The following is a 130515-nucleotide window of genomic DNA, read 5'->3' as shown; positions in this document are numbered from 1 at the left end:
AGAAGCAGATTCTAATACTTGGGGGGGGGGTCCACGCGGACTATTTTTTTCCACATGTAATTAGAAGTGGTGGAAGGAGAGGAGTTTTTCTTCATTAATTCCATCATTTAGGTTCAGGTCACTTTTTCATCAGTCAAATCTTTATTGCTCTATTATCAGTGAACAAAAGCAACACGGAATTATCCACGAATGTGAAATTTATTAAAAACGCCTCGTAGTCATGATTAAATTGACGTTTAAAATGAGAATTCATTCCAACTAGCGGGATGATATATATTGCCCCGTGTAATCTCATCTCACCGAAATAAGAAAGTAACACGTAAATTAATGGATTCTTCTACTATTGCCCCTAGATACCAATTATCCATTGAAACGGAAAATCACTCATCCTATGCATGGGCATCCCAAGAGACATTTGATGCACTTTTGTCAAACGGAGAGGAGGAAAAATTGGATTGCTTTTTCTTTGATTTGATGTCATTAGTTGGGCAATCTTCTCATTAAGGACTAATTGGTAATCATAGCCCATCAAGACTCTAATTGTAGCTGGCTTACAGTCTCTGTTAAATTCAAAATCTCACGGCGCGCCCTTGTTTTCAAATAAATCGATCATCAAGCCAATTGGAGAAGAGATTATCATCGATTCGCGTCTAAAAGCTTCTCGCGTATTGAAATTGGAAAAGTTCAAAGAACTTGGAATTGTGTTGATGAATAAGAGATTATCTTCGATTCGCATCTAAAAGCTTCCGGCATATTGAAATTGGAAAACTTCAAAGAACATGGAATTGTGTTGATGAATATCGTGCATTTTTTCTACTTCCCTCATTTCTCCAAACAAATGCGTGGAATATATATATATATATATATATATTACAAAGAAGGTTTAAAACCTAGTATAATGAAAGATAAAATTTCAAATAACTAATAAAGGGACACGAGTAACTCTATTAAATATCGAATTTGTGACCTCTATATCAACAAGCGAGAACATGCACTACTACGCTACACCCTCGTTGTGTGGAATATTGGATAGAGAATAATTAATCTAAAGACGGATCAATGGTTGATATATATGGAATTTTTTTTTCAGTTATGAGAGATGATGAGTAAGCCTAAAAAAAGATAATGAGTATATAATGAAATAGAAATTTAATATCTAATAAAGGGATACGTTTACTCTCATTACGAGAATCGAATGTGCAACATTTTAGTTAGCATGCAACATGAAAAACACATTCTTTCTCAACAACATGGGATGTTTAAAACCTATGATATTCAAATAGCCAGTATAAATTATCACATATATATATATATATATGGACTTGTGTATGTATGTCGAGGTGTTTTTCTTTTGAGCTAGAAGATGATGGAAGGTTTGTGTTTCAATCATTTGACAAGACCAGTTCCACGTCAGTGTTGTCTTGTAGATGGATTCATACACAGACACGCCCATATATTATGATTAGTATAGATTGGATTAATTAATCACTTTTAATTATTTCAAATTCTCGATCATCTAGAGCCTTCTAACATCCGAGCCAATAATCGGATGATCCAATTGAAGACAAATCGTCTATTTACTATTTCAAAAGAGAGAACTATATTTTGAAAGGACTATATATTTCCAAACTCTTTGTTAATTACTCAAAATTATTGCAACGTCAAAAGGTTGTCTATCGAATAGTTAAAGGATTTGACTCAATAACATTGAATGTGTATTTCTTTCCCTCTCTTGTCAGGAACATGGAAAATTATGGGCGGCTATATAATAGCTACTAGCTCACCTAAATGTGATTCATAAATTAAATTGGTCGGCTTAGTTCATGATCAAATGTCGTTTCAACCATCTAATCAAACGGTGTGTTAGCCGCTCTAGTTGACTAACAAGTGCCATTTCGTAAGCATCTAGGCCTACTATATATGCATCGAATCACCATATAGTTCTGTGAAGATCTACTATATTAGATTTGCTCTTTTACACGTATGCTCGTGGTTGTGTTGAAATTTTTTATTCATCGCACTTATAATATATATTGACGGTTCGATATCTTACATGTCGACGGGGTGCATGAATGTATACTATGCGGGAACAACCAATTGACAACTCAAATCTATACTACATATAGTAAAGCAAATTAGGACACTAATTATGTATTAACAGCCCTTATTTTATTATTAAATAAAAATATATGTAACATGTATATCTAATTAATACTTTAAATAATTGCACTCCGTAAATCATTTAAAAATAATGGAATTATTGGTCCTGGCAATTTATCCTTTATAAGTTGATCAATTGAAAAATTAAAATATAGTCATTGAATTAATTAAAAATTAGATCACCCGAATCATTTTGAGTGAAAAATGTACGTAATATGTATATTCAGCTATATATTATAAACAATTAACCCAATAAATCATTAAAAAAAATAATTGAAATTTATCAACTTCAAAAAAATAATTTTTACAAATAATTTATTAAAAAGTAAAATTTTATTGGTAAACTCAAGCACTTAACCTTGAAAATATTTAATATGCTAATTAGTTTAAAGATTTATATCATTATTACATACATATAAATTCACTTATGAAGTGTATGGTATAGGTAATATAAGAATGCTAACCAGCGAAAAATGGTAAAATATGAATACAATATCCGTGCAATATTTATATCATGTGAAGAATCGCCTTAGAAGAGATTCTTTTATAAATATGCTTTGAAAATATTAGTAATCTTATTACTCGAAAATAAAAAATTTCACCACCAATTCATTTTTTGAATTGAATTATGATATCTCATAACAAAAAATGTCAAATCTGTATAAATATGTAAAATTTTTGTTTACATAATTATTTAAAATTAATAAAATAATTAATATGTACTTACAATAGTAAATCAAATATTATGCATATATATACTTTATCTTTTTTACCCTCATGTTGGTAATTTGATAATTATTCAATTATCCAAAAATTTATGTAATAAAATATCTTATATAAGCATAATAGATGATGTAAAATATACAAAAAGTACCAATCTACTATCTACTATTTTCTCTAATTTAGTACTCGCGTACGTAACAATTATAAAATAAAAAGATATCTTCAACTTATGTAAAGAGTAACTTGAGCATCCTTTAATTCATGTTGAATAAATTTTCTATATTTAAGTAAAAATATTCATTAAACTTTCAACAGTTTATCTACTTATTTTGTAAATAAGATTTATTAAGTTGGAGGCAAATGAGAATTAAATTTAGAGGCAATTGTACTTTACTTCTACAATAATATATTAAGGGCAAATAAGATTGCATTTAGAAATAATTAAATTTTTTGCTTTTTAAAAAGATATAGTGACAAAAGACCATATTGTCTCAATTAATATGTTCCTGGAAATTACTTTGTTAGAGCCAAGATCTTAACATAAGAATTTTAAAGGCAAATATTATGGCCCCATTTGGATTCAAAGACGATTAATTTTAACTTTAACTCAACACATTACACAATAAAAATACACATTTCCTAATTCAAAATTTTTAACTTTAACTTTAACTCAACACACTACACAACAAAAATACACGTTTTCCAAGTCAAATTTATAATCACATCTCATTTGTCCTTTTTCACAATCAAAATCAAAATAATTTTAATTCTGAATTCAAACTGCTCTTCTATCCTTATTTACCTCTTTGAAATGTAGGTATACTCACGGTCCTAAAGTTAAATAGACTGATGCACGGATTATATAACTCCTATATATCTATCTACTGGGCCCATTTCTATCTTTATCCCTATCCCTATCTCCATCTCAGTCTCCATGGACAGTGCCATCACTTTGATCTTTCTAGTCTTTACCCTTCCAAATCACATCCTCTCTCTCTCCCCCCCCCCAACCAAAACTGACATACATCCACAAAAGCACATAACGGCAACACAGCACACAGCTTCTCCTTCATTATCATTATTATCGTCTCCCTCTTGTCTACCCCTATAATTCTTATTTATTTTTCCTAAAATTGAAAAAAGCAAACCCACCAGTCCTTCATAAATACATAAATATAATACACTCACAAAAAAATTTTTAAAAAAAATCCGCCAACAAAAAGAAAAATGAAAAGAGAATACTTAAAACCAAATACTACAACTTCATACCCAAACATGTTCCCCAAATTCTCTCCCGGTCGTCACCCTTTCTCTCCTCACTTCCCCCTCCGCGATGCCGACCACGATGATGCCTCCTCCTCTGGGGCCGCGGCCGCCGCCGTTGCTCTGCAGGATAGGCCGAGCACTGGAGACGGTGCCAGCATAGAGGTGGCACGCCGGCCCAGGGGCAGGCCTCCGGGGTCGAAGAACAAGCCGAAGCCACCCGTTGTGATCACACGGGACGCACCGGTGGAGCCTGCCATGAGCCCATACGTCCTGGAAGTTCCTGGCGGTACTGATGTCATCGATGCCATCTCTCGGTTCTGTCGCCGCAAGGGCATCGGTCTCTGCATCCTCACAGGCTCAGGTAGGTATAGTATTAGTTGTTTTTTTTCCCTCCTTTTTTTCAGTAAGCATACATGTTGATCACGTTTAGTCTAGCAAGCACTACTGTTATCTTCCTTAATTCGAGTCGTGTGATGTGACGACCACTTGAGTTAATAAGGTAAATTCATGTTTCCTTTATACGACTCCGGGCATGGTCACCGTACAACTTCTGCTCTGCACCGGGGCAAATACCTATCCTCCATCGAGAAATTTCGGTTTCTGGAATTTTGAGATGTTCCACTGACCGACCACCCCTTCCATTAATTGTATGTTAAATGTTATATACAATTTTTTCTGTTTTTTCGGGTACGTAATACAAATATATATATATACATGCTTAACCTAAAAATTCCTCCTAGACTAAATATGTGTATGGTCCACTCTTCTCTATATAATGTCTGATTTTAGATGTGACTAGGCTAGGTTTGATGTATAAATGATGTGCTATAAGACATGCATATCCGTGGATATATTTATAAATGCTACGCTAACATACATGAGTATGATTCTCGATCACACTGTAACTTAGCGAAAATGATACCGTGCATACAATATAGACTGTTATATATGATTGAAGTGATCAGAACATATGGCAATGCCGAATGCACGTAGCTAGGCTACTTAATTAAACCGGTGAAGTAATGAGTTCACTCATCTTTTGACTGGACAAACACGATCCTGATAATTCCGTAGGATTGAATTATTTTTTTTTGTTCCACCAATAAAATATATTCTTTGAAGAGTTAATTAAAATGGACATATAGCTATACATATCTATGCATATGTATGCTATACACACTCGAACATATATATAGATAAGATTTAACTTGGAAAGCTAATACGTGTACGAGATCTGATGAACGTAGAGCATCTGAGTCAGTCATACTTCTGCCTATGTATAGATATTAGAAATACACAATGTATAAATATAAATAGGACCTTTGAGGGGGGGCAGCGATCACTAATTAATTATGTACGTACTATGCTTCATCTACGATAGGTACAGTAGCCGATTTCACAATCCGCCAACCCACATCGACGCCGGGAGCCACAGTGACCTTTCACGGAAGGTTCGAGATCCTCTCAATATCCGCCACTTTCCTTCCCAATGCGATGCCGTTTCAGGTCCCCAACGCGTTCAAGATCTCCCTAGCGGGCCCTCAGGGGCAGGTCTTTGGTGGGGCCGTGGTGGGGCCTCTCATTGCCGCTGGGCCCGTATTCTTGATTGCCGCGACTTTCAATAGCCCAGCCTACCACCGCTTACCAGTGGCGGACGACGATGGGAACAGCTCAGTCTCAGGAAGCGGTAGCCGGGCAGAGGGGCAGTCGCCGCCCGTTTCTGGCAGCGGAGACCATGGTGGAGCGCCGCAGACAGCGGCTGAATCTTGTGGGATATCAATGTACAGCTGTCATTTGGGGTCGGATGTCATGTGGGCCCCAACTGCAAGGCCCGGCCAGCCTCCTCCCGATTAATAATTCTTCTCCGAGGGTTTACTTTGGATTCAATTTGTTGAATGGCTCATGGCTGGTTTCTTTAGGTCAGACCGACATAAATTTTTTCACTGAGCTCACGAGGTGTTTGTATTAGAGTTCGTTTTCCCTTTGGTCATTTGGACTGCGAAGTTTGACTCTGATTCTTTCAAGTTTCATTTCTTTAAAGAAACAAACAGCTGTCTTTAGGTTTCAGACCAAACCGGGGTGTCTCTGCAGTGTGCAGACATATGTTAATATACAGATTTTGCAAGACTGGACCAACATTAGACATTCACTTAGCGGGGTGTACATTTCTAGGGTTACGAGCTGCTGATGAGCTAGGCTCGGTCGATATACGTTGTCGAGCTTTCCCTGAGCATTTTCTACATATCAAGTTCGAAGATTTCCTATGACTTAATTGTCTTAAACACCCATTATAATGTGGTACGTGCTAGCATATAATTATGCGATCATTTTGCCATATACATGATGAAAGTTGATCAGATGTTTGTGTCGAGATATCATATGCGACTGAAATAACTGCAAAACGACCCGATCACATCCAAATTACCCCATGAGAGCAGAGCATATATATAGAGCTACAGCTTCAATAATTTCTGGAGATCGTTAGAGGAGAATTTTTTGGGTCCCGATGATTATTATTAGTAGGACACATCAAAATTAAATGCATGCCAACCCTTTCTGCATGGGGTTGAGTTTTGTGCAGGCAAGGAATGGATGCCTGCCTTGAAGTTTGGGACTATAGATAAGGTTTTCAATCCTCTCCTTTTCCTGCTACTAGGACTGATAAAAAGGCGAATATGCTAAATTAATTCTCAAAAAAAAAAAGAAGTAATTATTTGTATGGTGATTAATTTTAGAACACGAATTAATTGATGTATTAATTGAACTAATTTGCTTAATCATAAAGTCGTATATGAATTGATCGGATTATCATTATAACGATGACATGGAGTGCAATCATATTGCACAGAAGTCTCGCAATTTCTCGATGCGACGTACTTGTTCAATATTATTCTAAAATCGCCCTATCAAGGTTACCGAAAAAATCCGAGTCCTATCATCAATAGGAGAGAATTCATGTCCAGATGAAGAGCATGGAGAAACAGGACCAATTATAGCCACAGCACGATGTGGGGTCCTATGACCTTGAAATGGTTTGTGTAACTTCAAACGACTGGGTCCAAATATGTTTGCCATTTTGTCAGTTTCTTTATTGGATATAAAGCGATTGCTGCTGCAGAAGAAAGAAAGATAGGTAGATAGATAGACAGATAGATATAAATAGGAGTGTGCACGGGTACCGGGTATACCCGGAATCGGTTGGAACCTACCTTAACGGGTAGGGTTCAGGTAGCTCGTATTGAAAATATGGTAGGTTCCGGGTATTAAAATTAGGAACCTGTGAAAATCGATTCCGGTTCCGGTTCCTGCCTACAGAGTACCTGAACCGATTATTTATTAAAAAAAAAGAGGAAAGAGTAAAGTTACTATCTTCTCTAATGAATAAGAACATATGCACTTTGTTGTGTGAGATCGTATTATGGATGTTCAATTTTGTCGATGGATTGATGAGACGTATTATTATTTCATTGTTGTGGATTAATCTAAATTTTGTTGATATTCTATTTGGCGTAATTATTGATTATGTATGTGATATTTTCGATTTTATTTAGCGAAAAAAAAAATTTACAGGTTCCAATAGGGTACCCGAAACATGTGGTATAATACATGTTTCGGGTAGGTTCTGGTTCCATGATTCAACAGGGTAGGGTCAGGTTCCAAAATCTTGGAACCTGTCCCTTACAGGGTAGGGTCCGTGTATTATGAAAAATACAGGGTATCCGGAATCGATCACCCCTAGATATAAAGCAGGGATGGAACGGGGGAAGATTTACTGTGCAATCAATTGCATGCATAGTATAATTAAAATAAATTATTTCTATCAATAATAAATTACTTAAATTTTAATTAGTAACAAATAATGTAAAACACAAATTTTAAAATAAATTACACAAATTTCTAAGTAATTCAGACATAATTTAAAGAAATTTACTTAATATTTAAGTAAAATACTTAATCTTTACTTTTTCTTTGAGAAACTTAAATCTTTACATGAATTTTTACTAATTTATTTGATTATATAATTGTCACCGGAATAAAATGATTTTCACAGACTCCTCACATGGCCTAATTAGGTCATTAGACGTGTCGGGGCATTTCTATAAATTACAAAAGTTTGGTGGTATCTGCGTAATATTAGTAGAACCCCAGAAGAACGGCGTCGTTTCTGACACAGCGGATAGATTCCGAATCTAAGATTCTGCATGACTCGGATTCTATAACTGATTAATTTCTAGATTTTGAGCGGTGACGACATCGTATTCAAATCATAACTGTTTCAGAATCTGGACAGTCATGATGTCATCTCTAAATCATGACTGCTAGGTATCTAAAGATTGAGAAGATAAAATTTATTCAAGGTGGACTGGGTCAAAGTTATGGATAATTATCACGTGATGATAAGATGATGGCTAAAAGCAGTTGGATAATAAGGAGCTCACATTGAGAGGAGATTTTGTAACTATCAAGGAGGAAGGAAAATATATAAATACTAGAAGATCCCACACGATTAACACACACAGCACATTCAACAGACAAAATCTCTGCAGATCTCTCAACTCAAATGAGCTTTTATCCTTAAGAGTAGGAGTAATTTAGATATCTCAAGTTTTTAGCGGCAGGGTGATCCCCTCAACGATTCAAGTTCACAAATCTCTGGCGGAAGGATTACATCCTCAACGACACGATCACGACTCCATCGGCTTGTTGACAGAAGGTCTAATTCTCATCCCACAGCCATTCGAGAGCGTCTCAACGTGGTTGCAATCCTTCTACTTCGTCTGCGGGCAACCTCATACCTGAATTCAAAGCCTAAACTACATGTATCGATGGAAAGCAAAGTATGGCATCCTCTATAATTTTGGTCTGAGTTATTTATTTCTATCTCGTTGAATTGCAATTACATCATTGTTTATATCTTTTTCATTTAAGGAAGTATATTTCCTCATTGATTATCTAGTTTCATTGAGTGAATATCTTTAATATACATAGTCCTCCTACCGAAGGCATTACCAAAAGAATTCACTTTAGATTTGAAAGAAAAAAAAGTTTTCCAGTTTTCTCTCTTTATAGAGAGATTAGAAACCGTCTTTCTCCCTTCACCAAAATCCGACAACAATAATATAACCATTATGATTGATTGTGCCATAAAATCTCTCCTAGAACGGGTTATGGTGGTTGAGGAAAAAAGTCACCTTCTAAATCTTGATGTTTTATGAAAATTCATATATTATTCATTAATTCTCAATAAAATCACATACATTTGTTTCCTAATTCAAAAATATCAAATTTATCCCACTTAGAGTTCCGTTCCACTTTTATCCAAATCTTGCTGCCGTTCCTCATATAAAGTGCTCTCTGTATGCAGCGCGGACACTCAATGCGATGATAAGAAGAAGAAGAAGAAGAAGAAGAAGAAGAAGAAGAAGAAGAAGAAGAAGAAGAAGAAGAAGAAGAAGAAGAGGCTCTCCTCACTGTATAATTTCACACCGGCCTGATCTTCCAGCCCAAGTTGCCTTCTTATCTTACCCATCTGAATGACATGTACATATCAAATACCATATACATAAACACCACCGTTGCTTCATGTAGTTAATAGTTGTTTTATCGTCATTTATCTTATAGTGCAGCAAATTGGAATATGACAATTTCTCGTGGACACGAGAGTTCGTGGCATGTTCATTAATCCAAGATGAGAAGAGGATATATTTCTGTAGGGCTACGTAGCGAAAGGGTCCGCAAGATAGATATATATGTGTGCGCGTGTGTGATATTGTTTGTTTACCAGCTGGGATTAATCCTATCTAATGTGCAACACTCATGATGGGATAGATGAGACAACCGTTGGCAATGTCTCTCTAATTTGTTGGGACATCTCCGAAATAGAAGGAATCCTGCTGTCTCCTTGTCTTATAATTAATCCTTCCAACTTATAAAATGGAAAGAATTATTCTCACCAGCAAAAGCGCGCGCACACACACATATATCTATGTATGTGTGTATGCATGCATATATTTCATACAATTTATAACTTTTGTTGAAAATCTGGCTGCACTTGAAAATTGAAATGAATGGGAGGTGGAAGTAGAGGGCGCGGGTTGAGTCGATCTACGGATTTGACCCGGTTAGCTTTAAAATTCGAGTCCCTTTCTTGAGCGGTTGGTTAGACGAGATTTTGAGAAAGATGTTCTAGCTTAGGAAAACGGACGGTCTCCAATTAATCTCAACCTTCCAATGTGATGAGTTATCGGTGATTCTGCAAAATAAGATGACAATTTACTTTTTCTTCGTTCCTACTTAGTGTTTGGAAAGAAATAGAAAAGAGAGGGGGGGGGGGGGGGGAAAGAAATGTTCCACTCAATCATGTATTTTGGCCAAAGCTGCTCTTCTTGTCTTTTACCCCCTCGTTTTCATCTTCTTTCTGTATATAGATATTATTGCTATAATTATTATTATTATTATGATGGTGAGATGTCTATAGACCCCATCCACAAATTGACGGACTCACAATCACTTCGATACTTTCTGTCCCACTTAATATATTTCCCCATTCAGACATCAAATTGAACCTACACGTAAGCAATAGGATTGGCATGCGATGAGTCGACGCGTAGATCCGGATAATCCCATCTTATTGGCATGCGAAAGTTCTCCAAATTCTGCAACTCCATGAGATTATATTCGATCCAATCTGAGCAAAGAGAGATTCTGCAACTCCATGAGTTCAAACGTGCTTGTCCTTTCGTGTATGTAGACCCATGGACCTAACCCTACTTAGTCGAGACGCGGCCACTCCACACCTATCACAATTACGAATTAGAATCTTTCAAGCATTGCTCAATTGAGGGTTGGTCTTGATCCGCCTCAATCAAGATTGCTCAATTGAGGTTTGGTCTTGATCCGCCTCAATCGAGGGCAGTCTGGGCCCAGATCAGTATCCTTTGTTCGTGGGCGACCAGCCTCAACCCAGACCAATATCTTTTGGATTCGTGGATGACCCACCAACCTGCTGCCCACATGCACTTATTGGCATATGGTTGAGAGGACCGCCCGTTCCCGGGCGTTAAACATCGGCCCCTTCCATTCGGATAAACAAAAAACTGAAATTAAAAGACATCAAAAAGTCATTGTACTAAACTCATGAATCTCCCCATATATTCAGCAAAAAAATGAACCTCCCTGCTTGACCGAAAAAAGAAAATCAAGAGGCACACCATTTGAACCACTCTCTCTTTCACCCACTCCATTTTCATTTACATTTTCTTTTCTTGGGGTAAAACAGAGTTCAGGACATAGCACTTTAAAAAGTTAGAAGGGCAAAAATTTCCACACAATGACCCCCAAACTACGGATTTTACATTTTAAATACAACTCCTTATTTCTACCCTCACAATGATCCCCCTTCCCTACCCTCTTAAGCCCTTACAATCCAGTCAAGGGACTCTCTCCGTTCTCTCCCCTGCAGTCACGGATCTCCTGCCCGACTTTACACCATCAAAACCGTTAGCAGCATCTACTAATCTCTCTGAGTCAGTCTGCCTACAATTACCCCTACCGCCACTACTACTACTGCTAAGTAAATTCCTACGACTCTTACTCGTGTCAGAATGCAAAAAAGAATTGTTCGCCTCGCTGTCTACCAGGGGCACGCTTGTCTCAGGGAAGCCTGCGGCTCGCCTCTGAGAGCTGCTGGCCATGGGAGAGGAGGACGAGGATGATGGCATGGAAGAGGATGAGGAATCCGAATCAGAAGAGTTCCTCCACGAGCTGCTCCACCCACCAAAGAGAAAATCAGAGAAGTCATCAGTAGTGCAGGTTGATTCCCGGGTCCCATCTGAGCTCGAGGAGCCCTCATCAGAGTTGTTGCTGAACAGGGAAGAGCTGTCGCTTGGGGAGTCCTCCTCTAGCATCCTTCGTAACCTTTGGAACCTCGAGTAGAAAGTTTCCATGCTAGCCAGCCCATCTGACGACATCGGGTTGGGATGAAGATCATCGCATGATCCGCCTGAATGTTTGAGGTTCAGTGTGGGAATCTTCGGCATGACCCTGGTTGGTACATGCTTGGGCTTCGGATCGGAAGATCTTATTCGATTCCTTATTGACCTGGGAGCCCGTGGAGAGCACCTGTAAAGAATATTCAATATATCAGAAATTTGCATGTATGAAAAACACGACATGGTGCACTGGTTTTCTAAAAGAAAAAACGTTCCCCACCACAATTTAACTTTTTTTTCTATTCAAAGAAAAACACCCGACCTACATTGTCAAGCACCAAAGTGAAATCTTTTCCCAAGCAAATAATCGTTTCCATAACATAAAATGGAGCTCACTAAACTGTCTTCGATAGAGACTTACCTTGAATAGAGAAGCATGTATGCCCCAACTTTCAGGACGGTTTCCAGGTCTGCAGGTGTTACCTTGGCACGAATCAAAAACAAAATCATCAAATTTACATGCGTTTTCTGTGTAACCCTGGAAATTCTCCGTTCGCAGGAACCCATAAATCAGAAAAACAGACTGAGATAAATGAACTTACTCTACTATCATCAATGCTGAACCACTTGTTCTGCGGATTTTTAACATAGCAGACATAGTGACCAGAATATGAGGCATTCGTAACATCCAAGTGGACAATTACTCCGTAAAGTCTGTATATCGGCGACTTATCACTTGTCCCACTCATGTAAGGAGCCAAGTCAAGGATCTCGGGATAGCGAATAGACTTAGTGAGCTTTCCAAGTTTCCCCGTCTGGAAAAAGAGAGTGATTACTTCATGTAAAAGAAGACCAGAACTGAACTAGAATTCAAAGTTCTATGAATAATTCCCCAAGCATCCCTTACCTGAAATCGTTTTAACACAATGGTAAGTACATTTGGAGCCTCCAGTATCGTTAACTTCTTCCTGGCCTTCTCATAGGAGCCACATCTGACAAAATTACAGAATGTGATTTAAGACCTAAAACACCTCAAGGCACTAGCATGTCATCGGTAATTTATAACTCAGAGCAATGACCATTGGCATAAAAGTAAAAAAAACCATACGATTATGCACAACCCAACTAACCTGCTGCAGTGGTACTTGTTCTCACCATCGAGAGTCTCCGCTAGAGTAAACCGTCGGAGAGCTTCTTCAAGGGTTCCGATATCACCATCTATTTCAACAGTCAAATCCATCATTCTCTCGTGCCGCTCAGACTTGCTTTGACAATTTGTGCATCTTATCTGACAGATTAATTTATTTACATGTCAGTATCATGTATTCCAACGGGACGTGAAATACAATTACGACAGTTATGGTAGTTAAGCAGACACTCTAAAAAGAGAATAGGTAATCCGAGCTTTACCTTGGACCGAAGATAGCCTCCAAAAGTGAGGCCTACAAGAGTGGTATCTTCCTCCAAGGAACCAGGGGGAATCCGAGATCCCATAAGACAAATAGACTCCATCGCGTCAATTGTGTACCTAAAAATTTGCAATCATTATACGAGATGGAAATTCAGCTAAAAGGAAGTTCAATATAAGAATACGTTCAAGCTCCAAAATAAGCTCTTGCCATACCTCAGGAATTCATGTGCATCTTCTTCTCTTCCATTGCTAAGCTGGCTTCCAATATCTTCCAGTCGGGATACGATCCCAAATGGGGAAACCGGAGACTCACCCTCTTTGGCCTTCAGAATTAAAGACTCGAATTCACACATGAAACACCAGCCCTTTTTTGCACCTGAATCAACCAATCAAGACAGAGATGAATGCAATAGATATAACACATTAAGAAAATTCCTACACCACAAATCTTAAAAAAAATTATTACATAGACGAAGATAATCGTCAACTTACACATTTTTGAATGGAGACCTTGCAGAAAATATGCAGTGAGAGGAGGAGTAAATGCCAGGCATTGCAAAACCGCATTGGCATAACAACTGCAACAGCCACAAGGAAACAAGAAGGCTGTCAACAGCAGCAGCAGAAGTAGTCAACTGACTACAACAAGAAAAACCATCTCACCTGTTCCCACAATTTCTTAAGCCACATGGCCGCAATTCCACTTCTTTCCAAGTGTAAAGCTTGACGAACAATTCATAAGGAAAGAACCCCTGCAAAGAAAATTTACATACATTTTAATAACTACAGAAATATAATTTCAATAGAGTATAGAACATGATTTAATAAAAATATTTTACATAATTGCCACATGAGAACATCTGTCAAAGTTACTGAATAATCAACTGGACAATAAATTAAAACCTTGTCACTGTATTTTCCAGCTATGTCACTGCCGCCTCGCAATGAATACTGCTGCAATGGTATGGACCCTTTTAGTTGGTCTGCAACTTTCGCAACAGATGTCTTCAAGTCACTTCCAGCACTTGGCGAACGACCAGCAACCTCAGAAGATACTGCTGCAGCGGTAGCATTGGTTTCATCAGCCTGCCTTGATCTCACAATAGGATCTAAGTGCCTGTTACTGCTGCAAAATGCATAAGAATCTAGCACGGTTATCACTTGCGTACCTCAGAATTCTTGTACTTAGCTACAAGTAGTACTTAAACAGAATATTACAGTACCTTCTACAAGCTGTAGTTGCAGAAGTATCTTTTCGGGAACCTGAAGATATATTAGATTGCAAGGAGATGGAGGATTTGGCTTCGGAAGATCTGAATGACTCTGAACCAAGTGTGCTGTCAATCCTCATATAACTACTCCTTTCACTCTTCAATGATAAGGAATTTGACTCATTGCATGTGTCCACACTCTCCAAAATTGACTCACTGTTATCCTTATTTTTTGGAGCAGGGTCATGCAACGATGCCTTTTCCACAATGTTACTTCCAGATGAGTTGACAGAATAGTTCAAACTAGAATCTGATACATTGTTAGTTCTGCTCCCATCAGCGGTTGATGGTACAGAAGTTTTACGCAGAAGACCTGTTGGCAAAGAAGGATCAAGAGCGCGTTCCCAAAAACTGGTTGAGCTTCTAGATGGTTCAGCAGCTGAACTATCTCGCATGCTTCCATTGGCTGAACTTGGTGGACTTGTCAACTTGCATTGGACTTGTCCAGCAGAAGAAACTGGATTGGTTTGATTGAAACCGCTTACACCAGAACAACTACCTACAGTGTCAACCAAACTCGCAAATTTCTGAGATATTGTCTTAGCTTGATCCACATTATTAGCACAAGAGCTGGTCCTGCTCTTGTCATTTGCAGCATCATCAGCAATGAAATCAGCTTTGAGACTTCTGCGCTTCACTTTTGATGCTTCAGTGGAATCGGCAGATATCGAATCACCATGAAACAAGGCTGCTGACTTAGACTGCAGCCTGCTTTCATCCTCAAGTTTGCTACCACAACTGACATCTTGTTCGTGTTTCAAGATCTTGTCATCAATATCACTCTTTGTAGCAGGAGGACGGCATTCGTCTTTATGGCCTAGTCGCCAATGGATGATTTGACACTTTCCAGAACTACAGGATGCAATGTCAAAATAAAAACAGTAAGGATGATGAACAGAAGTTCAAAAATAGCGTACAGACCACAAACCTAAAGAGGAAACAGAAAAGTTAAAACTTTCATGGCACTTATCATAGAAACGGAATGAAATGTAAATGAGAAGAGCAGGAGTGCTGACTAACAAAGTGTCTCTTTAAGGACCAACTATTTAAGTTCCATAATACCTAGTTTCAAATAGCAGTAACTTTGTGCTTTGATGATTAATAAGCATACGAATATCAAGTGAATCAGCTGAAGAAATAGTCATCAGACAAATTCCACCCTTACATAAGTAAGAAGTACGAACCTACATCCCCGCAGCCTAGATGCGCATCAACAGTCAAAACAATGGACATTTCAAATAAAGTTCTCCAACCCTCACATTTATCTTTCCAAAACATAAAATTACATCACGATTCATAATGGGAGTTTTACAAGAATCCGACAATAGATTTGTGGACGTCCATCCATATATCAATTCACAGAGTAAGACCACCCAACTTCACTTGCTAGCACTCCCTCATATGCAAGTTAAGCACAGGAAAAGCAATTCTCTCTACCCTTCTAAAACTGCTAAATCGGGCTCATAAACAACTGAAATCACAAACTCAAGTTACTACACAGCAGTTTACTGCAATTTATTCCACTAACCTGTGACATTGGACCTAACCAAAGTCATCATAATATCTACCGACCCCCAAGACAGGATTAACATGAAAATTTTAATTCTTTTCACCAACAATTCTAGTCAGCTAGAAGTTCCTTAATTATTTCACAAATAAAAGAAGAACCGTCCCGCTCAATTAAAGGTTCCAAACATATCCCGTGGATGATACAGATTATTAACCTAAAAATCTTTCCTTTTCTTCACCAAGAATAAGTATAACCCCGCAAAAACTGGCTGACTGACTAAATCCCATGATCATGACATGCCAGACATCATAACACAGTTCCAAACCTTACAAGCAATCAGGAGAACATGAAAATCCTACCTTTATACTAGAAAGTGCTCTGATTGAAAAAGAGGAACACTTCAACAAACGAGTTCAGACTTTATCAACACACACAAGTAGTCATTGCAGTCGTTTTATCTTATATCACAATATAAGTAAGTAAGCAGTTCTTATTGTATCGGCCCAAAACCTCACTAATTGATCTTTAGTGTGCCTTCTCTATCAATTAGATCCTTTATCCATAGAATAAAGTATCTAGGCATATATACCAGTATCTAACAGCCTTGCACTGGGCACACCGTGTAGTGGTCGGGGAATGGCAAACGGCACAATGGTTGATCTGAGAAGCCGGGACAGCTCCATATCCATCACCGTAACCATCAGCATAAGCATAGTCATAGTCATAGTCATTGCCATAGCCATAGCCACAGCCATGGCCACCTGAGGCTTCAAGCTCAGCTCGAACAGTTTCCTCCGAGGCGAGGATCATGAGCCGCCGGATCTCCTCCTTCCTGGCCGCACTTCGGCGCCATTTGCTCCGGAGGACCAGAACGATCAGCGGAACCACGGCGCACGCAACGAGGACGACAAGGCTCGAGAACCCTAGATCCAACTCTAGACGCATTTATCCCGCACCCAAAGCGCATGTACCCAAATTGACAAGCCCTAGTCTCCTAATCTCGCGACCACACATAGATTCTCCGGCGATTGCAGGGCCTTACGCCGACCGATCAGGGCGGTGCCAGAGCCGCAAGAATCCCAACCAAAAGGATGGAATTGGAGCTTGTACAATCCAATCAAACTAATGCATGAGGAGGACGCCGGTGAGGTTGAAGAAGATGAAAGTGAATGCTTTCTTGGAATTTAACAAGCAAGCAAATTTAATCAGAGACTGAGAATTTAGGGATTTGAGAATTTGGGGAAGAAAGGAAAGGAGGGATGAGATTAGACACGGAGAGAGAAGAGAGGCAGACAGAGACATATATGATAGAAGTAACTTCGTGGATTTTCTAAGTTCTTTTTTTTCAGTTCAAAAAAGGAAAAAAGAAAAACATGGATTCCCGTTGCTTTTAGAATTTCCTTTTTTATGTTAATAAATATTTTATTGGGGAAACCTTATTTTTATATTCCATAATTGGTTATATAAAACTTATTTTTCCACCACTTCTATCAATTTTAATTATATTAATTTTGTTTTCCCATGAGTAGTGAAGTTCTTTAGATGGTAAGCCCAATAATCAAAAGAATTCAATTTTCATCTATATATACGTGAAATCAAGTCCCCTTTGCACGATAAAAATGTAGCTGCAATGTGACAAAAATCTTGTTTTTTTTTTCAGTATAAAATATATTTCGAGTATCAGGCATATTTGGTACCCGATTGATCGTGCACATAGAATGTTATGCTTTGCCTTCATGTGCTCTTTTACAAGGTGTTGTAGCTTATTACTCGAATGTATAGTTGATGAAATGCCATAATAAGTTTATTTAGAGTAAGGAAAATATTTCTTGCATTATAAGAAATAATTAACTTAGAAATTTATGGTATATGCATTTACTAAATATATTAATGTAAATAGTAAAATTTGGCGTACTGTATTCTAGAAGTTATATAAAAATACCTTAGTTATTATATAAGATTACCATTAAAAATTCGAGATTTTACGTAATGGACCTGGAGTTTTACTTATAAGTGAAGCGGGATGGGCATATTCCGCTTCATGTAGCATGGGTCGAACCAAGAAGAATTTTCAGATTGGGGATCATTTCATTTTCAGCAAGGGAAAAAAAATTTAAAAATAAAATCAAGAAATCGTAAATTGTAAAAGGAAAATTGAGCCTGTATCAATTTCCTGACCGGACCGGTGAGCTTGGACCGGCGGGACCGGACTGTTTGGGGGGACACGTCTTCAGTATATGGCATCAGGGAGGATAGGTACTATGATCTGATGTAGCAGGCGCGGGAAGATTGTCCTGATCTGGGATCGGACGGTGGAGATCGATCGGGGGACCCACTTTCGCTGTATGGAAAGATTACGGAGGACTGATTGTGATGGCCCACCTAATACATATTCCCCTATATGTACTGTGTTGCCTTTTCTTTGCCTTGGGTGCTTTATTTCCAAAAATATGAATGTTTTCTATTCTCTCTCAATTATTGTCGTTTTTTCATGAGCAATAACTGTTACACCAAGAATTAAGAATAATCAGTACTTTCCATGCAAAAAAGCAAAATGTGTTGAAACTTGCTCTTGGGCAGTGCCATTAATAAACATAACTAATTTTAGAATAGTATTAACACCAAAAGGTTAGCGCAAAATGTTTGGGATGTGTGTACGTTTTGTGAGTAGTTTATAAGGTTGTAGGTTCAAATCCCCCTTGAGCACGTAGTTTTTGGTAAAGTCACACACACATATGCTTGCACATAAACTTATTTGGATCCATAAACTTGTGGGGTGTTCATGGACCTTGAGAGAATAAACTCCTCGTTATTAGAATAGTATGTCAAAATGCGAGTGCAGTAACTGTGTTAGCAGAATTAACAATTAATAAATCGTATATATATTATCAAATGTAAGATAATTATTTGTTTCCCTTTGATTTTTTTTTCTATACGGCATGTTTCTTCCCGTTGAGGTTTGATGATACTCGATTAGACAAGCGATGGTATTGAAATTCAATCCGAGCATGGGAGGCAATGATGAAGAAAGGTGTCAAAAAACAAATATGCATCTTTTTAAATATTTTTACTTTATGTTGTTCTGAAAATTTTTGAAAATGGATGGTTCATCTTTATTTGAAAAGACCAAATTATTGAGGGTGACAGCAATTACAACATTTTTTTCTTTCATTATAGCATTTTGGTAATTATTAATTCTGTGGAATTGTTGAATGGAACTTATAAATTAGATTAACTGGCCATGAATTTTTCAAGATTCACTTCCTTCAGTGTTACCCCTTTTCTGAGGGTGAATTCTTCTTGGACATTTTTGTTAGAATTAGGCATAATGTATAATATTATGAATAATTTTTTTTATAAGAGAAACTCATAGAACTAGTATAAATAAATAGAAATTTTATTAAAGAATAAAGAGGTATGATTGTCTCACTATGAATATCGAATCTAAAATCTTTTGATTATCAGATGAGAATATATGTCACTGTTTTACACCCTCTAACATTCAATAAAAGTTTTTGCTTTTACCGACTTGAGGATAAACACCTCAACAGGAGGAGAGAAAAATAATATAAATAAGTGAAAAGTGAGTCGTGTTAATTAGGACATTAGCAGAACCTTCTGTCGATCAAAAAATGGTTCCACGTGACAATGATGAATTCTAAGACACTATAAAATTCATGTCCTCATTAATTGACTATATTGAATTATCCTGCACTAATTTATATGCCCACTTGCTTGACAAAATTCGGACGACGCACAAAACCTAATGATAACAATTTCTCATCTAATCACATTATTTCGCTATGCCTGTTTTTGTTATATCATCCATGTGTCCTCATTCAAATTTATTGTTCAAATTTAAACTTCTCAAATATATATATATATATATATATATATATATATATTAATCTTAAAAGTACAGTGTAATCAAATTCATTACACGATCGATATCAGCCCGGATAGTAATATACTATAAACACTGCATCTAAACCCTAGCGATCGTTCGGGGATACGTACCTTCTGAAAAAAAGTTAACTATTTCTACAAGGATCGATATATATACTGCTACCTAATGTCACAATCGCAAGGAATTATTCGTTTTAAAGCGCCTAATTAACTTGAATCCTACGCCGGATCGTTAAATATTCGAGTCATATATGTAAACAAATTACTACGTAATGTCCAGTGCCAAGCTCTTGAAAACGAAAGGTATTGCTTGAACGAATGTTGGATGCATGACTAGTTCGCCGACATTTTCAACAACGTGTATATATGAGGAATAGCAAATAATTAATATATCTATATAATTTTAGCAACGAAACTATACATCTTTGTCATGTCGCCAAAACATATATAAGGGGAGATATGCAAGCAGTGCGACATAATTAATCTGCCTAGCTAGCTTTGCATGCACGCTTTCGTGTTCATGTCCAATCTTATACTCCATATAATATACACACACATTTATAAATCTTTTGATAATCGAATTACATATATATACATGTCGTTCCCATTGGTGTTGTCTGTTAACTTCTCAAAGCAGTATAAACCACGGCACAAGAAATCCCCTGCAGGGGAAAAGATGCATGATTTAATGCCCACGTCAATCGGGCTTTTTGACAAATGAGAACCAATGGAGCAAGCTAAACGGCTATTATAGGAATTAGATAATGTATAATATATATACTTTACATAATTATTAAATAAATAATTAACGTGTGGCGCTAATTGTAATTAAATGACCTTTTTCATAGTCATCGTCGGTGATAATAAATTTGGTAAATGGAATTCTTGTCCGAAAAGAAAAGGTAGATAAACTAATTAATTAAGCACAGCAAGCATATGCATATATATATATATATATGCCCTATGCATATATGTATATATATGCTATAGTTTGTTGGCTTTCTATCGAAGAAGAATGTGTTAGTGCAGGAAAGTATACTTAAGCTTGATAATTAAGCTAAGAAATTTTAAATTCGATATTTATTGAAATTATTCGTATCCTTTTATTAACTATTAAAATTATAATTTTTTTTATTATATTAAGTACATAAATCTCCTTATATAATTCAATAAAGCCCCACATGAGATTGTGACATTAGAAATTTGTCTTCGCAGGCCAATCACACGTCAGAGGGGTTGGACCCGTCGTTTTCCCTGGAACAGAAATTCCAGGCCCTAACTTCCTAGGGAGTTTACTTAATTTTAGATCACAACCAACGAAACCCAAATTAAAGAAATTACAACATAGAGACCGACCATGAATTGTTACAATAAGAAACTATATTATATATATGTATATATATAGATATATTGATAGAAGAATAGTAATGGTGCATTTGATTTGAGATAAATCAAATTTAAAATAACTTTGATTTTGATTTTGATTGTGAAAAATGACAAATGAGATGAGATTATAAATTTGACTTGAAAAACGTGTATTTTTATTGTGTTGTGTGTTGAGTTAAAGTTAAAGTTAAAATTTTTGACTTGGGAAATGTATATTTTTGTTGTGTAATGTAACGAGTTAAAGTTAAAGTTTTTTTATTGTGAATCCAAACAAGGTTTTAGTCTTTATCGGTTGGATGAGTCTGGAAAGAACGACCACGTCTGGTCTTACGTACGTGCAGTGCTTTCGAATAGGCCGGCTTATGTGTGCTTGACATACGACGTGAATATTTTGTAACTCTCGTCTGAAATAATTAGATTATTATCATAATGTAAAGATATCGGTTGCACATGCATCTTTTGTGAAAGGAAATGCTTGGAAATTGAAAGTGAGACTTGAACGTGGACTGTATTTCCCGGCCGTGGGGAATGTATTGAGTTCGGGGAGATCTATGATCTTTCGCCGATGGGAACTCCCGAGTGAAGACGGAAGCTGCTTGGAAGCTCCTTACACTCTAATTCTGTCCTTGCTTCTATTTTGGCCACAATTGAAACCTAGCCTAGCCATCCCCAAAATCAAATTTTGTATATTCGTTTATTTAAAATTTATTGTTAGCCAAACCCCAATATTATGAGCATATGTCTCCTCAAATTTGCTCGTTTTAGATGCTCAAACACTATTGATGTGTTTGATTTTAGAGTTGAGTTGAGTTGAGTTTCGATTTTAATTGAGTTATAATGATTATTTTGTTGAATTATAAGAAAAATTGTGAAAAAATAATGAATAGTTGAGAGAATTTAGTATTAAAAATTGAATTGAGTATAATGAAGGTGTATGTGGATTTATACGTGGGTCATACCTTTTTTACTTTGAAAAATTGATTTTTGTTATGTAATGAATAGAGTTAAAATTAGAGTTAAAGTTATTGCGAAATCAAACGAAGTGTATACATTTTAAAGCATCTAGGCCTTATATATTCTTCGGTAGCTTCTAGGACCTATATATTTATTTCGCTGAAAAAAAAAACATATTTTGTCGCCAAATAAGTATCCAAGAAAAAAATTCATCTTTTTTTCCTTACGTAGAAAAGAAAATTCACTAGAAGAGATGATTAGTCCTTCTCGTCGATGCAATCGATCGGGATTGACTTACTATTCTCGATCGATGCCTCGAATGCTCCATCAAAATCCAACCCACGCACGCCCCCTCTGAGGAATTGACTTGCATGCAACGTTCCAATGACCATCAGAATTTTCTGATTTGACTTTTGACCGACAACAAGGACAATTCCACAAGCATCCTAATTCAACTAGTGAAGAAATGTTAATTAACGTGCTCTGATTTTACAACTTATTTTTAATTATATTATATTTATTTTTAATTTAACAATATAATTATTTTATTTTTATTTTTTTAAAATTTTTTAACGATTTAATTCAATTTTTAATACTAAATTCTCTCAACTATTTATTATTTTTTTTCATAATTCAACAACACAATCATTACTTTCTCTTAACTATTCATCACTTTTTCACACTTTTTCTAATAATTCAACAACACAATCATTACAATACGATTAATTTATATATATTCAAAGTTAAAATAAAATTGAGTTTAACTCAACTCAAATGTCAAACAAAGCAAGTTTCTTTCTCCCTCTTGCATACTGTTAACTCGGGATATGATCGTGCTGCATCCATTCACGGTTACAAAGAAGATAAATCGTTGGGGATTTCCAAAATAAACACATGTTAATGTGGCATCAAAATGGATTATTACTGATCAAGTGTACAATGTATCGCAAGTCGTGGGCTTCCAATCTTCAAGCCCTTCGTTTCAGTAATAAAGCTTTGGGTTGATTATTGGGCTTCTTCCAATCGATTCTATGAATGTAGTCCAACACAGCCCTCGATGTGGCAACTACGCAAATAAAAAGCTGAACACGGGGCGTTTATATATTTCAAGTTGTTCGGAATACTGGAGGCTGCTTTTTTCGGAGGAAGTATTATCACAATTTCGATACGGAAATAATACATTTGGACTAAGATGAAAATTAAAAATTCTCATAGTAAAAGTGCTAAATTCTCCTAAAAAGTGCATCTTATAATGCTCATAATTACATTTACCAAGCATAAAATGAATTATATTGTGAAGTAATATTGTAGATTTTTTTTCGGTTATAAGAAAGATTATAGGCTCAGTATAATGAAATAAAATTCTTAAATATATGTAATAAATGGACATATATGATTTCAATTGGTATCAAATATGAAATCTGTTATGCGTCACTGTGCTCTACTCTCCGTAGTAATTCTGTGGACTTTACAAACTGGCCAAGGAGCAAGTGACTGTTGGCGCCCATCAAGAGCCCAACGATTTTTTTTTTTCCAAATTCTTTTTAAATTTGGGCTGTAGCCTGTAGTGATAACTGAACAATGAGAGAGGATATATAATTTCATTTATCCCCTAATCTTCACATCTTTTCAACTTGTATGCCCATAATTTTAGTTGTGTATCAATTTACCCATCTAATAATTTCTCTTTCATTAGTTGGAATTATTACGAAATTACGAGAGTGAGAGATTTTTTTATGATCATACCTCATTACGTGGCGTGAGAAAACACCAATTAAATTACAATAACAAAATAATAAATGTTAATCACTCGATTAATTGTGATAAGTTTTCTTAATTGAAGCAATTTTATTTGTCTTTCCTCATCATATTATTATAAAGTAGAATCATTAAAAGTTTTATCTACTATAGTTGATATTTCAGTCACCTCAATCACTTGATGTAGATCAAGAACAAAAGGAAGCTTAGAGAATAACCAAATTTGCTTATTGGATTCTCAATTTCCTTAATTGTATAAATATAGATTATCACCAGAGTAACCGCATGATAGAAATGATCCATGAATGGTAATCTCACTAACCAAAAAAAAATAACTGGTTAATAATATACGAAAATGCCTGAGATTTTCGGAATATTTCACAATTTAGATCAATAAATACCCCTATTAAAGATAATACGCATTCTGAATGAACTAAAAAAGGTCCAAGTGCAACTAAAATTATGGGGAACAAATTCAAATGACCCAAAGATTTGGGTAAGTTGTAAAATTTTGCAAAAATAGAGGACGAAAGGGTCAGATTTTCAACTGAAGCAAGAGAGAACAAAGTCAACGATCAACGGATACGCTGCAACTTATCAGTGAGGAGCTGAGCTCTGAGAGAGAGAGAGAGAGAGAGAGAGGGATAGAGAGAATCAATGGCCGGAAGTGACCTGGGCTGCGTGATCGTGGCCGTGGACGGCAGCGAGGAGAGCATGAACGCTCTCCGGTGGGCCCTCGACAACCTCAAGCTCCGACCGTCCACCGAGGAATCTCCCAGCTCCTTCGTCATCCTCCACGTCCAGTCTGCCCCGTCCATCGTCGCCGGCCTCAACCCTGGCGCCATACCCTTCGGCGGCCCCAGTTAAGCTCCACTTCCCCACTCGTTCCTCTCTTGTGATTAATGGGCACCATCAAAAATCTTTTTTTTTTTTTTTGAGATAAAAATTAAAAAGGATCGAATTGCTCTTCCCCCCGATTTCGCTTTGATTTGATATCGAAGCCCTGCCCTCTGTAGATGAGACTCTTTGATGTGTTGGACTGCAATCTTTAGAACAATTCAATCGCTCGCATTTAACTGATAATTGAAGCTAAGGTTACTTGATATGCACAGCTTGTGGGAACTACAAAGCCACTCTATCATTGCGAGGCATATGTTTCACCATTTTGATACTGCAACTAGTTGACTTGGGAGTAGCTCTTGGGTATTTTTTATTTTACTCCGTATAGAGGAAAATGGTATTGGTTTCTGATGTAAATTCATCTGTTATCAATGAAGTTTCATCATTTATCCAAAAAAAAAAAAAAAAAAACTACAAAGCCACTTGCTTGTTTTGATTCTGATTAGTGGGGGCAAATGAAATGATCAGGTGACTTTGAGGTTCCTGCATTTACTGCGGCTATTGAGGCGCATCAGAAGCGGATCACGCAGGCTATAATGGATCATGCCCAGAAGATATGTGCTGAGAAGAATGCTGCGGTATCTCTCTCTCTATCTCGTCGATTCATCAAAGGCATATAAGAAATAAGGGTTCATTTCATGACTTCTTGTATTGCTTGGTAAAGCATAATGGAAGATTAGTATTTATACCTGAGATATGACAACCATGGTCTTAAGTCACCCAGTGTCCTATATTTAACACTGCCATTGATTCTGACACGTTGGGAGATTAAGCTTCACATTCCAGCAGTTTGCTCAGTTTGCTTTGGTTTCATTAACACATTGGTGTTATGATTCGGATGAACTTTGTCCTGGTGGCTTTATTCTCAGCAAGTGCTTTTTAGTTCTTTGTTGATTCCGTCCAAAAAATCACCAGATGGTGACAAACTCATGCTAATGCTGAAAATTACTGCGTTTACGTAAGGGAGCAGACAGTTTTTATTGGCGCATGTACTCTCATGTTAACATTTGATTATTGAGTAAGCTTTGGGGGATATTTGCCCTGGAAGGTCCAGTTACTCAACATCCCGTGGGCTTCTGATTCTTCTGAAGCCTGTGGCTGAAGCTCTTTGTAATTATGATAACACTGTATATGCCTTTATTTGAGACCCATCCTTCATTGCAGCCTAATGTCAAAACCCAAGTGGTGATTGGGGATCCAAAGGAAAAGATTTGTGAAGTTGCTGAGAACTTGCACGCTGACCTGCTAGTGATGGGGTGCCGAGCTTTTGGTCCTATTAAAAGGTTATCCCCTCCTAACCAAGTAACTTTTGAGCATCGAGTGTCTGCACAATTTGTTTAACCTGCCAGATCAATTGAACATGGTCCTTGCTATAGTTCAGTTGTTCAATGCCCAATTATAGTGCCAGTTGCTATTCATGAGCATGTAGTATGAAAATTCACATAATATGTATATAAGAAGAGTAGGGGAAAGGGAGATAGTAGATAGAGCTGTCTCATAATATAATTCACGTGTTACCTGAGCATTGTTAAGCCTGTTAGTGTTTGTAATCTGGGACAGAGACCCGGATGCAATGGAGAAGTTGAATCTTGCCGAAACTGTTAAAAACAATTCGCCCCATATTCTTTCTTGTCAACCTCTGCATATACCTAATGATGTTAAGCTGCTTGGTATCCATCGGTAGCTTTTTTGTTTTTCTAGTTTTATTTCTTCTTTGTTTTAGTCACAAACAGAATCTTAATAACCTCCTAAAAATATGGCTTTCTTTCCATGAGAACATATCATTATGGATTGATTATTCTGAACAAGTGCAGTTGACATTATGAATAATTTGAGATAAATGTATTCATTCTATGGTGGATATTGGACAAGATCAATTCATATTTTGTCAGGTTCGGTAGACAATGTGATTAGAAGAACTATATGTGGAGCAAATTAGGCATAAACTGACTGCCTGTTCGCTCTTACCCATTGTGTTATCTTAGTTACAGTTCAAAGTCCAGATGGAGTGAGCGAATAGTTTCATTGGATTTGGTTTTTCACTATGTTCTGGCTCATACTTTAGAGCATATTGTTTAATTGATTGGTGGAAACAGAATTTGGTTTGTTATCATTGCGCTACTCATGCATCTAACCATCAGTTCAGACCAACAGTTTGATCTCCATTATGCTGAATGAACCATCGATACTTGCAGGATGTTCTTGGGAAGTGTGAGCAACTACTGCACCAATCACGCCCAGTGCCCAGTTATCATCATAAAGGACAACCCAAGTTCTTGAGCGGAAATATGGTATTTCATCAGATGTCTTTCTTTTCTTGTCCCAAAAATGTCGGGGGCGGGCACAACAAATTCTCATCATGCATCTGTTTCTTTTCTGTTCTTCTGATATCCTCTTTTATGAGCAAGCATGAAACTATAAATGATCTCAGGTGTTATGCTCTTGATCCAATACTTGGTGACCCTTAGGCTTTGACTAGTGCTTCTCATCTCTTTCACTTAAGTCCTTTTCTAAAGGGTACATCTGTTTGTGTTTAATCTGCTGTTGCAGTTTGGTGGTGTGCTACCTGTGTCTCTTCGCGACTCGTGTCTAAGCCGACATGGAGACGAAGGAACTATGCTTCTGCTATACCTCGCTGAAGATCTTATGGTGGTTTCGGGGGGAAGATATGTTCAGTCTGTGCCATCAATCTCTTATGATAAATTATTCAATGGTTTGCTCAATATTCGTTCTTTGCTTTCTCTGATCTGTCAATGGTGAGTATGGACAATCCGTTTGTTTGTCTGTACTATAATTATATCTATATATATATATATATATATATATGGTTTTGTTATTGCTGTGTCGGTGTCTGCTTTTTGATCAAAACAATGGGAAAGGGAAAAAAAAAATTTCATTATTTTTCTCATTATTGTTCTTGATCCTTCCCGTCTCTCCAATCTGCTAAGTTTATACCGGAAACACACAAGCACAGGTTCTACTCTAACCTCTCTTGATTTACTCTCAATATATGCTGCCTGCAAATCGTGTGTTGTTCCCTGTAGTTAGGTTACAATCCAGTGGAAGACAGTTGCGAACATATGAATGTCGTCCCACTTGTATGATCTGATCTTGGGTGACCACCTCATCAATATAAGGTTGTGTTCGTTTAGACTTAATTTTAAGTGTTGAAAATTTAAGATCTAAATAAAATAAGTGCTTAAATGATTAAGTGAAAAGTGTCTGGTTAGGTAAAATTAGAATGGCTGAGACTATATTTATGTTAGTGCCTAATACTTTTAACTCTCTTCGCTTTTGCCCACATTTTATTTAATTTTTAAAAATTCAGAAATACAAAAAAATAAAAATCACTAAAAAATTGGATCAAAGTTCAGTTTCAATCGGAGAGGGAGAGGGCGGCGGCGGCCTCCGATTATGGCCACCATCGCCATAATTGAGGTTGTCGGCGACACTAGGGGTCGCCGGTAACCTTGTCGGATCAGGGTTCGTCCCCTGTCTCTCTCTTTGATTTGAGGGGGGTCGAACCTCAATTCCCGAGTGGTGGTGGCCTCGATCCCGACCACCACCGCTCAGACGAGGTCCCCGACGACCTCAATCGATTCAATACATTTTTTATGTATCCATAGGTGTTATATTGGATTTGAATCAGATTTCAGATACATATGTATTGATTGATTGTCTCCGCATACCGAAATGGTACCAATGTTGCCGGCCATTAATGACTAGTTCGAACACCAGGAGCGGGATGAGAAGGATCAGACCGCTCTTAGAAACATAAAACAAAAAGCAAATCAATCTGATGAAATTTGGGAAATGGGACCCAATTGAAAATTTGAAAAAGTTCAGGAGTACCATTGAAAATATTAAAACGTTTTCTCTGAAATGAGCACGTTGAGTCAGAAAATAAGTAGAAATTTTGTACTTAATTTCTCACTGCTGACTTTGACTTAACTTAATCAATTAAGTCAATTTCATTTGCATTTATCAAACTAAGGTTAAATCTAATTAAGTTCTGAAAAATTTATTTCAGTACTTAGTTTAGGTTATTAAACAAGCCTTAAGCCAGTCCTTGAATTTCAACAATGGGTAGGACGCGGGCCACTCGGGATCATGTACTGAAGGTGGTGGCTTTTCTTTTGTCATGACCCAGAAAACAACGTGCACATGAAAGATCCGTTCTGGACTCTACTTTCAATGAACTGCCTTGATCGGGAAAATATTCTCGAAATCACGGTACAGCTCGGGAACACCATTTGCGTCGGTTTTCCACTGTTCACCTTGGTAAATGCCGGAAGCAGTTTCTCCCCAAGATCCATCGTTCGGCTGCATCACGTGGTGAGAAGTAAGCATATGAAAATTGTATGATCTTTCCGGAGCGGTCCTGCAATACCGGTCGAAATTCGGAGATATTAACGGGAATTGGATGCTTTTGGATGTTTTCTAGGTGTAAAAAGGGTATTGTACTTTTCAAGTTTCGAACATTGGCATTCTCGTGACCAAGGTGGGGGCGGGCTCTCTTTGTGATTCCGTGAAGGCCAGGGGGGTGTTTGAAAGTGAAAGCTTTGTTTTCTTTTTCCGTTCCGCAGAGGATCGGATTAGGAAACCACCACTTGCTTTGCTCAGTAATTATTAATTCCTATTCCATGGTGACTCAGACAAAGCCAAAAGAGCATTTTATCCGTTAAAGAGTAAATTCTCCGGTACCGCATAGTACTTTTTCTTTGGCGTTCAGTTCCGAAAAACAGGACTTGATCGCTTGCTAGGCATTGATGTCATCGTTTTCCTCTTCGTCTCTTCTTTATAGGTTAGATATATGTTAAGAAACGAAAAGGTTCGATGTGAACGTACAATCTGCAGCTTCGTAATCGTATGGATTATGTGACAGACAGTGTCATGTCACATTAGCAAAAAGAATTACAAAATTACAAAAAAAAAAAAAGGTTTTGATCGGAGAAATGGTACCGCCCACCGTCGGCCACTGCCCCTCCAATTTGGGTCGTCGGTGACTCCAATCAGGGGGGTGGCTGCTAGTAGTGGGCAGTGGTCGGCCGGGGGCCCTCACTCTTTCTCCGATCAAAGTTTTTCTCCTCTTTTTTTTTTTGTATTTTGTATTATTTTTATTGACGTGACGTGGCAGCATTCGTCACGTAGATACCGTTTTTCACCTCATCAGCAAAATGGATGGAAAATGGCGTAGTGCCTAATGTGAAAAAAATCAAAGTTCGTACCTTTTTTGGTCAAAAAATAAAATTCATGACATCTTATACAAAAAAAAAAAATCAAAGTTGGTACCCTTAATTAATATCTTATATTATACAATGTGAAATTACTCATGTTCCTGATTTTGTGTGTGTGTGTATATACATAGTGAGATTTTCAAAGACTATTATATATTCAATACATACCCAAGACTCAATAGGAGTAGAATTTGCCTGATGATTAAATATAGCGACTTCCTCGATGAACATCAAGTTCGAATTACTCTAAAATTATACAAGAAAATACTTTCTATTAAACCACTTGCATGATAGATATGACGAATTGATATGTCCTTGAGAACTTACAAAGTATTCATATAGAACAAAAATTAATAAGATAAAACTCAGAATCCTCCTTATAAAATATATTAGGATGTTTTTAGGGTGGGATCCAAGAACCCGTGACTAATTGTACTTCCTTTTAGTTCATAGGCAATAATAATTGAGCTGCTATTTATTCAAAAATGGGGGGGGGGGGGGGGGGGGGGGGGGGGGGGGGGTATAAACTCCATGAAGGGGGGAAAGAAATGCAGGGGGCCCCGGGCCCAAGAGAAGGAGAAGGAAAGTCATTTAAGCGAAACCCGTGACCGACCGCATCGGCCCATTACGGGACAACTTTTTTTTTTTTTAATATGAACCCTGTTATTTAAAAATTCAATTGAGTCCCGACTAATCCAATCAAGTCAGGTTGACCCACCGAGGAGTAAAAGTCTCACAGCATAAATTTTCTTCATTTACGATGATTCTAACTCGGGACATTGTTTAAGCAGAACAACCGCCGAATCACTTGAATAAATCCACTTTGGTTATTACCGGACAACTTTGGCGCCGTCCAAAATTGTATTCACGTGAGTTTCCCCTAACTGAAATTACCCTTTTGTCCTCGATCCTTAGATAGCTCTGCATGGCCAAGCAGAGGATGGAGCTTGGGAGACCAACGGGTGTTCATGGTTAATGAAGTTTTTGATGCATTCTGCCAAAGGATCCTTCAAGATCGTTGCAGTTCGGTGTTACTAACATCGTTACACGATTCTCTTGTGCATCCTAGTTATGATACATACTATAGTTTGTTGACTTTCTTATGTTCACCAAAACGAGAGATTGGATTGGACTGCATAAATTGCAAATGAAATATATGCGAATAAGCGTCCTTCTGAACCAAAGGACAAAATTTTGATAATAAGATCTTGGAATAGACCTATCTGAAAAGATTCTTTCTGCAATTATTCTTCATCCAATTTTTGAATGAACACCCATGTGATGTCCCAAAGTGAACCATATAGTGGCATTTCCGCAAAAATATTGAACATGAAGGGCAAGTATTACCAAGAAGATAGTAACGACGTTCTTTTATATTGGATCAAATGGACCTCCTTCGCTGTTTTTGGGCTCCAAAAATGTCATTTTCCTCCCATTCATAAGAAACCAAAACCAAAACCAAAAGAGCACAACATGTTGTCTTTTAGCTTCACCTCTTTTCCTTCCCAAACAAATGGGACCACCTTTATCCATCCTCCCATCTCCTAACATTTTTCTCAATCGATTTTGGCCTATTCTTGTTGAGCTTGCCAGTCTATATCCTACCCCTGGAAATTTTCAATATAGCACGCGATCGATAAGTTTGTAGAATCCGCTGAATCAGCGCAACGAGTTTTCTTCGAGCATGATTATTGGTCTTTTACATTTCTTATGATTAATGTGAGTTGTTTGCGTCACTGGACTGAATCCATATTACAATCTCTCATATTTTCTAAACATAGTACGTTTCCAAACGAATTTATCAAATAGTACTTAATAAATAATTCCAATGACTGAAGGGTGTTTCGGTAACTCCGATCCGCGAACACTTGATATATATCCCCGAGCTCCTCATGCAAAGTATCCCAATCTTTGCTCTAGCTTTAGCAGCCAAACAGAAAAAGCCATGGACATGCCCACGAAAGCTCTCCTCTTCTTCGCCCTTCTCATCTCATGCACACAGGCAGCTGACCCGTGTGCCACCCAATCCGACCTCTCCATCATCCATGTTTACGGCAAATGTTCCCCGTTTGACCCCCCCAAGCCGGAGCCCAATTGGGTCAACACGGTCCTCAATATGGCCGCAAAGGACCCAGCCCGACTCAGGTACCTGTCATCCCTAGTGGCTCAGAAGGTCGTGTCCGTGCCCATTGCGCCGGGCCAGCAGGTCCTTGGCATAGGTAACTATGTTGTCAGAGTCAAGCTTGGGACCCCTGGCCAGACAATGTACATGGTCCTGGACAACAGCTACGATGCCACGTGGGCCCCGTGCGCCGGCTGCACGGGATGCTCCTCCACCATGTTCTCCCCGAATTCCTCCACGTCATACAGCTCACTCGACTGTTCCTTGCCCCAGTGCACCCAGGTCCAGGGGCTCCAATGCCCCGCTACAGGAGCCGGAGCGTGCTTCTTCAATCGGTCATACGGTGGAGATTCCTCCTTGGCTGCCACCCTAGTCAAAGACTCCCTTACCTTGGGCAAAGACGCGGTCTCCAACTATGCCTTTGGGTGCATAACTGCTATCTCCGGCCGGTCCATCCCGCCAGAGGGCTTGTTGGGCTTGGGTCGTGGCCCGATGTCGTTATTGTCTCAGACTGGCTCGCTCTACTCAGGTGTTTTCTCGTACTGCCTGCCCAGCTTCCGGTCCTACTACTTCTCGGGCTCACTCAAGCTCGGTCCAGCAAGCCAGCCTAAGAGGATCCAGACCACCCCACTCTTGAAGAACCCGCACCGCCCTTCCCTCTACTATGTCAACCTGACCGGCATAAGCGTGGGTCGGGTCCTCGTTCCCATTGACCCGAAATTCCTAGCCTTCAACCCCACTACTGGTGCCGGGACCATCATCGACTCCGGCACGGTGATCACCCGGTTCGTCCAGCCAATCTACACAGCGGTGCGTGATGAGTTCCGGAAGCAGGTCCAGGGCCCATTCTCAAGCCTTGGGGCCTTCGACACATGCTTCACGGCCACGAATGAGGCTGCGGCCCCAATCATAGCATTCCACTTCCAAGGCCTCGACCTGAAGCTGCCCCTTGAGAACAGCCTGATACACAGCAGCGCAGGGTCGCTGGCCTGCCTGGCGATGGCAGCGGCACCGAACAACGTGAACTCAGTGCTGAATGTGATCGCCAATCTGCAGCAGCAGAACCTCAGGGTAATGTTCGACACTGCCAATTCCCAGATAGGCATTGCCAGGGAGCTCTGCAACTGACGATGTCCGAACTTTATTTGGTCTTTGAATTGATTAATGTTGTTATGATATCGTATAGCTTCCTATCTCTCTTCGATGATCTTTCTCTGAATCAATCAAGGCCTTGTTGTCAGATTGAGAATAAAGAATGGTTGCGGCCATGGAAAATTTTTGCTCGAAAAAGGAGTTGTTCTGTTCTGTAACTCCTATGGATGTTTCCAAGCATAATGCAGACAAGGAATTCTGTTTTTGTCAACCGGGGCACAATTACGCCGGTATCATGGGCCTGTTCCAAGTTCCGTGAACCATATGGATGTTCCAAGAGATGATATTAGATCAATGAAAGAACAAAGAGCATGTTAAATGACAGATAGTAGAACTCGAACGCCCCTCATATCTACACTGCGAAAGTTCAGCTCAAGATATTAGTTTACAAGTGACGGCATAAAAAGGCCACTTTTTCCGGCTCTATCCTCTCACCTCTCTCTCAAGAACACAACCTCAACAAGAAAATCAAACCGAAACTTAAAGAAGGAAAAAAACAGATATTACATGAGAAAGGGAATACAATGAATTGTTTGAGCACAAATTTGATTTTTAGAAGGAAATTTGGTTTAGCCCCACCATTGATGCACAGCTACACCCTCATCCCTAAGCCTTCCATACAAAGCCAAACATTCCCAATAAGCCCTCCTACTCCTTCCCCTTGGCTTGCACTCCAAGAAAAGCTCATCCACAAGCCTTATGGCTCTGCTCATCATCACCTCCTCCACCACCTCCGCCTCCGCCTTCATCACCACGTATTCCTCCTCCCTCACGTTTGCCCTCAGCCACTCCGACATCCCGCCACGGTCCTGTGCCTCGGCCTGGCCCTGTGCCACTTCCGCCTCCTGGTCCTCCTCCCCTACCGTCTCGATTGTGTACATCTCAAAGTCCAGGTTCCTGGTCGGGTAGTTCTCGGCAAACCATTCTGTGCTGCTGCTCCCCCCAGAATCCTTCTCTGGCATCCCTACATCGATGAATACTCGCCTTGGGTACCTCTCCAGTGCCAGCCTGTCGCCCATCAGGTCAGGCAGGTACCTAGTCTTCTTTAGGTACCTGCTCGACCTCCTGGACGCGGACCGTGGCGGCTCAAGCAGCACATCCTCAAGGTTCCTCAGCGCAGCCTTCTTCTCCTCCTCTGTTGCCGTCCCCATCAGCCTCCTCTGTCCAGGAGAGGCATCATCATCAGCCTGCTCACGTCCCAGCCTCCTCATGGCTAGGATTGGGGAATTGAACTTCCTAAAGTAGACGATCCTATAATTGGATGGTACTTCAAACATTTCAGAAGGGTCCTCGCTTAGTTGGACGGCAAGAACACCATCCATCTTGAGGGCTTTGTCAATGAACGTCGATGCAGCTTCATACCCGTAAGTGAAGACAAAATCGAAACTCTCTTCACGGATTGAACTCTGACGATCTAAGTCCATCACATGGATCTGATCCATCTCAATGTCGTCTCGTAGAACCGAGGAGCTTAGACTCGCCACCCCATCATCACCGTCGGTTATAAACAATGCCTTCTGTCCTGTTCTCAGCAGGCCTTCATTTGCCAAGTCATTGAAAAGCACTGGCACGATCTCCAAGTTGACAGGATCATCAAAAGCGGCATCATACGAGTTCATGGATCTGCCGAAAACTGAACGGAACCAGGGAAACGAAACGATGGCACATGCCAAGATCACAGAAAGGACGAGAATCGTCACGACACGCGAACTGGGGAGCTTTACGATAAGATAATTGGCCCCATCGACATCAAACCCGAGGCTGCTGGCCCTGAGACGTCTAAACTTCTTTGGTTGCTTCAAATTGAAACTATTATGGCACAGTTCTGTCGCCATGATCGGCAGGCAGATCTAACTCTCCTAAGAGATTTTTGAAATAAAGGGAAATTCCTATATCGATCAACGAATGTATATATGATCAGAGGCGATTGAGGTCGGGAGGTATCTTGTGCGAGGAAGATGAGCAAATGAGGAGCAAGAAAATAAAGGACATGAATGAATATATATTAGAACAGAAAGGGAAGGAAGTTTTGTTTTGGCAAAAGTAAGAGAAAGGCGAAAGGGAGGAAGAGGGAGAGGCTGCGAGTACGGATTAATGATACTGGTCTCCTAGCGAGTACAGAACCTTGCGGCTGTGTGATTCCCACCCACAAGAGCGACACGGCTACTTTGCGATAACCTGGTCGATAACAGTATCAATTGCCTCACCCGCTCCACCTCCATATCAGGTCTTTACATTCGGGCCCCAGCTCGAACGGCTCAAAACTCAATCACGGCTTTGAAGGAACGAAAACACCTTAGCGGTGCCGACCCATTAGGGACGCGTATGGGATTGAGTCAGGAGCAGAAGCGATTAGCGAGCCATCGGAGGATAAGCCGGAGGGGGGAGCTCTTCTCTTCTCTTTGTTCTTCCAACTTTGTCAAGATTTTCTCCTTGTCTATTATGGGTTGAGGAGGGGTTAAGAGGGGAGATATGGAAATTGGGGAATGAATATAAGGGGAGAAGGATAGATGTCAATTGGTGGGCTGGGAGAGAAATGAGTTGAGCCGTTTGCTGATTTGAATGAAACAGGGGATGGGGATTGGACAGGACAGGACATGAATGCTTTTATTTTTGTGGGTTGGGATTTTTCATATGTTGGATTTTTGCATGTCATGTCGTGAGTGGGAATGGTCAGGAGATTTGCTGTGAAATTGGTTTTGGTTTTTGTTCCGTGTTGCGTCTGTGTGTGAGTGTGTGTTGGAGTTTGCATGTTCAATGGTTTGCCATTTTTAGAGTTGGAGCTACATTTACGTTCCCTTTTCTGTGTTCCACGTATTAGTTGGAGTGCAGAAACAGCTTATTCTTTTTCTTTTTCTTTGACACATCCTCTGCAATGCATTCTTGTTGCTCAGTTCTTGGAAGGAGAACATAGCTTGATCGGTGCCGGGAGAACGTACCAAGACATATGAGGGTCCCTTTGCTCTCCTCGAACTTGAAGTTCCTCCGGTAACGGTCAATCAGAGAGGTCTGTGTTGTAATGTGCTCTTTCATGAGGAAGAGGTGTCACTCACGTTTCATACAAGGTTATTTTAAGGGGCATTGTGAAAGGGTCTTCCGAAGAAAATGAACGAACCAGGCAATGTGAATAGGCGTTATAAGGATTTCGCAAACATCCTGGAGCAACTCCAGAACGAGAACCTTTTTGTGAAAATCTATTATATGTATGTATGTACAGTAAAATCGCGCGAACGACAGCGCTCTATTCGTTGGACGAGAGCCTATCATCGTCGGCCTTTCTCTCAACTCGTGGTGCGACGTCATTTTTAAATGGAGATGCAGGTAGCTGCGACTCATGCTTGAAGGAAAACTCGAGAGAATGGCAAAAAGCAGTCGAGTCCTGCAGTAGAATTGACATCAGAAGCGAGCCCAACATCTACAAAGCAATTACTTCAAGCTGACCAAGTGGCCATAGTCGAAGAGGAGGACCCTCAGCAGTTGATGTGCATTAGATCGACCAGATTTTAGCATACGTGAGCCTCTGGGGAAAGGCACATCAACCATCATTTACTGCAGCAACCCAAACGTCAAGTGTTTTTCTTATATATTTTTCCCATTTACTGATCAAATCCAAGTCGTTGCTACCATTCCGGTAACCACTATAGGTGTGACATCGACATACTACATAGCATAGAGATGTCAAATGGAACGATATCTGTATAACTCTCACATTATATTCGAGAGACGAGAATGATTGTCTTTATAACTACTTATATCATAGTGAAGAAAATGAATGTTATTGACTCATTTTGTATTTTCCCATAAAACCCCTCATCAGATACTCAATAATTTATATATTTGATATGACAAAATCATTTCCCGTATGATCCAATCAAATTTATGCAAAGGCCCGCGCGTTTGACTAGTTTAAACGGTAAACCGGATGACTGCCATTTCCCATTGTATGTAGAGGAAATTAACCGTGCACTCAAAAAGATTGATCTATAATTGACGTGCCAACAAGGGCATGACTCGTCGCTTTGGCCGAGTGGTTAAGGCGTGTGCCTGCTAAGTACATGGGGTTTCCCCGCGAGAGTTCGAATCTCTCAGGCGACGATTTCTTTTCATTTTTCGTTTTTCTTTTAATTTGATAATTGTCCTTTTTTTTTTTTTTGCCCTTCTTCATATTTGATTTTTTCTTTTCCTTTCCTTTCTGATTCTTCTGTGGGCATGTTATTCACTCTAATCATTCTCTCAAAGGTCACAAATCTACACATAAAAGACGACAGCAAAATGTACATGTCGTTTTTTCTCGCCATTATAATTTTGATTATCGGGACGAACAATGTCTAATCATCCTCAGTAAAGTTTGTAAAGATGCCCTTATTCTGATGCACATACATGATTTTTGAACAATTATCTGAAGTTTGAGCTTTGAAGAATCAACTGAACTGAAGAAGAGTCTTTGGATAATTGGCTGCAATTTGCTGAAATATTTGACTACTCAACCTGAAACCAAGTAGCTGGGAATTAATGATACCTGGAACTTGTGCTGAATCCATATGCACCTTTAGAGTGCGTTTGGTTTTAGAGTTATATTTTGATTTTAATTGGTTGATTTTAATTTTAATTGGATTGTAATGATTGTGTTGTTGAATTTAAGAAAAATGTATGAAAAAGTAATGAATAATTGAGGGAATTTAATATTAAAAATTAAATTAAAATGGTTAAAAAAATTGAAGAAAAAAGGAAAAAATAATAATTGTACTTTTAACTTTTGTTGTGCAGTGAGTAAAATTAAAGTTAAAGTTAAAATTTAAAAAATTAACCCTAAAATTAAACGGGCCTTAAATTATCAAATTGGACAAGTGGATATTAAATGTTATATGTGAATTGTAGAGGGCCATATAAGACCAAGTTCTGTGTTGGCCTTTTCGTACAAGTTGTATCGAGATGTTTGCCTGATGATTTACGCCGGCATCTTTTACTTACAACGATCACTGGTGATGAAGATGTTTTGGATCATTAACAAGCTTCAAATTACACTGGGGGTATACGATTTACGACTTGACATTAACAAGACCATATGTTCCTCTCAGTCACTCTCGTGTAGAATTCCCCAATATTCGTCCCATTGCTCAGCAATGAAGACTTTGGACTTTAAACGACAACGTTGACTCCAACAACGTCGGAATTATTTGGTTCCCTCTCTTTCTTTATTTATTATTTACTTATTTTCCAAATATTGAGGATTTGGACTCACTATTTCCTTCTAGTTAATGCATTTTCGGCCAATCAGGAAATTCAACCAGAAACTGAACGGCGTTTACAGGACAACAATCACTAAATCAACATCTTCCTAGGAATCTTTCCGCGTATTTCGTTATAATCTTCCTTGGTTACCGGATCATGCACTGATGGCGATGCAAATGCAAGCCGCAATTACCGAGAAATTATTGCGTGATCCTATCTCGCCACTTGACGTGAGGAAGCACCAATCGAAATATATAAAACTAAGGACTCGGCGCTAATTACTTGAATAATTAGCATAATTACTTTTCATTAAAGAATTCTTATTGATTTTTTCTTACCATGTTTATTTGAGATAGGATCATTTATAATTTTCTCGCAATTACCTACCTCGACTCTCTTATGAGTTATAACTTGGCTCATCAATTTACAACGATTTCGAATAAGTTCAGAGTAATATCGTCATCCTGCAGGAAAGCCAAAATGGATCTCGCCAACTATAATACAAGGAAAGAATACATGAGGTCTTGTTACTGTTAAACAATCGAGAGAGGAAAAATTATCCATATAATTCCCTTTTTTTTTGTCCAATTTAATATATTAAAGAAATGGATAATGAGATAAATCGTAAGTGGCGACTTAATGACCGAACCCACGAAAGAGGGAAGTAAAAGATAATAAACTCAATAAATCAATTTGGAAATTATATAATGAACTTGTCTGTTTCTAGACTACAAGTAAGAGAACTAAAATTTACAAATAAATATTAAATAAACGACGTTTAAATCAACGTTGGATTTAGAGGATAATGAGGATTTAAAAAAAAAAAAAAGGAAGAAGAAGAAGATGGTAATACTTGTACAGCTATTGGGTGGGCCAAAGTCAAAAGGTCTTCAATTTGAAGCCGAGGTCTTCAATCTGATCAGCCACGCACCCCCACCGCCCACACGGCACAGAAACATAAACCGACCGGTCTCAGTTAACCACTGCCCGCCCTCCTCTCAGTGGTCGATGATGCTATGCCTACATACATACATATACATATACATATATATATATATATATATATACTTGGAAATTTTAACATATATGACTAAAACGCCTATGATACTTTCTCTTTTTGTACATGGGACTGAGTACAAAAGTAGTTAGTAATTAAATTGAAATATTAAATACTTAAACTGAAAATATTAAATATGTTACCATTTAAACTCAATACACACATGCGGACATTCGGAAATGCAATTATTGAATCAAAATTCTCAGTTAAAAATGAATATGGAAGGTCCAATGGAAAGAATATATCGAGAGACATTAACAATAAATAACATTGTCTTATGCAGTCCATCGGAAAAAAAACGTTGTTTTGAGCAATTTTTTGATACAAGTAAGTGAAAAACATATAGTAGGACAATTTTGAGTCCAATTATACTCCCGTATCGTATAACTATATATATGGTTAAAGTAACTTCTGGATTATCGGAAGTTCGGAATTGATCGGATTGCCCCAATAATAGGATCCAAGTTTTCGACTTCTCCTATAGTTGATTTTCCCGAATCACCGCGTCATTAAGCGGAAACGCAATATATCGAGAGTTTCCTCTTTCTAGCACGAGAATTTTCTTCCCTTTTTTTTTATAAATTAATTCAAGCCTGAAAAGACCAATTAGAATTAAATAAAAAATCGCGTCATTGACCAAAGTCTTCCGCGTCTCACACTCGCAAGCCTTCCTTCCTCGCCCCTTCTTCCTCCCCTCCCCACATCCTATATATTGGAGTCTCCCAGTTTCTGCTTCTCTCAGAGCTTCTCACGAATATCGAAGATTCTTTCGATTCTTGAATCTTTTTTTTTTTTGCTGAATACTTTCGATTCTTGAATCAGTTTTTCGAGATGGGTCTTAAAGGATTCGCCGAAGGAGGCATTGCTTCGATCGTCGCCGGCTGCTCCACCCACCCGCTGGACCTCATCAAGGTCCGAATGCAGCTCCAGGGCGAGCCGGTCCGGGCACCCGCCCCGAGCCCAGCCCTCCAGCCCTCCTTAGCCTTCAATTCTGGCCGTGCAGCTGCCTTCCCCGCGGCCGTCCCGGCGCCGCCCCGCCCCGGCCCTATCTCGGTGGGCATCGGGATCGTCCGGGCCGAGGGGGCTGCAGCTCTTTTCTCCGGGGTTTCCGCCACCGTGCTCCGGCAGACCCTCTACTCGACCACCCGGATGGGGCTGTACGACGTGCTGAAGCAGAAATGGACCGACCCCGACTCGAACAAGATGCCGCTGGGGAGGAAGATAGCGGCGGGTCTTGTTGCCGGTGGGATCGGGGCCGCCGTGGGGAACCCCGCAGACGTGGCGATGGTGAGGATGCAAGCCGATGGCCGGCTTCCCGCAGCTCAGCGGCGCAACTACAGGTATTGAACACAACCAGGCTTTGCCCTACAAACGATGATGTTGTAATATAATAAAAATATTAATAATAGAATTCGGCCAAAAATAATTATATGGGAAAGATGAACAATGATATGGGAAATTTTAAAATGATAGTTAATAATTAAATGGGAAATTTCAATATTTAAATTATGTAAATATTAAAATATTGAAATTTGCTTCTCTTCGGACATCAAGTGGCAATTCTCAATTCATGCACATATTCAACCCAAAAAAAAAATAAAATTGATGCACATCTGGATAGCAAAGTTACTTAAATATCGAAAATATCTAATAATTACCATCTCTATACAGAGGTGTCGGTGATGCGATCATGAGCATGACGAGGCAGGAGGGGGTGGCGAGCCTGTGGCGGGGCTCATCCCTCACGGTGAACCGCGCGATGATCGTGACAGCCTCCCAGCTCGCCACGTACGACCAGGTGAAGGAGGCGATCCTAGGGAACGACCTCATGGCAGACGGGCTTGGGACCCATGTGACCGCCAGCTTTGCAGCTGGGTTCGTGGCAGCCGTGGCCTCGAACCCCGTGGATGTGATCAAGACCCGTGTGATGAACATGAAGGTGGAGCCAGGGGCAGTCCCGCCCTATGCAGGAGCACTGGACTGTGCCTTGAAGACGGTGCGGGCGGAGGGACCAATGTCCCTCTACAAAGGGTTCATCCCCACGATCTCCAGGCAGGGTCCATTCACGGTGGTCCTGTTCGTGACGCTCGAGCAGGTTCGAAAGATCCTCAAGGACTTTTAATTGCGACGATGACGAAAAAAGTTATTATACGAGATTATTTGTTGTAGTCCAATAATTTTTCTTTCTTTTTTTTCCTTCCTATTTTGGGTATTCATTTTTTAGATGATATATGAGATGAAGAGATTTTTAACATAAATCAGATCCCATTTATTTGTCTTCTAACTGTTGTATTCTATACCTGGGAGTAATCCAAAGAAACGTGGGTTTACGTTAATCCTCGTTTGCCTTAAAAAATTGGACATCTGATTCCGAATCCAAAGATGCTTATATGCTTGTGGTTGGCACGTGACATAAAGTACACAAATTTATTATTCTCTTGACCACCAAATAAATAATATTAGGAGATGTGATATATGAAGAGATAAATTGAAATGGAATCATGATCATGCCGACTTCGATCGAGCAAATCGAGTCTATTGAATCTCGGAAGAGGTAATGATAAATATGATTTCCTTTCAGACGGAATTTGTGGTATGGAATCAAATTACGCCTCCTGTAAGTTGTTACATGGATCTTGGATGAGCCTCGGATCTTTTTGGTACGGATGTGGAGCCTCTATTGAGACAGCAAATTGCTTGGAGGGCCTTGAGGGAAGGCCCAGTCTGATTGAAGAGTCTAACTAATGGGGCTGAAAAACTAATAACAAAAAAAGACATGGGCATAAGTGCACATATGAAAAAGTATGGGGTCCACCTGATGCTTTTATTAAAGCTATGCTGGATGTTGGTGGGCAAGATTTTGAAACGGCTGGACCCTTCCCAAATCCAAACCATTTAGAAAGGATCTGTCACTAAATCCTTTCTAAACCCGTTAAGAATTTGTAGAAAAAAAATCTCAGACCCTTCTCATTAAATTAACAGGTTTCCACTAAGAACCCGTCTTTTCCATTAGTGCTCTCATATTTATTATAAAGGAACATGAATAAAAGGGTAACAATTTGATAAGGTGATACCTCAAGAAGATCGGTGTCTGATAGGCGATGAGAGGCCGGAATAGAATGATAACAGTGAGGGTGACTCGTGAGTGCAAAGACTACAAAGGAGGCGGAGAAAATAGAGGGAGAGGCAAGAGGATAGAAGAAGTAACGATGATGGTGATGACTTGATGCATGAACCTTGAATGATACATCGTAAAATTAATAATTAAATAATGGTATTTTAGTAATTTCAAGCTACGGATTTGGAATGGATTTTGATGCAAATACCAGACCTTGTCCAAACTTTACAGAATTTTCAGGAAAAATTCCTAAGTCCTTCCCCTGACTTAACAGATAAAATCCTTTTATTACTCATGAATGTTCGGATACGGTAAAAACTCGTTTATAGAAATCCATCAACATGCCTGAAGAATCCACAATCATCAAGAAAAAAGTAAAACAGAGGAAAGAAAAAGGAAAATGCTTTTCTGTGGGCCCCTAAAAGATTTCCTAACATAGTCGCCCCTTAACTTTAGATTTATACATTTTCACTCCCAAATTGCTAGACCCATTCCGTTAAACTCCCTAAAGACAAAATTTTTGATTGAATAATGTAGAGAATGCTTGCGCCGACTGACTCATCATGATGTTTTTCGGTCTTTCTTAGGGACTTCAAATTTTTAATTTTTTTTTTCTGGAGGACATTCAAACTCTAATTAGATCGTGCTATTTTGAAATCTGATGGATTTTTCGTAGCAGTTCGAGAGGATGGTTTACTTTTTGGACATGCTTCTTTTGCTCTTCTTTCCTTCTTCGGGCACATTTGGCATGGGGCTAGAACCTCTAAGTGGTGATATTTTATGGTTCTCCACGCCCAGTTTTTGCATAATTAAATCGTTAAATTTCGGCCTCATTTCATGCCGAGAAAAGTTCCTTGTCCAAATACGCTTTCAAGTTCCAGTTTCCCACATGCACTCCAAACTATATCATACTTATCCTATCAAATTACAAAAATACAATAGAAGATAAAAAAAAATTACAGTTGGCTGCTTGAACTGGATCAACAAGAGTCCAATCCTACGCAACAGCAATGGGGAATAGTCGGAGATCGCACCTTAAAATTTAATTTACAGTCGGGAACATTGAATGGTGCATGTGAATACTTTCATACTTGATGATTGAGGGATGCAAATTTCAAAGTCAACAAGTCCAGGGGGTAAAAGTCTAAATTAAGTAAATGATTTCTTTTCCCTTTTAAAGAAATGAAATAATTTAATTAATTATTGTTGCGGCCGAGGGTGGGTTGGACCATCTTCCATTTCAGCCTGCGGAAAGGGACAACGGAAGGAAGCAACAAAAAGGAAGCACCTGTCGTCGATAACCTCTCTTCCTCCCCCTTCCTCCTCTTCTTCGTCGTCGTCGTCGTCCTCCTTCCTTCCGACAATTCTCCGGTCCGCCCGACCGAAACCTTCCTCCAAGCAGCTCGCGATAGACCCTTTTATGCGATCCAGCTCGCTCTGCTCGTCATGGAGGCGGAGGTTCCCGGCCCTGTTCCCCCGGCGGCGGCGGCCGACGATCGGATGGAGTCGAAGGAGCCTGTCCGCGTCAAGAGGAAGACGCTGCAGGCCGTGCTCGAGCAGTGCCAGAGAGCGCTTGAATCACTCAGCAACGACCAGGATTTGGATGACGATGACGATGAAAGAGAAGAAGAAGAAGATGATGGAGCCGGCAGCGACGCGAGCCTCAGCCGCCAGAGCTCAGGAGCTCTGCAAGACGACACTGAAGCCGATGAGGTGCGTTTGCTTTCGTTTTCGACGTTTATATATATATATATATATACATATATATCGGGATGTAGGGGTTGGCGTGAAGAATTGCTCGGTTTAGATAGAACTATGTGCCGACCGTTCCAGGTTAAAGTGTGACTTTGCTGAAATGATGGAGTGGAGATTGGATTTTGCGACCACAAGCTCTTAAGGACTTCCGTTGACTTGTTTTGTTCGAGGATTTGACTAGCTTGAGCTGGTGATGCCCTGTTTGAGGTTCAAATCTCAGCCGTAAATAAGATGAATTTGCAGTTTCTAACTAAGCTCCGTGCTAGCGAGAGTTCTTCGTGGCGTGTGATGGATTTGACCGATTTGTTATTTGATGGCCAAATCTGTTATGGGCCTTAATTCCGCAGTCTAATGTTGAGTGGGAGTAGCTTTTACAGGCCATGAGGCTGATATCTCTTTAGAACTATCCTGAATCATGATCCGAAAAATGCTAGTTCTTTTGCTCTAGTTACGTGTGGTGGAAGAGACATACGAGCTCGTTTCATTGATTCCTGAAGCCGGTGATGAACGGCATCTCTTAGATCGCAAGCTGCGTGGTAGATTTTGAGATTTCAGGATCTGTTTTCAGCTCAGGCTTCAGGAATACATTTTTCGCTGGCATTAGAATAAATCTGCAGTTGCCTGTTAGATGCCTAGTAATCTGTAACGTATCCAGTCTTGCAAGTTATACTTAAGTCCTTAACTAGGATGAGGTGTTTTAACAAATTTCAGCATTGCTGGAGTGGATATATGAAGTGTTTTGGGAAGAAGGTTTTCAGATCCAAACTTGCAAAGCCCTCCCGGATGTCCTTTCGAGAGCTATGCTAAAGTAAGAGTTGTACGAGGAGGCACCCGGAAAGATCTGTTTATAGCAAAGTGTTTAGGTGCATCAATGATTCTGATGTGAAATCGACACATGCTGGGTAGTGTTTTTTGCTAATACTTAAGGACAAATACAGCGAGCAGTTCACGTAATTTGATTAAGTGCAAATGTTCTTACAATCTAAATCCTAGGTTTCATGAATTATGAAACGTTAATTTATGCACAAGGTTGAGAGTTACTCCTACAATTGGCCTTAGTGAGTGGATCTTTTTGATGTGAGACTTGAAGTAACAGGTGCTTTTCTTGATTTTAAATGCAGTTTTGCGATCTTCTGAAGTCTAGAGTTGAATGCCCGGACTTTCTTGAAAAGATAGAGAGCGCTCAGGTGCCAGTTCCTCAAAATAGTACTGGTATGTGTTGAAGCTTATCCATAATTGTTTGATATATGGTGAAGAGTATATTACCTTTTTGTGTGATTTTCTTGGTCTTTTAAGATTTTTGAGCTGTATAAATATCTTAACAAGCTGAAAAGTTATGCATTTGAATGGTAAAATAAGACTTCATTCTTAGTGGTCGAACCTCCTTTGGTGGCAGAAGAAGGCAGTTCCTGGGATCTGGTAAATGATAGTGATTTATGGGACAGCGAAAAACTGGATGCGGATAAAGAGGATTATGTACTCGTGAGACAAGAAGATATAGTGGAGGGTATTGCGTGCTTCATGGCAGCATACTTGTCGTCCCTCAAAGAAACGAAGGCATGTGGTTTCTTCCTTTGCAACTCATTTTATTTAAGCCTTTCTTGTTCGCCACCATATTAGCATGTCCTCCATGTCCTAATCTTTGAAAGGCTTGATGAAGCAATTTGCCTGGTGATTGTGTTGCTTCTTTTACACCGGGCAGCCAGCCTGAGCACTTTTCCCCTGGTGTATGTGTTGTGAATATGATTCTGTATGGTGGTTTTTAGTTTACCAAGAAATTGAGAAAAACAGTCCTTTAGAAAGATTAAAGATTGCATAGGTGATTGTTCTGGAAAAAGACTAAGGTAGGGGAAGTAGTAGTATTGGCCAAGAGATGAGGGGAAGAAGTGGTATCTACATTTGATCCTTGCCTTTAAAAAGTTGTATGTATGGAAAGGAAAGATGACGTCGCAAGTTTCTATTACAAGTCATTTGGGAAGTAGGCTGTGAGAAGTTTCCGCGGAGGTCTATTATGTTCAATGATGTGCCATGGAACAACTGAACTGCGTAGCCTTTACTCGCTAGTATTAAGATGTCTTCACTCATCACTGATCTACTTTAATTTCTCCTTTGTCACCTACTGGCTCATCGTTGTGTTTGTTTTGGATTAATTTGTGGGTTCTCAGAAAATATGCATGCAAATCTAAATAGATGTTCTGTTGATGCTGTAAACACAACTCTTCTGCATCTCTCTCGCTGTCTCCACCCCCTCCTTTCTATGCTAATTTTGTGATGCATTGCTCTTTGATTTTCAGGACTTAACTCCTAATCAGCTCCAGGAAGGTTAGAGTTTGTTGCTGCATTCTTATGCTATTTCCGTTTCTATTTAGTTAGACCAGATGATCAGAACATTAGGAAGTTAAAATCTAACTGGTCCTCAATTCCTTCTGTGTCCTTACAGAGTATCTGACAAATTTTTATTATCTTCTTTAGCTCTTAGCAAGACATTCTCTGCGAAGAAGAAGAAGGGAAAACTTCGAAAGGCTTGGGACGGAAGCAAAGTCATTTACAACGTTGCGTCCTGGGGAGCAACTGCAATTGGGTACGATGTCTTTGAACTCCTTCCTCACATGCCTGGCATTTCCCTATTACTCTGACCAGACTGATTTGAATTTTTAATTTGGATTTTCAGCGGGTCTGTATTTTTTCATTATGTCAATTTCCATCGTCGATGCTTCCAACCAGAAAATTTTCTGTTTTCCTCTTGGGAATAAGATTTTCCTAATAAGGTTGTTCTGTTTCTTATTCGACCAGGATATATCAGAACCCTGTCCTTTTCAACGCAGCCTCGAAAGCCTTTTGGACTTCTTGTCATGTTATCTCGAAGCTCCTATGAATTCCATGTTCTAGGTCGTGTTGTGGTGTAAGAAAAGCTGTGGTTGGACTTCTCGTCTCAGCTCTGTGTTGCTGCTAATGCAACTCGGGGTCTCTCTGCACGATGTTTTCAATACCAGTGCCATTCTTAGTTCTTAATTCGTTGTAATGCTTTGGGGATGGTGTTCAAGCATGTAAATATTGGGTTTCCTTCAACCTCTCCGCGATTGAAATATTAATTCACATTAGATTTGTTGAAACACGAACCTGTTAGTACCGACTTCTGCCATAAATCATAAATGCTTCTGCCGATTTAGTAATTGATCAGTAACCAATAAGATTCACCAGAAAAAGAATGGCAACATTTTGAATTTTGTGTGGCTCAGCATAGTGCAAAGTACGGATCTCACCGATCACGGCACAGACAGAAAACGATGAAAGAAGAACAAGCTAATTTGAAATTATGAAAGAATCAAAGCCCGACACGGCAGCAAAATCTGTTGAAACATAAACCAGTGGTAACATATATATGTACAGAAGTTTTAAGGATCAAAATCCCTTGCCTACATGATCCTTAGCAGCTGTTAAGGACTTCAACATTCGATGAAATATGTACACAAACTGCTCCGCCGGTTTGAGCCGTCTATTTGGTAGGCTTATGAATTCAGGAACCTAGTAATAGAAGGTCCCGTCCTTGTGAGCTGGTGCATCCTTGCAGAGGATGGATCTAACTTCCATGATAGATCGTGGTGGCTCCAGATCCTTTGCTTGAAGTGCATTCCCGAGCAGCTGCTGCATTTGCGAGGCAAATGTATCGTCCAACACCTGCAGTTTCATAGCAAAGGTCAAATACAATGAGGATCTTAATTACAAGCTTTTGGCATCAGCCGCTTTGCTAATATACATCAAAAGGAAACACTGCTGAGAAAAACCTCAAAGCGATGTTTACTTACAGAAGCAGCGACTCGTGAACCTTTGTACCACGATTTGTTCTCTTTCCTGCTCTCCAGGAAACTCAACACATCCTGTACAACGAAAAATACCAATTTTATTGACATAATAATACGGAAGGGTTAATTTTGCTATCTAGCAATAACTTAATTATAGGGGATGCAACTTACCTGTCCCATTCGGTCCCAGTAACCTCGACAAAGTGCGACAAAAACGTGAGTCTCGCAGATAGTGTGCAGATGATTAATAGCAGCTGCGAGCTGCTCTCTGAGTGGCTGCATTCTTCCCCTGACATCGGATTCTACCACTGTCCCTTTCGAGTCTTGGAGTACCTTCTTCAGTTTTGTAGTCGCCTGTAGCTTGGTCTGGATCACAAGGTTATGGAGTCATGAGAGGATCCTTCTACCGAAAGAGGTCAAAACTCGATAGACAATAAGACTCATTTGCCATATTTGGACCAGAATTAAGGCTATATTTCATTGCAGGCATATTTCATCGTACAATAAGTCCCAGTATTCCTCGCAAAATGATGCAAGAAGAAACTTCTCAATCTTGCTCTTTTCGCATAATCTTTTGATTTCATAAATGCGCTAATAAAAGCTTTCTTCCTTGTTAACATTAATTACAAAGTAAAATTCCATGAGAGAATCTCGAAGAAACTAATTGGACTTACATTTTCCGCCAGTTTTTCCACAACAGCCTGCAGATAGTTTCTGAACTTCGTCCTCAGCATGACTGCCACTTCGCTCAGACGATCTCCAGGAGCTGTGTTTCCACAATTAGGCATGCAAGAACCCCATGACTTGAACTTTGTTTCTATCCGTGGCCTCAAGATATCTAGCATCCTCTTCATCGAGTTCAACAAAATGCCCAGCTGACACGAAACACGAGTTTGTAAGCCATTGGGCAAAATTGATAATAATACAATGAGCCTTAAGGGAGAGAAGTTTAAGAATCACCTCTTCAGGCACTGTATAAGAGGAAACTGATCTTTTGGTAAGTTTCTGGACATATTTGAGTCCGAATTTCTTGGGTGTTAGGTTTTCCTTCAATGGAGCAAGGACATCAGAGTATTGCTTGTCCAGAGCTTCAACAACTGCCTTCTCAACATCCGCAATTGCCTTTACAGAAATAACAGGAAGAGTTTAGAATCTCCATGGCCTATAGTAAAAACTCCTAAAGAACAACCTCTTAAGAATCAAAAGAAGGAATATAGTTTGATTATTTTTTCGTGCAAGAAAAGAGATTGGAAGGCGAGTAAAGAATGAATGCATAGTAATCATCACAACCGTACATTTTCAAGCACGAACATATACTCCGGCCACCGGCAAATGATGACCTCATAGTCAGTTAACATCTCCCTCAGTCGGTCGTACATTTCATCCACAAATGGGGTTGTTGAATGTTGAGTCCTAATCCCAGACCATTTTATCTGTAACCAGAGTGAAAATTTTTGAAAATTAGATGAAGTGACTATTACAATGTTCTTCATGTGATCAGTTTGTGAAGGACAACATAATAGACAACAGAAACGAGAGCTTCAACCTTTTCATCTAATCTTGCATAACCCTTTGAAATGGAAGGGCAGACTATGTTAAGTAAATGTTGATTTTCTGAGTGCTTTGCTACATCGAACCCAATCAATACCAAAACTAAATTGCTCTTCATAACGAATCTCATTTTGATGAATATTAATGCATGAAGTAGAATTCTGTACCTTGTCCAATTTACACGTCTCCAGAAGGGAGAGGCGCTTGTCTTGAATCCAAACCAAAATATACAAATGGAATAATTCTTTGGCATCAACTCCGCCTTTCATGGGACTATGAAACCACACAAATAGTTAGCAGATCTGAACAAAAAGGTTTCACAAGCAAAAATAAATGGTGAATGGGGCTGGAGAGGGAAAATAACCTTATTTTCCAGCTGGCAAGATCCCTCTGAAAATCAGCAGTTGCAATGACAAGCTCCGCTACTGGTGTAGAAGGACCAGTTGGTGGACATGCAGTGAGGAATGCCCGCAATCTGTTGCATAGCTCTGTGGAATATATAGATGAAGACAGATTCGGGAGGTCTACAAAACTGAAAGAAAAGAAGCTGCTATTAGGAAGTTGCTTTTATTCCATGTTCTGCCATTTGTGAGGTGTAATGACTAAAATTGCATATTACCACCAAATATCAGACCAAAACCAGATTGAGGTCACTAAAGGATTAAACAAGATTCAATGAACCTCACTTGCAGCATGCCACAATACCTGGGAAGTATGTGCTTGTTGTGAATCTCAATGTCAGTAAAGATTTCATTCTTTATGTTCATGCACAGGGAAGTCATCTTCTGATAAGCTGTCGACATAGTGACAGGATCCAGCAGAATGCCTTCAATACTGTTGGCAACATATTCATCTGTCTCAGTCAGGTGTCTCCTAGATCTCTTCTTGGCAGCAGTCTGCAGGAGAAAGAAAAAAGGGTAAGAAAAAGAAAGGAATTTTTCATCGAAGCAGAAGACGGAATGGAATCAACAGAAACTTGTCAATTTGGTAGACCTGCAAGTAGTGACATAAGTTCGTCTGAGCCTCAGGAGATAGTATATCATGAAGAAGAGTGTAGAGTTTGACTGCAGGCTCCAGAGCAGGTGCAGCAACCCCAGTTGCAGGCTTGAAAATGTCCATGAGACCCGAGTATGATGATTCATCCAGTGACTTGTAATTCTCGAAAACCAGAGCAAGAATCTGTTCAATCTGATCCTTGGTTTCTCCCAGAATTCGATTCTGTTTAAGCAATCAACAAATAATACATAGAATGTGAGAAGATAAAGGCTCCCGTTGTTTCTTCTTAATTGCTCTCAACCTTGAAAAAATTTCCATTGGGAAAAAAAGAAAAATCTAGTAAGTAATTATTTCCTCCATCAATAATCTCTCTCCAATATCGGACACTGGAAGTCAGGAAATATTCTTGACAAATTGATTTTAAATTTACAGTAACAGCAGAATCTTTTTTTCCTACCTCTTGATGGCTCAACGTGCCTCTGCTGTGACCCTTCATAAGAACAGGCATCAGCAAGTCATGCACCAGAGTGAGACAGTCAGCTGTGGGTGTGGCTACATCCATGATATAGGAAAGGTACCTAAAAAGAACGATAAAACTATCAAGCCCAAAATAAATCTTGGGGGGTGGGATCCAAGCATATAATTTTGTGTTTATCTGCAACTATGTTCATGTAACATGGCAAGCCAAGTGAGAAATGCAAAATAATTATCTTTTTATTACCTTAGCTTGGTGTATATCTCAGAAACTCCATAATATGAAGCAAATTCAGATAAAAGCCATTTCCAAGGACCATGCAGCAACAGATTCCTTTGTTGAAACTTTTGTACTTTAATGGCAACCTCCAGAGCCAGGTCATATGCAACAGTTTCTGCAACAGTGCCATACTAGCAATAGATGAAGCAGAATAACGTCAGAAGATTGTTTCAGAAGTCAAGCTATAACCATAGAATCCATCTTCTAGGAACTATAGAGTAGATCCTGAAAGGAAAAAAAGAGGAAATATGGATCTATAGAAATAATCCTATCTAATTGATCTGCCCATGTTCATTGAAGATGTGCGATTGTAATTCTTATTCTATGTGATTGTCGCATGCTATGGCCAACAGGTTGGAATTAGACATAAGAAAATCATTATCAATAAGAAATTGTTATGCTGGTACTTCAGAATCACCAACCATGACAAACTTGAAAAATTTGAATGAACTGATTGACAATTAAAAGGATAACCTCACCTTGAGATGGCCATTGTCTTCAGAACTTGTTGAGTAATTTATATAGAGTTGCAGTTTCCCCACAAGCTCGTGCTCTGGCTCCCGATAAATAGACCACCAGCGCACTTTATCAGCCTGCATCCAATCTCAATGTTTTAACATCCTCGATAAAAATTTCTTTAGTTCCAGTAAGTGATTCCTTATATAATGTCCCATGCTTGTTAAATGGCATCGCACCCTTGCCAGGCACAGAGTCATGCAGATTTTCCTAACTCCATTTCTGAAATTGATCATATTACTTGACCTTCAGCAATTATCAAAGAATTACTTATAACAAGTCTACTGATGCTATAGTCCTCAAAAAATGGTTTTCACTGACTATTTTATGAAACAAAAGAGGACAGATCTAAACAAGATCAAAGCTTGAGATGAAATTGAGGATAAAAGGAAATGTTGAAGATTGCAAATCAAGAACCATCTCTTTCAACTGATAGGGCAGCTAGGGAATTTTGACAACAGAAGTGAGAAGGTGCTATGTTTATCAAAATAAAAGAAGGTGCTTCAGCTTCATAGATTAGTAGACAAGCCATCAGGGGGAACCAGACATATTACCGGTTCCTCGGCGATAGTTGCCACCTGAGCAAGCACACGACCATATTGCTTCCCCTTGGAGTCCTGGACTTCCACAATTAGATCGTCTCCTGCAGTATCTGGAAAGCTGTAGAGTTGTCAATACAAATATTTGATATAATTTAAAGAGTTCTGCCGGAGTAGAATGGGAGTAGAACATACAAGACATGGGTTTCGCCTGATCCTGGTTGCATAGGGACAGCATCCTCTTCACTTGAGCTTTTCAGTCTTAGCAAACAAGTGTAGGTTTCTGGCAATATTTACAAGTGGGAAACGGTAAACAAGTTGCCATTATCTCACCAGTAACACTAAATTTTCATTTTTGTTTCTCTAACAATAATAAATTTTCATTTTCTTGAATAATAATAATGTTAAACTAAAATTTTCATCACGACAGCATACTTTCCTATTGTATGTTTGTTGTTACTGAAATTATCTATAATTTTCCAGACTTCAAAATACTGACAAAACGTTCTCCCTTGCAAAAAGTGAGTTACAAGCAACCATTAAACATGAATCCTAAGCATCTACATGGGCATGCATGCTTCCAATAACAATTTCAGAATCTAGCTGGGCATTGAACATGTTGAACTATGGGTTCACAAGTGGAACGGGATTGAATGAAATAGGATAATAGCAGCACTGAAATCATTTAAAAACTTTAGGATAAGGGAACCAGTCCAAAGACAACTGGCAGATTAAAGAAAGAAAAAGTTGGTTGAATGGGTTCATTAGCATATTTGAATTCCTAGTTAGACGGGTACTGAGATTGACCTGACCAGCTTGTCCTGTTTTAGGACTAAAATCACAACTTTGCATACCTTGGACACCTTCATATGATGATGAACTGTTGCGCAGACTTGTTACCCCGGTCTTGAGAAGGCCAGAGATCTGTTTTAAGTATCGAGTGCTGGCATGAACATATGACAAGCTTTGACGTGAGAAAGAACCATTTGCCGGAATGCGCTGCACAGTTTGGATCTTTCTAAGAGCTCTCCATTGACAAGAAACTGTAGACTGCAGATTGGAGAACTGATGTCTAATGGAGTCCATCTTTAGGGAGGCTGGTGTTAGAGATGAAGGCGCTCTAAGAGATAGGATGCTACACCCTGTTGGAGTGTCTAGGACAGTCTTGACTTTACGAACTGCAAGTATTATCAATGGCTTAAAAATATAATCCATGAAGAAGGAGACAGTAAGGGAATTCATTTAGGAAGATTAATTAATACCTTGAACTTTCATCTTGCCAATTATTCTCTTAGGTTTTGGAGCAGCTCCCTCATTGACAATATCGGATGATTGCTTCACAAGCAGTTCCTCCTCAGATTGCAGGAGTACTTGCTGCAATCTATCATATGAGAACCATAATTAAATTAAAGAACGTAAATACTTGGTCAGAGGGAAAAACAATATATGATGAATTGCTCATTAAGAGCAAACTGTCCCTAAAGAAAATTTATTGCAAACTCTCATATTTATATGGTTTTGACTCACATAACCATTAGACATCTGCTTACTTCACCATCATCCCCGACAAATGAACAATTTAACCCATATAACTGATAAACGCTAATTGATAATTTTATGCTTAGGTGCTCAAGAAATGTTATGTCTGGTGAAAATGAGAACAAAAATAGTAATGCTCAGTCAAAGTATAGCCAAAGAGAGAAAAAAGAACACTTTTTTGCTCGGCAAGCTAATGGAGAAAAAGAAGAACTCACCCAAATGCATCTCGCAACAGAAGACATTCATTTTCCAAGAACATTGGGGCCTCCATGCAGCCCCTAGCCCAGGCATTAAGACAAAGTCGTACACAAGCATCATATGCGATTACAGCATGCCACGGCCCCAATGCACTGATTCAGTTCACAGATATTAATAAGCAAACAAAATAGACATTATAGAACCACTTGATAAAACAGAAAATTACTTAATTTACTGTGTAAGGAACATGCTACCTTGCATGAAATGCAGGTAGGCGAGGTGGATGTGAACCAGCAGCAAAAGCAGTTTCCACACCCATTGAGTTTCTGCTCAAGATACGAGATACAAAGAGGCCTTGTTGTTAGTGTTCTAAAAAGCCATTGGACTTGCTCGCAAAGTATGATTTTACGGAATAGAACAATTATATAGCACAAACCTGGGTTGCTTCTCAGTGTTCTTGTTTATATTGTCACCCTCATTATTCAAGCTTGTCAGTTTTAAGGTTCCCGTTGCATCAGCGGGCATGGAACCATGGGGTTCCGCTACTCCCAGTCCACTTTGTTCCTTCATTACTGGCACTTCCTCAACTGCTTGTTTAATTTCCCCAGTAGAGCCATCAAATGGAGGAGCACTACGGATGTCATCATCGGAGAAATTACCCTTCTGCAGGTTTCTAGTATTATCCTGGATAATAAATCATTTCAGCACAAACATGTTTCATTCTGGATTAGCTATCCACTCAAATAACTTCAAGAACTCTCAGAAATCGATCACCAACCTTTTCGCTAACACCTTGGGCTTTCAACTGCGAAGTCGCACTTGATGCATAGTTTTCAGGAGCAGACCCTCTGCTAGCTGGTATAACGCCCTTCCTGCTCCCTGTCTGTGTTGTGGAGAATTCCGAGCTTGCAGCTGAATCAGATGATTCATCCTCTGTGCAGCCCTTAACTCCCAAAGGATACCTCCCATTTCCCCTGAAAAACCTATCCGATGCCTTCCCCCGTATGCCTGAAATAGTTTCCATGGATGAACTAACGTCTGACCATCCATAATCACTCGTGTACTGAGGCCGTGCTCTAGCATCCTCATATCTACGAGTGGTACCACTGGACACTCTTTCATCATGGGGAGATGAATCTAGCGAGTGATGAAACCCAGATACTTCTTCCTCCGAATCGGTGACCATATCACTATCCGATGCTGAGATGCTACCATCAGCATCACCAGATATAAGCCGGGTCAACGGGATTGTGCTTGCAGGCAGATGTCCGCTGCGGAATTTCGATGTGGCTGGCAGTCCGAATCCACGGCCACCATTTCGTGTGCCGAGAAGGGGATCGATTCTTGGCCTCAGATTTGAACTTGGGAGAGGTCTGTCCTTCTGATGGAAGAACAAAAGAACATGTTTCAACAATCAGTTCCAAATCCACATAGCTGGCCAGGAAACAAAATTTCGCAACGCAGAACCGACAACAACCAAATGAGGCATTGCCCATGTCGTAAGTCGTAAGCCCAGAAAAAACAATGTCACTTTCCTATGTTTTCCACGTAAACGTCAGATGATGTTTCTTTTATTAAGTGAGCCGATTTTTCCCGACATTTATGAAAGTAACTGCAAGAAAACATCATTAACCATTGAAAATAATAAAAACTGATCACACATTGCTATCAAAGCTTTATTTATCCAAAAGAAAAAAAAAATGCCATCAAAGCTTCTGATCTAAAATCCCTCCGGCCAGAAAAAAACATTTTCTTTTTTCAAGCCCAAGTAATTCAAGAACTGATTTTTAGAACTTGCCCAGCTCCAGAAGAATTGCAAAGCGCAACATGAATAAAGCGAAAACCCGCAATGCATAGATGAACACAAGAACAGAAACCCCGGCTGTCAAAACGAGGCAGACGAGCTCAATAAGCAGAAGCATTCGAAACATTCAGCTGACCTCCGAGACCCATTTCAGGGCGTTGTTGTCGAGACCTTCGGTGAACATTCTGTTCACGGAGTCGTACAAATGCTCGAACAAACCCCGATCAGCTCACGCAGTAGTTCTTCTTTCTTCTTCAGCTACTAAAGCTAAAAAAGCTCTGAACCTTCAGCTCGCTCGCTGCAACTGACGAAAATGAAATACCAGCTTCTGATCGCTCCCACGCCGTCGTTTTGGGTTCTCCCGAGGTAGAAACGGCGGCGTTCTGTCTTAGAGATCGGGCTATTTAACCGCAATCCGGTATTAAAGGGCAGCAGTAAAGGGATTGGGGGGTAGTGGAGAGCAACGGTCGGATGACGTGGCATGGACTGTTCCTGTTCCTTTAATTCAAAGGGATTTCTATTTTTCTTTGTGGGGTCAAAATTCGAAATATTTAATAATTATTTGAAATGCCTTGACGTTGCCTCCAGAGTTGAACGTTGCGAGGGTGGGGTCCCCGCCGCAGGGGGAAAACTTGAGTTCCCGCCCCCTAATCCATCCATAATGACTCATTAGTCGCACTCACGTGGCGCGTCCGACCCCGCTTCGATATGAAATCATGCCGCATCGAGTAGTGCGGTTCTTGAACCCGTAAATCTCGATAGTTTAATGAACACAAAGAGCAAATATATCTCGTATGATCTCACTGCAGCAGTACATTTGGTCAAAATGGAACAGCTGAAGTAGAAACGACATTTTATTAACCGAGCGATGCTACAAACATTTATCGTTACATGATTAATAATGTACATTATGGTTGCGCTCCTCTGCCAAAATTGCGAGAACTCAAAGTACTCACTTCATGTATTGGGTAGAACGAAGGGAGCATCCCATGTGTCTTCCATTCCGATTAGATCTTCCATGAATTCGAACATCTCCAACAGCTTCCTCTCTCTGCAGATCACTCTGACTAGAGCAGCCCACGATTCGGGTTTTGGCACAAATCCCATCTCCACCAGCCCAGGTAAGACTGTGATGGCGTCCCCGCCCATGCCATCCTCACACAGCAGAGCAACCAATTCATTCGAGGTCTCATAATGGGGAATGATGCCCTTATGAAGCATCAGACCTAACAGCTCTATCGCCTTCTCGAGCTCCCGTTCTCGGCACAGAGCATTCAGTACGATCCTATAGGTACCCTTGTTGGGGCTCGCGCCTTCCCCAGACAGAAGGCTGTCAAGCATCCTAAGAGCTTCCTCAAATCTTCCTTCGCCACACATTCCCCTGAGCAACACGTTGAAAGTGACAATGTCAGGTTGGCATCCCAATTCTTTCATCTCAGCGAGCAACTCGATCGCCTCGTCCACTCTCCTTTCTTTGCATAACGAATTAATAAGAGTGGTGTAGATGACTGCATCGGGCTTCATCCCCAAGCCTTTCATCTCTTCTAACACATCCTTTGCTTCTTGCAACCTCCCTCCCTCACATAGCCCAATCATTAACGTCGAGTAGTTATACACATTGGGGATGCACCCATTAGACTTCATGAACTCCAGTATCTTCCTTGCTCGATCAACCTTCCCTTTGAGGCAGAAACCGTTAATAAGCACGTTGTACGTTAGGGCATCGGGCAATATCTGGTCCTTCGACACCATCTCCTCAAACAGTTCAACAGCTTCCTCAAGCCTCCCGCTTCTGCATAAACCATCCATCAAAGTTGAGTAGGTAATCAAATTAGGGTAAGAGCGCTTGGACTTCTTCATCTCCTCGGCAACTTCGAGACCCAACTCAGGGTCCCCACTCTTGCAGTGATACTTGACCAATATGTTAAAGATACATGTATTAGGATTCAAGCGGAGAACTGTCTTCAAGTGCAAGAGGAGCTCTCTAGCAAGGTCAATTTGGCCCGACTCAACCAGCAGATTCAGGCAAGTGCTCATGGCATTAAGAGAGGGCTTCTCACGAGTGATAGCCTGGATCAAGCAGAACATATCGAGGACCCTCCGGTGCATCCGGGACTTGGAGAAATGCTTCATGAGATTCACGAAGATACCCTCATGGAACTTGCAAGTCTCATATGCCATCTGACGAAGAAGCGCATCCACAGCCCCAAACTTCTTACAGCGGGCGAGTTTGTGGATTATAGTCGCATAAGTGGCATTGTTGTGATCAAAACCCTTTTGCTCCGACGCCCAATTGAATAGCTCCAATGCACGCTGCGGGTCCTTCTCGCGTTTGATCAGGTCTATGGCGGAGTCGTGAGATATGAACTTGGATTTCCTCCGAGTTTTCAAGACTGCGCTCGAGTCTCCGATCGGGGGATCCAGGTTCTGATAGGCGGCAGTGGGAACTTGAAGAGGGGAAATCCATGGAAGGGGAGATGAGATCACCGTCGAGGACGAGAAAAATCGATTTCCGCATGATAAACATACTCTCTTGCAGTTCATGAGCTTCAAAGAGCAGATCAATGGCGTTCCTATACTAAGTTCATCCGCATCTTTGATAAGAAATTGCCCCTCGTACACTAAATTAAAATCAAAATTGATAATTTCTCTCTCAGGCAAACTGATTGCAGATCAGTCAAGTCACTGACTAAGGCAGAGAAATGTACGGATTACCAAATCCTAAAATAAGAATTTGTCACCTCACTCACTTCAACTGAGCTGTGGGCAGAGCAGGGCCGCTCGTTTGAGGATAGGAGACCGCCGGGAGTGAAGGGAGAGAGTGTAATCGGCGGCGGAAGCAATGAAGTCTTGGGATCGGCGGCGGCCAACGAGAGGAAATGTTGCAGGAGAGAGAGAGACGAGGAGGAGGAAGACAGCCGGCGAAAAGATGGGCTGGGCCTTGAGAATATTTAAAGGTTGAGAGAATTTCCTGTGGGCTGGGCCATGCAATGATGGGCTTTTCTGCCGATAAAAAGAAAAATGAAGCAACCTGCGGTGAGGTCTCCAGCAAGGTAGTATGCAGTAGCACAAGCTCTAACCTATAATGGAGTATGAAGTTCAATTTTTAGTAGTCGGACTTATTTGTGGCTTTGTTTATCCCTCCATTTCATAGTATATGGGGATGATTCTCCTATATATTTATATTACAAAAGGGAAAAAAAAAATTTACCCATGACGACAAAAAATTGTAAATTGAAATCAGTTAAATAAGGAGGAAGGAAAAAGAAAAAAAAGGATAAATCATACTATATCCATTACTGCCATATAATCTCTACATCATTTAGATACACATTTAACATTTAACAAAAAGAGATATTTACCATCCCAACCATCATCGTTATTTTTTAATCTCTTTGTTGGGGCCCACATACATATTTAAATAAAAAAGAAAAACCAAACGCCTAAAGGAAGGGATCTTGGTGCAGTGACACAAGACGTCGTTCAAAACAAAGAGATCATGGGTTCGATCATCACCAGTGAGACTTTGCACCTTTATTTAACTTTATTTTATTTTCTTGTATTTGGCATATGTGCCTCCCTTATTATAAAAAAAAAGAGAGATTTAACAATCGCCACATCATTTAGATACACATTTAACAAAAAGAGAGATTTACCATTCCAACCATCATCGTTATTGTTTAATCTCTTTGTTGGGCCCACATACATATTTAAATAAAAAAAGAAAAATCAAACATCTGAAGGAAGGGGTCTTGGTACAGTGGCACAAGGCGTCGTCTGAAATCAAGAGATCATGGTTTCGATCATCACCAGTGAGACTTTGCCCCTTTATTTCATTTTATTTCATTTTCTTGTATTAGGTTTATGTGCCTCCCTTATCAGCGAAAAAAAAACCAAATGACTATGGGATTCACTGCTTTAACTTTTGGTTATAGGTCCCATAGTCTTAAAAAAGAAAGTAAGTTGAAAATGACAAAGTTATTGTCGTGTGGGGCTCGCTGTCGCTACGCAACAGCAGTTGACTGGGCCTCTCGGTAGAGAGACGCGTCTCTCTCCGGACTGAGATCCGTGCACTAGACTTACTCTTAGTAATTTCTTTAGCCAACCATTATCCCTACTCAACCATTATTACTGTGGGGTCTTATCTTCCGGCAAGTAGGTTTTGAAATCCATTGTTCGTTTTTTTTTTTCACTCTTATGCGTACTTTCAACTAAGGATAACAAAATATTCTTGTTCATTGTATCGTTTGGTTTCGGGAATGAATCAATGAAGTTCGCGGTTTCAGTCAAAAGCAAGAGGCCAGTTCGGAATCGATTTATGGTGAGGATGTCTTGATTAAATTTCTACGTTTTTTCCCTCATATATAAATGTAAATTTATAATTTTGAAAATATTCTCGTTCAATTTTACAATCTGATTTTAAGATTTTAACTCTAATTTTAATTCTACTTATTATATAATAAAAATCAAATCTTTAATTTAAAAAGGTGAGTCCCATATATAAACTCACATATAATTCTATTATACTCAATTTAATTTTTAATACTAAATTCTCTCACATATTCATTACTTTTTTAACAATTCAACAATACAATCATTACACAATCATCACTTTCTCTTAACTATTCATTATTTTTTCTCATAATTCAACAACACAATCATTATAACCCAATTAAAATTAAAATTCAACTATATTTAACTCTAAAACTAAACACACCATTAATGAGGTAAAATTATGATTTTTGGCCAGACATCAAATCATGGCCGCTAAAATTCTCTCTATATCTTCCTTTTCAGCCGCACTTCAAATCTGATCACCATTGTTATGGACGAGAGCATGATGATCTCAGGAGTAAGCACCTTAACCGGCCATTTCTCTATTGTTCTACACTTTGTTTCTGATTATCGTTATAGTGAAACAGCTTCTCAGTTGATCTCGGAAGTGCTTTTCGGGGTTCTCCCCTGTAGGTCCTGTTCGTCGAACGAATTAAGACAGAGGAAGGAAGCTGACGAGACTTGGGAATGTGATGCTAGTAGACATGAGATGAGCGACGAGGAGCCGCCCAGGTAAGCCTCCTAAGAGAAACTGTTAATTATATATATGCGAAATGCATAGCCGTGTTATACGTGAATTTTATTAAATTGATTGAAAACATATCTTATCTTCTACTTTAAATAAAAGAAATTTCGGAAAATATCTGGTAGTGGCATTTACGATGTGCATTATTTCATTTTCCTCTATTTTCAATAAAATAAATAGGACGCAATCCCACTTTGCGACGGGATGATTTTCAATATATTATTTTTCTCTTAAACTAGGGCTTTACATGTTTTTCAATATATCAATATGAAATAACTCTTTTTACATTTATCAATGTTATTATATTTATCATATTTGTGACGTGTTCAAAATGCACTATATAAATTATATATTCACACGTTTATATAGGAATGGCAAAAAAAACATTTATATAGGGTTTATTCATTTATGAAATTATATTAAATTTATTTTTTTAATCAAATGGAGTATATTTTATTATATATGCTGTGGAATATAACTCACAAAAACTAAAAAAATAAATTCACCCTTTCGGATTAGTTTCAAGTTCAATGCGTATATTTTGGTTAATGGGCTACCTATGGGATACTGATGTTAATTTAAATACCATATTTATCAGAAATTATTAAAATCAATTTTGGCAGATATAACTTGAGATAAATATATAGTTGAAAATAAAAAGTCAAAAGCATACTTGTAATTTTATAGTAGGAAATCCTACACGTTGAACCAATCTACAAAATCTGAATCTTTCTCGTGCATGTAAAAGGTGAGTTTCCTATGTATGAAGGTGCATCAACTATACATCACTTGACATTAAAAGAGAGACGGAGGAGACGGTAAAAGTTTATGCTGGCTTCGATGGACTCCACATCTTTCATATTTTATTTTCTATCCCTCTGTTTTTTTTATGAATTTTAAATTTAATATAATATGGGTATCACTTAAATAATGTACATCTGGAAAAAAAAAAGGTATAAGTATAATTTTCAAGGAAGAAATATCCCATCTAAGAATAATATTGGTTTGCTGAAGACCTTGTTCCGTTTCCTTACCTAATTGGATCTAAAAGAATCGTATATTTAGCTTTAAAAAAAAACATATTTACGTTCACCGATAAAACAAATATAGCATACTCAGACATTCGGTCAATATAGATAACTAACATCATTTATGCTATAGGAGCTCCATATAACATATATATTATCAAATTTAAATTAATAACATTTTCTCAGAAAAAAGTCCTGGGAGAAAACAAAGCAAAAAAGGAAATTATTATCCTTTTTTTGGGTTAACATGACGCGCAAATCCTAGTATAATAAAAAAGAAATCATAAATAACTAATATATGGATACTGATAATCTCACTAAGTATCGAATTTGCGACCTCTAGATCAACAGGTAAAGGCGTGCGCCACTGCGTTATAACCCAGCCAAGATAAACATACTTCGTCTTGATTATTTGAGATACTTACATAAACCATTGACACCACCCAAAAACTTCCTTCGTAAAGCAAAAAAAAAAAAAAAAACACACTCACACACTGACCAGCTTTCGGGGAACCAAGAAAAAAAAAATATTTCACATTTTGCGCCGCTCACAATTGAAAAAAGGAGGAAAAATAATACTTGTAGCTTCCGTACCTTCCTAATCCAATTTATAACTTTCTTCCTAGCTTCAATGTCAAAATCCCCACTCATCAATGCACTAACTCTTCTTCCCTCAGCAACATTTCCAACAAGTGCCCATGTTCTTCTTCCTCGACACTATTAAAGCCATTGCCTTGGTGGCGTCGCGTGGCACTAGATGAGTATATAGGCCGAGTGCTGTTATTATCATCGAAGGGGAGCAAGTTGTTATTGTCCTCCATGCGGAGGAGGCCAAGAATGGACTGTCAATAAAGATTGGTTCTATAACTGTGGGAGAAAAATTAAAATGAGAATTGTTATGATCATAGGGAAACAACAATTAGACCACTATTTCACTCTTCGGCTTACACCGTGGAGTATATTCGCTACCTCTATTTATAGACTACAATGAACACCATGAAAAGGAAATTGCAATAAAAATGAATTCTGAATCATATACTAATTGATCATATCAATCCCACAATATAGAATCTCCATAACCAGTCATGCCCCAATTGTCTACGCAATTGAATGTTCGTATGTACAATTGTCTCTCCTTCATAATATTCAATATTAATTAATTTTAATATTCAGTATTAATTAATTAATACAAATATTCAACCATATATATCAACCTTGTGTATGTGAACTACAGTCTAATAATCCAAATAGGTATAACAAGTTAATAATTACTTTTAATAGTTGAGCCAGCCAACTATACATCATCATTATCCAAAGCCGTAAATTGGGCCAATAGGTTGATCGATTTAGTATTTTCTGTTAATTCGTCAATAATGGTCTAGAAATATACACGCAACAGTACATTGATGAGTTGGTAGGTCTAATTGTATTACTTCCGTATTTATGTATGTATTATGCATCCCTCATGGTATTAAAATTTCAGTTACCACCACTTTAGCCCTACCAAATCATCAACATTACTACCGTGCATGCGGTCTAGATTTCTATTGACAAAATCAACTACATATACCAGATCGATTAACCTATTGGTCCGATTTATGGCTTTGGATAGTCATGATATATCATTGTATCAAGCATTAAAAGTATTAACTTGTGATACATATTTGGATTATTAGATTGTAATTCGCATTCAAGGTTTTTTTTTTGTTTTGAATAAATGGTGATACTTCATTAAACGCAAAAAGTATTTACATCAAAAGAACCTGTACAGACCTTATAGAATAAGAAACTTCAGAAAACTACCCCAAAATATACATTTAGCTGTGAGCAACATCAAAAGGGTGAAACATGTGCACCGCCAATATAGAATGTACAATCTTAAATGAGACTATGGGATGAATGGACAACTTCGCTTGTACATTTGCAACGATCCTCAGAACTATAGCCGCTGGTGACGAGACTTGTTTTTGATAAAGCCTAGCATTTTTCTCTCCAAATGCAGTATATGTAATGAGTCCAAAGAATTAATATGACTGAATATTCATATTAAGAATTAATTAATATTGTATATTTTTAAGGATAGATGATAGTGCGGATGAAGATATAATTGAGTAAGCAATTAAGGTATGACTGATTATGGAGATTCTAGAATTGGAGGATTCATATCATTTGTTAGCATTTGAATCGAGATTCAATTTGATTGCAATTCCTTTTCATGGTTTTCATTGTAGACTATAAATAGAGCTGGCTAGGCTCTACAATGCTTAATGAAGAATGAAAATGTAGCTTCCCCTTATATGATCATATTCATATCAATTCTCATTTCAACTCATCTCCCATGGTTATGACACCAAATTAATCTTGTCGATAGCCCATTCTCGGCCCTCCTCTGTGTAGGGGAAGACAAATATGGGCTCCTCATTGATGATAAATACAAGAGCTCTCGGGCTGCAGACTCATCTGGTGATGCTAGGAAAAGGGAACATGGACAGTTGTGCAAAATGTTGTTGAGTGAGGAGGCATTGGGTGTATTGCTAGAAAAGAAAAATCCCAGTATATGCCCGAGTAGATTGAGGAGTGGGGGATTTGGACATTGAAGCTAGGAAGGAAGCTATTGGTTGGATTAAAAAGGTAAATATGAGAGCTGCAATATATATATATATATTTTAAATCTGAGTAGCTCAAAAATGGTTTTCTTTTGGGTTGGTGATAAAATAATTTTTATTTAAGTTAACTAGAATTTGTTTTTCTTGTTCGGGTGGGGCTATTTTCACTCCTTATTTGATCAAGACACCACCTCTTTATCGTTCATGGACAAAAACACCTCCCAATAATAAATTAGTGATTCTTTTTTTGGCCAACAATTTGTGATAGTTAATTAACATTCTCAATCGTTTGTCTTTAATTTGAGTAAAATACACTAACCTCCCTCCTTGTTTTTGTCTTTTTCAGGAATTTTCTGGGTGATGTCAATGTTTATTTCCTATATAGGGGTTATCAGAAAAAATGATGATTTCATTTTTGGCATGTTTTCTGCGAGGACTTTTTTGAGCGAAAATGTGAAAAATGGTCAATGTGGCTTTCAATTTTGATTTTGCAATGATTCTAATGGTATATTCCTGAATCCTAATCACTGTTTTTTCTTAGACATATTTTTGCGTCTGTTTCCTAAGTCGAATATTTTTTTCTTAAACATCAATGCCTTCGATATTTTGTCCCAGACTTTTGTTCATCTCTTATCACTGGTCCTCTTTTCCAAATCTAAAGATGACAATTAGATGATACTTGGGATCCATTCGAACTAACAATTCTTATAAGAAAGCACGGGGCAGTTCATCATAATGTTATCTTTCTAATTCTTGCCTGAAATGATTTTTCATCCCCGAGCAGAGAATTACCTGTTGCTCCCGTTCCGAAAGCAGCTTTCTCGGTGAACCTATATGTTTGCTTGCTCGATCGTGTAACAGGTTCATGCCCATTTTAGATTCGGACCACTCTCTGCATATTTATCAATCAGCTACTTCGATCGATTCCTTTCCACATATGATGAGTTCCCTGTAAGTCCCCTTAGAACTAAAAGGGTCTCCATTAATTTGTTATTCTTTCTTTTTTCTCTCCCCCCCTTTAATTCAATCCGAATTCTCATTCTTATGTCTCCTTGTAGAAGGGCAGAGCATGGATGTCGACTCAACTGTTGGCTGTAGCATGTTTCTCATTGGCAGCTGAACTTGAGGAAATCGAAGTGTCCTTTTCACTCTATTTGCACATTTTTCGATCATATCGATAACATAACCTTGTGCAGATCCATCTAAAAACAGTAGCAAATGGCATTACGGAAGCATTTGTTTCCTTCAGTCAAGAATCTTTCGAGCTAATTGAGGCTCCAATAGTTATCTTGATTTTTCTAATGGTTGTTTTGAATATTAAATTTGATAGTTCGGTGAATCAAAGTATGTCTTTCAAGCTAGATCAGTAGAGGAGATGGAACTTCTAGTGCTGAGCAAGTTGAGTTGGAGAATGCAAGCTGTGACACCTTTCTCATTCATACATCATTTCCTCAGAAATAATGGTGACGAGATGCCACCAAAGGCTTCAATCCAGAAATCAATTCTAGTCATAACGAGCACCATAGAAAGTCCGTGTAGTGCAGTGGCTTTCGGGTGGCATGAATTCAAGCATGAATGGATTTTGTTCCGATAATTGATCCATACATATCTAACTATTCGTATATCTATCCATGCTCGGTTTTGGTTAATTTCAGTTATTGAGTTCTTGGAATTCAAGCCTTCAGATATAGCAGCAGCCACGGCAATATCTGTTGAGGGAGAAAGCCGGACAGTGGACTAAGCGAAAGCACTTCTTATCCTCTCCCGACATGTTGGAAAGGTATAATTCCGAGGTCCAATTATTAGGCAGAAAAATTATCAACAGAGATCACATTTGCTTTTTCTCCCGTCAATCATTTCGAAATTAGCCACTATTTGTGTTTGAGTTTCGCACACTTTTTTAAGTTACCGACCAAAAGCGCGCAGCAGTGGCATTTTCATGCTTTCCTGATGAGATGGAATGGGTAAGGAAAAATGAAGGATAGAAAATATATTTCAAAAACTTATGCTTGTTGGCCATTCTCATTTATCTGCTCATGATAACATTTCTTGAAGGGTCCTTAAGTGCATCAGGCTGATTCACGATCTTGTGTTGACTGGTTGTTCTACAAAACGTGTGGCGATGGCCTGTGTGCCTCAAAGCCCCGATTGGATTTTCTAGATACAGCATGCTTGAGCTATAGGAGCAAGGAAACAACATTCTGTTGTGGTGATGATTCTCCGCACCATAATACTCCCAAAACTAAGAGGGTTAAGCTCGACTGAGACAATAGACTGTAGACTCCTTTGGTGTACATAAGTAACTTGAATAATTTGGGTCCTGCAATAAGAATGAGGAGCCTGTGGCACAGCGAAACAAGGATCTTGTATGATAAATAAATGCACAGCATGGCCGTGCTCTTCTCTACCAAAATTGCGAGAAACTCGTATAGTACTCGCTTTCAAGTATTGTTCAAAATGCTCTGCTCCTATCAACTCTTCCATCAATTCGAACACATCCAATAACTTCCTCCCTCTGCATATTAGGATTCAATATGTCCAATATGTTAAAAGATACATGTATGAGGATTCAAGCGGAGCGCAAAAGAAGCTGTCCAGCAAGACCTGTTTTGCTCGTCTCAACCAGTAGACTCAGGTAAGTGCTCGTGGCACTAGAGAGGGCTTCTCACGAGTGATCACGTTGAGCAGGCAGAACATTTTTAGCACTAGCACCCTCCGGTGCATCCAAGACCATGGAGAATTGCTTCGTGAGATTCACAAGATACCCTTGCAGAACTTGCAAGGCTTGTCATAGGTCATGTGACGAAGAAGTGCATGTTGCATTGTTGAGATCAAAACTCTTTTGCTCCGACACCCCATTGAATATTTCTAAGACTCGCTGCAGGTCCTTCTAGCGTTTGATCAGGTCTATGGCACAGTCATGAGATACCAATCCGGATTTCCTCCGAGTTTCGAAGACAGAGCTCGGGCTTCGATCAGTGACGTCTGGGCTCACATAGGCAGCACTGGTAACTTGAAGTAGAGAAATCTACTTGAAGTAGGACAATTGGAGCAGGCCCACTAGTAAATCTATGGGCTGGGCCCAGCCAGTGATTGTCTTTTTTTTTTTCTCAATTACAAATGAAAATCATATATCTAGTATAATAAAATATAAATCATCATAATAGCTATTAAAGGAGAAGGGGTAGTTCCATAACGAATACTGAACCCAGAACCTCTTGGTTATCAGGCAAATATGTGTGCCACTGCGAGTGATTGGCTTATTTTCTTCGAGTTGGATATTAGCTGTTTTTTGCCAATTTAGAAAGAAGGCAATTGGTTATGAATGCCAGGTGCCGAGGTCGGTAGCAGTAAATAATAATAATAGAAATAAATCATACAGTTGGCGAAATAGCATTCTGCAGTAGACTCTTCAACGACCTGGAGCAAGAAAGTCTTTGAATATGTATAGTTTAGGATGGGAGAGACCCAAAACTTCCTTAATTACTTGTAAATTAGATTAATTCAGTTCACATCCAATTAGCAAAAGCAGATGATGTCATGTGGCCAAATGGTCTATATAATATACAGTTTAAGATAATTATTACGGTGTTGGATATACACATTACCCACGTTCTGGTTTCTCCTACCTACGAGCAATCACTTACATCAATTAATACGAGGCGATACGCACGCATCACCGGAGTCGCTAATATAACGGTGCCCAACACTTACATTAGTTCTGTATATTCAGGCAACTAGCTTGGTTTCGAAATCCATGCATTATATTCAGTTTTCCACTTGTGTTTCTTACATATGTGCTTTCGGCTGAGGATAGCGCAGTGTCTTTCTTGGTCATTCTATAATCTTGTTTTAGGAATGAATCAACTCACGTTTTCTGTCGAAGCAGAAGGCCAGTATGTATTAGGAATATGAGCAAAAGTCTATAGTATTGCCTTTTTCTTTTTTTCCCTTGAAAAAGTCTATAGTTTTCTGTTACGGCAAGATATTTTATTTTTCCTCGACGAGACTGTAATTTGTTCTTAGTAAATCTATTGATTAAGACTAATTCTCATTTAGCCATCGATTTTAGATGGCCATAAAATGGTTCCGGTGCATATCATTTACTTATATTGAAAGTATAGTCTGTCCATTGACAACGGAGTTCGCTAACTACACCACATTGAAGAAAAATTTTTTCCCTCTCGTTCTTTTTATTCCCTCAGCTTGTGAAGCTGCAAAAAGGAGGGAAAGAGAAAAGGTGAATATTTCAAAGATTGAAAAAGAGAATTTCAAAGGAGGGGTACCGCCCTGGGTGGGGGGAGAAAGGGGTTGGAAATTTGCGTCCCAAAGTGTCTTTAGTTAGGAATCCACACATCTGATGATCAGAGGGTCTGAGGTGAACAATATTGCAAGCAAAAGCATATATGAAGAATGAGCATCCAAAGTTATAGCATATTGAAAAACCCTAGCAAACCCTATATATCTAGCACATGCTTGTTTCTCTCTCGATCCATTTCCAATGTGAATACTTTTTTGACCAATTGATTTAGTCAGCAAACACATCGATCCTTGACCGTAACTCATGATTTGCATGTCCTAAGTTCTTGGTCGTTATCCCGATTCCAAGTCAGGCTCCAAAAACAATGTTACCGATAATAGTGGAACTCGAGATTGCGGCGACACCAAAAAAAAAAAAAGCAAAAAAAAAAAGGGGGATGGAAATCAATTAATTCCTGGAAAATGGATGCTTACGGTGGAGATTTTGGACTCAGATAACGGAATAAAGAGCAAGGGAAATCATATAAACTTTTGATGTGTGAACTATCAGGTCCTCTCGTGAATACTGCTTGATTACATGAATATCGATAACATACAAATGACGTGATTGCCATTAGAGTGGATGCACATGTATACGGACTAATGCATCTGTGCGTAGCACATTTTGCGGGTTGCTTGTTGAATATCGCGCCATCTTTTTCTTTTTTTTTTCCTTTTATATATTGCATGGTGTGGCATATTTTTATCCATGTTGATCATGTGGTTCTGAATTGAGGTGCGCCGAGTTCCCTCCACGCCAACATGAAATTCAAGATTCAAATGACGACAAAGTGTGAGCAGTTAATTAGGAACAAAAGAACTTAGACGAGGAGCATCTGTTTCGGAGAGAGGGAGAAACCCATATCTTATGAAAATCAATCTCTCTTTCGAGCACCTTGTGTTTTGCAGCATTACCGAGGTTAATTATAACATTTTTACTTAAAATAAATTGACCAAGACCCCGCTTGAATCTTCCACTCTTCTATGCTTTGTGTCTGGTTTTTTGTTGGAATAATCATAGCATTTTTCACTCGCATGAAGACCAAATCCATTTCAAGGAACAAAAGAGATTATAATCGAACCGAGAGTCGCTTATGCTTAGTAAACGATTTACTAGTTAGAACAACATAGATATCGTTGGGCAAAACTGGCGAACGTAACATACTGATGAATTAATGTACCTCTCATAATGTTGACCTATTTTTTCTTTATTGCTAGCTATTACATATCTCTTATCATATATAAATCGAGATGGATTTATATTTCTTGGATTCTTTATGTGCGAGTTTCTTGGCTATGGATATGGGCATGTAAAAAAGGACATATTATGCAAAACTCAGGATTGTGCTGAGAAGGGAATTGATGAGAAAATATATAAAAGGCTATTGTGCCCATAATTTGGTCTCCGTGGCATAATTTCGACGTAGCCGAATGACATAATCAACTCTTTTAAGTACATCAAGACCATGTTAATCAAGCGGTCAACACAATTTTATTACTGAATATTATGACGGAATTTGGCCAATTGTGATTATTATTCGTTAAAAAAATAAAAAAAAAAGAGTAAAAAGGAAGAGAAAGGGGAAGTCATTTTTCATGCAAAATCTAGGAATAAAGGGAGGTGGAGGGGGTGAAGACGCTCCCAAAAGTGAGAGAGCAGGAAAAGAGGACATGTCTTTTGGTTAATTCATTGGCCTACACAAAGACAATCGCATTAAGAGAAATTTGGCTGATTTTGATAAAAGTCTTGGAATTTCATCATTGCATTTCAGCCCTTTCCCCCCTCCCAGTAATTTGATTTGACATCTGTCGGTCTTATTCACAAGTACAAGTTTAATTTTTTTCCTAATCTTTAATTTTTACCCCTTAATCTTAATCCTTCATTTATTTTCTCCATCTTCATAATTACTTTTCTATGTTGAGACATTCATCATTATTGAAGGGGCAGATTCATTTTGCGATGATTTTGAGGTCATTTACTAGTACAAATAACAAATGCGACTTTTGAATTCTCCCAAAATGACTCATCTTTAAATTCGAAGAGTAAAAAACAGTTATAAGAATTAAAAAGAAAAAAATCCTATATGCACAGAAGAAATGTTAAGATACAATTTTCCACATTATTACTTATCAATGTCAGAAAGAAAAAGAAAAGTCCTTGGGCATCAAAATGGATGCATTCCGGTGGATCGATTAGTGACCTACTATATGTTTTTGATTGCTTGTGCTAAGTACTATTTTTATTTTCAATTGCTATTAATTCGTTTGCAGATCGTATTTAATCCATATGTAACTACCCTCGTTAAAAAGCCCAACAAAAGCCATAAATTAAGACCTTGGGCATAAATACTTTTTTCTTTTTCAGATGATGTTGTCTTTCCATGTTTTTCTTCTTCTTCTTGCATATTTTTGGAAGTTTAAAAATTATTAATAGGTTCCCTTTAAAAATTGTAACGTAAGATGAGTCAACCGAATTATGTGTTTTGACTGAACCGTCTAATCTTGGCCACTTAATTTTCTGCCTTTTCTGCATAAATGTTCTTAGCAACTTTTACCTAAGTAATTTCTCCGAAAAAGGGATTTTTTTTTTCGAATTAGTAAATGAAGAGACGTCAGCCGTTATCTTCTCTTATTGTCTTCCAATCCTAACTTTTCTTCCGATCATGAGAAATGTCAATGATTTTCTCTTAGTCAAGGGATATAAGAAGAGAGATAAAAAAGCATATAAAGTCACAATTAAAAATCGAATTGTAATTTCAGACAAGAGCGTAAGATATTGTAATTTCTTTTCATGAAACCAATCATTATTTAAAAAAATAATTATAAAATTGCAAAGTAAAAAAACAAAAATGGATTTTTTGGGCAAAATGTAATATTTTTCTTGAAACGATACTCAATTCCTTTTCTTGAGAAAATATGTATTGAATTCCATTGGACTTATTTGACCAATTCATTATTATTTATTTTTAGAAAAAATGCCAATTATATAACCTCGCCGAATGGTTATGAGGTAGTAGTGGTTTACTGTCGGAGACCAATCGCTAAGCAATGCCGACGGAGACATTTCTTCTCTCTTCAAGTAACTTTTTTAAAATTATATCCTAAAATAAAAGAACGTATTTTAAAAATAAGAAAGGACTATATAAACATTTTATGTGTTGTGGTGCCTTTATTTATTTAAAAAAAAAACTGAATGCATGGACCTAAGAATACAAATCTAATAGTTATGACTCGAATTGGTATATTCATAAAAACAATGACTTGGCCAAATAAATCAAATGGATAATTGTGTATTTTAACAACAAATGGGGTTATGTGATATTTTCACACACTCCAAGGAGCTCGTTGCATTTCACTCAATTCCTTTATTAAATAAATGACTTGTTATTTAGAGGGCTTGAATAGTAAATCTGCAAAACTAAAGGGGGAAAAAAAGAAAACTGGAAAAGTAAATAGTAAGAATAAATAAATTTTCTGAAACAGATATGGGTCCCTGATAGGTACTTTTTTCTGGGGTCCACTGACATAGTTGTCGGGGTCGAGTGCCACGCGTCAGCATGGGGCGAAAAGGACATAAATAAGGGATTCAATTGGTCCCTTCATCCCCACCAATTCCATCGTACGTATTTCAGGTGAAATTACCAGAAAGGGCACCACGCATCACTTTTAGTTTTTTTTTTGTCTTATATATTTATTTATTTACTCGTAAAGTCACTTTTTGGTAAATATTTACTCGTAAGTCATTACTCATTAGTCATTGTTTAATTTTTATGGTTTTTGGGCTCAAAATTGTTTATTTTATTGTTATTACATAATAATAGAGCCAGATTGTATATCGTGGGAGTATGAAATAAAATAAAAAGTCTCGAACGAAAGAAACATATACATAAATACATAGGCATAAAAATATACTTTCCATCCAACTACACTTTAAGAAAACTAATTTAATTAATTAACTTTTTTTTTGTCAATGCCATAGATTTCGTCATTTAGACTTGATATATTATAGAATACAAACTATGTGATGTAAATAAATTTGAATCACAAATGCAGCACATAATTAACTAGGAGATAAATGGGATGCAAACAATTATTTTATTTCTTATATTTCAATAGGATATGAATGTCGAGACTGTTCAGGCAATAAAACAAAAAGTCCTCATTTTTCTTCATTGATTTCTTTATTTAGCTGGATTAGTGGATACCGTTAGGTTTTCAGAGATTAAGTGGTACACATAAAAAAAAGAAAAGCCCAAAATGCACTAATAACATAATTATGACTTTTTTTTTGTGAATTTACTAAAATGAAAGAATAGCTCGAGAATAAGAAAAAGAAAAAGAAAAAGAAGACATATACATCTTACATGAAAGTTCCATTCTATATGTAACAAAAAAAAATTGTGGTTCTCATTGTCTCTGTGATCAGTTCCTCTCCTGCCAAATATTCATACGTGCAAAGAATTCACCAAAAAGAAGAACAAATTAAATAAGGATCATAATAATTCATGTCCCCGAATAACAATCCATTTGCATAAGATTGATGCATATCTCATAACTCAAAATTTTGTAATTATCTATTACTTCGTGAAACACGGTGTGTGATCAACTGAATCAATAGAAAGATGTTCCACAAAAATATTCAAAGCAATACGCATGTATTATCTTCATACTTCCATTCAAAGTAATACCTCGTGTTGAAATTTCAGTTATCACCCTTTTGGACCTACCAAATAGTCAATGTACTATAATGCATAAATTTCTAGATTTTTTATTGACAAATCAACAGCAAATATCAAATCGATTAGCCTCTCGGTCTGATTCGCGGCTTTCGATAATAATGACGTATTGTTTGCTCAACTATTAAAATAGTTAATAATATGGCATACATATTTGGATTATTAAATTGTCATTCACAACAAATTTATGTCAATGGCGGTTTAAGGTTAGATAACCATCCCAAAACAAAAAAAAAAATGCCTTCTGCTGGCAATTACTTACAATAATCCAATTTTACAGTGCCAACAAATTCTTTCAAATGATAGCAAGACTTCTTCTTTTATCTTTTTTATATCCTGTTATATGTAAGAAATAATTTTATTATTAGAAAAGCTTACTTACATAAAATCGGATTTTCATGAACTTCGTGTTGGTTTATTTCTTGTTGACTTTTCTTGGAAAATTTAAATTTATTTATGTCTACTTAACATGTATAAGTTTTTTTTTTATATGAAACATGTATAGCTAGAGGGGTGGCAAAAGGGATTTTTAAATAATAATAATAATAATGTGATATAGAATTTAGCATACCCAATAGCATGGTGGTACATGCGAATATAATTGGGTTTCTTCTTTTGATAGTTAATAATCGGGTTTCTTCGTTTGTAGAGATAATAATGTGGTACGTACATCTATTTATTTTTTTCAAATATTGAGATTGTCTTTTTGATAAGCTCAAATATTGAGACTGTCAAAATGTATTGTTGAGATTCCTGGCTAATACTCGGCAGAAAAAAATGGAGATTCCATTGCTTATTAAAACTCAATACTTCATCTATGTTACTTGACAAAATAATTATGACGGCATCTTCATTTTTCGTTTCATAACATTTTATCGGTAAAAAAGTTACTCACGGTGACACAATCTGCCCGATAATTTTAATCTCTTAATGCTCAACCAACTTATTTCTGATCGTTTACATTTCTAACCTCTGCAATCGCGGAAAAAAGTTCAGATTCGAGTCTCATTTGCAGAGAATCCCAAGTGGAGTCAAGTCCAACCTCGGCGTGCAACATCCAATTCGAGGGGCGTGATCAAGAATGAGATGGCACATCGGGCTAGAGCCAAAAACCCGAGTCACTTGAGTTTTCATGCTAATTGATGTGATATTATGATGATTAGACTGAAAACAGTTCGTGATTTGAAAAATAAAAAATCAGCAGGATGAGGAAAAGAAAAGAAGTATTTATTAATTAATCAATGGACTCCTCTGCTTAGATGAATCAATAATCTCCCATCTCCTCTGTCTCTCCTTACAAAATCTTGCAGATACCCTTTACCCATTTCTCCTTTCTCAGTGTTTGATTCTCATGTCCATCCATGCCGCCTCCTCTCTCTCTCTCTCTCTCTCTCTCTCTCTCTCTCTGCCATTTCAGTTTTACCCTAAGACCATGCCCTGATTTTCTTCTCTATAAGACCCTCTTCTTCAGCAGTCCTCTCAGCCCTCTGTGATTAATAAGAGAGAGAAAACAGGGGAAGTGGGTCGAGCAAGAAAACTCTGTTCTTTCTTTCTTCATCGTTCTTCTCCTACTTGAAATCACTGGCTCTGTGTGGTTTGAGCCAATGGAAGACAAAGGGAATGGATGTTTCCTTCTCTGATCAGTCTCCTAAATCCTCACCTCTCTCTCTCTCAATGAAATTTGACTAAAAGGGCACCCTCACCACTGAACTGTAATTCCTGCTTCCACAGTAATGGCTCCGAGCTTTGTCGACAGCCCATTCTCGGGACTCCTCTGTGTGGAGGACAACAACAGTGTGTTCCTCTTCGACGATAACGAGAGCCCTCGGGCCGTAGACTCGTCCGATGCCGCGTGGCACCGCCAAGGCAGTGGCTTTGACGATGCTGGGGAAGGAGAACATGGGCAGTTGTCGGAAAGGGAAATGTTGCTCAGTGAGGAGGGGTTAGGCGGGTTGCTGGAAAAGGAATCTCAGTATATGCCCGACTGTGAGTATGTGAATAGATTGAGGAGTGGGGATTTGGACATTGGAGCTAGAAAGGAAGCTGTTGATTGGATTAGGAAGGTGGGTGTGGGAGCTACAGATTTTTTCCTCAATTTTTTTTAAAAAAATTTGTGAGCTGCTGAAAATGGGTTATTTTTTGGCTTGATGGTGAAATTATTTTCATCTGGGTTACCTGAAATTTTTGATTTTGTTTTCTTGCTTATGCATGAATTTTCTGGGTGTTGTCAATGATTTTATCTGGGTATCTCAAAAAATGAAGATTTTTTGTTTATCTTGGCTTGGTTGTGAGATGATTTTATATCTTTTTCGGAAAAATGGCGATTTCTTCTTTGGCTTGTTTTCTACAAGGATTTGCCTTCGCTAAAATTAAAATCTGAGAAATGGTCAATATGGCTTTTCTCGTCACTGATTTTTTTTTTTCCATTTTTCCCTATGTTTTTGTGCATTGGTTTTATCTGGAAGCCTCTGTCATTCTTTTGGCTTTGTTCTCTGGATTGAACATCAGTGCCTCTGATTTTTCCCAGTTTTTTGTTCTTCTCTTATCACTGTTCCCCTTCTCCTAATCTAACGACAAGAAGATAATGCTTTGGATCCATTTGGACTTACAACCTGATAAGGGGCAGTTCTTGATCATGTTTTCTCTCTTGCCTGAAATGATTGCTTGAATCTCCAAGCTGAGAATTAGCCCGTGCCCCTGTTCTGATGCAACGCTCTCACGAAACCTATTTGTTTGCTTGCTTGATTGTCCAACAGGTTCATGCCCATTTTAGGTTTGGACCACTCTCTGCATACTTATCAATCGGCTACTTTGATCGATTCCTCTCTGCCTACGAGCTCCCTGTAAGTCCAACATAAATGGAAGTGGAATAATGTGTTGCTCTTCTTCCCCGTTAATTTGATCTGAATTCTTATTTGTCTCCTTGTAGAAGGGCAAAGCTTGGATGACTCAACTGTTGGCTGTGGCGTGTTTGTCTTTGGCAGCTAAACTTGAGGAAATCGAAATACCCTTGCCACTCGATTTGCAGGTTTTTGATCTTATCATCATCTTTAGGATAAACTTGGCGAATTTATCTGAGAAGATCTGATAGCATAACAAAAGCATTCATTTATTTGGTATGAATGTTGAATTTAATTGGCGGACGAATCGAAGTACATCTTTGAAGCTAGAACTGTAGAGAGAATGGAGCTTTTGGTGTTGAGCAAGTTAAGCTGGAGAATGCAAGCTGTGACACCTTTCTCGTTCGTAGATCATTTCCTCAGAAAGATCAATGGTGACAAAATGCCAACAAGGGCCACAATCCTGAAATCAATTCAAATCATATCAAGCACCATAGAAGGTACCAGTCCCACTTCTCCCTGTTTCCCTGTCCGTTGTAGCACATTGGTTTTCGTAATGGCATCAGGGGATTTTCTTCTGCTAATTTATCTACCTATTCATATATTTATTTATGCCCGGTTTCAATTAATTGCAGTTATTGAGTTCTTGGAATTCAAGCCTTCAGATATAGCGGCGGCGGCGGCGGCAATATCTGTTGAGGGTGAAAGCCGAACAGTGGACACAACGAAAGCAGTTCTTATCCTCTCCCAACATGTCGAAAAGGTATGATTCTGGGGTCCATTAAGCAAAAGCAGTATCAACAGAGATCATATTCGATTTCTTTCTTGTCAATCATTTCCAGGTCGGCTACTGTTTGCGTTTTATACATACGAACAACACATGATAGCTGCTTTTAGTTTCACACACATAAGTTGAGGACCGAAAGCAGAAGTCATTTCAAAGTTAAGAGTCAGCAATTTAAATGATGAAACATTTAGATTTGTCGAAATTCTCTCTTGAAGTGCATCAACAATCCGATGGCATCATCGATCTAACGGAGGCTGCTTTAGAAATTTACTGACCCTGTTTGATACTGGAGGGGATACTGGTTTCCATTTTCTAGCAGAAATGGATTGGGTACGATGAGTTAGGAAAAATGAAGGATAAAGAACATGTGTTCTGAAATCTTTTCCTTTTTGGCCATTTTCATGTATCTATACATAATAACATTTATTGTTTCCTTTTACAGGAAAGGGTCCTTAAGTGCATTGGACTGATTCATGATCTCGTGTTGACCGGTTGTTCCACAGAAGGTGCAGCAACAACGACCTCTGTGCCTCAAAGCCCGATCGGGGTTCTAGATGCGTCATGCTTGAGCTATAGGAGCGAGGAAACTGCATGCGGTTCTTGTAATGATTCTTCACACCACAACACACCACAAACTAAGAGGACCAAGCTCGATAGATAGTAGACCTCTTTAAAGTTCGGCCATATGATGGATAAAAGAAAAGGCATCAGTTTGGTTTCTTTGTTGAGTGGGAGTTTTGGTGGTGTACATGAGGAGAGGTTGCCCTCCAACAAGAAAACTGTCAGAAGCAGTGCAGGTGGAAGTTGGATTTTTTTTTTCTCCGCTGGTGAGGGAGTTTGAATAAGGTGGTTCATGAGATAAGGATGAGGAGCCAGTGGCACAACCAAAGAAGGGACCATATATATGATATGTTTGAGGTACTCCCCTTATTAGATGATTTGAGCCGCGAGTTATCGGGATTGTGATCCAATACTTTTACGAGCCATTGCCTGCAGAATGAGTCACTGGGTGTTAAATATTAGACTTCTTAGCAGCTAGTGATTAAGATGAAGAGAGGAGAAGGGGAGAATGGGAAGGAAGTCTTCTTCTTCCGAGGAGTTTTGCTCTTGCAAGGACAAAGAGAGAAGCTGAAAGAAGTAGCAAGAAAGAGAGAGAGAGAGAGAGAGAGAGAGAGAGGAAAAAAAAAAGGTAGTTTTATGGGACTATATATATATATATATAATAAATGTGTTTTTTTGTCTTGTGATTTGTTTAATTCGTGTTTACTGGATGCTACATTTCAGTGGATTATTATTATTAATTTATTTGTCTGTTGCTTTGTGAAAATCTCATGGAAAAGACAGTGGCCTCTATGGACTGTGTCTTCGTCTCAACTGTTTTTTTGGGGTAGGGACCACTCTGTGATTGGGTCATTCATTATATTATCATGATGGTGATGATACCAAAGAGAGATCACATCCTGTCATTTAAGCAAAATATATTTAAGGAAAAAAAAATTGTTATTACTAATTTTCTGTCTGAAAAAAAGAAAAAAGAAAAAGAAAAAGAAAAACAGAGGTAAGAATTTTATTTGAGAAGTAAACAAATTTCTTGCACATGGAAGTGGTCATGCGACCAATCAAAATGTGCGAGCCTCTGAGATTTTGTCATCAGGCAATATTTGTTGGACCGACTGTGTACTCCCCCGCGAGAGATTACTTACTAGGAGAACAAAAGGATACTTCCCTTCATCCTTTGAAATGGGGATAGCAATGAACTTCTATGGTCCTCGATCGTGTGATGTAGCACTAAGACACTAATCGGGCCCGCAACTACAGGACTAGTTAAAAAAGAGGGAACAAGAAAAACCGAGTCGAGTTGATCGGACTGGCCCAGTAGTTTGATTCTTTGGATTTCCTAGTACGCGGGAGTATGCATGGGTTACGTTGTGCTGAAGGACAGTAACATTTTGTAGATTGCTTAGTGCTTGGGAGTATGCACGGCCACACAGATTACATCGTGCTGATGGACTTGGTCAGGGGTGTGGCACGACTCTTACTCTAAGATTAGGCTTATGCATTTGTTGTTTGCTGGAGACTTGGAGGCGTAGGTGAGTTTTGTCAATATATAGTTTTGTGTGTCTTATTTGAAGTTTGTATTTGGTTGTCTTAACTTATGCATGAATGGTAAGTTCATTTATTCATGTCCGACAGGAGTATTTTCAGATGCTGGGAAACAAATCTTGATTGAAATTGCAGCCCAACAAAGATGGGCCGAGGGCCCAGGCCCGACTGTCAACGAAATCCAATTTTAATAGAAAACTCTTTCCTGTCTCTCTTTTTTATTTTTATTTTTATTTTTTTTGGATGTTGTTTTTCATTTATATCCGGGCCCGTTAGGATGAAATGAGAGTTGAACTTATGACAAATTCAAATGTTTTTGCATGGGCTGGTTTTCGTGCATGACACCTAAGAATTGTGAATGGGCCTATGGTGAGACTTCAAATAAAGTCTTCCCTAAAAAAGGAAGAGAGAACTTGACTCAAGTTGGATAATTTTCCGTTGTTCGGGCGGCCATCGGGATATCGGGGGCTCATCAGAGTTACCTCCCTTGATATCTCGACAATACTTTTAACTCGGGGTCTTGATGGGAGGAACCCGTCAGCTGTACTAGCTCTTTATTCCTCTTGGGTGGTGTTTACCAGCCCATCTATTGGTTCAGCTTGGATGGTTCAGGTCAGACCATCAATTTCAGCTTCGAATTCCCCTGGGGCCAACAGACTAGTTCACCCGTCTTGTGCGCTGCAGCATGTTCACGGGACTGAGGTACTAATCGGGGCAAAGACCGAATATCCTCGTTAGATCGAAAAAAAAAAAAAAAAAAAAAAAAGCTTGTAGTCCATGAGTCTGGCAATGGAAAGAGAGAAGACAGGATTGGAAAAAAAGAAGAGGAGGAAATAAAAAAAAAGACAGTGGCCTAACATAACATAAATAAGAACAGCACATAGAAACTTGGTAAAAAAATCATCATCAATTTTAAGTCTCCGTACCTAAAAAAGCCTTGATAATCGTGTGCTCATGCGTGCATGAGATCTCGGAAATTTTGTTAGGAAAAAGGGAATAAAAAAAATGGCATTGACATTTTGTCTCTCAATCAATCAATTACATATTTATTTGTTTATTTATTTATCTTTTGCTCGAGAATTACATATTTATTATTGTTTTACGAACTCCATGGTTGATATATAATTGGCTCTCTTCTTCCCCCAATGAACAGCACAACACAGCTCCCCTCTCATTAGAGGTGTACTGTGCATAGCCTAATGTACGTTACTCCATGCCTCTGCGGATACCGATTGGTGGGTCGATCGCCTATCAACTTTCCATGAATGAGGGAAATGCTAGGCCCACTGCCCATGCAGGTCATGATCACCGTATCCATATGTGTCGAGCTATACTCCACGACTTCATCCAAAGAGACGGACTTGAAATGTCAAATATATGATTGGCGAGAGCTCCGAAAACGTCTGGGCCCGAGTTAGGGCAATCAGGGAACGGGATTCGGACGCAAGTGAATTAATGACAACGTGGCTGCTATTGGATTAATAAAATGAAGATAGATGCGTCTCAACTTCATTGAATCGATGACGATTAAATCACAAGAGGCATTTTAGTTAGTAGATTGCGTTTCGTATGCTTGAATTTTACTTTTAATTCAAAATCCAACTAAAGTCGCGTTATGATTAGATCAAATCGACGTCCCAACGGAATTAAAAGCTCGTGCACTGACCGAAAAATTAATTCCAGTAAGATTTTATGGGAATCATTCTAAAGCGTGGACGAATCCCAACTGCCTCATCACTGAAGAGGAGACAGAGGGGTGGGGGTGGAGCTGTCAACTCAGACTCAGAGCCAGCGGTGGCTCGCGTGCCTGAGGTTTTGCTCATTGAGCGCTGCCTGCCTCCGTCTCCTTCTCCTCCTCGGCCGTCCCGTCCGTCCTTCCCCACTTTGACTCCGTCCGTATCTCCTGATCTCATCTCTCTCCTCTGTTGTTTGTGGCGAGATATCACACGGTGTTGAAGTAAATATAAAATTAAAAAGAATATAGCGTCTGATAAAAATTATCACATGATAATTAAAATGTTTTAAATTTGATACTCATTGTGAAATTATTCATATTCTTTTATTATTTATTTAAGATTTTTTTATCATACTGAGTTCATGCACGGCCTTATAATCGGTAAAAAATAAAATGAATAATCTGAAAATTAAAAAAGAAATAATGTGAAACGTCAAAAAAAAAAAGGACAGGAAAGGAAAATCGTGGAATGAAGAGCCAAAGCGTGCACGAACTGCATGCGGCCAAAAGATCCCGTCCTCCGCCTTTTCTTTCTACCGTGACGTGATGTGACCCCCCACCCTCCGCAACCCCTCCTTTAATTTTCCTAATTGCACGCATTATTATTATTATTATTTGCTGAATGCATTATTTAAATTTAACAAAAACAAAAAGTATCCCCAAAAGAGGTTCTCCGATAAAATTCTTCATTTAGCTCACAAACCTCCTTTATAATCGAATAATATAATTCTCCCTATTTAATTTCGATAGATATTTCCAACAGAATAGGAATTAATTAGGTTCGACTATTGCGGAAAAATACTTTACTGATACTATCTCGTCACGTGATATGAAAAAACATCAAGTAAATTGTAATAAATGAGAAAACGACGATTAATCGATTATTTGATTGAAATAATTTTATTGATATTTCCTATTAATATGACTATGAAATAGGACTATTAAGTTCTCTCTTCGTTAAGGATTGATAATGGACCTATTAAGGTTTCGTTTGGAAGCGATGGTGATAGAATAAGTATATTCTTTTACTGAATTTTTAAGTAGAAGTAGTATTTGATAAATCATTTTAAAATTATGATTTATTTTTTTATTAAAAATGAGATTTTCTCTAATATGTTTTATGAGAATTACTTCTACTTATTCTCCGTTTTAAGTATTTAATTTAATTTAATTTTAACGATTTTAAATTGTTACTTTTCAAGCACCATAAAGCTATTTTGAAATCAAGACTTATTTTTTAATAATTATATTTCAATATTTTCTATCAGCTACAACATTTCCAGATCAAGTCTAAATTGTGCTGGCTATCAACATAAAAAGGAATTTTTATCAATAAAAAACATAATTGCCTTTTTCATCAAATAGTATTCTGTAAGTCGTAGCTTTAGACAGTGTACAAAGTACCGTTTACTGTTGACTTCCAAGCGGAGAATCCAAATCCTAGGTAGAGGACTCGAAAGCGATCTTGCGTGACCGTTTTAAACGTTGTAAAATTTTCATTGGATCCATAAGCGGTCGATTTATTGTCCAACCGGAAAATTAACTTTTGCATCGAATACGGAACGAGCCACTTGTACGTCCAAAACAAAATTTACGGAAGTCTTATGTGGATGAAGACTAGTCGACGGAGCTTGTACTGCAGTAAACACAAGTTTCTTATTTGCCTAACACGACCACAAGTGAATTATTGATCAGATCAATGCAGACAAATTCTTTCGTGAGAATTTCATTTATTTATTTAACTATTATTATTATTTTGTAAATTATCCGAATAATAAGGAGAGGGGTGCGTGTGCTCCCCAGTCACGGGGCCATTTGACTTTTAATTTTTTTACCGTGTGGTTTGACAGGTCGGTCGGTCGGTTTTGGCGTTTATTTTGACCTTCGCTGTCCACGTGACTTCGGGCTTCGGACAGGACACGCGCAGCAGAAGCAGCAACAGAAGCCTGGCCCAACAAAATTTAATCAATCAATTATTATTATAAAAATAAATTATATTTTCCTCCTTTCCTAAGGTAAAAAAAATTAAAATTATTAATTAAAATAATATTTTCCCTAAGAAAGAAAGAAATCATCATTCGATTTCTTTAATGGCGATAGAGCCGCGTGCGTGAGGGGGCGAGACTTTTCGCCCCCTTGGGAAAATAAATAAAAAAATTAATTATTAAAAAAAATTAAAAAAAAAGTTAAGAAGAAAGGGGTGAGGGGGTATGCTGCTGCAGCTCTGCTACGTACTGCAAATTTGGGATTTGGTGGTCGGTCTTTAAAGATTTTCTCCCATTATTTTACTCCTCCCCTCCCATCTATTACTCTGTTCTTTAACTTTTATTTATTTATTTATTTTATGTGGTGGGCTTTGGTGAAAATTACTCTTCTGTCCCTCTCTCTCGCACCCACAGGCCCCGGGGGGATTTTTATATTTTGTGCCCTTTTTTTGCTCTTTCTTTCCTCGCATTTTTTGTTACGGATTTGTATAAATGTTAAAAAAAAAGGGGGGATTTTTCTTTTCTCTCTTTACCATTTTCTCGAGGAGTTCAATGTCTTTAAAATATCTGCTCCAATACAAAGAAATAAAAAATTGTGATGTAAATATATTGTTTCTCATGGGAAATTAAGTAAAATAAGAAAAGACATAAAACACGGTCCAGATATTGAAACCAATATTTAGCCTTTGAATGGAGAAAAAATTTCAGATGCTCCCTTCCAGATAATCAGAATAGGTTTTTTTCTTTTGTTATATATAAATTTATGGGTCAGTATCGTCATGTTAATAAGCTCAATTATGCATTTACTGTAATATTAATAGTATTTTTCTCTGATCCCGTGTTCAAATAGGACTCTCAAAGAATCTCTGATGAGATGCTATTAGTGGTGAATTAGGCTCATAAGTGTGGGGTGGTTGATAAGTCAATGTGATAATTGCAATTACCATTACCACACTGAATAGGTTTTTGACTTGGTACCTTGATGAGGTTCATTAAGATCAAATTGGAAAGTTCCTCAAAAAGCTTTGGTAAAAAAGTCTACTCTAATTATCCCTTGTTTGATCACCCATTTGAAATTAGTGCTAAATCCAATCATTGTTGAACTTCTTTTGCAATATAAAATTGACATTGAATGTGGAATTGTGGTTGTGTATGTGAAACTATCTCGACATATTGCTTGCACATGCTCTATCTCTATCCGTTTTCTTATTTGTTTCTTCGAAAACCAATAGAATCTCCAAATTTTCTCAAGATTCATAAATTCTCTTTTTCATTTGTTTCAACTAATTCAATATGTTCCCGTCTATGAATAATGTTCTCTTTCATTCTTGAAGCATCGAAGAACTAATTATATATATACATATATATATTTTATATATAAGCACAAGAGAAGGACTAACTAAATTTTTGAAAAAGAGGTGGTGTAGTTCTCTTTTTCACTTGCACTGTTGCACATCGCCATTAATAACAAAATAAAAATTACGAGGATTCAAAAGGATTATTAATTATTATGATCGATCACTATCATTCCATGATGATTTTTCTTTATATATATATATATATATATTTGAAGGACCTTCGGTTGAACCAATAATTTTTTTGACAGGCAGGTTGAATCAATAATTTCTCGTGTATATACAGTTCCATGGAAGCATTTAAGAAGAGGAACATATGATTCAATTGACTCATGATAGGCGGCATACACATAAAAAAAGAATAAATAAATAAATAAAAAGGAAAAATGTTGTCCAACCAAACAGAGAATCGCATTGGACTGTCGTGTTTCTTGGGTACTTTTTACTCATTTGGGCAAAGAAACGAAAACTTGCCTTTAACATCACATCCACAATATTGTACGCTGTTATGATGCGAAGGTTGCTGTTTTCTTGTCATCCAAGAACACATATGTGCATGCTTCGAATGGAAGTCCATCGAGAGATGATGTTCCCACCATGCACGAGGCAAACTCTGCAGGTTCCTTCAACAGTCGAATTACATAATTGAAATCTTGGTCCAATTCATCCCGAACAATTATGCTTCTTTTTATCAACAGATAATTAACGCATTATAACCTATAGCAGATCAGAGATTCAGATATTTGTCTATTTCTCTATAGCTATATACACTCAAGTTACCTGTTTTCGTAGCGATTGAAAATCACGAGCATTGTGATCGCACGTGTCTGATGATAGGGCCGAACTAGGAAACCTCTCCGCCCATCCTCGAGCTGCTTAATTAATTAGTTTGTGAAAAACTATTTAAATTAACAATTATTGAGACGACATAGGGTTGACACATTCTAACGTGCCCTAATTTTATTTGAAATAAAATGATAGCATGGGTGATGTAAGGAGGAATTGGCGGATCAAAGTCTAAGAAAGCAGGTGGCATATATAATAAAATAATAAATTAGTTGAACGAGATGGGTCCATGGATTGCCTCTTTCCTTTTGTTCCTCCTCTTCTTTTGTATTGGCTTGAGGGTGAAATATAATAATCATCATCATATATAGAAAAACAAAAGGCATTGTTATACAATTAACTAATTTTTGGCCCCCAAAAAAAAAAGAGAAGAGAAAAACTAATTTGTATTTACATAACGTTATTAGCTTAATTAATTTTATTATTAAGAAGGGAATGGTGGGGGAAGAGGAAGTATAGCTTTCCAAGCGTGGGGAGGGGTTTGTTGGAGAATCCACAAACCAAATGGCTCCATGGTCTCATGTCCCACTCTTCCCCACCAAACTCCTTCTACAATAATTATTTTCTTGCTAAATAAATAATTGCACACTCCACCGAACCAAAAAACCCGGAGTTCGTGTTAGAACAATCGATGCCTGTTTGATTGTGGGAAGCTTGAACATTCGTCCTAATTATACATCGACTCTCACTTTTTCGAAACTTTAATAAGAAAAAATATTTTAAATCACATTTTATGTATACAGATATATCTGTTGGATGAAAATACATCATAAATTTGGCAGTTGCATTTTCATGTGTTAAAAAAAGCTAAATAATATATATATATATATATATATATTTTCATGAGAGGCGTTTATATTCTTTCAATGGAAGTTTCAGATTGACACCAAGGATCCACTAAGCTAGTGAGTGAGTGGATATATATATATGCAAAGAATGGGTGTGTGGTTTCGTAGTGCGAACTTTCTTTCTGGAAGAAAGAGTAAATTGGCTTGTTTATGAAAGTCAATGGGAGTGAAGGTCTCGATGAATCAAAGTCAAATGGAAGTGGCATTGAATTTCAACGGTTTAGTGCAAGTGTCATCCTCAAATTTTATTTTGGGTTCTTTTCCGTAATCCAGATAATGAGAAAATAATGGAAATCAAATGACAAATGAAGCTGATATAATCGATCTGCGTGCACCAAATACTATAATTTAGCTTATGAGTTACTTAACCATGCTTGTTCAATAATTGATAATCCTAATGGCTCAATTTCTGCCACGGGTAGATTTATTAAGGGCAAAGTTGATCGGCACATGATTCTAAACCGTGCATGTTAATGAAGTCAGTCTTGTATAACATTTTCGTGACGACCATATATACATCCGAGGCCGATATGGCTCAGACAAGAGTTTGATGTATAAATCGACCTCTGAACGGTTGCTAATTATGGTTTGAACACAAATGACCATTGACCCATATGCTCTTGTCGCCATTAATAAAAGACATTTGTACTTTTTTCCCCCTCATTGGGTCACCTAATTAATAATATACATATATATATATATCATATAGCACTAATTCTGTATATATGGTGATGCATGTATATATATACACACTAATTAAGTAATCGTAATTAATTAAAGCAAAGCATGATCATTAAATATAACGCAAAAGAGAGAAAGAGAGGCGTGGTGAGGAATATAAACCCTTACTTTACATCTCACTCGTACATGGAGCCGTTCCGTTGCCACCAAAAGAGTCGACCCAATGAGATTGGGATGTAGAGGGGTGTGTAGTTGATTAATTTTGCTTTAATAAAGCTTATTAATTGCTCCCTCCACTCCAAACAAGAGTGCATCAATGCCTTTTCTTCCTTCTAATTTAATTAATCCTCCCATGTTTTCTAGTTACCCATGGCCAAATTACGTATAACTCTAAATATATATCAACTGGACTGATCATTCATATTTATATAGCTATTGTTCTTCACTAAAAAATTTATGTCACCGAAATCATCTTACCAAATTTTGTACGCATACATACTTATTCTAGTTAGTAATTGTCGTTAAACTTGAGTGCTAAACTTTGATAGGGTTTTATATCCTTCTTATACTTGAATTTATGTATAGGTGGGTGCAATATGAATGGATTTGCTTTACTTGAGGAGGGCATCTCATCTAGGTGCATCGATACCTTATATTCCTTCTAATTTGATTAATCCTCCCATATTTTCTAGTTCCCCCACGGCCAAAGTACGTATAACTCTAAATATATATCAACTGGACTGATCATTCGTATCTATACAGCTTATCGTTCTTCACTAAAAAATTATGTCACTGAAATCATCTTACCAAATTTTGTATGCATACATACTTATTATGGTTAGTAATCGTCGTTAAACTTGAGTGTAAACTTTGATAGGGTTTTATATCCTTCTTATACTTGAATTAATGTATAGGTGGGTGCAATATGAATGGATTTGCTTTACTTGAGGAGGGCATCTCATCCAGGTGCATCGATGCCTTATATTCCTTATAATTTGATCAATCCTCCCATGTTTTCTAGTTCCCACGTGGCCAAAGTACGTATAACTCTAAATATATATCAACTGGACTGATCATTCATATCTATACAACTTATCGTTCTTTACTAAAAAATTTCTATCATCGAAATCATCTCACCAAATTTTGTACGCATACATACTTATTCTAGATAGTAATCGTCGTTGAACTTGAGTGCTAAACTATGATAGGGTTTTATATCCTTCTTATACTTGAATTAATGTATAGGCTGGGTGCAATATGAATGGATTTGCTTGACTTGAGGAGGGCATCTCATCCAGGTGCATTGATGCCTTATATTCCTTCTAATTTGATGAATCCTCCCATGTTTTCTAGTTTCCCCACGGCCAAAATACGTATAACTCTAAATATATATCAACTGGATTGATCATTCATATCTATACAGTTTATCGTTGTTTACTAAAAAATTATGTCACTGAAATCATCTTACCAAATTTTGTATGCATACATACTTATTATGGTTAGTACTCGTCGTTAAACTTGAGTGTAAACTTTGATAGGGTTTTATATCCTTCTTATACTTGAATTAATGTATAGGCGGGTGCAATATGAATGGATTTGCTTGACTTGAGGAGGGCATCTCATCCAGGTGCATCGATGCCTTATATTCCTTCTAATTTAATTAATCCTCACATGTTTTCTAGTTCCCCCATGGCCAAAGTACGTATAACTCTAAATATATATCAACCGGACTGATCATTCATATTTATACAGCTTATCGTTCTTCACTAAAAAATTATGTCACCGAAATCATCTTACTAAATTTTACACGCATACATAATAAGGTAAGTAATCGTCATTAAACTTGAATGCTAACCTTTGATAGGGTTTTATATCCTTCTTATACTTGAATTAATGTATAGGTGGGTGTAATATGAATGGATTTGCTTTACTCGAGGAGGGCATCTCATCCAGGTGCTTAAATCATGGTCTCTTTAAGATAATTTACTACGGAGGACCATACCCACACTTGCCACTTTAGGGTTTCTTTATTTGTGGTGAGGCTTTAAGGGTTTCTTTATCTTAGCACATCGTTATTATCATCATTTTTCAAAAGGAAGGTCTTCCTCTTTGGTCTGGTCATCAGTCATGGGTAGATGATGAACAAAACTATGGGGAAACCTTTTAGAGGAAACCTTTTAGAATCCTATGCTTTATACCCCTCGAGGAAATGTATACCCTTTCTTTCCATGACACATGATTTTCAAAGCAATGCCACTTCTGGCTCGATTCGAAGTGTTATGTTTGACGGATATACCGATATGGGAGACATCAGTCTTCCGGTGTAATTGTCGATTTTGAGTGGATGAAAGACTTCTAAGTATCACATTGGGGGTGATAAAGGATAACAAACCTTTGTCTTTGATGTGGGCCAAACATGATGACTAATTTGATGGTTCAAACACACACCCATACATCACATCAATGGAAAGTATTGCTATGTGCTCGATTGCCCCCCAAGTGCTCACCGCTTTCTATTGCGTTAACAATCCAAAAGCAAGCCTTGTTCATGAATACGTAGATACCAAGTATATAATGCATTTTCAATTTTTTTTCTTTTTATATATGTAATAGCTAGACGACAAAGAAGTAGAACTCGACATTAATTTACGAGTTGTATTGAGGAACCCATTTTCCAGTTTTTACTATGAGTCCACGTACGTAGTATTGATGTAGGATGTTGAGAATTATGATTACGGCAAATGATGGATTACTCCAATTGAATCGTGCCTATCTGATTTTTTTTATCACATGTAATTTTTTTTTATGATTATATCGGTGGATCTATCGTATTTTCGTAGTCTTATAATCTTTCTCTCGAGTATTTTCCTCTGTTATGCTCATCTTTTTTTATGGAATGGATTTTCATTACCTTGTCGAGGGAAAAAAAAAAAGGAAGACACAATGGATAACAAATATTTCACATCATGCTGAAAAGCAATTTTGGCAATTGTTGTAGGACAAAGCAAATTAACAATAATAATTCATCATATATAAAACAAACCCGGCAGTGTAGGTCGATCCCGTGAAATTCGTACCGTCTAGGGTCGGTTTACGAATACCTTCAAAACAATATTAGCGAGATCTTGTTCTATCCAAAGGTAATAATGTGATGCAAAGAGAGGGAGAAGGGGAGATGCATAATGTCAGGTGCAAGTGTGCGTGTGAGTTGGGTTATGATGTGCCCAATGGTGATGGTTTAGGCCCCAATTTTGCCTTTATATGATTCATTTCATGGGGAGTTTGAACGGTCAAGCATCAAATAATTGGTGTGCATGTTTAACATAGGATTCCATCCCCTCTCTCATCCCTTAATTATTATTCTCTTCTTTTCTTCCCCTTGTATTAGACTGGAAATCATGTACCATATATATGTACGAGTACCTATAGCTTTTACATGGACAAACCCGTGCGTGGATACCAATTCCTTCGTACCTTATATATGCAATTGAATATAATTTCATGCATGATTGGAACCTATTTACTCGAAACAACAATTTTTTTTTTGGTAAAAGTCGATAAATCTTTGTAAGCAGTAGTAAAACACGCTGGTCGTTAAATCTTTATAAGCAGAACTACTTTACTCTATACATCCTTATGTTGTCCACAAGCTTTGCTTGCCAATTTTTGGTCGAGTTTCTTCCTTTCATATTATAAATGGGCACGTTGTCTTTCCAGAGCTTACAACCAGCTTGTCGGACATTTACGGTTGCTTTTCATATCGGAGCAATATTTGTAGTTTAGTGAGAGCTTGACATTACCACATACGAGGCAAAAGTATCATATTATTATATTATCCATAAATGATCATGATTGTGCGAATTCGTGACGCATAGACTCCAATATCCGCTGGAAAGTTACAGAAACAAAAAAATATTACCGGTGTATTTAATTTTAGAGTTAAGTAAAGTTGAGTTTTGATTTTAATTGGGTTGTAATACTTTTGTTGTTGAATTATGAGAAAAATTGTGAAAAAGTAATGAATAGTTGAGAGAATTTAATATTAAAAATTGAATTGAATTGTTAAAAAAATTGACGAAAAAAGAAAAATATAATAATTGTATTATTGACTTTTATTGTGTAGTGAGTAGAATTAAAATTTAAAAAATCGACTCTAAAATCAAACGGTCTCGACTCCTGTAATTCCTAAATTTCTTCAGAGCATTTATTAGAATGTGCTTCTAGTTCTCCCTTGCGTAGCTTGCCAATTTTTCTTCGAGTTTCTTCATTTCATATCATAATGGGCACGCGGTCTGGTCTATCCAGAGCTTACAATCAGCTTGTTGGACATTTTTTACATTTGCTTTTCATTGGAGCAATATCTATAGTTTAGTGAGAGTTTGACATTACCACCAATAAGGCAAAAGAATCCTATTATTATATTATCCATGAATGATTAAAATAGTGTGAATTCACGAGACGTTCGTCTCAATATCCGTCGAAAAGTTATAAAAATAGATAATATTGTGACCTCTGTAATTCTTAAATTTCTTCGGAGCATTTATTGGAACGTGCTTCTCCCCTCGCTTTGGCATCCAACAATCTCGTTTTCATGATATTTACTTGCGTTTGAGGAAATCAAATTCATCATCATAGTCATACATAAAGTCCCAAGAGCCATAATATTACTATGTTATATATATATATATAATTATTATTTATTTGTTTATTAAATTTGAGAAATAAAGTCACAATCCAATAGGTCACCCTTCATCACAAACCCAAAAACTCACAATGACATACACAACCCATCCCAATTGGCTCCCCGACTTTCCCGCACGCATGCTTCCCCATTTTTCTCCTTTTTCTTTTCCCCCTTTTCCTTATTATTATTCCGACAAATTAATATTTCTTTCTTTTTTAAATAAATAATGATTTTGGTTTTCATTTCCAATTTAGTCCCCTTTGGGGGCATTCCCGTCAATTCCAGTCGTTCTATATACTTCTTTCCTTCCTTACGCCCTCCTCACTTATCTCTCTAGCTTGACTGTTCTTCATCTGTCTCTCTCTCTCTCTCTATCGCACTCTCTCTAGCTCTGGTTGTGCTGAGGATTCAGGAAGACAATACCGTGTGCTTTTCATCCCGTGAGTTCCTTCTCCTCTGTTTCTCCCCTCATTTCCGGTGCAATTTCTCTCCCTCTCGCTCGCGGGTGTCCTTCCGAAAAACCGGTTTTGATTCATGGGTTTTCAATTGAAAATCTTTTGGTGTAATTCCGTGGTTTCCTCGCCTGTAAGATGATAGATCTGGTGCCCTGCTGTGCGCATAGTTCGCCTTTATCTCATTCAGTTGGAAAAATCAGCTCAAGCTCAATGATATTCCTCTTGCTTTGGAGGCAGCTCTTGATTTCTTAATTCTGTTTAGCGGACCTGGTAGATTCTTTACGAGACAAGTGAATTTCTTGGTCGAAGAAATCAAGTATGATTTAATAGCCGAGTTAAACTGGTTTTCAAATTTTTAACTACTTTTGCTTCTTTTTTTTTTTCTTGGTTGAATGTCGTTGTAATGAGTTGCATATGTTTCCTAACCCTTTTCCTGCTGGAAGAATTAATTTTTATGGTTTTGTAGAAATATGTGAACAAGAGAACTGAGGTGATATGAGGGCTTTGGTGATCCTAGAGAATAGATTGTGTGGTCTAATTTTTGTCGGGTAATCTCAAAAACAGATTTTGAAAATTGAAAATTGGGTAATCTCGTAGCTGTTTGACTGTTTAGAGCAGAAAAATGGAGTTCGACGTGTTCTGTAGTTCCCATAAGATATGGCTTGAACACGGGGGAACGTATGTCAAGAACTAGAATCGGAAGATTGGTACCAAAAAGAACAGGTTCTGAGAAGTTTGGAAATTGCAAGAAACGAGCAGCTTTCTGATATATATGGAAATGTTCATAGCTGTTCATATGTCTAAGATATTGAAAATATTGATAGGCAATGGCAAAACGTTGTCCCTTGGACTCTTTCTGCGACTGTCAGTGTATCAGGAAACTGGGAATTTCCCAAGTAGCTAAGGATGTTTTCCGAATTGTCATTTGTTGATCTTTGAAGACAGGTCGTAGTAGCATTATATTATTAACATTTTGCCTTTACCATAGAAGATATTAAGTCTTCCTTTACAAGTACAGTTCATCTCTCTGGTCCTGAAACGATAAACTTTTGCAGGCTTTTGTACCAGTTCTTTGAGGGCAATAAGTAGTAGTTGTGGCTACCTGTCCAGGAAGAAGAAGAAGAAGAGAAAGAAGAATAGAACAGCATGCTCTGGTGGTTGATGAGTATTTCTGTTGACGTGTTTCGAAAAGTCATCCCCTTGAATCTGTATTGCAGGGTTATTCTGTAACTTGACTTCCCATTCAAGATCCTTAAAGATCCTTTCCTACTGTAGCCTTGACTATTTCAAATGGGATCCTCTTTCTTCGTCGTTGTTCCTTGCTATGTCCGTCAAATCAGTTGAATCTGTCCTACTGTATAAGTGTTCTCACGGATTCCGTGTTTCCTTGGAGTAGTTTCCTCCTGTTTCCCAAACCCCTTTGTGCGTGTTGCTTCTGGTATTTAAGAGTTTGCCAGCCTTTCAAGTTCTCTGTAGGTTCTAGGTCCTATTTTTCGTCCCTGGAGTTGTTTCCTTCTGCTTTTTGTGGGTATTTGAAGGGTTTGAAGTGTAGTAATGGTGGGCCAAGCGGCTGGTCAAACAAGATTCCGGGCATTGAAACACTTAAATGGGATTGCTGGGAGTGCTACGATAATTGTTAGAGTTATTGCATGCTTTCAACCTCTTCAGGATTGCCAGGTTAGCCCTCAAGTTGCTTTATTGTTTTCATTCAGTCTTGTCTATGAGGAGAATTTCATATTGGTTTTCTGTTACTATCCATTTGTTATACTGTTTTTCTTCCCTTTGTTATGCAATCCCTGAAATGATCAAAAACTTTCTTTGAATTAAAGCCTCAGTCACTTAGGCTTCACATGATGATGTAATTTTCTTTACATGGAATAGCCTGTACCTGTTTCACAATTTAGACTTAACGTGTTGCTTGAGATAGTTTTTTTATCCCTTTGCTGATTATCATGTGTGCTGGTGATTTAGCAATATTATTTTCACTAATGTTATATTTGTTTGCTTTTCAGGCTGAATATTTCCGTCACTTGCTTAAGCCTGTCACGTAGATAGACTTCCTCAGCACTGTCATCTTTAGCTGCTCTGTTTCTAGTTTCCCTTTCTTTCTTGTCATTTTCAACAAAGAAGCGAACTGTCTGATCAGCCACCTCAACCAATACTAAGTCCTTGTTCAGGTAGGCAACTGTCATTCATTTTGATCAGTTTTGCATAGATTCTCATAATTCCTACTTCGTTGATCTGTATGATATGATAATAAGTCCTTTTCTTCAACTCTTCAGGTGATTGTTTGTTTGAATGGGGGAGGACTCTAGACCTTTATTTCCTCAGCGATCTTTAAGTTCACAATCCCCTGACATCCATTCAATGAGTGCCCCATTTATCGATTCTACTGGCCTTAGCACTCATGCATTCAATATGATTTCCTCTCCAGAAGGTTCACCAATGTATGCTTTTCCTAAAGTACCCAATTCTCGGATTGGCCATTTCAACCAACCTCAGGGTTGGTTCTACTGCTTGCCACGATTCCGCCAGGCTTTTACTCCGGGACCCAACTACTCAGCACTAAAAGAGAAGTTGCCTATTGACTGTTATGGGAATTCCAACTTGAATGCTGAGAAGAAATTCCTTGTGTTTGATCAATCGGGGGATCAAACCACTGTCATGGTGAGCTCTGGGCCGGGGACTACATTCCGTTGCATGACTTCTTGGACCTTGAAGCAGCCGGTGCAGCCCAATATGGATGTTGAAGGTCATGGGGGTAAACTTGACTCTTACCCCAATTCTGGACCGACATCAGGGAATAATCTCTCTGGCAGCAATGAAGAAACTGATGTGTCGAGTGAGATGCATGAGGACACGGAGGAGCTGAACGCGCTGCTCTATTCTGATGACGATGACGATGAGAGTTATTATTCCGAGGAGGATGATGAGGTCACTAGCACGGGACATTCTCCCAGCACGATGACAGCCCACGAGGGACTGCATCGTTTTGACAGGGCTGACAAGGAGGAGGTTGCAAGCTCTGCTTGGCCCAAGAAGAGAAAGCTGAATGAAAATGATGTGGAAGCTCTTGATGACACTGCGAGCTCCGGTGACATAAATGGACAGTCAAATTACTTGTCTAATGATGATTATGCGGAGTCCAGTTGTGCTGACCGGGAGAGTTATGGTTTCCAAAAGATGGGTTTGCCTTCTGCGGAGAGCAAGAGGATACGGAGGGAGAAGATACGCGAGACCGTGGGGCTTCTCCAGGAGATGATTCCCGGTGGGAAAGGGAAGGATGCAGTAGTTGTTCTTGATGAGGCTATTGATTACCTCAAGTCGTTGAAGGTGAGAGCCAATGCCCTCGGGCTTGCCGCTCTGTAAATCACGCTGTAGGCCGGTGATCCCATTAGTAGCAGTAGTAGAGTATTAGTAGTGGTAGTGGTAGTGCTGCGTAATTAGTTTGTGTCTTGTTTGACGGGCATTTCGGGTCAGTTTGAAGCACTTGCGCCGGAGTGGAGGAGAGGCCCTTTTGGAGAAGGGAGCTCAGTACCAGAGCTGTGCTATGATGAGTTCACGTCTTACAAGGATCAGAGAGAGCGCAGGAGGAGCTTTTATTTGGGTTGGAGTGAATTGAGGTGACCGATGAAAGAAGCCGAGTGCATGCCCACTAATGCTCTCTCAGCCTCTCTGGGCCCCATCTCTCACTTTACGTCTAACCCCTCTTTTATCAACATTCTCTTGAACGCCCCTTTCCCTTTTGCGTCAAAGATGCCATGAAGATTTTGGAGCTCCGCATGGGATGTTCTTTCAGATATCCAAAGCGATCTTATCACGGCCGTTGGATCAGTGGATGCGCGGAAGGACGGGAATTGTGTTCGAGTGGCTTTTGATCGACAGCCCTCTCGTGTGAGAAAGCGGATTGAGAGGAACGTGAACATTGGGATGTAATGTGAGCTTTTGGATGTTACTTTTGATTGGTGAATGCATGATGTGAACCTTTTTTTTTTTTTTTTTGTAGCGTCTTGGTTGGGTGTAATTTATTTGCGTTTGTGTCTTGGTTGGGTGGTGGTGGGGGTGGTGTCTTCTCACCTTTTATGAGACAGTGATGTGTTACTTGTAATTGAGGACGGGGCCCTTCATGACGGCTCAAACCAAACATCCACCTCCATTATAAATCCGCATGCGTATTCTTCATAATTCGTGGTAATTTATGTAACTTGTCAATCCAAATCCGGCGATGTGTTTAATTATAATTGTTATTGTTAATTTAAATTTGGATTCGTCTCTTTTTAACAAGTCGATGATTTGACGAGGCTCTTGAATTTTCACTCAAGATAGAACTTGAGTGACGACCGAGGGCTTTCGACATGAATTTGGGTCCGCTGGACTCCAATGAGGTCGACAGGAAGGTGACGAGTGCATGTGAATATAGGCAGAAATTAAGGACCGTCAATCCACGGTTGCGGTGACGAATACACATGAATATAGGCCGAAATTAAGGACGGTCGATCGGGGGTTCGGTTGGCTAGATCCAGACGCGGTTGTCGAGAAGGTGGCTGGCTTAGGGCCAATGGAATCCTAGATCAAGGGGCATCATCGAGCTGATGGTCATCGTAATATGATATCAAAGTTTCAAGATTCATCTTCAGAAGACGAACATCAGCTAGCATGCAAGTGTGTTATATGTATTTACACTTGCGTCATGTGTTTTCCCCCATCAGTTATGATATTAAGATTAGTTTAATTAGCCATGAAATTTCACATCCCATTGCACTGATCGTGGGTGTTCATAGTGACTGCAGGGGTTGAGGACCAAGAGAGGAGCCGTGGTGGTCCTCCCCGAACCGCCCGGATCCTGGCCCCAATTTTAATCTCTGCGTATTTGAAGGAATCTTCAGGATGATAACAATTGGGGTTACATTGATACATACTACCAAGTTTAGGGACTACATTGAAATAAATTAAAATATGGAGGTGCATTGAATGCAAGACAGACATGTGGGGAAAGTTTGTAATTGTGGTAAAATACAATACGATTATGGAAATTTCATTTTCTTTCCGTCGAGATATGATGAGTGTAGAACTTAAGCGAGAGAGGTAAAGCACACGGGTCACGTCGCAGAGCTTCACAGAGAAGCACCGCTCGCAGCGCTCCTCTCTCTTTCTCTCTCTCTCTCTCTCTCGTCATATAGGAAGAAGAAGCAGCAGCAGCAGCTGCCACTGGACTCTTCGGCGGAGATCCGATACGCCTTTCGGCTTCGATCGGATTCCCCGCTTTGTGCTTGCTCCGATGGAGTCGCTTGTCGGTGGCTATCACGACGGGAACGTTTTCAATCTGGTCGACAGCCGGACCATCGACTCTCGCCATGTAACTCCTCTCCCTCTTCGTCTTCTCATAGCTCGTCGCAGTGAGCTTTGACAAGTTTAAAGTTCTGAGCTTGTAATCAATGGAGCTGGGGAGTGTGGGCTTGGAATTTTAGTCGATATATATGTATGTGTATATGTATATTCATTGTCGCTTTGGAGGTCGCTAGTTTGGAGCTCATGCGTTTCGATCGACAAAAATAGCCAGCTGATGATTTCTTTTTCACTTTCAATTCTCGCGGTGGAACTATCTTTTTCTGCTCAGTGAAGCACAAATGTTTTCTGTTGCATGTAAATGAAAGTATGTACGTACTGAAATTGTTGCTCAGGGCAGTACATAATGATCATATGAAAAATCTCATTTTTAACCATGAGAGGTATGATATGCCCAGTTATGTCCTTGGGTTTTACCCTTTGATTGACAGCCCTTCGAAATTGCTCTACTGGATGAATGCGTGGTACAATTGTTCTTGTTTTTCTTAGATTAATAATTATTAATTAGTGGACTGGGATTGGAAATTATTTGAGTTCTCACTCAACTTTAGCCTTACATGTTTACACAAAAGATACTTGTTTCAACTTACAGAATTATGCAGCTCTTCTGAAATTTGAGTGAACTTAAACGTCTCATTGTGTCCTCTGGCAGAAATGTGTAAATATATGGTTAGTGAAGGAAACGGTTCCTGCCACCCTAAAAAGAGGATTATATGTATTTCTTGTAATGTCATGCATTGCAGCTAATCTGTGTGGTATTTTGTTAGGATGTCAATCGGGATCTGCAAATGCACTCATCGCTGGTCCGGAGGTTGTCTCTTGAGAAGGAACTGGAGGTCTGTGCGCTGGACATCTTACAGTATTTGGTGCTTGGGAACTTCATTCATGCATTATGTTGTTTGCAATTCTTTTCACTGCCTATTGTACTCAGCTATGGTCTATGGTTTTGCAGAAAATATATTTAGAATATATCTCTGAACCTTTAAAGTTTAAACTCTGTCTTTTCCTACTTTACCCACTTGAAAGAGGCCGGAGATAATTAGGTTTTAAGATAAATTGCAGAATTTCATAACAGTGAAAACACCTAGATTGGAAGTCTATTCTGTGCTAAATTGCTTCTGACAATTCATGTAGTTGCAATTTCTTTCTCCTATTTTTCTCAAACAGGGGCACCATGGTTGTGTAAATACGATTGCGTGGAATTCCAGGGGCTCACTTCTGATATCTGGATCAGATGACACACAGGTGTTGTATCTAGACAATGATTGTTCAAACTGACCTTGAGCTGAGAATTGACAATGAATTTCTTGTTACATATGTCTAGGCATTGGAATTTTTTTGTCACCATTGATTTTCATGAAGATTTTGCTCAATTCCATTTTGTCCAGATCAATATTTGGAGCTATTCTGGCCGGAAGCTTTTGCATTCTATAGACTCTGGGCATTCGGCTAATATTTTCTGTACCAAATTTGTACCAGAAACTTCCGATGAACAAGTAGTCTCAGGAGCTGGAGATGCAGAAGTAATAACCAAATTAGCTGTCATTTATTACAAGATGATATTTGATTTGCAATTGGTTTTTTGGTAATTCTCTTTGTTATTCTGCAGGTGCGGTCATTTAAATTGTCTCGCTTAAATCGGAGAAGAGCTGATGAAAACGCAATTAGTCCATCGGCACATTTTCAGTGTCACACTAGAAGAGTAAAGAAGTTAGCTGTAAGATATGATTTCAGAAGTATTTTACCATTCATGTTGATACAGGGACTGAAGATATTCCAATGCCTGGCAGGCATAGAAATGAAAGATGAACAATATATATACCTATTATATTTTCGAAATAGCATGTTACATTCAACTCAGTTAACTGGTCTTGCTTCTTATAAGTTTGGCCTCTTTGTTTTTAAGGTTGAAGTAGGCAACCCAAATGTTGTGTGGAGTGCTAGTGAAGATGGGACCTTGAGGCAGCATGACTTTCGGGAAGTTTCTTCTTGTCCTCCTGCCGGAGCTGCTCACCAGGAATGTCGCAGTGTTCTAGTAAGTGCCCTTTTTTGGGGCAATTGTTTGACCATATCTTATAGTTTTAAATGCGTTATGAAGTCATAAAAAAATATTACCCCAATATTAATATCTTCACATAAAATTGAATTTATTTTTGTTATCCAGCCTTGGGGGCTCACTCTTAAGTTGGTTCAATCTTGATCCATAAAGGTTAAATGTTGCTTTATCAAAAGCATTAGTTTTGCTGGATTCTTGTAAATTTATGCATGCTATTGAGTGGAGACATTTTCCTATCATACAACAAACTGCCATATGATTAACCTATTTGAATAAGTTTTTCCATTCCTGGATTTTATTAGATTTTTCTCTATTTGGAACATGAGATTGTTGTTTTTTGATTATTAGTGTTTGATGACAGCTTGATTTGCGTTCTGGGGCCAAGAGGTCACTTGCTGATCCTCCTAAAGGCATTCTTGCGCTAAAATCTTGTGACATCAGTTCCACTAGGCCCCACTTGCTCCTGGTTGGTGGAAAGTAAGTATTTTTTGCTGGAGCTAATTGCATTCTTTACATGCTTATCTTTTGTGACAAATCTGGTAGATGGGAAAATTGTTTGCTGGATCTCCATTTACCGCTTAGTATGCATTCTGTTTGAATTGAAGTTGTCTCATGCAATGTTGCAGTGATGCTTTTGCTCGACTATATGATCGAAGGATGCTTCCACCATCAAGCTCGTCTCAACAAAGAATGAAGCCTCCTCCATGTGTCAACTACTTCTGTCCCATGCATCTCTCTGATCTGGTAAGTTTAAACCTTAGTTGTTGAAATGTCAATATAGGGCCTATTATCATTGTGACATGCGATTTCTATTCTTCTGGTATGATTGTTATCTAAACACTCAAATATGTTTTAGATATCTGTTAATTTTGAGGCCGTGTTTGGTAGTGTTCATGTTGAATAAGTTATCCTATCCTAGAATTAGTAACTTTGACACAATATCCTTATGCATAACAATTGTTGAAGTGATTGGGAGTTGAAGATAAACATTAATTGAAAATTGATTGAAGTTCATAAAAAAAAGAGAGTAAGAATAGATGCAAATTCCTATAAAAGATAGAATGTTTAGGAGAGTCATTCCCTGATATGGACTGTATCCTAAAATATCTGCAGATGTGAATGAAGTTTAGCTGGGATTGGGTTTTTAGTTATTTATTTATTTGTTTGTGAAATACAGTGGCGAACAAAGTGTTATCCCACCTTTGACATTCTTATTAAGTGTCAAGCTTCTTCCAGATAATGCTTGTTTGTGGTATTTCTGTCTTCATTTAGTGAATCATGAATACTTTGTTGAAGTTGGCTATCCTCTTATATTCAGGGACGATCAAGTTTGCATCTCACTCATGTTACATTTAGTCCAGATGGGGAGGAGGTTCTTCTCAGCTATAGTGGAGAGCATGTTTACCTAATGAATTTGGATGCCAGTGCATTATTCACCTCTACAAAGTCGAATGGTAAATATCTTATTGTCATTAATGCCATGCTCATCTTTTGTGAGCTTGTTGCTGAAGATTTATGTCAGTAACTTCAGCTTCTTTCTTCTTTTTGTTTCTCCCCCACCTAAAAAATGATTGGCATCAACAAATTGAAGTTGAATTTATGGCCAATAAAAGAAAAGGAATGGCTTGTGAAAGCATGAACTTTATCTCTATTTCCGAGCCATAAATCTGCAGGCATGACCCTTCTTATAGCTGGGTCCACAAACATCAATTGAGGACAAATTTGAAATGAATGGGAGTTTCGTGTATCTGAAGCTCCATGGAGAAGTTTAAATTTCTCTGATATAATGAGTTAAAGGTATTTATGGGTCTATTTGGTTTGTTCGTGGAAAGGGTGAGAGTACCAAGTCCATAGAATTTCTCTGCCCTGAGCAAAAATTCAGTAAAAAGAGCCAAAAGTGGATAGATTTTAGCTAATTTGGTTTTCAGTTCTGGAGTTTCGGTACCTCTAGTGGCAATGCATCATCTAATGTAGCTGTTTTGTGCAAGTAATTGTTGTACAAGCTATATTATGATAATTATCAATTATAGTTTTTTTTTTTTTTCTGGATAACAGTATTTATATTAGACCCATACTTTCCTTCAGAGATGGTAAAATCCTGTGTAAGAGATTGTACAATCTGTGCCCCTTCAGTAAGACATTAGTATCTATCGCATGGTTTTCGGCATATTTATGCGAACTCTTTAATTTAAAACTATTGTTCGTGTTCTTGTTCCCGGTAAAAATTGTTTATACAAGTTATGAGAAAAATTAAGGTCCTTATGTCAAATATTTTTGTTTCACTGCAGTCAGCAGGACTGCTATGCAATACACTGCAGGGGACGTAGCCAAATTAATGAGTTTCACTCCACTGCTAAATGGGTTGGAACTCCAACCACCAGTTTTGAGCACTGTAAATAGAAACTCTTGTGGAAAGGGCAGCATCTCTTTAATAGTACAGCTCTGATATGACTCTTCAATTAGTTAATTTAAAAGTCATGATTGTTATTCGCTTGCTACATACTGGCCTTTCTTATGCAAGAGTAGCAGCTTGACAAGTGCAGGAAACTGATTGAAGTTGCAGAAGCGTCACTGAGAGAAGCATCACTGAGAGAGGGGGCTGATTATTACTATGCGATAGAAGCATGCAATGAAGTTCTCGATGGACATGACCGGGAGATTGGGCCAGCTTTGAGGCATAGATGTCTTTGTATACGTGCTGCTTTGTTGCTTAAGGTTTTCTTCAATTCTTGAGTTATATGTGTTCGCCTTTCTTTTCATTTTTGGTTGTTCAAGTTTTAGGTTGGCCGACCTACTAATTCTTTATGTTATCAGCGTAAATGGAAAAATGATGCACACATGGCTATAAGGGATTGCTACAACGCTCGGCGAATTGATAACTCTTCATTTAGACCGCTTTACTACATGTCTGAAGCTTTATCTCAGGTGAGTGCAACACCTATACAGAAGGTGCAGCCATCTGCGGTCCACTCTTTAGGCTGGACCTGTCAGTTGTCTTTGCAGGCTATATATGACATGCTTCTTTCAAGGCAATCGTTTAGTCTTGAAATGTATTGATTACTGAAGTAAACGTGCAATTGTTATTCAGGATTTGAAATATCATGCAAAACATGATGCTGAAGTCGGCCTTTTGTGATTACTTCTTTTGAATTATCTGTTGCAGTTGGGAAAACAGAAGGAAGCTCTAGACTTTGCCCTAGCAGCACAGTGCTTGTCCCCTTCAAATTCTGAGCTAGAAAAAAAGGTTGAGGATTTGAAAAGGCAAATTGATGCAGGTTGGGAGCAATTGATGTTTATTGCATTTTTTTGTTGCTCGTGATGGTCCTGTCCATGCCTTTCAATTTTGCATTGTAGCATGGATTGTGCAGATTCATAGAGCGTTGATATGTCGTGCTATGGAAAACTACTACCTTGCTGACTTCTTTTTTTCCCCCCAAAACCTCAAGTCATATTGATAACTTGAATGTTGTGCTTCCAGCAAAAAAAAAAAAAAACAGAGAGAAGTAAATGTTGCCCCAGCCATCACAATGCTTGACTGGTAGTGACACTGCTTTTTTGTTTTTCCTTGTGAAAAAGCTGTAGATGAGTGATTACCTTGGTTATACTTTTAAGTAATTTATGTGCTTTTTTAAGATTTCTTTGCTCCTCAACCATGTGATGATGTATGCAGCTGAAGCTGAGAAACGTAACAAAGCAGATAACACAGCAGCGAGATCTGATCATCGAAGACCAAGAGTGTTATCACTAAATGACATTTTACATCGGTCAGATGCTAATAGTGATGCTTCTCAAGATGGTCCAAGATCTGAGAGAGAGGATTCTGATTTTGAAGAGGAACTGGAAGTCGACTTTGATTCGCCTTTTCCTGGTGACGAAGGCCATGATGCTGATGCTAGTGTTCTGCATGGAAGTTTGAATCTGAAAATTCATCGAAGAGGCGACTTATCCAGAGAAACTGGTAGCACAAATGGCACTTGTGGATCACCTTCATCATCATCGTCATCTCAAAATGATAGAATGCCTTATCAGGTTTGTCCTTATATGTGGCAGTTTTAATAGACTTTATGTGCTAATTTGCATAAGTTCTACCCCATTGATATTGAAGATGCTGGTGTGCAAATGAATTGTATTGTCTCTGTATGTCAGCATGATCAATTGTAGATTCTTGTAACTTTACTGTAGTGAGTATATTACAGATGTGGAGAACTGTTCAAAACATAGATGAGCTTACATATGCTGGTTTAGATGCATGATGCATGTTCCTGGACTGATAGAGAAACTAGGAGGTGAAGAGCAAGAAATTCAGGTCTATTTAAATGAAAAGGCCATTTCTTTGTCCTTGTTATCTAATCAACTTTTCCTTGTTTCAGCCTGAGGCAGTTGTTGATATGAAGCACAGATATGTTGGGCACTGTAATGTTGGCACTGACATTAAGCAGGCTAGTTTTCTTGGGCAGAAAGGTAATTTCTAATAATGAATCTGTACTCCCAGGTCATAATTCTGCTCTAATATTTTCTTCATCTCGTAGATTGATTTCTTTACGGCTCACTTTTTATATTGTTGCTTGCTTTGGAATGGTGCACAAAACAATGGTGTCCCTTTCTATCAAACTTGCCTAGTGATATTTTTTATTATTTACCTGAACAATCTGGAATATAGGGTTCTGACTGTAAGACTGTATTATTCCATGATAGTATAATTCATGCTTGATGGTGGTTCTGATAGATTCTTGCTAGTAATCCTAATAGAGAATGGTTTATTGTTTGCAATTTACAAATATTACAATGTACTGTCTTGATAGTGACTAGAGTTCTGACTGTAAGACTGCTATTGTTCCATGAAAGTAGAATAGAGTTCTGACTGCAAGATTGCTAGTAGTCCATGAAGAAGAATTGACGGTTGATGGTGATTTTGATGGATTCTTGCCAGTAATAGTAATTGAGACTAGTTTACTGTTTGCAATTCACAAATATTACAATGTACCGTCTTCCTCGTCAATTGTACACTTCAAGTGGTAACTTTGCTTGACACAATACAAATAGATCCTCTTAGATCTCTATATGAGCATGCGCTATCTTAATGATGAATGCCATCTATATAACTTGGTGCAGATATATTGCAAAGGATAAGAATCTATTTACATTCTCTTTCTCCAATCCATGTACATTCCATGGACTCGTTATTTCTGTTGAGTAGTCTGGGTAAGTTGCTAAATTGGCTTTTAAGCAATTGGTTATGATATAACGCAACCCTTCTTTATTTGCAGGTGAATATATCGCTAGTGGAAGTGATGATGGAAGATGGTTTATTTGGGAAAAAAGAACAGGAAGACTTGTAAAAATGCTTCCAGGAGATGAAGCAGGTAAGGCTGTCTCTTGATCTCTTCCTCCAGCCAAAGGAGGAAAATGCCTCCGGCCACCTTTCCTGTTCTTTTCTTTTCCTTTCCTCAAAATCATTCTGATGTTTTGCTACAGTTGTGAATTGTGTGCAATGCCACCCGTACGACGGTGTTGTGGCAACAAGTGGAATTGATAGCACAATAAAGGTGATGCCCGATGAGATATTATGTCCTTGGTTGTTCTCAATTGCTGTATATGATTAAATGGGTTCATAATTGCTAGATTTGGACTCCAAGTGCTTCTGCCTCTACGATTGTAGCTGGTGGACCAGTTGGACCGGAACCTGATGACGTGTTAAAGACCATGGAAAGCAATGCGAAAAGATTAATCCGTAACCGTGATACTATCCTGTGAGGCTTCTCCCCCCCTTTCCTCCCTCCTTAAGTGGCCCCAGTTAGCTTGTCTCGGTTATTGTTAAGTTTTTAAAAATGAGAGATTGTGTCTTTCTTTTTGTTCTCCCTCAATTTCTGGGTTTCCTTGTCCGTAAAACTTCAGTTATTAACTGAAGTTAAAAGGTCTGCAGTCCTAAGTAAATTTGAATTGTTAGATGAAAGCGAGCCATGACTCATACGGAAATTATCAACTTATTCTGAGCTACTTTTTCTTGTGGGTTTATAAGGAGGTTGAAGTCAGTACAGTACGCTGTGCCAGTGATGAGCGCTTATTTTTCTGACCACTAGATGGACTTTGATACAAGTCATTGGCCCAATTTGCTTCGCATATGGTAGTTATGTCGAAAATATTGTGATCCACAGGCCATTTGAACTTCTGGAGCGGGTTGGGATGCAAGAGCTTACAGAAGGAAGCTTGCATCCATTTGAATGTGCTCAAAGCTGAAGTATAACTTCTACCAAGTAGATCGAGGGTGAGAAACTTGTCATTAAGCTTAACCGTATTGGTTCTTTGCTCCAGACTCTACAACCAGCTAAGCCAAAATGGTATTCGAAGATTTAGGGTGTGTTTGGTTTCTAAAAGATTTTCAACTCTACTCAACTTATCATCAATTCAACAACACAATCATTATTTTTTTCATTTTTAAAATTTTTTTAACCATTCAATTCAATTTTTAATATTAAATTCTCTCAACTATTTATTACTTTTTTTCATAATTCAACACCACAATCATTACTTAATCACAGTCATTTCTTAATCATTACTTTCTCTCAACTATTCATTACTTTTTTCACAATTCAACACCACAGTCATTACTTAATCATTACTTTCTCTAAATTATTCATGACTTTTTCACACTTTTTGTCAAAATTCAACAATACAATTATTACAAACCAATTAAAATTAAAACTCAACTCAACTCAAAAACCAAACACATTCTTACTGTTTCGCAGCCTTTGAGATACTTACCCTATGTAGAATCGTTCCAAGTTTAGTTTGTTTGACTCTTAAATTTGAAGGTGCTGATGTTATGTGTCCTCTTCCCATTACAGGTGGATTAGGCGCTACAGTGCTCGAGTCAGTTGGTCGTCTTGTCTTCATTGAAAAAATTTCAGGAGGTCAATATACTACGTCTAAGGAAATAAGTTGAGCTTGCAAGGAGGAGTATCCTAGCCTTTAAAAAAATAACTGGATGTATTGTTCCATGCATGTCGTGTCCATAGCGTTTAGATGGTGATGTGCCATGCTCCACTTACTTCCCCTGTCGAGTTGCTTCTTGGGCTTCCTGTGATCATTTTTCCATATCTCGAGTTTGCGTACAGTTACATATCACATTACTTTTCGGTTTACATTTAAGATACTGCTTCGGCTTCTCTTTTGTCCCTCCCCGCTTGGTTGAGATAGTAGCAGCTTGCATGAGAACCTTTTACGAGTTGAAAATAGCCTTACATGCCGTTGCGAATCCATAAGAGAAATACCAGCTCAAGTAGAACTCAGCCTGGCATCTCTCTTCCCCTCCTTTCCCTCTTCTTATGGCTAAATAACAATCATTTTCTTTCTTCTTTCCTTCCCCCTTGTTGCTACTTACATGAATACGACACCCTAACAAACTCCTGCCTAGAGGGGAAACCCAATCGTGTGGCCAGGTTGAAGTTATTTCCAAGATGAGTCTGGAACGATACGAATCCGAAAAGGATGGGCAATTTTGGCGGAAGGGGATGAGGAAGCGAATAGCAAAGAACTCATGCCAATCTTTTACCCCTTTTGAGGCAGGGGTTAGACGTATTGATGGAGACTCATTGAGAACCAAAGTTCAAAAGAAAACACAGAGGTGGAGTACACTCGCACAAAATTGACATTTAGATGATGGTGATCGAAGATGGGGAGACTCGCAAGGTAGGGGACCAACGAGAGGTAGGCAGCATAAATCCCGAAACCCGATCTGTCGATTTAAAGATAATTAGTTTCTCTTTTTGGTTTCATACGCCGTTTTTCGCGCTTTATCAAATTATGTTTAGACCTTAGTTATTCGTACCGATTAGTTTTGTTTTTCCCCCTGATACGGTCCATGATCACCCTTTGGTGTCCGACAACAATAAGGTGGAGGTCAATGCGTAGGACCATATTGCATCAAATGCTTGTGCACAAGTCTTATCTTTCTCCTGATGCGCAAAATTCCACAATTTCATTTTCTATCGCAAATCGGACCGTTCCAGCTTTTAACTAAAAAGGTAAGTGATTTTCAAATTTGCTTGCTAGGCGTGTCGGACGGTAATTTCATGTATCTGTAGATAAATAATGCGGTGGACGGAACTATATACCTTTTTAATGACGCGATAGATCACTTGGTGGTTCCATCTTGACGTGGACTTGCTTCAATTATGCAGGGAATATACGAAAATCTTTTCAGATGCTAAATTCTCTTCTACCGATCGAGAATGGATCCCAGCATCCATGGCAAACTATCAACGCTGAAGAGGAGCTATATGGTCTTTTATCTCGACAACAAGCCCGAAAAATATCCGAAACTTGTGGTTCGGGATCATCTCCTGTCAAATTTCATCTTTATTCTCTAATCTCGAGATTTGAAAATCCTCGACCATGGTATCAGAAACATACATGGACACATAAATACCAATGTTTAATTATATGATCGGATTAATGATTGATATCAAGTTCGGGCGATTCCAATGACCGTATGATCTTTTCCTGCTTATTTGGGGAAAAAAAAAAAGTATGGTGTTCCCGTGATTGACATAAATAATGTAAGGAGAGGAGGCAACAACTGCCCGAACCTGAAGGACGATTCTTTCATCAAAGACCAAGAAATCACTCCACCCACCAAGTGAGAACGACTTGAGGACCAATTATCAATTATCTATCTATTTATTTATTTATTAGAATTTTAAAATCTTTTATTTTTCTTTTTTCCAACAATTATACACGTGGATGGTTGGTTGGTCGGTGATTACAATGAATCAACCCCAAATTTTATCTATTCTATCAGCTAATGTCACCCAATCTCGATGGATAGCTATTCAAAATTCCACGTCATCCTCGATGTCTATCGTCTCGTGTGTGTCAACTATCGGATTGTGATAATAAATTAGTTCTGATCTCGATGCTCACACGACTTCTTTCAACGTCCAAATTGCGCTATATCATATCATATCATGACAGACTTTGAATCGAGCGTTTATTTCGATTGCCTCGTCGTATTGTTAGGTTGATATTTTCAAATGATGAGAAGCCTATACGAATGCTTCTTCCTCTCCCGCCCCCTCCTGATGATCTTTGTGAGTTGGGGCATTTCATGTTGCAAGCTGATGAGACTCTCTTGACATCGAATCCATAAAGAGTGACCAATATAAGAATAACATCTATAAAAATTCGATGACTCGATTGACATTGATTTGAATTTTTTTTTTTTTATTTTGGGGGTAAAATCTTCTTTTTGTGATCAATTAGAAATGACACGCCCGCAAACGATGATTCTTTGCTCAATTTGTGGCCTACAAGTTATATGTCCTCTAGAAAGAAGTGGCCTCCACTTCATATTCAAGGATCCTCTCATTCTCCACCTCTCTTTCTGCTTACCCTAACAATCATTTAATTTCTCGGCCCCCCCAAAGGAAAAAGTCGATAAATATTCATTAGAAAAGAAATTCCTTTCACCTTTATACGGTGAATGAATCATTGAATTCCTTGCTATTAATCTATTATTATACGTATTTAAAATAGGAGAAAATTTTAAAGAATCATACCTTAAATAACGTGATGAGAAATAACCAATAAGAATTTTTTAATGAAAAAATAATTATGGCAATTATCCGAGTGATTAGCACCAAGTACCTAATTTCATGCATTTTAATTGGTGCTTCCTCACGACACGTGACGAGGTAGGATCTTCACTTATCTTAAAATGGACTCTTGAGAGGCCTCCATTCATTTTACTAGAATTTGTTACTTCAACATTTGGACAATTTTGAAAATCTCTGGTCTGGTTGATTGTTTTATTGCTCTAGTATATAAAATATGCAGATACAAAAGTACTAAATGAATAATCTCTATCAATATTAAATTTAATAATCCATAAATAATACAATATATAAACTGTAAGTGCAATTAATTACGGTTACAAAGTATTTTTGAAATTTATTTTTAAAAATAACTATAAAAAGAAAAAGTAAGGGCCACATAGTGAATTGGTGACATATATTTACACTTACAAATTATCGAGCATTTTCACCAAAAACAAAAAATATCGAGCATTTAAAATCATATGCCATGTAATGTGATATACTACAAATAAAGATTCAAATGCTCTACATCTCATCATTGGATTCAATTTAGTCACATACAATATAATATTTTTAGATCAGCATTAATCTAAAAACGTACAACTACTCGGAGTACCGGACACGACGGGAGAAATCAAATTGTCCGTTAGTTTTACTTTCAACCATCGATTGCGGGCGGATTGAGATGTAACGTCCACTTTGAGAGGTATTCATTTTTCTCCAAACAAAATGTCAAATTAATTTGTAATCTTACGTACCAAACTATATTATATTATTCCCTTTCAAACACGCGACTGGGAAAATGATATTCAATGCTAAATAACAAAATTTTACAACCAAAAACCAAACTTGCAAGTCTTATTTTCGTGGGATAAATATTAATTTTGGTAGAGAATAAAAGGGCTCTCTCTCTCTCCATCGAACATGTTTTTTGGCCCTCCGCCTTAACCAAAAGGAATCCTCTCTCCCTCTCTGCGTCTTTGAGATGAAACCAAACAGCAGCAGCAGCAGAAGAAGAAGAAGAAGAAGGTGACGATGGTGATGACCAGAAGCAAAGAATTAGAGAGTGGCAGTACTAAGGGATCGTCGGAGTGCTGCATGTGTGGGGACTACGGCTTGCCCGACGAGCTTTTCCAATGCGACGTTTGCGGCTTCCGATCACAACACAGGTCTCGAATCGTCTCTCTCGATCTTTTCATCCGATGGATTCTAATATAGCTAGCTAGTGATGTCTACCCGTGGCTCACCATACGTAAGTGATACGTGTTAGATATAAATATATATTGCGATCAAGTCGCGGGGATACATCGAAACTTATAATTTCCGGTGGGTTGGGGTCCGGGGAAGTTGTTCGATATGTTTCATGATTCCCCGATGTCTATACTTTAAGGAACCATGTACATGTAAATATGATCTTGATTGTAGATCCAGGAAAATCTTAGTCATTTGCTGGTCTTTGTATATACATATTCAAACATTTTGATCCGTCATTACCTAACCATGGAATAATTCATTTTGGGCATAGGAGTGAAGTCGTTAATTACATGCACTAAGTTCAGGATTTTCCTGATTGGGTCGTTCTTCTTAGATCGGCTATGATACTATCGGAGTGTGATTAAAAGTTCGTTCATTCCGGTCGGGATAAATGCACAGGTACTGCAGCAATCTGTATCCGAAGGCCGAGTCATACCGAGTCTGCAACTGGTGCCTCAGTCAGACCGATCACCCGATGATCACCGAGCCGACCGATCCGAAGTTGACCCAGAACTCCTCGACCTCGTCCCTAGCATCACACCGAAACGACGCCGAACAAGAGGAAGACGTCAAGAGCATCAACAAGAAGTCAAGGACCAAGAGACCCGACGATCGAGATCTGGTCGTCCAAATCAACGGTCCAGATCTCAAAAAGCAGTCTAAGACGCCATCCCCACCGTCCGTCGTCAGGAAGAGGATCATCACGAGAGGGGCTCTGGAGGAGAGGCTCAGAAGGACCAAGTCTGAGGAGATTTTAAATAATAATAAAAGTAATAAAAATAGTAATATTAACAATAATAATAATAATAAAGGGATTATTACAAAACAGGTTTTCAGGAATAAGGTGAGAAGGTATAAATTATTGGAGGAGGTTTCAAGCTGAAATATATTTTCATATAATAAATTTGTCAATTTTGGTTTCGTTTTTTGGCTGGATTTTGGTCCAGAAAAATAATTATATATATATATATACACATGTATATGGATACAGTACATAAATTGTGTCCATTGTGATGTACAGAGAGCTGTATAAAAAGGATGTGTATAAGGATCCAATTAGTTCCCATAATGAAAATGAAATCGGCAAATTTCCTTTTCTGTATTATACATAAGTCATTTATAAGACCCTCGCTCGATACGGCATGAAATTTGCATATATTATAACCCGTCGCAGCATAAAACCGAGTTCTTTAATAGTGTTTGTAATTGTATTATATATTTCCAAGTGCAGCATGAAGGTACTAGACATCCTCATTGCCACTTTATTATTTTACACATTCAATGGCTTTAGTCGATAGTACTGAGAATCTTTCAATTTCTTTTTGTATTTTGAGTCAATCTTCGCTAGGATATTGGACATAGTAATATGCGACTTGCATGTACTACTGAAATTAAATAAGCTCCATTAATTGAATAAAATATATATACATTGAATTTTTAATCCGACATATGTTTTGTGGTAAAAGTAAGATTCTATTGTTGTCAATTTCCATCTTACCTATCTTTTAAGGGAAGAGGAAAAGAAAATGAAAAGTTGGTTTCTTTTAAGAAAATCAATAGGGTGTGGTCTGATAATCTAAGAGTGCGAGTTTCTATAAAGACACTTGTAGTTATCCCTTAATTTGAAGAGCCTTCTGTAAACTGCGAGAGTAATGGAATAAAATATAAACATCCCTCCTTTTTAGGAAAAGGATTTAAAGAAAAAAAAAAAAAAAGAGGCCTTAAGCAATTTATTTGATTGACTTCACATGGACTTCTTCGTGGATTCACTTGAGAGTGTTTCTTGGGGCGAAACTTATTATCAGTTCAATCCAAAAAGGCTGACAACTACAGTAATCTTATAAATGATACTACATTTTTAATTAAATAATTAACTGAGAAAAATAAAAATTAAAAGGTGTTTAGAAGAGTGAAAACTCTATTTTATTTTCTTTACGGCTATATAATATATATATATATATATATATATTTATAAAAAAAAAGATTCATTCTAGAACAACAAAGTGGCTTTTAACAATAAATAAATAAATTTATCTCCGTAGTTGGATTCATCATGTTTTCCAATTTTGAAATTTGTGCCATTTCCATTGGCGTTGAATAGACATATTTGCATATGGAATAATGGTGCGAGACATTGAGATAGACATGATTATATGTGATATAAATATGGATTATCGCAATCACAAAAGAAAAAAAATGAATCACAAAAACTATATTCATAAAAAAATTACAAAAAAAAGGAACAGAAAGATTCTTTGGTCAAATGAATTACATTTAATATGTTGTATAGACTTTACACTTAGATGACCTACGGGTTTCTTTTTTCTAATAATTTAATGTAGATAATAGATACTAATTACAACCGAAGGACCATTCCATGTACAATGGTGCATTAATTATTATTTAGTGATTACATGTATGCACGCATACGTGTATATCTATTGTATGTGATATTTGTATCAAATAAGTAAGATGACATAAGATAATAAAATACGAGATATCCTTAATTATAATGAGATTGTGAAGTCTATATAATCTTCGACAAGCCCCGAGAAAAATAAAATCCAAATGGAGTTATTCTTCAAAAAGTAAGATGTTATCGATCATCAAGAATATTAGATATCGTCTCTTACCCGTTCTTCAAAGTTGACTAGACAAAAAGAACATCCATAACTCAAAGACCCAAAGAATAAGAACAGGGACGGGAGGACGCCACTGTCTCAACGAGAGGACGCCACCTGTCTCTCTCTCTCTTCTTTTTTTTCTTTTTTTCTTTTTCATTTCCAACTTTCTATCCTCTTTTTACATTTCCTACAAACTTTCAATTGTTTAGATTTTTGTCCCATTCTTTTGATTTCTTCCTACACCCTCCAAAAGAATTGTAAAATTAACATATTTCATTTATCTATCCATCTATTTATACAATTAACTAGAATAGCTCAAGTCATGCAAAAATGGAGCATGCTACCACTTTGATACTCACATGCATTTTCTCTTATAATATATTACATGTCACTCATGTTTATATAAAGTTACAGAAGAACTAACAAGGAAGTTAATGCTGCCCGAGTGTTATAATATTTCTCCATTATAAAGTCTCTAATCGATCCCTCAACTTTTGCCTTGAAGTGGCTATGCGTAATGCATGCAAGGATTGATACAAATTCACGATATCACACACTACTCACTATTGCATACTATATTTTTTTTCCCGCAGCAAAGCACAGACTATTTCCCTAGTTTCATATAAATCTTCATGTCTATCATAATATATAGTGATAGTGATAGTGATAGGGTCAGTATCTCGAATTTTCTAATGAAGCATGTGTATTTTCCATAGATGGTGAACTTCCTAGAAAAATTAAGAATGCAAACATGCACGTACGTAAGTGTATATATATATATATATATATAGTTAGATATTTTGTTATATTAATTTATGGACTAGTTAATGCTTATAGCTGGTTTAGCTTGGTAAGCAATTCATAAGCACTAGATTTTGTGATATACCCACTCATGGTTATGGAATAACCATTCTCCATATGCAATGCAAGAAGAATAGTTGTTTCCTCACTTTTAAATCCCTTAAACAAACAGATAAATGTGCGAGGATAGTGCGTAATCCTTTTGTTTTATATGGTAATTGGGAAAAGCACATATATATGAAAACTGGAGAATCTACACATATATAAAAGCTGAAGCGAAGCATTATATGATGCTGCATAACACGAGTCTAAGCTATAAATGAGTGACTTTTCGAGTCTCGCTTATGAAATTTCAATAAATGGCATAGTATTAAAGTGCCACATCATTGATGAAATCCTAAAAGTCTCTTAACTAGGTTACTGACTAGCGAAATTTTAAAAGGTCCTAACTTATATGAAATTTTAATGTTGTGTTTGGTTTCATAATAAAATTTTAAAATCGGATTTTGATTTTAAAAAAAAGTGGTATAAATGAGACCCACAATTTGACTTTGTATGAGTTATTTTGTTTTATTGTGAAAAAAAATGGTATAAATGAGGCCCACTCTTTGAGTTTGTATGAGTTATTTTGTTTTGTTGTGAGTAGAATTAGATTAAAGTTGTGATTTTAAAATGTGATTGGCAAACCAAACAAGCCATAAAAGTTTATAACTCAGAAGTCCAAAAGTCTCGTACTTAAAGGACGTCTGAAAATCGCATGCATAGTGGACGTGTATCTCTCTTACTGTTGATGAAGAAATATTTTCTCTTTGAATTTTCATAATTAGGGACCTATTATTGTTATATTGTTTCGGCTTTTCTACCTAAGACATGGAGGATGTGGTAATAGCAAGATTCTACATAATTTTAAGACGATGAGGTCATGATTTATTATCATGATTTTGTTAGTCGAAGGTAATGGGCTTTTCCATTTTCTGTTGATAAATTTTTATTTTTTTTTATTTTTTGAGTTTGTTATATTTTGATGAATGTAATTGTAAAGTCGATTTCAAGTAATTTTCTAATGTGCATACAAAGTAGTTATATGATCGAAGAAACATTGTGGAATACGTATAAGTTTGTTGATACTATTGATTTACTATTATATTATATGTACAAGTGATGCCACAATTTAAAATTGATATATAATGTTGAATTAGTTACTAAATATATAAATTTTATATGGTAAACTGCATATTAGACAGAGTTCTCATATCAATTATTCTAATTATGTATATCTCATGTTCCTAATAGTGCTAATCGGTTTCGTTATTTCAATAGCTCTAGCTCGCGCATATGCGTTGGCCTTTCTTTTAGTCTAAATAATTATCAGCGTTGTTCCTTAACAATTTGATTTGGGACTTTCTTACCCTAATTTTGTATTATTTGACATGTAATGATTTGTTGTTATTTTCTTTAGGCTCCAGTCTCCTCATATACGCCGACAAAATGAAGGGTCCAACGAAATCATCATAGAATATGGGAAATCGAGTCTATGTCCACTTGAATTTGTGTAGGTTCAATTGCAATTATCCATATCAATCAATGTATGCCTTTGAGAGATGGTATTGTGTCCCATGGGCCTTAACTTGTTTGGGCCTTTTCGGATTAATGGGCTTTCTTTTGTAAGATATAATTGGGCCTATTCCATCATCAGTTAAAATGTGGATCTCTCTATCCACTGATCGTCCTATTTTTTGCATGAACTTTAACAAGCGAAAGGTTTATGTCGAAGTTCCTCGATACACTTTCAATGAAAGGAAAAAATTATCCTGTTGGAGCAACGTTATATACTTTGTCAAATATATTGGAGCTGGTTTGACGTAAAACTTACGTTGAAGTTTCTCGATATATATATATATATGGCTGCCCAAATACGCCAATAAAACATCAGTGAAATATCATAATAGATATCAATTATTTCCTAATCATCTGTTAGATTTCTAATGACTCGATTTGGTTACTTACTTATACAGGAACAGGAATGACCAAACTTCTGTCCAATATAGTGAAAACGTGTATACAATTTGGACAGCGGACCAAATGAAGAGGAGCACTTCACCTTTTTGAATGATGGGGACAGAACCTTTAAGGCAAGGGAAGGGCTAACTAGTGGTGGTGGGTGTCAGATATATATCAGGCATTAATACATTTCTCTGCTATATATTGCATGTTACCCATACATATATATGTTTGACATATTTGTTTTGGTGGACTTTCCATCCACGCCATGTTAATTGTATACACCTTACTTTTCTTAATTATCTCGGCCTCCCAAAAAGGAAGATGGCAAAAATATAAATAAAATAAAATAAACACAATTAAACTCTAATTGAGACAACTTTATACACAATGTAATGGTTCAAAACTCATTAAAAGTATATTGTGGTCGGGGCTAAATCAACGATTGAACGAGACTAATTCTAGCTAATAGTTGAGGATGGCTGTGATCTTACCCAAAAAAATTAAAATAAATGAAAGACATGAGACTTTTTTATGAATGACACTGAATTTAGTTTATTCGGGTTCTCTTTGTTATTCCGTATTGCTTCAAAACAAATACGTAGCATAGAGGTACTACTAGATCCAGTATTGATGAATGTTCATATGTGTTGCCTAGCTACCTTCTGGCGTGACATTATTTGGCTTTTGAAATTATCATAATGTAAATGTGTATTTGTAGATAACATGATTTGCGGCATTAATTGGTGCCATAATTCAAAGGGGCCGATGATCGAGTAGTTCGAGGCAAAGAACCAAATTGAAGAATATCATAAGACTAAGTGCTGCAGCCCAATTTGGTATATATGGTTTGAAAATGGGGGGAAAAGAGAAGGTAAATTTATTATTTAAGATCACACAGGATGCACATTGACAAATCCATATATACATACATATCCATACATATATATTGTATGTATTTGCGTGCGTGATGCAACATTTTCCATAAGTTTGAAAATATCAGATTCGATTTAGGTTTGGTTGAAAGAGGACCCATCTCTACCTTTTACTATGCAATAGTCTAATTTACTATTCCCTTGCAATTTGACCTGATTTAGAGCCAAGACTAGTTGAGGAGAAGAGCAAATATATATACCGTAAATGATCATACTAGCTGCAATTAAAAGGGAACTAACCCGAGACGTAACCATGTAAATTGCTGACGTGCTAACAACATATGCATTCGATGTTGCATATTCTATTCACAAGATTTTGTTTGTCTTCTATATATATATATATATATATAGAAAGATCTGGTACTTGACTTACCTTTAATAACTATTAATAACTGACCGGGGCCACTCGTATTGACCATCGGGGCATCGAATCATTTAATACCTCCCGATTGGGTGTTATAACAACATTTTTAGCACGATAAGGATCAGTTGGGCAATTGTCTTCTATCTCTCGCGGGTCCATCGTGACTAATACTTTGAATTCGCATTAAAATTAAAGGGAAGAAAAAAGAGTGGTTGAATCATATGATAAGATCAATTCTTATCTAGAGGTCAGGTTATATATCACTGGTTATAGTTATCACTCGTGCAAAATACTCGGATCTTGCTAAGATCTTTTTTTTTAAATAAAATAAAATAAATATATACATAAATAGCTTTGAGCTATGCGCACGTAGCATGGAGGATGACATTGCATGGAATGGACAATAATAGAACTAATGAATGATATGATGATGGATTTGATTAAGAAAATGATATAAGAGATGATGGGGCCAGAAGTACAATCCCTCTAAAGCTACTCCAACCAAATTAAGTGATGTCTTTCAAATAAAAATGAATTGATTCAGATAATTCGAGATTTATTTTATTTAAATAAAAATTTTATATTCGAATATTATGAATAAAAAAAATTATAATTATAAAATTTTTACCATCTATCAAGTCAATTCAATTCGAATTGAATTAATTAGAATTATTTATCCGTTTGATTTGTAAGTTTGATTTTAGAATCATGATTTTGATTTTAACTCAACACACTACACAACAAAAAATACACGTTTCCCAAGTCAAATTTATAATATCATCTCATTTGTTATTTTTCACAATCAAAATTAAAATTAAAATTAAACTTATTTTAATTCTAAAATCAAACGCACCATAAATTTGTGAATACCAACTATCATATTCAAAATAATGGTGTCTGTTACTTTCTTCTTTCTTTTTCTGTTATTATCATTTTATTGATTGATTGATTGATATGATTTCTTCTGTTTTTCCTTTCCTACCCGGCAAGAGTGAAGTGGATAGATGGGAAACAGAGTGGGAATACAACATCTCGGCCCCCACGAAAGAACGAGAAAGCTCGATCGGTTTTTTAGTAGTGTCGATCGCATAGATTGTGCGTTTAACTGTTATCCGGTTAGAAATGAAATATAGATGAAGAACTCACGGTCTAATCAAATATAATTCTGATCTGTTTGGTTTTCACAACTGAATTTTTACTGAATTACTTATAAGTGATTGATTCAGTAAATCAAATTTATGAGTGTTTAATTTAAAAGGTTATCCTTATTAGATACAATGTGATTGATATATTTATTATTCAATCATTCACATCATGTGTGGACTGAATTAGTTTTGAAAGCGTATCGTATAGAATTGATTAAATGGGAAACAAACATGCTTAAAAGATTCATTTTAGGATTTTCTTTTTGTGGAGAATTATGAGAAATATCCTATGAATTTGCTCTTTTTTGAATTTGAATTCTATAAGTTTCTTTTTGATTATTTTAAGTCCTAAAGGTATGCTCCGTCAAGCACTTATGAGTTATGATCCGAACAGTTTGTAAAAGAGAAAAAAAATAAAGAGAAAAAAGAAAAATAATAATAATAAAATAGAAAAAGAAGAAAACTCTAGGCTGCATCTTCTCTTCCAAGGTGCCGCCACCTTAAACCTCTGGAGCCACCGTCCTTCTCCCTCGGTTCCGGCAAACTCACCCCCACCATGAGCGGCTCCAACTCCGACGGCGTCTCAAGCCCCCCTGCACGGTCGGTCCCTTTACGGCGAGCTCCCTTTTTCAGCGAGGTGCTAGATACGGTATGATTGATACATTTATTATTCAATAATATCTAACTCAAAAGATTAATTGGTTAAGAATATTTAAGTAGAGTATGAATTATACATTAAAAAAGAAAGATAAATAATTGAATTTATAGAGAGACGGATAGCATCATCTTCTGAAATTAATTTTTTGAGTCCTCGTCATTTATATAAACACAGTGAGAATTCAATATTCACAATTTTGAATAAGTCCAATGTGAACTTCGAAAGAGGTTACATAATTCACCCACAATAAATGAGACGAGAGAATCTGAAAAGTCCAATAAAGGAACTGCAGAATGTGAAAATTGATTATAAGGGATGGGTCGAGAGCCTAATTTAGTCAATTATTAAAGGAGTTTATTTATTTTTAATTACTTTTGCAGATACAAGACGATAATCATAAGAAAATAAAAGGTCTAGATCTAAAAAGATAAAGTGAGACATCTAATTAGACATATGGATCCCCCGGGCCCACAACTTTATGACCAACCCAAGAAATTCCTGCCCCAAAGTCGAGCACGCGTTTGCATGCATTAGCATTAGCCCCAAGCAATAAAGTATCAACAATACCATTCCAATCTCACTTTCAAAAATTTTCAAATTAGCTTCCTTGTTTTCAAACACGATTTCTAGTAATCCCGTACTGGAATCTTTCTAAAATCCCTCCTAAATCGTCATAAAACTCGTAATCGAACGGCTTGCAATCGTGGCGACGACCCAGATGATGGAAAAAAAAAAAACACAATCCTCTTCATTATATTGGTTTGAAATGTTATTGTTAGCAATCACGGTACGTAATTTAGGGGTTCCACCCAAGCAACAGATTATATATATTTGATACATACAATCCTATATTAATTCTATAAAATATAAATATACGAACAATCCGTAAAGTGCTTGGTAATCATCACTCAAGCATTCACTTGGAACATGTACCGTCTCTCGAAAAATACCACGAAGATTATAGCTTTTCATAGAATTGTCCAAAGAACAATATTTACCTTTTTTGCACCGAATTTTTTTTTTGTTTTTTACCTTTTGATGGGTGAAGAACAATATTTACGTGGTTTACACGTAAATTATTTTGCAGAAAGCGATTATGATCTCCTAAAAATTTTTGGCCTTTTATATCTAAAAGGAGAAAACTTGATTGTTACGAGAAAGAGGATATAGAATAGTAGTACATGTTTTCGCCTGTCAAGTAATAAGACGTAGATTCGATTCGCGTTGTGAAACTATCCATACCATTTTATTAGCTATTTAAATTTTTTATTTGATTGAATTGGGTCGACGAGTTTCTTTATAACGGAAAAATAAAAATCTCAAAATCTCTTAATTATCCCTTCCTCCCTCAGCTGTAAATAAAATTAAATAAAAACAGACAGATACACACCACATTTTCTCCCAGCAGTAATGGCTTTTGCCGCTCTCCTCCTCCTCCCTTCCACTATCATTGCCGCCCGCCACCACCCTTGTTCCCCCGCCGCCCCTCACCAATAAACCGATCATTCTCTTCTTGTTCTTCTTCTTCTTCAATTCGTCTTCTATCAATCAATCGTAACTGTTTCAATATATGGGCCGTTACTTCTCATGCAATGACGAGTCCGCCGTCTCCACCTGCGATCCCTACAACTGGGACTGCAAGAGAGTAACCGCCACCGCCGGCGGATCCAGTAAAGGGCGGCCCCCCGGAGCCGGTCGTAGTAGTAATGCCTACGGCAATAAGCCGGCAAGGATCAGGAAGTTCTGTCATTCCGAGCTCGTGGCCGCTACGGGCGGCTTCTCCGCCAACAGCTTCCTCGGCAAGGGCAGCCACGGGAGTGTCTACCGGGCGGTCCTCGATGGTGGGAGGCTGACGGCCGCAGTAAAGAGGGCCAAATTGCCTGCTGGCGGCAACTTCTACGAGAACGAGATCGAAATCCTGTCCCGGGTCCGAGGACCGAGGCTCGTCAACTTAATTGGAGTTTGCGAGGAGGACAATGAATCGATTGAGGAGCGGTTGATAGTTGTCGAGTACATGCCGAACGGGTGCCTTTACGACCTCCTGCACCGGAGCCATCGACCGCCCGGTTGGACTGACCGGGTCCGGTTTGCTTTGCAGGTGGCCAGGGCGGTCCGGGGGCTCCACGAGTCGGAGCCGCCCGTCATCCACCGGGACATCAAGTCGTCGAACGTGCTGATCGACGGGAAGTGGAACGCTAGGCTGGGAGATTTCGGGCTGGCCCTGAGGGGACAGGTGGAAGACGTCCGGGCCCGCTCCACGCCCCCGGCGGGGACGATGGGGTACCTTGACCCCGCGTACACCGCCCCGGGGGACCTGAGCGAGAAGAGCGACGTGTTCAGCTTCGGAATATTACTCTTAGAAATCATAAGTGGAAGGAACGCGATCGACGTTAATTATAGCCCGCCCTCAATCGTGGATTGGGCCATCCCACTAATCAAGTTGCACAAGTTTAGAACCATTCGCGACACAAGGATCAGCCCGCCTGCAGACCCCGCAATCATGCGCCTCATGGCAGTGTTGGCAGCGCAGTGCGTGAGGGATGATGCTCGGAGGCGACCCCGCATGGCGGAGGTGGTGGAGAGGCTACAGATGGCAAGGGAAAGGGTCCGGGCGATACGAGTGTGGGGAAACTTGAGGCAGGGTACAGACCCAATCAATAACGGGGAGGACGTAGAGGTGGCAGTCGAAGCTAGTGACGAAGTCGGATGGTCTAAGAAGAGTGGAAGGAAGACTAGGACTAGGAAAGTGTCCAATGTGAATCCTATTTCGAATGTGGAGTCCGGGAAAGACGGATCGGGTGTGGCTACTGAAGGTTGCGGAGGTGGGCCGTCGGCTTCAGTGGCTAATCATCAAGTGGTCAGGTCCAGATCGGTGGGGTCGTCTGGGTCGAGTTCCGCGAGGAGGAAGCAAGCGGGCCATGGAGCGGCAGGGAACAATAAATGGGCGGTAGCGGTGAGGCTGAGCAAGTCCAGGTCTGTGGGTGCGCGTCTACCGGATTATTCCCGTGGGAGGGTGGTGTTCGGTGACGCGGATTGTGCCGTCACCGGCGGGAACGAACGGTCGTCCGGGATGATTATCAAGTTTGACAGTGATTACGAGGAAGAATCCGACAGTACTTTGCTTGAAAAGCCAGTCGTTGTTGTAACTGTAAATTAAATTGATGGATCCGAAGGCAATTAGTGGAGAGGCAGCTCTTCAAACGAGATCAAATATCATCCTTTCTTTTTACGATATATGAGAAAATTCACATGTTTATTTGTTAATTATAATATATATCTGAAATTCTTTCTCTCTCTCTCTCGATAATAATGATATATCTGAAGTTCTTTATCAACTAAAAAGATCAAATTTATCTTTAATTACTGACCTCCCCTTGATTATAATGGACGGGACCTCCGTCTTCAGTGTCGCGATGTGATCGGAGCAGTTGAGGAAAATAAAATTGTCTTGGGATGAAATGGCGTTTTCATGCAACTGTCCTCAAGAAAGAGGCATAGGGATAAAAAATAAAAAAGCTCCTCAAGGGAAGAGATTTCGGGTTTGATGTCCGAGCTCTTGGAACGTACGTAGATGATATGCGTTATATGTTAAGATGGGGTTTCAATATTTATTTGCCACTACTATTTTTGTGATGCTGTTAAAGTATCGTATTCTCCTAATTAACGGCCGTTGTATAGCCCCAAATAGAGAAATTATGAAGTGAGAGCTGGTGACCCAACCGCGGTAGGAGTAGGGGCGGGGTGCATTATCATTGATCAAGGATTATAACTCATGAACCTATAAAACTAACTAATCGATTGCGCGAGCCAGTTATAGGAAATATGATAAAAGTAAATAAACAAATATAAATATGATCTTATCTCTTTATTGGTATAACCGATGTAATTGTTAATTGAGGAATTTCAAAGGTGTCGAAATTATTTCAGGAATTGACATCTTCCGTTACACGAATAATTTTTGGATCTTTAAGCTTTTTATGAATTGGCACCATAATTTTTCGACATTTCTCGCAAGTTTTAATAGCAATCAATTGAAAGGTCATGCGACCATAAGGAGGCTTCATCCTATATTGCATTTTCTGAATTATCATCCTAGACTTTATATGTTGTATATAGATAGATTGCAGTGCATAATCGTTATAATTAATACTAGTTGATATAATTCCCTCTTGTTTGTCGAGTAATTAAGGGAAATTTACTTTTCACTATTGACTAGATTTAAGATGTTATAACATCTATCATTTTGAAAGTCTTGAGTATAATTTTATCGAATAAATATCGTTATATATTTTGAAAATTTATCAAGTCCTGAATAAGTGGCTATATATATTAGTTTATTTAGATTTTAACTTCATAAAAAATCCACATGCGCTGCAAAAATATATTCGAAAATTTCTAAAAACCATATGTCGGAACCACTTTTGTGGCCTAATTATTTATATCTTTGAAAATATGATAGAAAATTTCAAAGAGATAGATATCAAAGACCTCTGAATTCCGAATTTGTGGTCATCGTATTTGATTATGAAGATTTCGACAAAATAACATCCACATACGAGTGCTTAATTGTCACCATATGAATGTTGTGTCGCTGTGCTCCATAAAGTCGAACATATCATGTCAGTTTATGGAGCATAGTGACACAACATTCACGTGGCAACGATTAAGCACTCTTAGTGCCACATTTGGGGAAGGAGGAGTAGTGTGTGGCTAATTTTGAAAGGAGGGGTGACATTGACTAATTACTAAATTATAGGGGTGACGTTGAAATTTACTCATCAATTTAATAAGGAGAGAATGTCCTATTGGAATTTTGTTTGTGCATAACTCAAAATCCATCTCCATTCTTTTTTCTTCTTCTTTTTTTCAATTTCTATCTATAATTAACTTTATGGTCCTCAAATCAATGCATTGGGCCGAAAATATACTCTATCCACGAAGCAAATTGGACATTCAAATTGGGTGTCGGATTTTGGTCTCCTTTTTTTGGGCCACGATTTTGCTCTCCTTCGAGTTGCTGTTCTCTACATTTTTCATACTTCGCGCTTCGTTCCCAACATGGACCCCTTTTATGGCCCCATCTAATTTGGGCATTAGCTGAAAAAAAGAAGAAAGCACATATATATGGCTTCCATTTAAGCCCAAAGTTGGATGGACTTTAATTTTGGATTTTCTTGTTTGAGCCGACTAGAACATATTTTGGGTTTAATATGTTCTTTTTCGCTTACAAGAAATACCATGGGCTGGTAAAGGAATACGAAAAGAAAAATAATAGGGCACGAGAATCCTGCTTATTAGAATCGGATACATAAACCTATTTGCTCCAAGTGATCACGTATGCCACCGAAGACACCTCGTTTGTCATGTTCACCCGAATTTCGTATGAAAAGAAGTTGAGTGAGATATGAATTATAATTTAGTGTGGGCATTATTATAGCATTGAAAGGGAATTACTCCATATAGGTGTAGTATTCTTTTTGGCCATCATATAGGTGCAGTATGTTTGCTTAGGAAAACGACGACGTATAAGTTTGGTAGGGGACCATCATATTAAGGAGGATGCTCAGAGAGCCATCATTGAAATTTTACCTTTTGCTTCCACAACTTTTTTCTTGTTTAAGCAATTAAAGTTACACTTCCCATCATAAGCCTTATATCAATGGGTAACTATGTAACTGGATTATTATTGGAACATTACCTGACTAACCATCGTCCTTCCACGTGTTACCGCATTTTTTTTGTCGGAACTCGGTCAATCTCTCCCGCAATTCCATGCGATCCTCGACTTCTTCATTCGTGTACATAAATGTCCGTAGCATCTGACCGAATAAAATGCGCGACGCATCTTGCACGTCGGATCGGCCGTTATATAACATCATTTTGATGTTACAGTTAACACAATAATGATATTTATTTCCTAATAATATAGGTTATTTGGAATTTATTCCGGGCCTTTTTGTTTTTGTTTTTTTCAAAATTAAATTAATTGATGGGGAAAAATCAATAATAGCTGGAGGGATTGACCTCCTCGATGAAGTCCTGATAGGTGCCCTAGCTACGAACGTGCAATCTAGGTTCAATGTGTCCTGCACGCCAAGAATTTTTCTGCCTTGTGCTTTACACTAATCACCAAAAATCCAGCTAATTAAAATCTCCCTTCCAGTTGCTCATAGGACAAAAGACCCTCATTCGCGTAGGGCACCCCTTTCGGTCGATGAATAATGACCCGTAATCTCTTATTATTAATTTGAGTCCAACGCGTTACCTCTTATCATACGCACTAGCTAAGTAGCTACGAGGATAGGATCATAAGATTGCCGCTACCGAACGGATATGCCCTATGTTTATATACTAGAATATAACGATCTATTGTGAGGTCATCTTTGACCCACATCATCTTCAACTCGTAGACTTCAACGTGGATGGGCAAATAATGGGGAAGTTTCATGGTGCAAGTCATCAAAAGCACTGGTGGCATAGTACACTCAATTATTTTACTAAAAATTAAAAAAATCTATAAATTCATGTAATTGGCTAAAAAATGTGAGTAAAAATTCTTCGAAATTCAGGTAATAATTAACTTCAAAAATAAATAATATACTAAGAATTTAGTAATTTATCCCAATTAATTTCTCAAAACATTACTCGAAAGACATGTAATTTATTTAAAATTAAATTGCTTTATCATTAGTTTAAATATTTTACTTATATACATAGTGCAGTGATATTTTAAGTGGCCATGCAATATCAGTACAGCTGAGAACTGCATTTTATGTTAGCGAATTTCATCCAATTGGAAGCACCTCGTAGATAAGATCAAGTCGATGGAGAATTAAATTGATCTTGATTTATAAATTTAAGACATCTCGTAATTTTAATAAATTTTCAATGTAAGTAAGGAAAAAGGGTTAACCGAACCAATAGGATTGAAAAGTGGGGCCTTGTGGGAGAGGGGAGAGGTGGGGCCCATATCTTTCTCATCCCCCACTCCTTTTTTTTGTTTCCCTTCGCGTCAAGTCGCAATCGATGTGTCCTTTTCCCCGCAATTCCCTCTCTCTCTTTCTCTCACTGTTGAGAGATTCTTAGGTCATTTTACCTTGTCGCATGACATGAAAAAGAACCGATTAAATTACAAAAAATTAAATAGTAAGTGTTAATCACTTGATTAATTGTGATAAATCTTCTTAATTAAAGTAATTTTATTGGATATTCCTCACCATATCAATATAAGGCAGGATCATTCAAAATTTTCTCCTCACTGTCTCGCACACTCAGGCGACGAGGCGACCGCCGAATCTCTGGGCCGTTACACATACAGCCCCCACCCACCCCATAACATTTAACATAACATAACGGCTACGCGGGAATTCTCAACGGAACGGGAAAAAAAAAAAAAAGGAAAAGGAAAAGCCACATCTTCGATCTTTTCGCTCGCACGCACACGTGTGAACGTGGGGAGACATGCCGGGAGTCAGGTGTCGGACTTCCCCTTCATCCATCATTGGCCGGTCGGAATTACAGTCAGAAGAGGCCTAGCTAGACCCGACCTTTTCTCCTCCGTCCACATTACTATACAATGTCGCATATACATACCCAATACGCCATGCCCATGCTTATGTGCCTCAGATAAGTTATATATATCCATCTCCAATTCAAAAGTTCGACGCGTACTATTAAGTATCCGCCTTTAACAATTAATCATGAGCTGGGCTTCTCGAACAAGGGAACAAACTGACCACGAGACGGACATACTCTTCCGCTCTCAAGTTCATGAATTCCACACTCGGGTATGGACTACAAGAAGCGCGTTGCAAAAGTATAGTCCATTATAATACCATATAAATTTTTTATTGGGCAATTATAAGCAATTGAGGTCATTTCCAATCAAAAACTTGAACTGATGCATTATGGAATTCAATCTCTTATAAATTTATGATTTACTAAATTTTTATGTGTGGAATTTTTATTCTCAATATCTCTTGTAAATTATATGAAAGCTTGAACTTTGATTCGGTACCGATATCTCATTTAACCGAAAATCATGGACGGTTCAAACGTCCATGATTAATATACGTAATCATCTTATATACATGCTCACATCTGTTGGTTGCATAAAAAAATATAACTCGAGACCAAAAAATTAAGTTCGTCTTCTTTGCCATTCCTTAATTGGTATAAATCAACAAATCCAATCCCTCAATTTCCATTAATATCTTAAAAATCTGTCTAATTCAAAATTTCACTCATATCTATTGAATTGTCTTGGATATTATGTCAATTACAATTTATGCATTATGAATAAGATTTTGAATTAGGAGAATTTTTAGATCGATAATTATGAGGATACATCCGCATCTTAATATGTATTCTATCGGTGTGTAGCACTCGTCACAGTCGACGAACCCCCTGACCATTTATTTAATTAATATTTTTTTATCGGTTAATGTAATTTGGAGTGGTGTCTACTCTTAGTCTATTACGAACTGATCATCAATTCCCAAGGGCATAGATTAACTTATGCACTCTTATCCCAAGGTTCTCTAAATTAAGGGGTCAGCCACAGCCAGAGTCACAGTCACAGCCTCAGCGTACCGAATTCCTCAGCAGATCTAATTTCTCATGCGCCCAATCACCGCTCTCCAATCATGGTCCAATCCCACATTTCTCCACATTTTGTCATCTTTAATTTTTTTTCTTTAAAAAAAATTCCATCGAGAAATCTTACTTTTAATTAAGTTAAAATTATATTTTCGTGCTCTCTCACTCTCATGTCCAAGTAATCATCAACACATTGATGGAAGAAATTCAGCCAAAAATAAAAAAGAAGAAGAAGATGGAAATTGGAAGTAGGAGCCGAAAAACTTCCCGTAATTAATTTGTAAAAACTCGACTCTTTCTTTGATAGGTATTTTTTCCGGACAAACCATAAAATGAACTTCAGTTTGGACCGTTGAAATAATGCTTATCTAGTTGTTAATTTTTCTACACTAATTAATTTTCGTGTCTACCCATATTATTACAGGTGCTAGATTGCCTAGATTGTATAAGCTCGGGTAGAAATGGATTTTTTTTTTGTATTTTTTTTTTCAAGAAAGGAAGAGTCTTATCTATCGAATTGGTATATGATTAACTAAGACTATATCAAAATGGCTAGCTCTCGTCCAAAAATATCAATAGTCCTAGGCAAATTATGCTCTCTCCAAGTATAACTGTCTCATATGATTCTAATAGCCATGCTATCGTAATACCCTGATCTAATCCGATCTAATCAGATTCTGTACATGATATTCCATTTTGCCCTTTCATTTTGATGCACTTTCCAAATGCCCCTCTGGAGCTTGGAGATTAACTTCATGCATGCATGACCAATCCAGATTCAGAGACAGTTTGAGGTGAACTGAGAAAGTTTTCCCAAACTAAACCTTATTATTATGGGAAGTGAATCGGGACGATTCAAAACACTGAGCTCAAACTACAAGAGGGGCAAATTGGAAAATACATGCCCTCCATTTTCGGAAGCTGGGGGACCATTTGCTGTGTCGTCGTGCGATTCTACTAGGTGCCTGGAAATTTGAATACACCCCATCTAATCTAGATGAATGTTCTATATTACAACTCATTCCGAGGATATTAGGGATACCGGAAAGATTATGAAGAGAATCGAGATTTTGTATTAGTCCCATGAGCGAGCGAAGCAAAACAAAAAACCCTTGCCTTTCCGAAGCATAATTCAATGTTAACAATACCCCTTAATTCCTAATGTTTTTCTTTAAAGATGGATACATGTCACGTGGATGCGTGCGCATATATACAATACAAGAACGATCGTTGTTCATAGCTCGATCAGTTTGATATGGTTTCCTGCACATCGGATAAGTAAGGATTAATGAATGAATAATACAAATCGAGGATTGATAAGAAAGATAGGTGAAGAGATATACTTTAAATAAAATGGAAAAAAAATACAAAAACAAATTTAATTATAAGACGACAATCTTTTCTTTCAAATCTTACGTCATTTCAACGAAACCGCACGCAACCCTCTCGTTCTGTATAAATATAATATTACCCAAAGTTGCCAAATCTACTGAGGAGTAAATGGAGGAGTCCGCCTTTTACCGTAAAGACAGGCCACTTCTAAGCATGAAAGAGGTAATCATAAAGCAGAGACAACCAACAGATCAGAAGAGAGGGATCAGCATAGTCCCCATTTGGGGGCATGCGTGACCTGCAAAAAAATCAGCAGCTAATAAGCTAAACAATTCATTTCAGACAACCCCATCTCACTCAATTCATCAGCTCAGCCCGTGTTCACATATGAATTTTTTTTAAAAAATCCATTATATATATATATATGTTGGCAACCATTGATTGCAATTGAATTTATAGAAGGGGTGACATATAGTCGGTCATTACATACACACAAACCACCAAGGTTAAATTTCTAGCTACAATATTTACCTTCAAAGGTGGTGGTATAATGATTATAAAATTACTTCCAGGTGATTGGCTAACCCTAAATTCTCATATTCGAAATTTTCTTTACGTATTTGTGTCAAAATATTTGTTACAAGTATACTTGTTGGACCTAAACTTAGGAGACCTTGCCTGCTGTAAATTATATTAGATCTTTGGTGGTGCTGCACTGATGATATTGATGTCTGCGTTAATTGTTTATTTCGTCTAATATATTCGGGGTTGAATACAATAATCCAAATTAAGTCCAAACAACTGCATGGCGATATAGGGTAAGGTTGCCAATACCATTACATATTACTCTTTTTTTTTTCCTTTTTTTCTTATTTAGAATAATTGTCATGCATGTCTACAAACCTTCACGGTAATGGAGGTCATCTGTAATCTACAGGTTAGGTTAAGAGAGACGCTTAAGTTTTCTTCTCCCCCCTACCTGGCATACGACTTGTCGTGCGAAATAATACGGATGATAACCATACGTAAACAGTAATCCCTTTAAATTGTTTCTTTTTCCAGATAGTATACATCGAGGAGGCATTTGCTGTATTGTTGGGTAATCTCTTTAGTGGTAATCTGCATGTACGACTCGCCGTGCGTAACAATTATGATTAATAAGTACTAACTGCTTGTATTTCATCAACAAAA

The 130515-nt window shown here is 38.1% G+C and overlaps 14 protein-coding genes, 1 long non-coding RNA gene, 1 other non-coding gene and 1 pseudogene across 19 annotated transcripts; 13 read left to right on the top strand and 4 right to left on the bottom strand.

Moving 5' to 3' along the window:
* Positions 1–3914: 3914 nt before the first annotated feature.
* LOC116206373 (AT-hook motif nuclear-localized protein 17-like) lies at positions 3915–6295 on the top strand. Its single transcript, XM_031539225.1, has 2 exons — positions 3915–4510; positions 5531–6295. Exons 1-2 carry the CDS (start codon positions 4111–4113, stop codon positions 6001–6003), a joined length of 873 nt encoding a protein of 290 aa, XP_031395085.1. The 5' UTR covers positions 3915–4110; the 3' UTR covers positions 6004–6295.
* Positions 6296–8650: 2355 nt separating this feature from the next.
* Positions 8651–9802, top strand: LOC116204079. Its single transcript, XR_004156340.1, has 2 exons — positions 8651–8987; positions 9515–9802. It is a non-coding gene; the product is annotated as an uncharacterized LOC116204079 (long non-coding RNA).
* Positions 9803–11273: 1471 nt separating this feature from the next.
* On the bottom strand, positions 11274–17571 carry LOC116204078 (ubiquitin carboxyl-terminal hydrolase 18-like). Of its 2 annotated transcripts, none has more exons than XM_031536143.1 (12): positions 16862–17571; positions 14715–15614; positions 14395–14614; positions 14155–14243; positions 13984–14069; positions 13705–13867; positions 13491–13608; positions 13211–13368; positions 12988–13072; positions 12683–12895; positions 12502–12563; positions 11274–12270 (listed from the first exon to the last, which is right to left on the bottom strand). In XM_031536143.1, exons 1-12 carry the CDS (start codon positions 17215–17217, stop codon positions 11580–11582), a joined length of 3141 nt encoding a protein of 1046 aa, XP_031392003.1. In that variant the 5' UTR covers positions 17218–17571; the 3' UTR covers positions 11274–11579. The 2 variants fall into 2 exon arrangements, with proteins under 2 accessions (XP_031392003.1, XP_031392002.1); XM_031536142.1 differs by having other exon boundaries at positions 14395–14617; positions 16862–17570.
* Positions 17572–24861: 7290 nt separating this feature from the next.
* On the top strand, positions 24862–28079 carry LOC116202311 (universal stress protein PHOS34). Its single transcript, XM_031533832.1, has 5 exons — positions 24862–25138; positions 25645–25754; positions 26341–26459; positions 27372–27467; positions 27727–28079. The coding sequence occupies exons 1-4, from the start codon at positions 24934–24936 to the stop codon at positions 27454–27456; spliced, it is 519 nt and encodes a 172-aa protein (XP_031389692.1). The 5' UTR covers positions 24862–24933; the 3' UTR covers positions 27457–27467; positions 27727–28079.
* Positions 28080–32305: 4226 nt separating this feature from the next.
* Positions 32306–33898, top strand: LOC116205093 (aspartyl protease AED3). The gene has a single exon (XM_031537565.1). It carries the CDS (start codon positions 32359–32361, stop codon positions 33661–33663), a length of 1305 nt encoding a protein of 434 aa, XP_031393425.1. The 5' UTR covers positions 32306–32358; the 3' UTR covers positions 33664–33898.
* Positions 33899–34256: 358 nt separating this feature from the next.
* On the bottom strand, positions 34257–35522 carry LOC116202947. The gene has a single exon (XM_031534586.1). It carries the CDS (start codon positions 35520–35522, stop codon positions 34257–34259), a length of 1266 nt encoding a protein of 421 aa, XP_031390446.1.
* A 2178-nt stretch (positions 35523–37700) lies between these two features.
* Positions 37701–37782, top strand: TRNAS-GCU. Its single transcript has one exon. It is a non-coding gene; the product is annotated as a tRNA-Ser (tRNA).
* A 2925-nt stretch (positions 37783–40707) lies between these two features.
* LOC116206165 (mitochondrial uncoupling protein 4) lies at positions 40708–42312 on the top strand. Its single transcript, XM_031538957.1, has 2 exons — positions 40708–41316; positions 41648–42312. Exons 1-2 carry the CDS (start codon positions 40808–40810, stop codon positions 42096–42098), a joined length of 960 nt encoding a protein of 319 aa, XP_031394817.1. The 5' UTR covers positions 40708–40807; the 3' UTR covers positions 42099–42312.
* Positions 42313–44295: 1983 nt separating this feature from the next.
* Positions 44296–47964, top strand: LOC116204038. The gene is made up of 6 exons (XM_031536075.1): positions 44296–44807; positions 45971–46061; positions 46246–46406; positions 47144–47171; positions 47322–47430; positions 47643–47964. The coding sequence occupies exons 1-6, from the start codon at positions 44541–44543 to the stop codon at positions 47722–47724; spliced, it is 738 nt and encodes a 245-aa protein (XP_031391935.1). The 5' UTR covers positions 44296–44540; the 3' UTR covers positions 47725–47964.
* A 91-nt stretch (positions 47965–48055) lies between these two features.
* LOC116204037 lies at positions 48056–56927 on the bottom strand. The gene is made up of 22 exons (XM_031536074.1): positions 56686–56927; positions 55524–56126; positions 55182–55429; positions 55000–55071; positions 54763–54897; positions 54271–54389; positions 53863–54186; positions 53204–53291; positions 53024–53129; positions 52433–52546; positions 51921–52084; positions 51657–51777; positions 51197–51421; positions 50909–51099; positions 50568–50735; positions 50371–50476; positions 49948–50085; positions 49613–49774; positions 49327–49527; positions 48824–49018; positions 48656–48727; positions 48056–48527 (listed from the first exon to the last, which is right to left on the bottom strand). The coding sequence occupies exons 1-22, from the start codon at positions 56731–56733 to the stop codon at positions 48375–48377; spliced, it is 3753 nt and encodes a 1250-aa protein (XP_031391934.1). The 5' UTR covers positions 56734–56927; the 3' UTR covers positions 48056–48374.
* A 438-nt stretch (positions 56928–57365) lies between these two features.
* Positions 57366–59461, bottom strand: LOC116205499 (pentatricopeptide repeat-containing protein At5g18475). Its single transcript, XM_031538124.1, has one exon. The coding sequence runs from the start codon at positions 59091–59093 to the stop codon at positions 57507–57509; it is 1587 nt and encodes a 528-aa protein (XP_031393984.1). The 5' UTR covers positions 59094–59461; the 3' UTR covers positions 57366–57506.
* A 1913-nt stretch (positions 59462–61374) lies between these two features.
* Positions 61375–67481, top strand: LOC116202946 (annotated as a pseudogene).
* Positions 67482–75550: 8069 nt separating this feature from the next.
* Positions 75551–79250, top strand: LOC116206145 (cyclin-D2-1-like). Of its 2 annotated transcripts, none has more exons than XM_031538923.1 (6): positions 75551–76361; positions 77055–77141; positions 77231–77326; positions 77437–77638; positions 77774–77901; positions 78368–79250. In XM_031538923.1, exons 1-6 carry the CDS (start codon positions 76032–76034, stop codon positions 78584–78586), a joined length of 1062 nt encoding a protein of 353 aa, XP_031394783.1. In that variant the 5' UTR covers positions 75551–76031; the 3' UTR covers positions 78587–79250. The 2 variants fall into 2 exon arrangements, with proteins under 2 accessions (XP_031394783.1, XP_031394782.1); XM_031538922.1 differs by having other exon boundaries at positions 75552–76361; positions 77228–77326.
* A 13202-nt stretch (positions 79251–92452) lies between these two features.
* Positions 92453–96802, top strand: LOC116204450 (transcription factor bHLH145). Its single transcript, XM_031536541.1, has 4 exons — positions 92453–92602; positions 93673–94294; positions 94630–94794; positions 94900–96802. The coding sequence occupies exon 4, from the start codon at positions 94916–94918 to the stop codon at positions 95984–95986; it is 1071 nt and encodes a 356-aa protein (XP_031392401.1). The 5' UTR covers positions 92453–92602; positions 93673–94294; positions 94630–94794; positions 94900–94915; the 3' UTR covers positions 95987–96802.
* An 891-nt stretch (positions 96803–97693) lies between these two features.
* Positions 97694–107196, top strand: LOC116204585 (WD and tetratricopeptide repeats protein 1). Of its 2 annotated transcripts, none has more exons than XM_031536739.1 (20): positions 97694–97973; positions 98731–98799; positions 99131–99208; positions 99352–99486; positions 99573–99680; positions 99870–99998; positions 100381–100496; positions 100646–100763; positions 101338–101473; positions 102308–102453; positions 102546–102734; positions 102834–102944; positions 103183–103294; positions 103690–104048; positions 104390–104480; positions 105287–105382; positions 105495–105565; positions 105642–105769; positions 106175–106284; positions 106865–107196. In XM_031536739.1, exons 1-19 carry the CDS (start codon positions 97896–97898, stop codon positions 106254–106256), a joined length of 2352 nt encoding a protein of 783 aa, XP_031392599.1. In that variant the 5' UTR covers positions 97694–97895; the 3' UTR covers positions 106257–106284; positions 106865–107196. The 2 variants fall into 2 exon arrangements, with proteins under 2 accessions (XP_031392599.1, XP_031392600.1); XM_031536740.1 differs by having other exon boundaries at positions 97695–97973; positions 102549–102734.
* Positions 107197–110485: 3289 nt separating this feature from the next.
* Positions 110486–111971, top strand: LOC116206113 (GATA zinc finger domain-containing protein 16-like). Its single transcript, XM_031538884.1, has 2 exons — positions 110486–110781; positions 111266–111971. Exons 1-2 carry the CDS (start codon positions 110648–110650, stop codon positions 111747–111749), a joined length of 618 nt encoding a protein of 205 aa, XP_031394744.1. The 5' UTR covers positions 110486–110647; the 3' UTR covers positions 111750–111971.
* Positions 111972–120748: 8777 nt separating this feature from the next.
* On the top strand, positions 120749–122688 carry LOC116206138 (serine/threonine-protein kinase-like protein At3g51990). Its single transcript, XM_031538911.1, has one exon. It carries the CDS (start codon positions 120965–120967, stop codon positions 122549–122551), a length of 1587 nt encoding a protein of 528 aa, XP_031394771.1. The 5' UTR covers positions 120749–120964; the 3' UTR covers positions 122552–122688.
* The last annotated feature ends 7827 nt before the right edge of the window (positions 122689–130515 follow it).

This window comes from Punica granatum, chromosome 4, assembly GCF_007655135.1.
Source record: "Punica granatum isolate Tunisia-2019 chromosome 4, ASM765513v2, whole genome shotgun sequence".
Lineage (NCBI taxonomy): Eukaryota > Viridiplantae > Streptophyta > Magnoliopsida > Myrtales > Lythraceae > Punica > Punica granatum.
The sequence above is the reverse complement of the archived record's forward strand: the minus strand, read 5'-3'. Positions and strand labels throughout refer to the sequence as shown.

Coding starts and splice junctions, on each gene's coding strand:
- LOC116206373 (XM_031539225.1), top strand. CDS start 4,111: ATGAAAAGAGAATACTTAAAACCAAATACTACAACTTCATACCCAAAC. Junction 4,511..5,530: donor CTGCATCCTCACAGGCTCAG/GTAGGTATAGTA, acceptor CATCTACGATAG/GTACAGTAGCCGATTTCACA.
- LOC116204078 (XM_031536142.1), bottom strand. CDS start 17,217: ATGCGTCTAGAGTTGGATCTAGGGTTCTCGAGCCTTGTCGTCCTCGTT. Junction 12,896..12,987: donor TTGTGTTAAAACGATTTCAG/GTAAGGGATGCT, acceptor CTCTTTTTCCAG/ACGGGGAAACTTGGAAAGCT. Junction 12,564..12,682: donor TCAGCATTGATGATAGTAGA/GTAAGTTCATTT, acceptor ATTCGTGCCAAG/GTAACACCTGCAGACCTGGA.
- LOC116202311 (XM_031533832.1), top strand. CDS start 24,934: ATGGCCGGAAGTGACCTGGGCTGCGTGATCGTGGCCGTGGACGGCAGC. Junction 25,139..25,644: donor CATACCCTTCGGCGGCCCCA/GTTAAGCTCCAC, acceptor TGAAATGATCAG/GTGACTTTGAGGTTCCTGCA. Junction 25,755..26,340: donor GTGCTGAGAAGAATGCTGCG/GTATCTCTCTCT, acceptor CCTTCATTGCAG/CCTAATGTCAAAACCCAAGT.
- LOC116205093 (XM_031537565.1), top strand. CDS start 32,359: ATGGACATGCCCACGAAAGCTCTCCTCTTCTTCGCCCTTCTCATCTCA.
- LOC116202947 (XM_031534586.1), bottom strand. CDS start 35,522: ATGGCGACAGAACTGTGCCATAATAGTTTCAATTTGAAGCAACCAAAG.
- LOC116206165 (XM_031538957.1), top strand. CDS start 40,808: ATGGGTCTTAAAGGATTCGCCGAAGGAGGCATTGCTTCGATCGTCGCC. Junction 41,317..41,647: donor GCTCAGCGGCGCAACTACAG/GTATTGAACACA, acceptor ATCTCTATACAG/AGGTGTCGGTGATGCGATCA.
- LOC116204038 (XM_031536075.1), top strand. CDS start 44,541: ATGGAGGCGGAGGTTCCCGGCCCTGTTCCCCCGGCGGCGGCGGCCGAC. Junction 46,407..47,143: donor CGTCCCTCAAAGAAACGAAG/GCATGTGGTTTC, acceptor TTTGATTTTCAG/GACTTAACTCCTAATCAGCT. Junction 47,431..47,642: donor TGGGGAGCAACTGCAATTGG/GTACGATGTCTT, acceptor TTATTCGACCAG/GATATATCAGAACCCTGTCC.
- LOC116204037 (XM_031536074.1), bottom strand. CDS start 56,733: ATGTTCACCGAAGGTCTCGACAACAACGCCCTGAAATGGGTCTCGGAG. Junction 51,778..51,920: donor GAGATATACACCAAGCTAAG/GTAATAAAAAGA, acceptor CGTTCTTTTTAG/GTACCTTTCCTATATCATGG. Junction 48,728..48,823: donor ACTGGGACCGAATGGGACAG/GTAAGTTGCATC, acceptor TTCGTTGTACAG/GATGTGTTGAGTTTCCTGGA.
- LOC116205499 (XM_031538124.1), bottom strand. CDS start 59,093: ATGAACTGCAAGAGAGTATGTTTATCATGCGGAAATCGATTTTTCTCG.
- LOC116206145 (XM_031538922.1), top strand. CDS start 76,032: ATGGCTCCGAGCTTTGTCGACAGCCCATTCTCGGGACTCCTCTGTGTG. Junction 76,362..77,054: donor CTGTTGATTGGATTAGGAAG/GTGGGTGTGGGA, acceptor ATTGTCCAACAG/GTTCATGCCCATTTTAGGTT. Junction 77,902..78,367: donor TCTCCCAACATGTCGAAAAG/GTATGATTCTGG, acceptor TTCCTTTTACAG/GAAAGGGTCCTTAAGTGCAT.
- LOC116204450 (XM_031536541.1), top strand. CDS start 94,916: ATGGGGGAGGACTCTAGACCTTTATTTCCTCAGCGATCTTTAAGTTCA.
- LOC116204585 (XM_031536739.1), top strand. CDS start 97,896: ATGGAGTCGCTTGTCGGTGGCTATCACGACGGGAACGTTTTCAATCTG. Junction 102,735..102,833: donor GTGCTGCTTTGTTGCTTAAG/GTTTTCTTCAAT, acceptor TTATGTTATCAG/CGTAAATGGAAAAATGATGC. Junction 105,770..106,174: donor CGTAACCGTGATACTATCCT/GTGAGGCTTCTC, acceptor TGTGATCCACAG/GCCATTTGAACTTCTGGAGC.
- LOC116206113 (XM_031538884.1), top strand. CDS start 110,648: ATGGTGATGACCAGAAGCAAAGAATTAGAGAGTGGCAGTACTAAGGGA. Junction 110,782..111,265: donor GGCTTCCGATCACAACACAG/GTCTCGAATCGT, acceptor ATAAATGCACAG/GTACTGCAGCAATCTGTATC.
- LOC116206138 (XM_031538911.1), top strand. CDS start 120,965: ATGGGCCGTTACTTCTCATGCAATGACGAGTCCGCCGTCTCCACCTGC.